General features: G+C 33.6%; 8 protein-coding genes and 1 non-coding gene across 10 annotated transcripts in view; 3 read left to right on the top strand and 6 right to left on the bottom strand.

The window, feature by feature from the left end:
- Positions 1-44,485, top strand: part of LOC115879528 (phosphatidylserine synthase 1) — a 48,539-nt gene extending 4,054 nt beyond the window's left edge. For both annotated transcript variants that reach the window (XM_030896409.1, XM_030896410.1), the window contains exons 3-7: positions 15,510-15,744; positions 18,895-19,055; positions 35,081-35,274; positions 38,217-38,463; positions 43,370-44,485. In XM_030896409.1, coding sequence (XP_030752269.1) covers positions 15,510-15,744; positions 18,895-19,055; positions 35,081-35,274; positions 38,217-38,463; positions 43,370-43,646 — 1,114 coding nt within the window. In that variant the 3' untranslated portion in view covers positions 43,647-44,485. The remainder of the gene's footprint in view (positions 1-15,509; positions 15,745-18,894; positions 19,056-35,080; positions 35,275-38,216; positions 38,464-43,369) is intronic.
- Positions 29,602-29,708, top strand: LOC115879649. The gene has a single exon (XR_004049747.1). It is a non-coding gene; the product is annotated as a U6 spliceosomal RNA (small nuclear RNA).
- Positions 44,486-69,352: 24,867 nt separating the features above from the next.
- Positions 69,353-70,429, bottom strand: LOC115879553. Its single transcript, XM_030896446.1, has one exon. It carries the CDS (start codon positions 70,427-70,429, stop codon positions 69,353-69,355), a length of 1,077 nt encoding a protein of 358 aa, XP_030752306.1.
- A 6,498-nt stretch (positions 70,430-76,927) lies between these two features.
- On the bottom strand, positions 76,928-77,460 carry LOC115879551 (putative protein TPRXL). The gene is made up of 2 exons (XM_030896445.1): positions 77,381-77,460; positions 76,928-77,294 (listed from the first exon to the last, which is right to left on the bottom strand). The coding sequence occupies exons 1-2, from the start codon at positions 77,458-77,460 to the stop codon at positions 76,928-76,930; spliced, it is 447 nt and encodes a 148-aa protein (XP_030752305.1).
- A 668-nt stretch (positions 77,461-78,128) lies between these two features.
- LOC115879550 lies at positions 78,129-78,818 on the top strand. The gene is made up of 2 exons (XM_030896444.1): positions 78,129-78,501; positions 78,565-78,818. The coding sequence occupies exons 1-2, from the start codon at positions 78,285-78,287 to the stop codon at positions 78,816-78,818; spliced, it is 471 nt and encodes a 156-aa protein (XP_030752304.1). The 5' UTR covers positions 78,129-78,284.
- Positions 78,819-80,429: 1,611 nt separating this feature from the next.
- On the bottom strand, positions 80,430-82,261 carry LOC115879549. Its single transcript, XM_030896443.1, has 5 exons — positions 81,724-82,261; positions 81,432-81,619; positions 81,033-81,105; positions 80,755-80,972; positions 80,430-80,698 (listed from the first exon to the last, which is right to left on the bottom strand). Exons 1-5 carry the CDS (start codon positions 82,023-82,025, stop codon positions 80,430-80,432), a joined length of 1,050 nt encoding a protein of 349 aa, XP_030752303.1. The 5' UTR covers positions 82,026-82,261.
- A 4,206-nt stretch (positions 82,262-86,467) lies between these two features.
- Positions 86,468-87,176, bottom strand: LOC115879548. The gene is made up of 2 exons (XM_030896442.1): positions 86,955-87,176; positions 86,468-86,892 (listed from the first exon to the last, which is right to left on the bottom strand). Exons 1-2 carry the CDS (start codon positions 87,124-87,126, stop codon positions 86,468-86,470), a joined length of 597 nt encoding a protein of 198 aa, XP_030752302.1. The 5' UTR covers positions 87,127-87,176.
- A 15,754-nt stretch (positions 87,177-102,930) lies between these two features.
- LOC115879547 lies at positions 102,931-104,463 on the bottom strand. Its single transcript, XM_030896441.1, has one exon. It carries the CDS (start codon positions 104,461-104,463, stop codon positions 102,931-102,933), a length of 1,533 nt encoding a protein of 510 aa, XP_030752301.1.
- A 24,021-nt stretch (positions 104,464-128,484) lies between these two features.
- On the bottom strand, positions 128,485-129,231 carry LOC115879597. Its single transcript, XM_030896493.1, has one exon. It carries the CDS (start codon positions 129,210-129,212, stop codon positions 128,583-128,585), a length of 630 nt encoding a protein of 209 aa, XP_030752353.1. The 5' UTR covers positions 129,213-129,231; the 3' UTR covers positions 128,485-128,582.
- Between the last annotated feature and the right edge of the window lie 14,948 nt (positions 129,232-144,179).

The raw sequence follows: 144,179 nt of genomic DNA, 5'->3' as shown, positions 1-144,179 counted from the left end.
AGAAAAGCGTGTAGGATTATTGGTTGACCTTTTCTTGACCATACATTTTCGAGGATACGTTAACCGGTGAATGTTACGTTTTTTAGAGAACGGCTTTCAAGACATGTTAGAAAAGTTACATTTAGTTATAGCCAATTCTGATCTTTCTTGATTAATTTCAATTGGATTGCATGGTATTCTTATTCTATTATGATTTATAAAACTTATAAAAAGTTAGAATATATTACTAAACGGTTCCTTACAATTTACATTACACAAACTAAAATTTAAAAAATAATATCACTGCATACACTTTAAGTTATTTTAGAAAATGTTCAAAAAATCTGCCATTGTTTTGAGTTGCATCTTTTTAAAAATGAATTACTACCTATTCTCATAGAAGGACCGGTCGACTTAATTAAACTTCTCTCGTACCGCTACTTCGAGTGCTTCTCTTAATTCACAAGTTCTTTTGTAAACCTTATTGTTAACTATACCGCGTAAAAAAATCTATATATCTATAAATGGATAGGTCAGCTGATCGAGGAGGCCCATACAATTGGTCCACCTTTTTCTATCCCTGAGTTTGCATAATTATTATATAAATAATTTTTAACATTTCTTTCATTATGAGGGGGGGGGGGTCGTAATAAAAGTCATGTTGGAACCACTCTATTGATGCGGGAGTATCTATACGTTTTTCTTCATTTGAAAAATTCATATTTACAATTTTTGTTTATTTTAATTTACAAAATTTGGATGTGACAGCTTCACATTTCTGAGAGCAAAGACGATTAAACTTGTTTCCATGGCTAACTAAGTGAAATTGTTTAAAAATGATAAGAATTGGCTATAACTCTGTAATTTTTCGAAGAAAACATATTATAGCTTATATCGCTGAAAAGCTTAAAAAATGGCGCTTTTTATGAAGTCATGGCCAACTATGGTTTCCATTTAAAAAAACATATGTTTGTGTCATATGTCAAAAATGACAGGCTTTAGAAGAAAACAGGGGGCACAGTCTCATTAAGGATGTGATTATCTACAACTTTTATCTGAAAACTTGTTGTCCAAAATAGCTTATAATGGAGTTAGGGACAATTTTTAAAATAGCTGAAATTGTTTTTTTTTTCGAAATATCTAGTAAGCCTTGAACTTTTTCAAAAATCTGAAACGCGCATATTTATGACCCCACAAAACTGCAATTCTTTCCCCATTTAACCGACTCTCTATCTCCAGTAGTTTCCGAGATACCCATAGAGAACATCGTAGAAAACTCACCCTGTATATATACCTATTTATAGTAATAAATACTTTCGCAAATAAACTATGAACCATACAAATGCAGCAAATGTTTTACAATATACAAATAATGAATAGGTACATAAGATAATGGGTAAAATGTAAAATATATTTTAAATTTTGGAGTTTGAAAATCGATCTAATTTAACAAACAACATTCAACGTCTACTACTTACTATGACTGAAATCGTACTCCATAGTCAATGTAGATAGTTTTAGTGTTAAGAATAATACTTTTAAAAAATACGTGGTCATCTTTTGACAAGTTTATATTAGTTTATTAATTGCAGTAAACATTATGTGGCGTGTGCTGTGAATATTTTATATGTAATTTTTTGGAATACATTCGACACTATTTTTTTCATATGACAACACTGATAAAGGCTATGATGTTTTTTTAAACCACGTTTTTTGTAAACCAAAAAAAATAATGAAAAAATAAATGAAAACTTAATCAGCGTTTTTCCCGAACCTAAATCCCAAGAAAATCAAAAATTTTAGAATCATTTTACATATAAAATGACAGCGATCTTTATTTCATAGCCATCGCTGACGCCTTTTTTTCTATGATATTGTATTATTTGCAAATATAATATTTCGAACATTGATACTTGCAAAATATACATATACATTTTGTGAATGCAAATAATAATACCTCACTATTAGTAGATATTGAATGTTTTTTTGTTAAATTAGATCGATTTTCAAACCCCAAAATTTAAAATATATTTTACATTTTACCCATTATCTTATGTACCTATTCATTATTTGTATATTGTAAAACATTTGCTGCATTTGTATAGTTCATAGTTAATTTGCCAAAGTATATACATATATATATATATATATATATATATATATATATATATATATATATATATATATATATATATATATATATATATATATATATATATATATATATATATATATATATATATATATTTTTATTATTTCTTTACCTCTCAATATATATATTTTATTTAATTTTTATCTTGGCTTTAGGTCAGGTAAAATGCGAAAACAGTTTTTATATTAAATATTTCATGACGTTTCGACCTGGTAGGGTCTTTATCAAAATTTATTACTTGAACGTAGATTGTTTACTTATTACAACTTATCATTTTCTTTCTGAAATCTTAGCGAAGAACATATATCCAAATTGGGTTCCACAAATATAACACAAACATATCAATAAAGTCGTCACAATTTTTGCACAGAGACATACACATTTAATGGATTTTACAACACTGGTTTGCATACACATTTAATGGATTTTACACACAACAGTGTTGTAAAATCCATTAAATGTGTATGTCTCTGTGCAAAAATTGTGACGACTTTATTGATATGTTTGTGTTATATTTGTGGAACCCAATTTGGATATATGTTCTTCGCTAAGATTTCAGAAAGAAACAATCTACGTTCAAGTAATAAATTTTGATCAAAAGACCCCTACAGGTCGAAACAATCATGAATATTTAATATAAAAAACCGTTTTCGCATTTTTACCTGACCTAATTTCAAGAAAAAATTAAATAAAATATATATACCTATATATATATATATATATATATATATATATATATATATATATATATATATATATATATATATATATATATATATATATATATATATACAAAGAAAAAACAACAGGTTAAAATGTGGTAATAACATATCAAAGATTAATAATTTATATACTAAATTAAAAGATTTAGATCTACCTTTATATAAATCTGGTGTTGTTTATAATATTAGTTGTCTTGATTGTAATCTTTCTTATATTGGACAAACTTCTACTGTTCTTAAAGAACGTATTAATAGACATATTAGTGATTTTAGATTATGTAAACGTAGTTGTGCATTATCAGAACATGTGATTGATACACTACATAATATTGATTTTAAAATGCAAAAATTTTGGATACTGAATTTAATACTAATAAAAGACTTTTTCTTGAAATGGTAGAAATTTACATTAATGATAATTGTATTAATAAAAGAAAAGATATTGAGGATCTTAGTAATATATATTCTTTCTTACTCCATTTTATTAAAAATAAAAATAATATTTAAAATTTTGATTTTTTCTTTATTTTTATTTGTAACTTGTGATTAACCTTATATGTTTTTTATTAATAATTAAATTTACCTTTCTATGTCAAAATAATTTTTAGTAATGTCAGAAATCATGAATATTTAAGAAGATTTTAACTTTTATACAAAATTTTAGTTCCTTTCTTCCATATGGAAATTGATATATTTTTCTATTTTTATAATTAAACTTTTTACACGTAAGTTTATATAATATTATATTATATTCAGTTGACTTTTGTGATATGTTTTAGCCTTGAAAAAGGAAATATAATGAAGTATTTTATAGTAAACTGCGATTGAATTTTCTCTCTGATATTATTTATTTATAGAGAAGGTATTATTTTCTAGGGCCACGATCAATAATATACTCATATAATATACTCTATACACATATACTCTGTATGTTTCTCAAGAGTGGTTCACCTCTACAACTTTTTCATTTTTTCTGATAGAAGACGAGATTTGGTATGTTAGTATATGACATAAATTAGGATTGATTGACGTATTCAATTATTTTCAGTTACTTCCTGTTTCACCGGAAATTACTACAACTTTTGATTTTTAAATGGCACCCTCGGTATTTTTTTACTTTATTCGATAGAAAATGACACACTGAATAGAATGGCATATCATATGGCAACTTTTGACATTTTCTTTTACAAAAATCGTATTTTACATTTCAATTTAGAAATTCATGGCTTTGTTAAAAACACTCTAATTTTGATCAAGATATCTCAGAAAATAGATTTGATCGTCTATTGTTTTTCGCGTCTTGTCCTGGCCAGTTAAAATATGCCCAAATCGTGATTTGGACATATGGATGATAAGGATGGCTCATTGGCATACATATTTAGAAAAATCATTTTTTACGAAAAATTTGGTTTGGTATACAGGGTGTTTCAAAACAAATGCGAAAAACTTCAGGGGGTGATTCCTTGTTCAAAATAAAGGGTAGTTTGCTTTATAAACGTTGGGTCAAAAGTCAACCATTAGGGAGATATCGCGGTACAAAGATGGCGGAAAAATAATGTTTTTATTTTTTATCTTGAAAACGATAAGAGATAGACTGATGAAATTTTACGGAAGCATTACTGTTATGAAAACACACTTTCTGGTAATTTTTTCACTTTTTTATAATGAGTGGAAGGGGTTGAAATAAACTACCCCTATCATTCTTGTTAATGAAATTTAAAGAAAAATCTTATCAAACACATGCAAAAAAAAATAATTTTGATAGTCTAGTTTATTTAGAAACTTTTTTATCTCTTGTGTTTTTTTGATAAAACTCACCGATTTGAAATTAAAAAATAAAATGCTTATATAAATTACATGTCAGGACAAAAAACATTTTTAGATAAAGAATCTAGTGGGCAGCTGTAATTTTTTTAGGAAAAAATCTAGTCGGCCGCTGTCACATTTTAGGATGTTTCTAATATTGTTTTATTTGACATTACCCTACTGCAATACGTTATTATCTAGATTATTATTATTATCATTATTATCACTAGATTCTTAATCTAAAAATATTTTTAGTCCTGACATGTAATGCTTTACATTTTATTTTTTAATTTCAAATCGGTAAGTTTTATAAAAAAATACAAGAGATAAAAAAGTTTCTAAACACACTAAACTATCCAAATTAATTTTTTTGCATGTATTTGATAAGATTTTTCTTTAAATTTCGTTAACAAGAATGATAGGGCTAGTTTATTTCAACCCCTTCCACTCATTTTAAAAAAGTGAAAAAATTACCAGAAAGTGTGTTTTCATAACAGTAATGCTTCCATAAAATTTCATTAGTCTATCTCTTTTCGTTTTCAAGATAAAAAATAAGAAGATTATTTTTCCGCCATCTTTGTACCGCGATATCTCCCTAATGGTTGACTTTTGACCCAACGTTTATGAAGCAAACTACCCTTTATTTTGAACAAGGAATCACCCCCTGAAGTTTTTCGCATTTGTTTTGAAACACCCTGTATATGAAAATCGCAATCGCAGGTTACAGTCGTTGTGATTTAAAAATCGCAATCGCAGTTTCAATTGCGATTGGATCGTAGTTTTGCTCATCTCTAGTAGCTGTCATCGTTAAGATGTAACCCAAACTTATATATTTTTTTTAAATAGAACACCCGATATATTATTTTTTTTAATTTTATTTACCTTGTTAAGAGCAGACTAAAAATATAATTACACTATTATACTTATTTCCATAGACATGGTAAAAAATGCATTATTGGATTTTTCCAGTTTAAATTAAGTAATCAAAGCAATCGAATAATTTATACGACGTCAAATTTTGGTTATTGTCTATTCCCGCTCATTTCTTTGGGTGAAATTATTGTACAAGTAAAAGTGTAGTTTATTAAGATGACACGATGAAGAGCAAAATTATTTGGTTGAATAAATTAAAATAATAATATTCTTCTAAACTCTAGGTTGATTTATGTCAAAAAGTCAAATAATGCATTTTTTATTTTTATTCAAAGATTTTTATATTCTGTTTTTAGAAAGCTCATAACCATGCAAATAAAATAAAAAAGTAATATAAAGGTTGTTCCATTTAAAAAAAAAACATAAGTTTGAGTCATATTTTGAAAATGACAGCTCCCAACGAAAAACTAGTTACGCCACTGGATTTTACGTGAAAGACTGTACGGGACACAGTTTTCACATTTTTGATAAATTATATGATAACCGAGATACAAAGGGGGTCAAAAAAATCCAAGAATTTCAAATTGACCCTGTATTTCAGGAGCTAAGAAAGCTACGACAAATCTGTGTGTAGCATCTTTAGATTTCATTAAAAAGTAGCACAGTAATGTTAAAACCGAATCTTTGTATGATTTCTAGAGTCGATTCCCCCGTATGAGTGCCATTCTCCCGTATGTTTACCCCATGGAGTCTGCACCCACTCTCACTTGACCTATCACTCAAAGTCCACAACAAAAAGGAATGCTCACATCTCACTATAAGAGCACAATTCAAAGATCTCATCAACTCGAAGTATAAGAGTCATCGACTGGTTTACACCGATGGCTCGAAAACTGATAGGCACACTGGAGCGGCTTTTCATACGTTTGATAAAGAAATGTGTTTCTCACTAAGTCCCATAACGGGAATATTCTCAGCAGAGCTTTTTGCAATATTTAAGGCTATTCAATATATATTGACCTCCAGCTATAAGAGATGGGTCGTGGCTACCGATTCATTGAGTTCCATTTCAAGTATCTCCTCTTTCTACTCCAACCATCCACTAGTTATAGCAATCAAAATGCTTCTACAGAAGGCCAATATCAACCACTACAGCGTCACTTTCCTTTGGCTTCCGAGCCACATAGGAATTCCTGGCAATGACAGAGCTGACTACTTGGCTGCAAAAACTCTCAACCCTCATAAAACCAACCTTGTTTTCTCCAAGCAAGATCTAAAGAATTATGGCAAACATATGATCGATAATATAATCCAACTAGAATGGGACTTAGACATGAATGATAATAAGCTTCATGAAATCAAAAGGGACTATTTTGAAAATAATGTAGTTAACTTACCTAGAAGAGATTTTGTTATGCTCACTAGAATTTTCGTTTAGGACACACGAAACTTACCCATGAACACCTCCTTAAAGGACAGAATCAGCCCATTTGTGAAACATGTAATCTTCCAATATCTGTCAAACACATTATCTTTGAATGCCCAAAGAACGCGTTAAAACGAAGACAACACGGTATCGTGGATAACCCTGAGGTAGCCCTTTCCTATCAAAATAACAAGGCTATGTTGGATTATATAAAGGATATCGACATATATAAAAATATATAAATAATGGGATAAAGTGACGCTAAAAGACTCTACAGTCGATCCGTCTTTAACACATATCTCTCTCTCTCTAGAGTCAATTGTGAGTCAATGACTGTGTCCACAACGACAATACGACTCGAAATATATACCGATAGTTAATATATTAATAATCGGTATTTAATATTATTAGAGGCAGTGATTTTTTTTTGTACTTATTTTCCCAGTGGGTGAATATATAATAGTTTGTTCGGATGGTGACATATGTATATGAGTCTAGTTAAAATTTTCGGATGGGTTCAATCTTTAGGAAGGAGCATAATGCTATCCATGTATTCATGCATGGTGGGCGGAAAAAGCACTCTAGAGTGGGGATCCTTGACAGTTCTGTTTGACGATTCATTTGACACATTTAAATTTGATTTGAAATTTTGTGGATTTGTCAGTTTTTACGGAGCTTATTTGATGTTATTTATTATTTATTCTACTACTGATAGTTGTAAAAAGGTAGTAAATCTAGATGGAAATTGTGGCAGAACTTAAATTAACAGTGACACTAACGCGATTTATCGAAAAAGACTCTAAAATAGTTGGTTGTGTAGCGTGCGGTATATCTCGACATATCTCTGTGAAATAATGGAACAACTTTTCGCTAGTAAGTGACTATATAATATACATACGTGTAGTAAACCGATCATTTATGAAATTCACTTATATTAACTAATTATATATTTTTTCTTGCATTTTTGCTTTTATTTACTACTTGTCAAAGATTAGATGTCAAAGAATTTAGATACGTCAATTTGACTTACCTGTTTCAGTAGCGTATCGGATGTTTATGGTTATAAATAATTATTATAACTTAACTATTTTTATTAGAATTTTATATTTTTATAACAATTTTAATAACTACCAACACAACGTAAAATAAAAAAAAAATATTGAGGCTACCCCACGTCTAACCTACATCATAGTTTTACATTTTTTAAATAAAATTAGAACGGCACTGATAAACCGGAATTTAAGTCGGCCATATCTGAGGCTCATCGTGGTGGACCTAAGATTTTTGATATGCTCCTTCCTTAGTCTTATTCAAAGGGCTCAATAAATAAAAAATTAAAAAGTCCATTTATTTTCCCAGTCATAAATATTTGACATTTATTAAATTAAATCATTTTATAAATGGAAATATCAATCTGGCACGTCTCAAGTGGAAGAAAGTCAGTTTGGCTGATAATTTGCGGATGCAAAAATTTGACAGATTTTTGAAATCCGTAACCCTTATTTTCCCGTGCTTGAAATTTAACGTATTATTTGATACTATCATAAAAAAAACATTACTCTTTATTTCAAAAATCGCTCTAGATCCAAACACATTCATATGATGAGAACTTTAGGACAAGTAGTCACCCTGACCAGAGTTTTTTATTGCTATAACTCAAAAACTAAGGGAGATTTAAAATATAATCAAGAGATGGATTTTGTAGAGAATTAAATTTCCTACAATACACAACTTTCTTGTGTCTCCGAGAGTTACAAAGTTATTGGCGAAACATGGCGAACTGACATTTTCCTAAAACCATGTTTTTTGCACTCCTGGGGTCTCAAAACGTTGAGAAAAGTGTGAGCCATAGTCAAGTTGCACCCTAAACCACCATTTAGTTTACCTTCGTGAATCGATTAACATTTTGGATGATAAGAAATAATTCTTGTGAAAATATTGGAACTGAAGTATTAAATAATTTAATACTTTAGTTCAAGTTTAAGAGACGTGGGTCAAATTTTGTTCATATTTTTTTAGCATCAGCTTGTGGGTCACTAATGCCTATTTGCTCTAGAATTAAGTTTATACATATTTAATTGGGTATTTTTAAAACTAAACATCTTTAAAATTAAATTGACTTAACTGGTAAAAAGCGTGGTTTGACGATTTAAAAATGTTTAATTGGGTTAAACATGTCTTAAGTGTATGGTGCAAATTGCAATAAGTGTTTGAATGAACAAAAAGTAGCGAAAATTACATACCATATAATAATAATAATAATAATAAAGGACTTTATTTGTACAACTGTGTCATATACAATAATAGAAGAAAGAGAAAAAAAGTAGTGTACAAAAGGGCGGGGTTCAGTTGAGCAGATTAGATATCTGCCCTCTGTTCAACTAACCCACAGAGAAGAAAATATTTGTTAACAATAATAAAAATTAATGAAACTAAATCTTAAGTAAATCTACAAATATGTAACCTTAAAATTGCATAAACAGTATAAAAATTAAGTTATTTACGGCATGAAATATAATAAAATTTATATAGAAGAGAAATATATTAACAAAAATACAAAATAATACAAGCAAACTTAACATTGAACATGCTCATTATAATTATAATCCATTTATTTATGCTGACCCACCATGTGCTGAAGAACAATTCTCTTAAATGTAGCACTAGACATCCTGTTAATATTTTCGGAGAAGTCGTTTACATATTTTGCGATTAAATATGAAAAGGATCGTTCATACAAAGTAGTATTGTAACTAGGAATTGTTAGCTTTCCCTTAAATCTAATGTTAATATTATGAATGTCTGTGCGAAACCGAATTTTCTCGTAAAGATATGGTGGTGACTTGTTTATTAAAATTTTGTGGAACAGACAAAGCAGATGAAGGTGGCGCCGCTCGTTCATCAATAACCATCCTGAATGCTTATATGCTTGACTAATATGGTCATATTTCCGGATCCCAAAAATTAGACGTATACAAGAATTCTGCAATTTTTAAATGCTATTAGCAATTCGCTTTGTAATGCAAGGTCCATAGAGAACATCGCAAAAATTTAAATGTGACAATACCAGTGCCTCGCATAAGATTGTTTTTATATTTCTATTTAATACATGACGATGTTGAAAGAGAAGTTTCAAATTTAAATAAGCTTTCTGAAGGCATGCATTTATATGCTCTTGAAATCTGAGATTTTGATTCACGATAACTCCTAAATTTTTTGTGCTCGTTTTTATCAGTAAATGTGAATTATTTATTTCAATTGAGTTCGAAAAGGAATCCAAAAACTTTTGTCTGTCACCACCCTTACCAAAAACTAATACTACAGACTTCTTAGGGTTTAAAAAAAGACCATGATTTTTTGCCGTGAGGGAAAATTGATTCAAATCATAATTTAATGCCGAGACAGCTTGAATACTTTCTTCAGGAGGAAATGACAAGTAAATTTGTGTATCGTCAGCGTAAAGGTGATATTTGCTAGACAGTAATGTATTCGGAAAATGAGAAGTATAAATACTAAATAACAGAGGGCCCAAAATCGAGCCTTGTGGGACACCGCTAGTGACTGGTTTGAAGGCAGACTGTTCACCGCCATAAGTTACTGCTTGACTTCTGTCTTTTAAAAACTCCTTGAGTAAGTGAACAGCCTGTTCTGAAAGTCCAACACTCTGCAAAACTGAAACAAGGATTTTATGGCTAAGAGTGTCAAAGGCCTTACTAAAGTCCAACAAAACTAATACTGTTAATTTGCCCTATATATTATGAAATATCATTTCATAATCAGTGCTTGAAAAAATACAAATAGAATATAAATTATTCACACTCCTACAGTAGAAAATATAAATAAACCCACGTAAACAAACAAATGGTAGCCTAGGAATCGCGGGTCAGTTAAAAATCTTGCGGGGGTCAGTGTCTGACCCACGGGTCGCCATCACTGGCATAGAGTCTTTTTTTTCTCTAAGGAAAACTTGATGTTGTTCGAATTGTAAAGAAATCTTTATATTTTGGGTACTATATTAATAGAATTAACATATGCGCTACCCAATCCTGTAAATTTTCAGAATACACAAAAACTGAAATACTTAATTTTCGATGTCCGTAATATCAACCGCAAATACTGATACTGTGAAATACTCGGTGGTTGAGTGGAAATCAAACTTTATATATTGTTAGATTCTATTTTAAATATATGAATTTGGTGCTCTTTTTAATTATTTGGTTGCTCACGCATGTGCGCCTAAAAGGCGGGACGCGAACGACAGTGGAGGAATAGCGTCGCCGCGGCAGTCACTGCTTGACATTAACTGCGAATTCAAAAGAATTTAACATCAGGTGTGGGGTAATAAACCCGGGTGCTTTTCGTGTGCCTCTGAATTTTGTGTGACTTCATGCTAATTAAATTAGCAATGGCCAAGCGTGCTACAATCGAATCTGTGTCCATCTTCAACGGCGGGCATTGGAAACTCCGCCTATACGAGTGGTTTGTAAAAATAAATTGGTATGAAACAGAATTTCGTTGGTCTGATCGGGAAACCGTAAGTAGAATTGGCCCCTTTTTACTTAAATATGCTAAACGATGGTTTACTGCATGGAAACCCACTCACAAAACATGGAAAAATTTTAAAACAAAATTTTCAGCTGTTTTTCCATAAAAAAAAATTCTGGGTAAGCTCATGATCGATGCAAGTAAACAAGCATGGCAACTTTCAAAGTTGCCATGCTCATAGTAACATTGACTAAGCACGCATAAAACTTGAGAAATTAAAATTGCTCTCTTGTTTCAGAAAATATTGAAAAAAGGTTTAGGCAATTTAAAAAGTGATATTAATAAGTTATTAATAATAACATCAAAGTACGAAGTTTACATTGTGAAAGTTCTTTTAGAAACCAAGATAATGATACAGGATTTAAAACTGAATTTTAGATCTATAGCTCCGTAGTTTTAGTAGAGTTTTGTAGTTTTATATGCCATATTCAAACCAAATTTACGATCATCAATAATTGTAGTAGGTTCTGACAATACGATAAACATGTAATTATTAAATTAAAACATACAAAAAAAAATAAGAAAAAAAATACAGATTTAAGTGTTCAGCTAAAATAATTATTGTACAAAATTTTTAAGATGTCGAATAGCATAAATTGGATTTATTTTAAATAACGACAGATACCACATTTCCATTTCGCCTGGTTTTAACCATGTTTTAACTATAAAAAAAACATATCCCCGATACTTTTTCTGGTATCGATTGTATTACAAAACTAATTAAAAGTTATGATAAATTTATTTGTACTAAAGATTGAAGAAAAGTACCAAGAAAGGCTGGGCATTTGATAAAGCGAAGCCAATAAGTCGATTCCAGGGCTATCGGATTTCAGTTCTAAGAAACTTATCAGTTAAATGTTGTTCCATATTTTTCTCAACACAAGTCTAATGAAGTTGGCGACTGTTTATAATATTCAGTGCTTTGTCAGTATTTTACGAAGTCAGGTATTTTTTTACTGTTTTCTTTTGTGTAGCGATTTCAAGCTTATGAGTATTGATGAGTTAACAATTTTAGTATTGAATACTTAAATGGTGTTATTTTTCAACGGTGCCGACTATTCCAGATGAAATCGAATTGAAAATGTTTGTCAACATGGCCTAGTGGTAACTGGTTAAAAAATACAGAAATATGACACCGAAACAGAAACTTAAGATAAATGAAAATAAATTTAGGACAAATAAGCTAACGATCATTTTTGTTAAAATAATATTATTTTTAGAAAAAAAAATGTGGCAAACTTCTTTTTATATAAAAGCTTTCTTTTTATATAAAAGCTTTTGTGTCGAAGTCGAAAGGCAGCCGTTTTGATTTATTAAGATTGTTTTCCGACAAGCAGTGTTACGTTACAACTGAAAAAAGATCTTTTGTGAACTAAACCATTATTTTTATTTTAACTCATGCATCAATTTGTTAAGAAGTATTATGATCAATGCTTAAAATGTATTGTTACTAAAAACATACAGTGTAGGTACCTTTTTAAGTACCGCATGACATGAGAGTTTCGAATTTTTATTACTCTTAATCGACGGCTTTTGTAAAAAGGCGGCATCACAGGAAGTTTAGAAAAAGTACATGTTATAGCGGTATTAATTTCACCGATAAATAACTATAAGTACTAAAACAAAAACACAAGAATAAATAACGGTGGTTGAGATATTGAAACGCTGACTAAATCTACGAGTATTACTTGACGTTCCGAAAAATGTGTAAAAATATTGAAAACTACGAACGTAGTAGAAAGCAAGCTGTTTATGTAAAAGAAAGGATTAATTGAATTATCAGTATTTGTGATTATCTCTCCGGATGTAGCCATTAGGAAAACTTAAAAAGTATTTTCGATTTTTTTTGCGGTTGTAGAAACTATTGCAAGAGATTTGATGATGATCCAGCGAACTCTCCGTAAAATAACGCTTTGCAACCTGTTGATTTTGTTGAAAGCCAGTTTCTTTGTAAAATAACGCTTGACATCGCCATGATTTTCAATCGAGCGGTACATTGCTAACAATAACAAATTTGCTAAGAATAAGTCGAAGAAATTGTCAGTTTGGCCGAACAAACTTTTGTGGCACATTATGTCATTAAACAACTATTGGCTAATGAGCGATATTCAATCCGGAAGTTGGGCACGCAAACAAACCTTAAGTGATCTAAGGACTAGTCGCGTCACTGGCCATCTGATTAGACTCCTGAAGACTTTCAGAATCTGGTAGAACTAAACAGTTGTAAGTTGTAAATTGGTCTGAATAAAAAAAATAAAGAAATCAGACTTTTTTTGTTTTTTTTTATTTAGTTTAATTTTATAACATTCTGGGCCGTGTTAGATTGAAAAGTAAATAATTAGCTGACCCATCGTAAATATGTGCTTCTGGCAATATTTCCATCGTGTCAGTCTAAATCTAAATGTAAATTATTTTTGTTAAGTTCATTACTGGCAAATAACCCATGGCAAATACATATGTACATGTCATACTATTTCCATCGTGTTATCCAGTAATTCATTAGCTGACCCATCGTAAATATGTGCAATATTTTGCAATATTTCCATCGTGTCAGTCGAGAAACTCTGTAATTTTAAACTGACCCATCCTAAATATGTGCCTCGTGCAATATTTCCATCGTGTCAGTCGAGAAACTCTGTAATTTTAAACTGACCCATCGTAAATATGTGCAATATTTTGCAATATTTCCATCGTGTCAGTCGAGCAACTCTGTAATTTTAAACTGACCCATCGTAAATATGTCCAATATTTTGCAATATTTCCATCGTGTCAGTCGAGCAACTCTGTTATTTTAAACTGACCCATCGTAAATATGTGCCTCGTGCAATATTTCCATCGTGTCAGTCGAAAAACTCTGTAATTTTAAACTGACCCATCGTAAATATGTGCCTCGTGCAATATTTCCATCGTGTCAGTAGAGAAACTCTGTGATTTTAAAATGGCTCATCGTGAATACGTGCCTACTGAGTACATATTCCCACTGTGCCATTCAATGAATTGTTATCAATAGAAGTAAACTGATATTGACGTCAGAGTAGTCTGACTGTTGTCTGACTAACGTCCTTCCTGTCTTTATTTCAGCAACTGGCATGGAGATGGTCGAGTGTGCTGAATTTCAACCCAAAACCTTTGAAACGTAACGAAGTTTAGCTTTGAATGTTCAATTACATCTTGATATACATTATGTATAACATAATCTTAACGCATATGTTAAAAATACAAAATTAAAGTTTTGTTGTTATAAATACCTATATCATAGGCCTCTTATTTTTTCTATGTTTTGGAACTTGTACATTCCGAGAGCGGAATGATGTCAGTTTGGCCGTGTTAGATTCTATTTTAAATATATGAATTTGGCGCTCTTTTTAATTATTTGGTTGCTCACGCATGTGCGCCTAAAAGGCGGGACGCGAACGACAGTGGAGGAATAGCGTCGCCGCAGCAGTCACTGCTTGACATTAACCGCGAATTCAAAAGAATTTAACAATATATTGTTACGTTTTTCGTCGGTTCCGTGTGGATAGAAAGTCACAATTTATTTAAACACAATTTATTTAACACTAATTAACAAAAACAATAACGATTAAAAGACTTAAAGAACTATTTATAACTTATTTACAATTTATCTAATTATTTATCTAACAGAAATTTATTTTGAATTAGCGCGGCGATTGTAACTGTACGCGTCGATCGGTTATTTATCTCTATCTCTCTTAGGCCCCGGCGTCTGCTTATATAGGAGAGAAACAGACAATCCAGATTTGTCTAGTAAATTCTTATTCGTTCTTAGAACGTCGGCATTGCTGGGCGTATGAGTCATAGGCGAGTGGCCAGGCCTAAGGCTGAGTTCACACGGCACGGGTCCGCAACAATATTTTAATAATACTATATTTTATATATCGCAGAACTAGGATAAAATCAACATTTTTTTAATTCTATGTACGTACAAACATGATGTAATAATATGTATATATTACAGATACTGTATGTTTTTTTTTATTTTTAGGGATACACATGATGTTGAAAAAAATATCTGGTCAGGAGTTTTGTGCTGCTGTTTTTTCTTTTTTATTATATCAGTTTTGGCCTTCCCCAATGGACCATTTACAAGACCTCATCCTGCAGTATGGCGTATAGTATTTGGTATGAGTGTATTGTATCTGTTAGGATGTCTTTTCGTTCTGTTTCAAAATTTGGATACAGTAAAGAACATTTTATATTGGCTAGATCCAAATCTTAAGGTGAATATATACATTTATTTATGTGCATGTAATTTAAATATTTTTATATTATATTTAATTTTAGTTTATGTCGATTTTAAACTATTGTTGCGCTTCTTAACATAGTTAACTTGAAAATCCTGACTTAACTTGCTCTAAATAAAATAAGTTATTTACTAAAAGGTAATTATATGCCGTTGTAATGTAACATTAAGCCGTTATAAAACCGCCATAAGGTAAACCTTAATAGGAAATTATTGCAATCATTTGAATAATTTTCCGTAATTTATAAACCCTAGTTTAGGAAATTCTACAACGAAAGTTATGTTCACAGACATTTTTGAAGTTCGTCAATGCAGTATTATCAACTAATAAATTAATTGGGATAGAAGTTATATTATTAACAGAAAAGATATTTAGGTTCTGACCTTGGTGCTTCTCCACACAGTTATCATCATTTGGTTCTAAAATAAGGGTTACCAGGAAAAATTATTTTATATAAGTTGATGTGCTCTTTTTGAATTTTAACTTTGCCACCTCGTATCTTTGCCGCTTGCTCCGCTATATTGGAAAAATTAGTTTTTTTTACAATATCTTCTTTTAGAATTATTTTACGATAAAGCATTTATAGAAAATTAAACTAGAGAAAATTTCCTATAACTTACACAGTATGTAATAATTTTTTTTTAAAAAATCGACAATTTTGGTGTACAGGGTGGGTCAAATTCGACGCTTTTAAATGGAAACACCCTTTTCTATAGGAGATAGACGAAAACTAATATCGGTGTCTGGAGCTCAATTTTCATCAAAAACATGATGGTGAAAACCGCACATCAATATTTGTTACCGTTTCGGAGTTACGGGGTGTTTTTCAAAAATGTGCATTTTTAACAAATCGTTGTAACTTTTTTGCTATGGAAAATTTTGTATTTCTATGAAAACATTTCAAAAGCACTTTTTTACGTAGAATTTAATGGTTTAAGTATAATTTTTTTAAAATTAATAATTTAAGAGTTATCAACAGAAAAATTGATTTTTTGTTTGGGACACCCTCTATATTTTTAATTAACTGAAAAAAAATTAAAATTATCTTTTCAAAAATATAGCACACTTGATATTTTGTTATAATCCCCTTCGAAATACAGAATTTTTAAAAGTTCGCCACTTTTAACTAGTAGGCTTTGGACCCCTTATTGATGATATGACCTTAATGGAACCCGAAAACATATTTTTCCAGCAAGACGACGCACCGCCTCTGAACGCTGAAGCTATCAGCAAATTTTTGCAGCCAATTTCAAGAATAATTGAATAGCTAACCACGATCCCAGCCGTTGGTCGTCGAGGCCGCCTGACTTAGTGCCCATGGATCTAATCCTATGGATATATTTGCGGAACAATAAAGGTTCATTATTCTTCCGTATAATCTAGACAAGAATTAGAAATACTTAGCAGTTATGAGAGGGTATCTTTCACCCTCAGGGAGTTAATGAATTCCGCGAGAAATGTTCAAAAACTGCACCGTTTGTCAATAACAGAAGACGGTCTATATGTCGAACACCTGTAGCAAAATCTCATTTCTTGGTTTGCTAGTTATTTTTATTGTTATTAGATATAGTTTAAATGTGTTGATGTTGGTTAAATATATTTTAAATTGTTCTAAAATTCTGCATCTCTCAAAGCAAATATTATTTTCGTTTTAATTGATGCTCACAGCTATAAGTTTTTTGCATTACAGCCGGTGCAGTTCAAAGCCTACTTATTTAAAGCGGGCGAATTTTTATATACTCTATATCACGAAGGGGAATCGAGCAAAATATCAAGTGTGTTATATTTTTGGAAAGGCAATTTTAAATCCTTTTCAATAAATTAATAATATACAGGGTATCCCATATAAAAAATCAAATTTTCTATTGATAATTCTTAAATTATTAATTTAAAAAAAAATATACTTAAACCATTAAATTCTACGTAAAAAGGTGCTTTGGAAATGTTTTCATAGAAATACAAAATTTTCCATAACAAAAAAGTTACAGCGATTTGTTAAAAATGCACATTTTTGAAAAACACCCCGTAACTCCGAAACGGTAACAGATATTGATATGCGGTTTTCACCATCATATTTTTGATGAAAATTGAGCTTCAGACACCGATATTAGTTTTCGTCTATCTCCTATAGAAAAGGGTGTTTCCATTTAAAAGCATCGAATTTGACCCACCCTGTACAAGTGTTACTTTATCACATGTTTCGGCAAAAAAAATATCCCACACCACCTTGAAGTAGAGTAAGGGGCACTTTTGTATCGAGGTATTTCTTACTATTCCAAAATTTAGCGTATTTTTCTTCACTTCGCTGTTCTTGGTGGACAAGGTGTCGCGAGTTCATTGTCTTTAATAGCTTTCAAATCATCACAAACTGAAATTTCTTGCGCTATTACTTTTTTAAATGACTATTCTGCCCTGTCCTGCTTTGCTTCGCTGTTCTTGATGGACACGGCGTTGCTAGTTCATCGTCTTTAGTACCTATGGAATCGTCCCAGACTGAAATTTCGTCTACATCATTCTCATTTTCTTCGTTCTCGAAACTAGTTCTGCGTCTTTATCGCTATCTTGTGATGGAGTTGGCGAGTTATCACAGGTACCACTACAATTTTTGTCCTACTACAAACTCGATCCCCTAGTTCCGGAAAGCTTGTTAAAACGTATTTCTTGCAAATACAAAAAACATGTCAGAGATCCTGTGGATGCAGGAAAGCTGGGTTAAATTGCTCAGTTATGTCTGTGATAACTAGCCAGCTTTATCACATGCCGATAAAGGGGAACAAACGGAGATTATTTTCAAGAAAGCGTTTGCTGAAATCGAGAACGAAGAGAATTGCAATAAAACTGATAATCCCTTTGAGGATGATGTACAAGACGGTCGGTCTGTGACGATTCCATCGGTCCATGAACTCGCGACGTGCATCAAAAAGAGCGAAGTAAAGCAGGACAGGGTAGAACAGTAATAGTAAATTTTACGCTTATTCTTCTACCCATTTCCAGACCACCCCAAGGCGGTGTGGAAATGAATAGTATGTTTCTCAATTATTTATATCAAACGTTTTATTACGCTTTGCGCCATTAAGTACAAATTGTCCTAGATATACTAAAAATTAATCTTATTATGTTTTTAAGGATTTCCATATTGATATGGATAAAGAGTATGGTGTAAATTGCTCTGATATAACACCTGAGAGAATATGGTCCCATATAGATGTTTTCGCTTTAGGTCATTTCTTTGGCTGGTTATTTAAAGCAGTGTTAATTCGGCATATGGGCATTTTATGGGCAATGAGGTAACTATAATATCTAGATTACATCCTACAATATCATTCCGGTGGTCATTTTGCCATATAGTCTTTTGTGTCAAATTTATTAATAGGTCATTTAATGCAATAGTAACAAAGTTCCTACCATAATTAGTACAAATATACCGGAAGATTAATAAATGCAACATTTATGTTCTTTTAAAATGGGACAAAATAAAAGTGTGAGTGGATCGGGATGATTTTTTTTAAACGGAACACTCTGTATATTATTCCTTTGTTAAATGGAGAATTAAAAAATGAACATTTTAAGTACTCGTATTTCAAAATCTGTATTTTGTGTCAATATCAGTCTGGTATTTTATCGTTGAAAGAGAATAATGAATAAAAAATATACAGGGTGGCGCACCTCATTCGCCTCGGTTGATTATACGAAAACGGAAAGATGTAGAAACAAAATATTTTATGGGTATATGTGGGGAGGCAATGCGCACAGCAAATTATTTTGAAATATACAGGATGTTTCAGAACTCAGATCCATACCAAAGTTATATTTTTTCTTATGGAACACCCGGTATTTTATTTCATTTTTGGATTCTTGGACCCAAAAAAAGACATTTATTATAAGGGTTAAATATGTTCAAAATCTTTGGTTTTTGAGATATTTAAAGATATACAAATTTGCATGCTACAGTAGAATAGATTATTAACACCCTATACATTACTTTTCAGAATTAATTCTTGTGCTGAGTTTAAAGGTAGAGAAATAAACTTTACAGAAAAAATGTTATTGCTTCCTTAAATTTATACAGGGGTATCAAAAATTGATGATCTATTTTAAGAATTTATTTTACATAAAAACTTCGATATTTCAAATACAACACCCTGTATTTTTTTAAATAAATCGAAGCACATTCAAATGCTCTTTCAAACTATATTAGGGTTTCCTATACCTATCTAGCTCAGCTTTTGAATAAAGAGCATTTTTTCAATAAAATGGCAACCAAGAGGGCTAGTGTCCTCATGCCAAGTTTCTAGTTACAGTTACTAGCTATTTTCAAAATCGAAATTAATTTATGGGCTTATTTAAATTTGTACTAGTTTACTTTTATTTAATTTACTTACAATAGTTTAATAAATAATATTTATTAAATATGTATTTAGTATTCTATCAAGAAAAACGAAGAAGTAGATCTTTGATTTATTTTACGATGACTTGTAGATATATGGATTTTCTATAAAAGAGCCAATTACGGCAAATTCATTTTCTTCACTTTCAACGGTAGGTTTCTGCCTTATAAACCACACTACCAGCTCTGCGAAATAAGACAAGTAGATTTTCGAAGAAACGCTTATCAGGAAGATTCCTATTTGGATATGTTTGAGCGTAAGCCCTTGTGGTCAAGAAGCAATTTTCTTTACAAAATAAAATCACAAGTATCTATTCGTTCTGCCAGCAGATACTGCTTTGTTTTTCTTGATAAAATAATGAATACTTACTAATTAAACTATTGTAGGTAAATTTAAGTAAACTGTTATAAATTATAAATAATAATGTCGATAAACTAATGTCGACTTTGAAAATAGTTACTAACCGTCACTAGAAAATTGCCATGGCGACACCAGCCATCTTGATTGCAATTTTATTTAAAAATCGCATTTTATTCAAAATTTGAGCTAGATAGGTATAGGAAACCCTAATATAGTTTGAAAGAGCATTTGAATCCGCCTCGATTTATTTAAAAAAATATAGGGTGTTGCATTTGAATTTGCAAGTTTTTATATAAAATATATCCTTAAAATAGATTAGCAACTTTTGATAGCCCTGTATAAATTTAAGGAAACAATACCATTTTTCAGTAAAGTTTATTTCTCTACCTTTAAACTCAGTATAAGAATTAATTCTGAAAATTAATGTACAGGGTGTTAATAATCTATTCTATTGTAGCGTGCAAATTTAAATATCTTTAAATATCTCAAAAACCAAAGATTTTAAACATATTTAACCCTTATAATAAATGCATTCTTTTGGGCCCAAGAATCCAAAAATGGAATAAAATACCGGGTGTTCCATAAGAAAAAATATAACTTAGGTATGGATCTTAGTTCTGAAACACTCTGTATATTTCAAAACAATTTTAAATTGTACACATTGCCTCATGGGCGCCGGACAGGGGGGAAAGAAGGGGTATTTGCCCCCCCCCCCCCTGGATCACTGAAACAATAAAAATAAAAGCTATCTTCTTACATTCATCTGTAAAAAAAATAATCATTATTATGAAATTGTTAGGTGTTACCTGTAAAATAATAAAAAATGTGGTAATTATTGTGAAAACTGGAAATCGTCCGATTTTCACCAAAACTGGTATACACACTATTTTGAGGTCGTAGATTACGAATCTATTTTTTTCTTGGCGGTCTCTTACCGTTTTTCAGAAAAACGAAAAATTATTTCAACATTGAATTTTTCTTAATTTCGGCCCTATAAAGTAATAATTTCACTATATTTTCATTATATTATAGTTTATCTAAAAGCCACACTTGATTGGGGATAGAAAAGTGTCCAACATTTTACTGAAAAACACTTTTCTTACAAAATAGCAAAGAAAATTGAGACCAGATGGAAGTTTGACATTTGATATATCCTTCTTTCTCTCTCCTATGTAATAAGAGAGACAAATTTATTCTAGACCTAATCTAGAAATTTGAAAATTTACAACGTTGCCATATCTTCTATTTTTTCGGGTGATTACGGAATTTAAATAAATTACCTATTATGAGATCAACAATAATTAAATATACACCAATATCCACAAAATTACGCGGAAAAGTTTTGATTGCATTGGTTTTAACTTCTTTGCGGAGGAGGTTAATCTTTTCTTAGTTAATCTAATAATATAACAACAAAAGATTAACACCCTCTGCATGGAAGTTGTAACCAATGCAATCAAAACTTTTTCGTGCAACTTCGTGGGTATAAATAGTCAGATCTCGTTGGTAAAATAGCAGTTATGGGAAGGAGCCGTTCTTCTGGCGACCGCCTTTCGTAATTCCAGAATGAGCGAAAAAAACACGCTAAATTTAGGTTTAACATTGGCAACGTTGCTTTAAATGCCAGAAAGACATAAACTTACTTCGGGTTTCTCTTATTACCGATTCTGAACCGTCCTAGAACTGTGATGTGTATGCGCAGAAGGAAATATGAAGACATTACTTCATTTGCGCATGCGCTGCAGAGTTCTTGGACGGTTCAGAATCGGTAATAACAAGAACCCGAACAAAGCCATAATCTAACATTTTCAGATTGTTTACAAATTTATTTTAACAAATTTTCCTCTATTATGCATAGAATTGGTTAAAAAAGTAACAGAAAAGAGCAAAAACATTATTGATTATTGAATACCTAACAAAATATGTGCTAGAAAACCTTAAACATATGAGAAATTAAGAAAAATTCGATATTGAAATTATTTTCCGTTTTTCTCAAAAACGGTAAGAGACCGCCAAGAAAAAAGATTCGTAACGTTCAGATTCGTAATCTACGACTTCAAAATAGGGTGTATACCAATTTTGGTGAAAATCGGACGATTTCCAGTTTTCCCAATAATTACCAAAAATGTCAATTTTTTATTCATTTTTACCTTGCCCCCCCCTAAATTTCATTCTTCCGGCGCCCATGCATTGCCTCCCCAAATATACCCATAAGATATTTTGTTTCTACATCTTTCCGTTTTCGTATAATCAACCGAGGCGAATGAGGTGCGCCACCCTGTAGATATCTTTCTTTTTCTTAAACCTTTATTCAATATTTCAATTGTGATTTTCTTGGGTATAGGTTTCTTTATTATAAAATTAAATGATTTCTGGGTGTTTTTAAATCATTTATTTGCCGACGCGACGTTTCGATTTTTTATGCAAATCTTTCTAAAGGCATCTAGATGTTGTTTCGGCCGTTGGATTCTTATATTATTTCAATATATATACAATATTCGTCATACAATTCAGATTGGTTAGTCAACATTTGTCGGCAAATAAATGATTTAAAGACACCCAGAAATCATTTAATTTTTAATACAGAAACCTATACCCAAGAAAATCACAATTGAAATATAAAAAAATATATAAATATATAATACCGGGTGCGTCTCAAAAGTGGCTCACCCCACTAACTTTTTTATTTTTTTCAGATAAAATAACGAGATTTGGTATGTTAGTATATGACATAAATTGGAATTGATTGACGTATTCAATTGTTTTCGGTCACTTCCGGTTTCACCGGAAATGACTACAACTTTCGATTTTTAAATGGTACCCTCGGTATATTTTTACTTTATTTAATAGAAAATGACACTCTGAATCAAATGACATATCATATGTCAACTTTTGACATAGTCACTCAAAAACAAATTCTATTTTAAATTTAAATCTAAAGTGCCATATGGCTGTGTCACAAATTACCTATAACAGATGCGAAAGAACACCGAATTACGCGTTCAGGTTTCTGTGACCTTCAGAAAGAGTTCATAGACAATCCGCATCAATGTATAGTTTGGGTTATTATTTATTTGGGTGAAAATATAATCTGCACCAATATGTTATCGAGGCATACAAAAAGGTCCACAGACTTCGAGACATACGAAAAATCAAGTCCATTTAGCGTGTGTCGCAATTTTCACACCTTAAAAAATTAGTTTTTTATAGCTATAGCAACTGCAGCGACTATGAAAAAAGCTGTGTGATTTTCATTCAAAATAAGGGCACCTGTAATTCATTTGAGAATGTTATAAATCGCTAAAAGAGGTTTCAAATCCCTTGGATTTCTATTAATATTAAATAAATTTTATTAAAAATTGAACTAAAATTGTTAATATCATTAAAAACAATTCAAATTCAAAAATTGTATCAGTCAAATTCCCTCATTTAAGGTGAATATTAAAGTAAATATAAATACAGCCCATTCTAAGCTCTACTTATCTTTAAGAAAAATTTAAATCATTGTTGCAATTGGGCCTTAATGCCATTTCGAATGAACAATAGTATTAATAATGTACATTATAATAATAATAAATTTTATATCATAGTGTGTATTAAAACTACCAAAACACTTTTAAATTGGTATTATATTAACAACTTTTGTTTTTTAATCCAAAAAAAAGTTACCAATTTTCTCAATCAGAATATTTGCGGTCCTGAAAAGGACCTCCGTTTTCCCATGTCCGTCAAGGTAGGTAATGGGTAAACGGTAAAAAAACAGGATAATGAAATTTAAAAAATTACAAAAATTGTTCAAAAGTGCCTCCCTCTTGCATTAAACAATAACCCAAATGATCATAAAATCCCCTCCACACATTGGATAACATATCAGGGGTGACAGTGTCAAAGGCATTAAATATTTTCTGTCTTAACTGCTCCAAGTTTTTAATTTCTTCATGGCCGTAAATTTTAGATTGTATGTACTCCCATAAAATCATTCACCGAGAAGTCAGGCGAAATTAAATGTCAGTCTAAACAAAACTGTAATTTTTGAAAACTTGTCAAAATTTGGACACACGCTAACTGGACTTGATTTTCCTATGTCTCGAAGTCTGTGGACTTTTCTGTATAATCTCACAGTAATTTAATAGATTGCTCGTCATATTATATCAGCTCGTAGGAGATTAGGAAAAAAAAAGATATTTATAGTTTAAAAAATAATTTATTTAACAAAATTTAATTAAAGACGTGACAAAATAGTTACATTTCTATTGGTTCTATCGGACTTTTTTCGACTGTATAAATCTTTATTTTTTGTACTAACTTTAATGCATAAAATATTTTCAATCTAATAAATAATTTAATGATGTAAATAAGAGGAAATTTCTCACATGGGTGGTCAAATTCTATAGTTTTCATTATATCAAACAGCCTCTGAATGTTTTATTCAGTGCAAAACTCATCAAAATTTAATATAAATAATTTTTCCAGCCCGTCAAAAAAAAATGAACAAATTTTTCCACTTTCATGATCAAAGGCTTTTAAATGGGTAAATAATTTCGAGTTATCCAGAGATTCGGATTCTTTTGCAAATTTTAGACAAATATCACATTGATGTATTTGAAGACCCTTTTTAATGATGTAGTCAAACATAATTAAAGGCATTTTGAGTTGAAATCTTTTCTCAGAGGCTGTTTGATATAATGAAAACTATAAAATTTGACCACCCATGTGAGAAATTTCCTCTTATTTACATCATTAAATGATTTATTAGATTGAAAATATTTGATGTATTAAAGTTTACAAATAAAGATTTATATAGTCGAAAAAAAATCCCATAGAACCAATAGAAAGGTAACTATTTTGTCACATTTTTAATTAAATTTTGTTAAATAAATTATAAATAAACACATTTGCATTTTAAATAAGATATACAAATTACCAAAACTTAGAAATAACAGTTCAAAAGTTCAACAAAAATCCTACACGCGTTTTTAAAAAGAAACATATAACCACGCACTATGTCATTCCAGCAAGCGAATACGACACAGCATAGGTTTCCGGACTAAACGACTGGTGTATTTACACCACTCAATAGGCGTGTCGGGTTTGCCGAGCGGTTTCCGATGCAGTCGCTTTCTTTCGCATCTGTTATGGTAATTTGTGGCTGTGTTATAAACACTAATTTTTAATCAAGGAGCCTTAGAAAAATAGATAGAATGGCCTGGCCGGTTAAAAGATGCCCAAATCGTATTTTTAATTATATCTCAATTTTTTTAAATGAAACGAAGGTGGTTCATTTGAAACACAATTTCACCACACACTTGGTATTTCGAGTCAAATTGTTGTTATGAACCGCATGTTACAATTTCAAATAAACCATATTATGCGAAAATGTCAAAACTTGACATATGATATGTCATTCGATTCATAGTGTCATTTTCTATCGAATAAAGTAAAAAAATACCGAGGGTACCATTTAAAAATCAAAAGTTGTAGCCATTTCCGGTGAAACCTAAATATGTATTTGCGAAACCGTTAAGAATTTTGAAATATTTTATGTTCGAAAAATATTCATTCCTTCAATTCTCCGTCTAACAAAGGAATATACAGGGTGTTCCATTTAAAACTCATGCCGATCCACTTACTTTTTTGAGCCACTCTATAGAAGTTAAAATAGTTTTCTGAAATACACACTTTAGGTTAGCACTATATACAAAATTCATAAGTTTTTTTATTATAGGGGCTACAGATGCCCGACTCTCTGTTGCTGTGCCCGTATAACGTATTAGGAAGCACTTTGAACCGTGGCAAACCCTATTTACGGCAAATTTTTCATAGGCGCCCTTATAATATCTTGCACAGAATAAAAAAAACCTTTAATTTGACATATAAATGATGATTTTATGAACGTAATGTCGTAAAAAAATCAGTTATTATTATTATTAATTAAACATACGAGCATAATAATCCTTAGACTATAGGGGGTAACTCAAAATTCCGCTATATTGAATTTGAAATATGTACCTATAACCATTCTATACAGCTATTTTGAAAAATAATACCAATTCGTTATACAGAGTGGTCCGAACTGTTGTCCGGAAACTTTGGCAGCATATTCTGCAGACAAAAATAAGTATAAAAATCGTATAAATGTATGTCCTAAAATGCTTAGTTTCGGAGATACGGGGTGTAGAAGTTTCATTTTTATTTCGATTTTTTTCAAATAATTTTTGAAGTAACGTCAATATTTGGATGAAAACTGGTGTTTGTGAGTTTTTTGACGTGAGAAATTTGATTTTGATGTCAATATGACTCCTACTTGTAGAGGGCGCCACCTACATGTGTTTAACTGTTTTGAAGAGTAATAACTTTTCGTACGTACCTGTATAAAACTACTTAATGAAAGAACATGAATTTCCTTGATTTTTTTACGTAAAAAATGTGTCTTGGTAAAAATTGCTAAGATCAACCGTTCTCAAGATATTTAGAATAGAAAGAGTTTTTAAAAATTATATCAAGATATTTAGAATGGAAAGAGTCATATATACAGGGTGTCCCAGGCTGAGCGAGCATTAGAAGTTTCTGGAAAACTACAACATCTAGCTCGGAGATTTTTTGCACATCATAGTTTCTCAACGAGATCTATCGATTAAAATATTTTCAATATGGCGGCACTTCCGGAAATAGCGGAAGTTGACAGCAACTTTCTTATTTTAAATGGCTGCCCCCATTTTTTATTATGTATTTAAATTCTCTGTAAAATTTTATGAATTTTGATATTAAACAATCTATAACTAACATTAACCGTTTTAGAGAAAAAAAATATTTAAAATTTTTGAACGAAAAAAACTGCCTGTCAAAAATATGTATTTAGCCTAAACGTCAAATTTAGATTACCACAGTCACTGTGTTATAAAGAGAAAACATGTGGCTATCTATTTCACAAATTAAATTGTTCGAATGTCATATAATAATAGCCGCAGCTCTCATAGAATTGAGCGATTTAAAAATTATCATAAGTAATTTTTTTCAAATGGAAATCCACTTTTTTTATTTCACTAGTGAAAAGGCTTTTCAATTCGTTACTTTTTGACTATACATGTTCCTATACCTAAAATAAATCGTTTTTGAGTTATTTAAGATTTAGTTTTAAAGCGTATATTTTTCTTGATTTTAACCAGTAGTCTATGACTTTAAACGTCAAGTGATGTAAAACAACCATGTCATATTGTGACGCTTTGTTAATAAAGCAGCATCATTTTCGAGCTAACTTTGAGCTGTTTTTTTTCGATGATACGGAATATTATTAATATTAATAATATCAACTATTGGATATCACTAAAGAGCGAAAATACGAGATATATTTTTATATATACCCTTTTTAAACTCTTAAGCAGGCAGTATTTATACTATAGGAAATACAGATAGTAGGTAATTCGTTTTCTGACAGATGGAAATAATTTTTCTCACCGTTTGACACTTAATGTCAAAGGAAGCTAGATAAAATAAAAAAAAATATACGTTTTCTAACTCAATCTTAAATAGCTCAAAAACGATTTATTTTAGGTATAGGAACATGTATAGTTAAAAAGTAACGAATTGGAAAACCGTTTCATTAGTGAAATAAAAAAAGTGGGTTTCCATTTGAAAAAAATGATTTTTGGTAATTTTTTAATCACTCAATTCCATGACAGCTACCGCCATTATTATATGACATTTGAACAATTTCATTTTTGAAGTAGGTAGCCACATGTCTTCTCTTTATGTCACAGTGGTGGTAATCATTAAATTTGACTTTTAGGCTATACAAATTTTTTTGACAGGTAGTTTTTTTCGTCCAAAAATTTTAAATAATGATTTTCTCAAAAACGGTTAATGTTAGATATAGAGTGTTTAACATCAATATTCATAGAATTTTACAGAGAATTTAGGTATGTAACAAAAAATGGGGGCAACCATTTAAAATAAGAAAGTTGCTGTCAACTTCCGGTATTTCCGGAAGTGTCGCCATATTGAAAATATTTTTAATCCATAGATCTCGTTGTAAAACAATGATGTGCAAAAATTCTCCGATATAGATATTGTGGTTCTCTAGAAACTTCTAATGCACGCTCAGCCTGGGACACCCTGTATATGTATATAGAAAATAAATATCTTCAGTAGATAGTTATTTGACTGAAATGATAAATTTGGGAACTTTAATTTTTTTTTAAATTAATCATAAATTGTTTTTCGAAAAAATGATAAAACAGTTTCTGTTGAACTTTTGGCACAAGAATATTTCAAATTTATGATTTTAGAATAATTAAATTCAATTCAGTTTAGTCAACATGTTTTTATATCAGTGATGACAGGTATTGATAAGTTCGATTCGAAATATCTCGAGAGCCATTACTCCTAGTGTTTTTTACCAAGAGATCTTTTTTACGCAATAAACGTTGCAAAAAAGATTACTCTTCAAACCAGTTAAAAAATATGTCGGTGGCGCCTTCTAGAAGTAGGAGTCATATTAATATCAAAATCAAATTTCTTATATCAAAAAACTCCCAGATACTAATTTTCACCCATATATTGACGTTACTTCAGAAATTATTTGGAAAAAATCGAAATAGAAATGAAACTTCTACACTCTGTATCTTCGAAACTAAGCATTTTAGGAAATACATTTATAGGAACTTTTTTACTTATTTTTATTTGCAGAATATGCTGCCGAAGTTTCCGGAAGACAGTTCGGACCATCCTGTATATTCCACATTATTCTTATTTGAATAGAAAATACTGTATGATCGAGAAAAAACGGCGTCAAAGGCGGCTGGGGAATGACTATCGATGCTATTTTTGACGAGATAGAACTCTAGACGTCAGTTACTGAGAACTGACATAAAATTTGTCAAAAATTAATACCTTATATAGAAAAACCAGAAAAGAATAGAAAGTTTCCAGATACACATATCTATTTCCAAAAAATTGTTTTCTCAAATGTTTCGATCTGCACCAGTTCTACTCAATAAAAAATCGATATTAAATCATCCTTAATGCAGTAAACGCCTTTAAAAATAAAGAAGAGCAAGACCAGGAAGACTCTAACCTAACTATTTTTGTACTCGCTTCGGCGGTACATATACTAAAATTGGAACGATACAGAGAAGATTAGCATGGCCCCTGCGCAAGGATGACACGCAAAATCGTGAAGCGTTCCACATTTTTGAAATGTTTTATCTTGCATTAATTTATAATCCGCCAGATTCAAATTTACCTAAAAATTTTTTCACTCATCTGACTGCTTATGCAGGGGTTGGGGTGAAAAAGTTAATGTTAATGGGAGATTTTAATGCCCAACACATGGCGTGGGGTTCAGATGTTAATAATAGCAATGGTTTTATTCTTACTGACATATTGGAAACTCATAATTTGACTTTTTTGAATAATGGAGATGCCACGCGGATTACTCCTCCCAATCAGCATAAAAGTGTTCCAGATTTAATTCTGGGAAATAATTCATTACTACAAGATTATTCGTTTGAGGTTTTGTCAGATTATATAGGTATGAGCGATCATCTTCCCATTCTTTGCAAGAATGTATCAATGCTTTTAAATAACAATAATTTTTTAAATAGATACAATACTAAGAAAGCTAATTGGCCTTTGTTTTATGATTGCTTGACGGAGTATGATGGTCAAAGTAACAGTTTGTCTTATCATCATTTTGTTCAGCAGATTAAAAATGCGGCCAACAAGTCAATTCCGGTAAATAAGAAAGAAAAGAGACTAGGTAATCCTTGGTGGGATAAAGATTGTGATATAGCCTGGGAAAGTAAACGAGCAGCATTTAAGACGTTTAAAAGACAGTTTACGGAGAAGAATTATATACTTTTTCGAAAGGCTAGAGCACAATGTCGAAAAGTTCTCAGAGAAAAACGAAAGTTAAGTTTTAATAATTATTGTAGTAGTCTATCTCCATTAACACCTATTAATGAGGTTTGGTGTAAAATAAAACGTTTTTCAAAATCAATTAATCAAATTTCGTTAAGAAAACCTTTGAATTGTTCCATTGCTGAAGATATGCTTGCCCTTTTAGCGCCCCCAATTATTCCAGATGTAGATCCTGACATTTTATTTCAAAAGTGTCAGAGTTCTAATATTTCTCTTGAGGAGACACAGGTTGCCATATTTAGAAAGCAGAGAGATTCTGCTCCAGGCATTGATCTAATAACTTATTCCATGATCAATAATCTTCCTTTGAATCATATTAAATTTTTAGTGTACTTCTTTAATCAAGTTCTTTATCATTCAGAATTAATTCCAGACGATTGGAAAACAGGATTAGTTTGTCCAATTCCTAAACCTAATAAAAATTTAAATAATATTAGCGGTTACAGGCCAATTACTCTCACATCTTGCATAGGGAAAATTATGGAAGATATAGTGAAATGTAGATTGGATTGGTATGTGGAAAACCACAAAATTCTCAGTGATTCTCAGTTTGGGTTTAGAAAAGGTAAAGGAGTTTTTGAAGCATTAACTTCTTTATGTTCATCGATAATTTCTGGACTCTCATATAATAAATTTTCAGTAATTGTTTTTTTAGATATGAAAAATGCATATGATAAAGTTAATATTTCTATTTTGATTCGTAAATTAGCTGAATTGGGTATTGAAGAGAATATTTGTAAATACATTAAAGAGATACATACCAACAGGAAAATTTATATTGTTGATAATTTTTCAAAAAAATTGATTGGTCCTGGTTTTACTAATAAGGGTTTAGCACAAGGATCTCCTTTAGCTCCAATTTTATTTAATATTTATATTAATAATGTTAGTGACTTTATTGGGGATGATGTTAAATTAATTCAATATGCTGATGATATTGCTCTCCTGGCTCAAGGTTATGATATAGATTTGATAGTTAATAAATTAAATGTTACATTGGACAGTCTTGAGGAATGGGCGAGATTAAATGAAATGAGTTTTTCTCCTGAAAAATCTTCCTGTATTTTAATTCAAAGAAAATTTTATAATCGTATTTTACCAGATATTAAATTTCAAAATCATGTTATTAGATGGGTTGAATATGTTAAATATTTGGGTATTTTTATTGATAATCGGTTTTCTTGGAATCATCAAATTGAGGCTATGTGTTCTAAAGCTACTAAGGGTATTAATTTAATGAGATATTTTTGTAAAACCTGGTGGGGGGGACATCCAATTACTATGTTAAATTTTTTTAAGTCCTATATTCGGTCACATTTAGATTATGGTAGTATATTATTAGCTAAATGTTCTAAAAAGTTATTAGAAAAACTTGATAAAGTTCATTTTCAAGCCTTACGCATTTGTTTAGGGTTTATGCGTTCCTGTCCAACTAATATCATTTTATCAGAATCGGCAGAACTTCCCCTTAATATTAGACGTAATTTTTTGGCCACTAAATTGCTTTTAAAAGCATTCTCTATTCAGGATAATCCCATTATTCAGTCTGTTACAGAAGCTTATGGGGCATATAATCAATCATTTGGTTTTTGGTCAAGATATTATCATGTTCCTCCTCTTATTGAAGGCATTGATCAAATTTTTCCTCATGTTCAAGATGTTGATGTTGTTAATATGCATCATTATTATAAGTTTCCTCTTTATTTTAGTAAAAATGAATATTTAAGATTGGATTTAAATAAGAGTGAAAATAATTCTATTAAATTTAGAGAAGTTATTGAGTTAAAATTTAAACAAAAAATTAAGTTTTTTACGGACGCTTCTAAGGAAGTAAATAAAAATGTTGGAGTGGGTATATTTTGCCCGGATTTAAATTTGGAAGCCACCTATATGATTCCTGGATATGCTTCCATATTTGTTGGAGAAATGTTTGCTATTATGATGGCATTGAATGTAATTGAAAGCAAAGAATTGGAGGATTCTGTAATTTTTAGTGATAGTGAAAGTGCTTTACGAGCATTAGCAGCTTATCCTAATTTTAAGGACAGTCAAATTACATTTGCTACAAAACGTAAACTATTTGAGTTAAGAGAAAAACAATTTCGAATTTCATTGGTATGGCTACCCAGTCACACGAATATTTTAGGCAACGATAAAGCTGATCAATTAGCAAATATTGGAAAGACAGATGGTCGAGATGCTGAGATTAAATGTTGGTTTACTGATTTTATTCCAATTCTTAAGGAAAAGTTTTGGTCGTTATGGAAAGGCAGATGGAAGGAGATTTCTTGTACAAAAGGGACAAATTATGCAGAAATTGTTACTTTTCCCTACAAAAGCATATGGTTTAGATCATGTAAAGATTTTACAAAGAAAAGATTGACAACCTTCTTCAGATTAAGAAGCGGATATTGTCTAATTCCGTCCCATTTACATCGTATAGGTGTAAATGCAGATTCCTTATGTGAGTGAGGAGAAATTGGAACGTTAAACCACATCTTTTTTGAATGCAATAAATTTCCCGCTTTAGTAGATAAACTATATAAATCACTTATTGGCTTTTACAAAACATCCCCTCATAATTTTACCTCCGCTTTGCATACTCATCCAATTGTAGTTAATATTATAGGCGAATTCTTAGATAGTTGTGGAATTAATCTTTCACATTTTAAATGAAATTGTTATTAAATTTGTTTATTTTGCAGGATCTTCCTTTGCCAACATTTTCTTCAACTCAACAGTCGGGGTATGGGATTTCCCAGGCTCGCTTTATAGCGATCCTCGTCTGTGTGTCATCATCTATATAAACGCTCAACCGTAGGTAGTTAATTCTACCATCCGGCCGGATAGCCCTGGCAGCTGTGGCCATTAAACTAATATACTACTACTAACCTAACTAAATCTCGTCGTCCGACAAGCCTCCGACCGAGACATTTCGACAACATTTTTGATTATTGTATTGTTAAAATGTACGGATTAGCCTTTTATTATTGTTTCATACACACTAGACCGTTCAGATTTACTAATATTGCGTTGATTATAGCTGTAAATAAAAATAATGAAAATGAAAATAAACAATTAATATGCATATGTCAATCATAAGAAAAGAATCTATTAATTTAATGAACTATACCCATACTACTCGGCAAACAGCAAACCAAACCAAAGAAACTAAGACTTACAGTGTTTTTAATTACAGTGTTTTTAAATTACATTTTAATTTTATCATTTAATAAATAAATACAATATAAAATTTAAAATGCCAATTTTTTATTTTAAAACAAGTGATTTATATATGTATAAACAATTTACAATTATTTATCATTTAATTTATTAGCCACAGCTTCCGGGATTATAGGCTAATATTTTGCTGCCTATAGTGCCTATATCTCAAAAAAGAATAATTAAGATTAATTAATGATTAAGTATCCCTGTATTTTTAAATGTTGAATCTTATGGACTGAAAAAACTGCTGATGATATTTCTACTTTCACTGACCGAAGATGCAGAAACCTAGAAGAAATTCAAAAACAAATTGTACAAACATTTTAAGGTTTTCCTTAAATCCTCTATACAATAGACTATTTCTTGGATATAGTTTTGTTCATTTAATTTGTTTCTTAGAGGTTATACACAGCTGTAGATATTCTATAAGTAAAAAAGTAATAATACAGATTCGTAAAAATATCCCACCTTACCGTTTCTAGTACTTCAATTTAGTGTGTTTATATTTTATACATGTATAAAATTGAACATCATCCACCAGAAGTATCAACAATTATGAGTTGAATATTACAAAATATGACCATATTAAGCAAAATTTAAAGGCCTACAATTAACCTTGTTGATAAACACAATACTTCTTCCATGTATAGTAATGAACACACATAACTGGTTTACAGCTACAGTTTTACTAAATCTGAAGGGTCTAGTGTGTATTAGACAATTACAAAAGGATAATCCATACATTTTAACAGTAGAATAATCTGATTTTTGTTAACGAGTTATCGAAATGCCTGGAACTGGGACGGGCGATTGTTAGGTTAGAGCCTTTTTGATTTTTCTCTTCTTTACTTTTAAAGACGCATTTAGTATTAATTACGATTTACTGGATTTACCTAATATAGATTTTTTATTAATTAAAACTGGTATAGTTCAAATTATCAGAAAAAAATATTTTTTGGATATAGATTTCTGTATCCGGAAACTTACTATTGTCTTCTAGATTTTCTACATTTAGTATTCATTTTATTAAAATTTAATTTTTTTGAAGATCTTTAAAGTGAAAAGAAGAAGAATTTTAATTAACTAAAAAAATCAAAATAAAGTTAATTAACTTTGAGCAGAGTTCGACCTCGTCAAAAATAGCATCGATAGTCATTCCCCAGCCGCCTTTGACGCCGTTTTTTCTCGATCATACGGTACTAAAATACACAGCATATCAACTTATGTCAATAGATATCCAACGCCAGCTCTTTTACGACCTTTTTATCTGTTGCGTCACTATCAATTAGAACCATTTTGAAATTTGGTCAGGTTATAAGTGACACGGCTAAATCACCATAGTCCGCCTGTGAAACTTTCATTTCTTTATAATTACATTTTTTAAGAATTTGTTAATTATTATATATGTATACATTTTTTAGCATCATGTGGGAGATTACAGAATTAGCTTTTGCTCATCTCCTTCCGAATTTTATAGAATGTTGGTGGGATGCAATGATTTTGGACGTTCTGGTCTGTAATGGCTTAGGAATTTGGTGCGGATTAAAACTTTGCCAAATTTTAGAGATGCGAGAATACAAATGGGAGAGCTTTAAAGATATACATTCAACTACGGGTATGAAAGAGTGACAGTTAAAGCACGGCACAAAAGCTTGTCATGTCAAACGATACATTTCCGTAACGACTTTGGTCGTGCTTTAACTGTCTAATACCCCCCCCCCCCCTGTAACTTTGTTATGGATAAAGCAAGATTAAATTTTTACCCTTTTTTGCTTGCTTTACTTTTAATTTTATTGTTGGCTATATTGCCAATATACCTATTGTAATCGCAAAACATTTTTCGTTGCACGTCATCAATCCTATCGACAATATCGACACTAGAGTCTATAAACCTGACAAAATGAAATTTTGGAAAAAATGTTTAAATTTGTTGTATAATTTAAGATATCAAGCAGCTCTTCATTTGACTTTATAAAGCAAATTATTGTAACAGGTATTTTATTTAGATTAAAGCTGTAAAAATTAGTTGAAACCGAATTTTATTATCGCTATGTTGGTCACATTGCGCCGTTTTCAGCAAGGTTGTCGTTTATTATTTGACAATTATCCTAATGTCAGTCATTATTTTGTATAATATCGTTTGTTGAATCTTTGTGAGCAATTCTCGTTCTATTGCCTATTTTCATAGTCCTTTTTTACAAATGTACTGTAAAAGCACAAACAGTTCTTTTAAGAACTAAATTTTCGAGTTTTTGTATTGCATTTCTTAAAATTGTGTGTTGAAAATATGCCGAAGCATTTAAACTGTCGAAGCAAAGAGCTGGTAGCTTTCCTGATAAACTATTTTAAACGAGAACGTGACAAGTCCTTTATTAGCCTTGACTGCAGTCAGAGAAGTAAGTTTGATTGGTAAGCATATTATACCACTTTCAAAGTTATTTCTACGTTAGTTTTTATTAAATTCTGTGATTATTAATTTGTGCATTAATAGCATCCTCTTACTTTTTTTACCACTTATGGCGTTGTAAGATGTACATCAATAACTTAATAAATAACCCATAATACGCTAAGAATAATCTTCATAATGGACTAGTTTTTGCCAATATGTAATAAGTAAAATAAGCTATAAAACAAATAAATCAATTAATTACTAAAATATTAGTTGTTAAATTTTAAAAATAAAACGTAAAAATCTTTAAAAAATTATACAGTGGTGGCCAAAAGTATGGAAACTTTTTTAATTTGTCATTTATGCTGAGAAATTAAAATATGAAATAAAACGACTTATATAATCGTCACCTACAAATAATTTCCTACAAAACCTAATACATTTAAATAAAAAATTACAGCTATCACAAAATATATAAAAAATTATTAATATTTTTTTGGTCAAAAGTATGGAAACTTAAGAAGAATGTTACTTACTTATCTACATCTTCGTGGCATCGAATCGATTAATCTCGTACAATCTTTACTGGAAATGGCCGCCCATTCAGTTTTTAGCACTTCCCATAATTCATTTTTATTTGAAATAGAATGGCTTCGAATTTTGCTATCCAAATGGTCCCATAAATTTTCTATGGGGTTAAGATCCGGAGACTGTGAGGGCCAATTCATTAGTGGAACATTATGTTCATTTAACCAATTTTGAACAAACCGAGATTTGTGCTTGGGATCATTGTCTTGCTGGGACAACCATCTGAGTGGCATTTCTTCATCAGCATGAGGCAGCATATTATTCTCCAATATGTCTTTGTACAAAAAACGGTCCATTATCCCATCAATTTTAACAAGAGGACCAACACCTGAGCGAGAAAAATACCCCCATACCATTATACTCCCACCCCCATGTTTTACTGTGGGCATTTGGTATTTTCTGTGATATTTTAAAAAGTAAAAAAGTTTCCATACTTTTGGCCACCACTGTATATTGTTTGTCACTTTTAAATTAAGATTGATCTCATAAATCCATCACAATCTGGCAGCGCTGTCGCCATCGCTTGTCACATAAAGTTGATGAAGAAATTCTGATGCATGTGATCAGAAATTGTTTTGCGATTACTATAGTAATTATACCTAAAAGTTTATGAATTATCGCTTGTCAAATTTCTTTAATTTCAATAGTGACCACTGACCGATTATCAAAGTTCGGTACTTCTAGAAGTTTCACAAACTTCTAATTTTAAATTTTAGGTAGCTTTAAGCTTATAATGAAAGGAAAAGTGAAAAATCTCGAAATATCCTTATGCATTAAAATTAGGTGTCTGTCACTACCAGTAACTGACTTTCTATTCAACAAAAAGTTAGAAAACTAGAATTAATCGATTTGATATTGTCTTATTTTATGAAGTAACGTCAATATTTGGGTGAAAATTGGTGTCTGGGTGTTTTTTGACATGAAATTTGATTTTGATGTCAATATGACTCATACTTGTAGAGATCACCACCTACATATTTTTTAACTGGTTTGAAGAGTAATAACTTTTCGTCCGTACCTGTATAAAACTAATTAGTAAAAAATATACATTTAAAACATTTTTTACGTAAAAAATATCTCTTGATAATAATCGCTACGAGTAATGGTTCCCGAGATATTTGAAATCGAAATTATCAATACCTGTCATCATTGACATACATTAAACATGTTGACTAAATGGATATTAGACTGAAATCATAAATTTGAAATGTTTTTGTGGCTAAAGTTCAACAGAAAGTGTTTCATCATCATTTTTTCGAAGAAAAATTTATGATTAATTTAAAAAAATAATAAGTTACCAAATTTATAATTTCGGTCAATAAGACCCTGTATATTTTTTTTTATTTTACTGGGCTTTTAATTTGAGAATATTTATATTTTTTGGAATATAATGCCCGCGTTACTCGAAAAATTACTGTATCTTGTAGTAGGTTTGTATTAATATTACATTATCTAATAGGTTATCTCAGTAATCAAATGCAAATTTATTAAGTCTATTTAAGTTAACAATTCAGTTTTTTAATTTCTATATAAGCTGTTTTTATACCATTAACAATTGTTAAACTGTAAATATATTTTAGGAAAAATCAAACGGGCGGTTTTACAATTTACTCCGGAAAGTTGGACATCCGTAAGATGGTTGGATCCAAAGTGTTCTTATATGCGAATATTTGCACTCTGTGAATTAGTTTTATTCTGGCAAGTATCAGAATTGAACACATTTTTTTTGAAGCACGTTTTTGAAATGCCAGCCTCACACCCTCTTGTTAGCGCGAGATTAATACTGATAGGCGTAATAGTAGCGCCATCTGTACGACAATATTATTGGTAAGTAAATTATAGAGGGTGATTCTCTAACTTGGATAAATTTAGTAAATCAAAGATATTTTTTTTAAATGCTTGGGCACATCTGTTAAGCCTCGGGCCTATAAAGCGGTACCACTAAAGCTACACCGCTGAAAAAGCGTGTATATACCAGTGGCGGCTCGTGACTCGTGTGACTGGGTAGGCGACAAAATTTTAGTTGCGTCTATTTACCCCCCCCCCCCTTCTAAATTTACATAATACTCTAACCCAGTTCGTAAATATATGTTATCTCTGGGTTAAGAACATAGCTCAAGAATATTTAGGACAAAACTAAAGCAAAAATGACGGCATTCAACGTAAGGACATAATGATTGACACAATGTACAAGTATATGTTTTTTTTATCTATTACTATGGAGTACATCATAGAATTTTATTTTATTTTTATTTATTTACGAAAACTTAAAAAAATGGTAGTATTGATTTGGTATTGATAAAAAGAATAATTATGTTTGAATTGATGAGTCGGTCTCTTGATAAAGAAAAGTTATTTAATATTATATCGGTAGAATCATCAGATTGTTGAAGAGCTGTGAAAACATCTTTTTAGATTGAAAGTAAGGCAAGTGGCGATAAACGTTTATTTTTCATAGAATCTCTACTATAAATTTTAATGCATTTCAAACATGAAAAATGTCTCTCAGTCTAAGTACTTGTAAATGGTGTAGTAACAATCAAAACCAACAGTTTGAAAGCCTCTGGAAATATATTTCCGGATGATTCTCCTTAAATTAGTTTATAATCGAAATTATCATATCTATTATTAATACCTGCAATTTATTCATTAATTTTTGTTGGTCAATAACATTGTATGTTTGTTAAATCAATATTAAATGCGTTGGAAATGTATCAAAATAACAAGTTTGTTAAATCAGATTTAAATGCGTTGGAAATTTTTTATTGGATTATTTAAATTTCGGATTTATTATGATAAATAAAAATAATTGAGACATACGAGTCTGCAAACCTTATTTCTGAATGTATAACAATGTCTAATCTAATATTTCATAAAATAAAATTCGCAAAGAAGATATTTGACTTAGCCGCGTCTATTAACATATCGAATTGAAATAGCACACTGAGACTTTTCTGTAATATCTGTTGTAACGTCTTCTTGCACCAAATAAAATAACGCGCTCTTTTATTTTCGATTCTTTTATTTTTGTGGCGTGTTCTGAAATAGAACCGGTTATATCATTTTGAATAACGTTTCCAATTTGTATTAAACGTTTTTTGAATTTTCATATAAAAGTTTTAAATGTTATGTATAATGTGTGAATCATATGAAATATCCCCTTAATGAAATGTGATATATCCCCTTATGAAATATCGGGAATATCCCCTTAACTTCTAAGCTTACCAAGCCTCCACGACTTCAGGCGAAGGCGACCGGAGATTTCGCCTAAGCCCCGCTTTAATACGATACAACTCCGACTTATGTCGCGTCGCTACCGCACGATGAGTTAGACAGAGACAGAAGACTGCCGTACGTCGTGTATCGACTCTGATAGTAGGCGATGTAGAAATCGCCGAACAAAGGCGTTTGCAGTACTCCAACGGTCAAAATTATTTTGTTTTTTTAACGCAACGGCACAGGCAGCGTACACCATATTTTAATATACAAGACCACAAATATTAAAATAATATTGATTATTACAACATACTTCCGTGTATGAACAGTATTATTATTATTTGTAATGTATTGGCAACATTAATAATAAATAATGTAATGTAATAAACCGCTTAAATTCTGCCAACATTTTAGCAATCATATACTTGCAAATCGGTGTGTGTTCCTTCAAAGCGTTCGGCTCGAATAAAACGGCGAAGCCGCCAGAAGCGGCCGCTCTGTACGGTGGGATATTGCAAGCAGTTTTTTGACAGTGTCCAGTGCGGTGATGTAGCGTTTTATATTTGAATTGAACTGACTCAAAGCGAAAAGCGGCAGTGTTTTAACGCCACCGTATTTTTTATGATGTATATTTTTATTACAAATCGGCCGAACTATTCGTAGGCAAAAACGGCTGCTATAGTACGGGCAGTATGTGATGATATTTTACATAGCATTGCCCAATGTTTTTATGCATATTCTTAAAAAATATACAGGTTGTTCTTTAATGACATGCTAATATTTAAGGAGGTGATTATTGGACCTATTCTAAGGAAAAAACTTGATATGAATATAATATGTCCTAAACCTCTTAAATTTTCAAATACAGGGTGGTAAAATTTCCTAATTTTTTTTCAAAATATCTCTGATGTTATATTTGATACGCGTTTTCCATGTATCAATTATTAAAAAGCTAATTTTGATATACAAAAAAATTGTTTTATTTCTTAATTTTCTTCCTGCCGATGCAGAAATGATTTCCACACACCGCATCAGATTTTCAACAATTTGACCCTGAAATAAACTGACTTTAATTTGTTTAAGCAAAAACTATACGTCGGACGAAAAAAATCAAGAGATAAAACAATGTTTAGAAATAAATTGAGATTTCGAAAATAATTTTTATTTTAAGAGAAGCCAGTGGTGTACCACTTTTTTCTCCAAAAATATTCAATGTAAAACCCCTATGGGCGTCACTGGTTGAAATAAATAAAATTCTTTGTACACCAAAAAAGTTATTTTGATGCATAGAACACGTGCATCAAGTTTCATAAAGATATCTATAATAAAATGAGACTAATTTCATAATTATACAAGTTTTTTTTAGAAAATTTTACCATCATGTATCTCAGAAATTAAGATGTCTAGGACATACATTCATATGAATTTTTTCTCTTAGAATAGCTTCAAAAGTCATCCCCTTAAATATTAGCATGTCATTAAGGAACACCCTGTATATAGTTTACTTTGCGGTTTACTACATTTTTATTTCTATAAAAATTGAGGCAAATATGTAAAAACAACAACGTGGCCTGTATTTGTAAAAAATCTACATACATTTGAAATACAATTAAAATGAATAAATGTCTAAGATATCTACTTGAACTTGATAAAAACGAAACCCGCTCAATTAATAACTCAGGAACGTACTTAAAATGTTCTAAACAATATTGTAACGTTTTTAGTTCGTTACATGTATTTTTTATATATGATTATATGATGTCTGGCGTATCATCACCTGATACCGTATCGTTCAGGCCTGATAATTTATTTGGCACGCTTGGCGTAATTTTTACGTTCCCTAGTCGCCAACCCTGTTATCGTTTGACACAAACCTGTTATCGTTCTGAGGAGGCGCTGTCAACATCGCTTCTGTCAACTCTCTCCGTGCTTAACCTTACTTTGTTTTGCCGCTCTGTTGTATCCCGGCTTTTAGAAATGGTGATTATTTAAATCTTGCTGTATAATTTGAATCATCTGCTATTTCAAAGCAACAGGTAAAGATGAGATATCCTTTTAGATTCGATATTATTACTGCATATTTTTAGGGTAGAGTTTTGGATGTCCCAACTTAACTTGTATTTGTATTGCTGGCACGTTGGCGTCCCTTTTCTTTTGTCCTCCAGAATGTTACATGGAAGAAAGGACAGTTTCTTTGTTTATTATTGAGCCCTCGGAAGTAATTCGAGGTAGGTTTATTTTGTTTATTAGACCTTGTTTGGTTTTAAACAAGAGTTTCATATTTTTAGGGTCCAAGGTACGGACTATTTACAAGGTACGGGCATTATCCAAGGTCCTAGTCGTATCCAAGGTACGGGTAGTGTTCCCCTGTACCGTTGTCTTATGGATGTACATTATCTTATGGACGGACTGTGTCCAAGGTACGGGTAGTGTTCCCCTGTACGGTTTTCTTATGGACGTACATTATCTTATGAATGGACTATTTACAAGGTACGGGTATTATCCAAGGTCCTAGTAGTATCCAAGGTACGGGTAGTGTTCCCCTGTACCGTTATCTTATGGCCGGACTGTGTCCAAGGTTATGGTCCAAGTTACGGACATTATCCAAGGTCCTAGTAGTGTTCCAAGGTACGGGTAGTGTCCCCATATTGCCACAGTATGGATACAGCGTAAGCCCCATGCTGCTTCGCTCCTATTTCTAAGCATAGTCAGTAGCTACGGCTGTATTGATTTATGGTGTCCTCATTCTGGCTCCTTTTGTTGTTTTGGCCAACAGGATCGCCGACAGACAGTACAGAGATGCGAGACCACCTCACGCTGTTACTGTTTGAGGCAAGATTACATAAAGAACAGCTAAGTGTAGATTTAAGTTCTAGTTTTACATTTAATATTTAAAACATTTTCAGTCTTAAACAGTAACGTACATCTTAAGTAATATCGTACAGACTATGTTTAGTGGTTAGATTGTTAAGAACATTCATGTCGATTTAATATTTAAAATATGATTTAGATCTTAGGTTTCATTACATTACGTCTTGTAATGGTATTACATTCATAGATATTTAGTACAACTCTTAACACCATTTTTTTACATATAACTACTATATATTTATTAGAACTCTACAATGTCATGTACCAGCAAAGAACATCATGAATAAATATAGTCATTAGTTTTAAGTAATATACAACTGTGTTTTCTTTCTCTGTACATGCCTGGCGCCCAATATCTATTTTTTTTTGTTTATTGTTATTAATTAGTTTTCTTTCCAGTGAAATACCTTATGCACGACTGCTCTCCGATGAAAAGCTGCCTTTCGCAGTTGTAATGTTTATAAAAAAAAACGCTACAATATGAACTCATCTCAGACACACCCTAAAACGCATATTTGACAAATGTAACGTTGAACGATCGCTGAACAGTCTACTAATCGCGGTGTTGCAGTTTGATTTGCTGAATTTATTCCAAGTTAGATAGTCACCATGTTTTGTGTGTGGATTATAATTAAGATTTTTTTAGTTATGTGACAGATACAACCTGCAAAAGAGTAGGTACCCAATGTTGGGTTTATGGTTGCATCATGGTTACTGAGTCTTTAATTTGTATAAAACATGGACAGGAGCTGTTTCAACAAACTCATCCATTTAATATTTTTATCTGGCTGGCTATTCAGTTCCTTATTTCAGCTGGATCTGTTATTGGATATGCAATTTATTACAAGTATAACCCGCCGCAAAACTACTTTATTGAAAAACCTAAAAAGGGTGCCAAGAAAATTTTAACCAAAGTGGACTAATTTTTAACTAGCGATGCGCAAATGTTGAATATTTTCAAAGCGTTGAATATTTTCTCAGGTTTTTGGTTTTTATAAAACTGATATCTAAACTGTTTGAAATCATTTACATGGTTATTAATATAAGGTATAAATCTAGTTCAACTTTTGGCTGTGGCGTAATCCAAATAAAGTATATATCTCACTTATGTACCATACCAAGAGAGCTACGTTATAGATTGATATATAAAGTTTTTGAATATTTTGTTTCACTTTGAGACTTTTTTTTATTGTCCATAAAATTTTTCTTTATTAGAGTTTGAATAAAAAATTTGCAGCTATATTTATAATCATCCTTGAATCTTTTTGTTCGGAACTGCTTAAATTATTAAGTTTAAGATTATTCCTTGAACTTAATGTATCTAATTCACCTCATGTTCTGTAATAAATGGCTGTATACTTACCATATTTTGATACAAATGTACTATATAATTGTTTTTTTTTATTAAAAACAATTGCACAAAGAGACGTACTTAGATATTGAACATTAAACTGTATATATATATGTACACACAAAAAATAATAGCTTTGTGATATAATATAGAATATTAGATTACTCCAGATCATATAAATTAACGTGTATATTGCTATATCATGTTTTGTGATATAACTGGACTAAATAATGTCTTTTGCAACTGAATGAATATAGCAATAATATATCATTTCACACGTGTTTTCCTACAATATTTGCTTTATTATATTTTTATTAAAATCCGAATTTTAGGGCTCGAACATAGGAAACAATGTTACAATTAATATTTTTTTTAAATTATTAGAATATGTGTCACCATACATATAAAAGTTCTTCAGTATCGAACACGTTTTATATTATTGCATTTTTAGTTCATAAAATTAAAATAAAAGTGAATTTACTACGGCCCCCATTATTTTGAATCTTAAATTTTACTATTTCTTCATTAAAACGGTTTAATTAATGAAATTAATTGTTGGAATAGAAAGTATTGCTAAAGAGCCCCTAAATGCCCCTAACTGTGTTTTGAATTATACGACGCTATTTATTTGACACACTTTGGCTTGGTACAAAATTTTAGTTCCTAAATATAACGCAAAATATTCAACAAAATAAATTTAATTTCAAACTTAAAACTTACGGAAAACAAATATTTATTGCTTAGTATGCAAATATATACAAGATAGGTTCCTAAATATGTTTTTTTGAGATAGGTGGGGCATACATATTTCTAATACAGTTTTGCTTACTACAATTTGTAGAATCTAAAAATGTAATAGTGTGTATTCATATTAAAAATAGAAATTTATTACCTTTGTATATTAAGGATCGCTTGTATATTATATTTGATTCAAAAACTAATTAGTTTAGGTATAAAACGTTAATAACATAGATACCACTGTATAGTCCCATGGTACAAAGAATACAAGGTATGATATTGCGCAGGTTGGTCGCTACGTCACAGGTGATAACAGGCGCTATTGGTCAGCACGCTCCGCGCGCCAGTTCAAATCGTCAAGATATTGTTATAAACCTGTTTTTTTGTTTATATACCGTCATTGAATTATCGCTAAGCAAGTTACTGTGACAGATTGGCCCTAGCCCTCTTAATTTCCGAAATACAGGGTGAAATTGAGAATTTGGCATTGTTTGACCACCTTCTTATCTCGAGTTCCATAGAGTTTTTTTACGTAGAATTCAGAAAACTTATGTTTTTTTAATGGGATACACGGTGTATTATATTTTTGTTTTATTTGCCGTGTTCTGAGCTCTCTATAAATACTCAATACTTATTTTCATAAACAAGGTAAAAAAATGCATTATTTAGAATTAAATCTTGGATAATATTAAATACTAATATTAATAGTTTACAACTAAATGCCTCTTTTTCGGGATATTTAGAACCTTTCTTTTGCTTCATAAAGCAATTATCGTCTATGCCATTTATCACCTTCCATTAATCAGTATAAAACTATATCAGTGAAATTTAATACTCTAGTCATAGAACCAAATAAGATTATAGTACTAAATGTAATTTAATTACAACACCCAATGGATATACGGTTATCAGCAATAGATAAAATTGCAATAAACAGTTTTAATTAATATTTTAAGCCTTGCTCGCGGGAGGACGGACGATTTCGACAGATGTCATCCAAAAATTGACAAAAAATAATTTTCAATTAAATGGTTGACAACTGTCTGTAATATTGTTACTCGTTGGAAGACTAAATCCATATTGACATATATAGTGCAGATAGCTTTTATATATGAATCGTGATTTGTTAAATGGCATCTGTCAGGGAACATAAGTTTTGAGAAAAGTCACTTGGCATCAGTCACTGACTAATGCCTTTATGTGAAACTCCGAATATTTTGCGCGCTGTACCATTGTGAATGTCAGGACAGAGGCCCTTGTAATAAGAAAGTGTAGTATGATATTAATGTACAGGGTGGTCGAAATTGGTCTGTTTTAACAGAGAAAACATATTTCCTGACTAGATGGAGCAAAACCGACGTAGATGTCATGGGCTCGATTTCTGAGACACGTTTAATGTCATAAACCGCTTGTTGATATTTTCACTGCCAACTGCGATACGGGGTCTTTTTGAATTTTTTACCATTTTGAAAATTGCCCATAATTTTTTTATTTTGCGGAATAATAAAATTCTGTAAAGATGTTCTTAAGGCACTTTTTTAGGCACAATCCAGTGGCGTAGTCAGTTTTTTCTATACTTGCTCTTTTTGTCAGAAATAATAAAAAATATAATTATTTAAATGAAAATCATAGTAGGCTATAAACTTAAAAAATGCTGATGTTTAACCCTTTCCAACGATATAAGTTATGAGTATTTATTTCGAAGAATGAAAGAAATATTAGAGTTTTTTATCTTTGTATCGAAGCGGGCCTTGATTTTGTGTTGACCTAGTTGCCTAATTATTTTCTATCGCAATTTAATATTCTATATTATTATTTATCTGCAAAATTAAATACTTTTGAAAAGATAACTCGACATTCTGTATTAGTTTTACCAATTACAAAATTAAAACGCCATTATATGGAGCATTTACAGAGAATCGGATTGGAACAAGGGGCCCCATATCTTGGCCTGCTAGGTCCTGTGATTTAACTTCTTTCGACTTTTTTATGGGGGAAATTAAAAGACCTTATATATAAGGGAAGAACCATTGGGACGAGAGAAGAATTGCAGGCTACTATTGTACTTATTACACCAGTTCGCCTAATAAATCGCTGTAACTCTGTGCGCAAAAGATGTTTATTATGTATTCAATAAGGAGTTGTCTGTTTGAACATCTTAGATGATTTTTTTTAGAAAACTATATTCGTCCCTCAAAAAATACGTTTTTTATCTTTGTTGGTTTATTGTATCGATTTCAATTGTAATCTAAAACTAATATAGAATGTTAATTTACCTTTTCAAAAGTCTTTAATTATGCAGATAAATATTAATATAGAATATTAAATTTCGATAAAAAATAATTAGACAACTAGGTCAACACAAAATCCAGGCACACTTCGATACAAAGATAAAAAAACCTAATATTTCTCTCATTCTTAGAAATAGGTACCCATAACTTTATATCGTTCGAAATGGTTACACGCCAGCATTTTTTTAAGTTCATAGCCAACTATCATTTCCATTTAAAAAATTATATTTTTTATTATTTCTGACAAACAGAGCAAGTATAGAGAAAAACTCACTACGCCACTGGATTGCGCTTAAAAAAGTGCCTTAAGAACGTCTTTACAGAATTTTATTATTCTGCAAAATTAAAAAGTTATGGGCAATTTTCAAAATGGCAAAACATTCAAAAATACCCTGTATCTCAGTTGGCAGTTGGCATACCCTGTACCTCAGTGTCCGTAGGTTTTTAAACTCACGATATAAACGTTTAAGTTATTTATTACACGACTATAACTACAATAAACTATTTATTTATATAATAACAATCACTCTCAACTTTCGTTTTTTACCACTTTTGTCCGATTCTTGGATCTTTTCCACTATTTATGAATAATTCAAAAATTGACTTGTTCTTTCGCGCTGTTCGCTGTTTATATACTCGCAGGTATTGCTTCATTTCTTGAGAACATTCGCCGCCTCATCTCTGGATCGATCTCGAAACCATTTTAAAATACTACTATCACGTATACTCTCATTTACAGTTCATCTGCTGGATCTGTGTCTACGAAAGGAATGCGGACAAAAAACATTTAAATAAACAGCAATATATTTTATACGTCGACTTGACGAGTACGTCAAATCGCTCCGCCCACTCATTTTATTGGCTACTTGCTAATTTGTCGAATTTTTATTGATGGGACGCGTCGTCTAATTTTTTACGAAAAACACCGAGAGAATATCGTTTCCCCTCTCACGGATACCCCGAAGCTACAGAACGGACAGACGTACTGTATTAACTTATACACAAGAATGTTTTTAGTAAACCAATTTGTTATGTGCCATAATATATTAAACTCGAATATATCCTATCTATTACGAACTTTGAGCGGTCTCGAAACCACAATTTATTTTATTAGGATTATTTAATTTCGTTGCCATGTGCCATAGAGATTATATTGTGTTAACAATATAAACTATTAAAATATAGGAAGTGTATGGTTATGCATTTTTCACGTTAATTTATATGATCTGAGTAAATTAATCATTTTTAATTGCAATATCAATATCACCATTATTATAAGTTAAACATGTTCGGGAGTTTGATTGCTCAGTTATCATTTAGTAGCAATAGAAAATATTTAATTTAGATTATATTAATATTTTTTAGTGAAATAAACTATTATTTTTTAGTTGGGGCTATGTACAGATCTAAAAGTATAGTTTTAGAATATTGTAGTGATCATTTCGTCGGTTAAAACAAAGAAGTATACTTTCTGTTATATGTAATACAGGTATTGTAACTTTTTTATTAGACAGATAATAATTATTTCTGTTTAAACTGAATCACAATGTATGTGATAACTTAATATTGAGTATAAACTATCAGTAATTAATTTGGAGAAGTTGGTTTTTCTGAATTCATCAACACAAATACCGCAAACTGATATATTTTATGTTGAATAAACAATATTATGATCTAATATCAAATCCAGTGATGCAAAATGGTTATAAATTTGTACATTAAAACTGTTTTTATTGCCTCTTGTTTTTTTTCCGCATCTTACTCCTTTGGACTTGAATTAATTGGAACAAGTTACAGCACCTAATTTGTATTTAATTGAAAGTTGTCATTATTTAAACCTTGTGGATTTTTTTTGGTTGACCAAGGCAGATTGTGCAGGACATGTTGAACCTTTGTAGCTGAAGAAATAATCATCGACGACTTAGTAATGGGAAGGCCGCTGAATCTGATTCTGCTTCGAGCATGGGAGTCATATAAATAAGATTTATCTGTTTGAACCACAATAGCCTCTTGTGTTTGTGAAAGAGGGTGTCCAATGGAGGACTTCTTAAAAAAGGTAATTACTCTTATGTAATGCTCCATTGCAACAGTCCACTTATCAAATTCTAACTTTAATTTCATTGCATTGTGTTTCGTTAGATCAACTTTTTTTTATTTATACATGTTACAGGTGACAACTCAGGTGCACAATGGTAAAATATAGTGACTTTTTGCAGGCTATACTATAAGTTCTGTTTATTCTTGATTAGATTTAACACCTTTAATGTAAACTTGATGCAACTAAAGTACCGTTGTTCGTCTAAACAGATTTTTAGTAGCGTACTATCTGTGTTAACATTTTTCATGGGCATATTTTTGATATTTATTATTAAGATTGTGTCGTCATCTTACTACTATGGATACAAGGATTTATTGTGACTATGTTAAGGTCAATGTCCTCAAGTTTAGCATACTTTTGCTGAACATTACAAACTTGATTCTCTGATAATCTACCCAGCTGGGTAGATTATCTGCATGTGTGCATTCCCGCCTGGAGTGGCCTGTGTATACTGCAATCAGTATACGTCCGTCATTTGAGTTACCATTTAGAATTTCTCTTGTTCTCATTTAGATGATCCTACTCAAATATTCTTGGCTGGTCTCATTCCGGAGATGTTTCATTTCAGCAACACCTGATCCTTTATCCATTTGCAAAGCCGGCGATATGTAGATTATTTTCTTTGTTCAGTAATAGTCAAGTATGTCAAAAATAAATTGCGATATCTGAATTCTACAGGTCGTGAAAACCAATGATTTACGTAATATAACCGTAGAATTTTATAAATGGTAAAATTGTATGTAGCAAGATGGGACTGCGGGATACTCTCCATGCAAACGATACTAAGAAAGAATAAATTCTTCTCTGTGTTAAATAAAAAAAGCGGCATCGATAAAATTTATCGGAAACACCAAAACAAACACAATATTATATTTTTTTGGTATAAGTTTATATAGTTAATAGTTTTTTTGTAATTATAGGTATAAGGCGCTGAACAAAACTCTCAGCGTCAGTCAGCTGCTGTATACGATAAATGCGCACATTGGCTAATCGGCAGTTTGTTTCAATTTGTATGCTTTATGACCCCTCTCCACGTTGGCCAATGCATGTGCCAATATAGCTGACCAGTGTTTATGTTCAACTATTGGTTATGTTGACGGCATTGGCAGAGTTGGCCCAACCACTGTTGTCGGTTTTTCAAGATCAACGGGTGTTGGTCTTGGCTCTGGCAGATGGGTCCACACGTTGGGTCCATTGGTTGTGTTTATTTATTAACGTGGTACTGTGTTTATTTACTAACGTCTAATGAGTTGCAAAGTCACGGATAGTCCCAACTAACCAAAACACAATACGACTGTTTTTGTCTTACTGTTCGTCATCGGTCGATGCAGCAGCTGACTGTGACATATTTTTTTCATTGACCACGTTTTTTTACATATTCTTTCGATAAATCTCTGATGGTGCATAGTCATGATCTAAAACAAATCTATCCATACTGGTCCAAAACAAATCTGCACTTGATGCAACTAGTTCAGCACCTAGACGTTGGTCTGTAAATATTTGAGCAGGAATTCTAGGAGGCCGAATTATTAAATTATCTGAATGGAATGAACTTTCCATAATTTCAAAGAGAAGAATTGCCAATTTTGTTAGAAGATCCATTGTGATGAAATTGCATTTTTTGCCATTTTAGCATGATGGTTCAATTGGTGCAGCTTATTTTGCTATGAATGGGGCTTCTTGGTTATAATTTACTTTAGTAGATAGAGACGCTGGAGCGGCATATTTCCATGGCCAGCTAGGCCACCGGATTTAACATGCCTAGGTTTTTATTTATAGGGTCGAATCAAGGACGAACATGGAGAACGTGAATTAAACGGCAATAAAATGGAACTAAAATATTTTAATATTTTGTCATTATCTGTTTACCTTCTTTTTCCTAGCCTACTTATAATTTCAGGCGGCAGGCTAACTTTATTTTTTCTCTTAATATCTCCCGTTAGCGAGGAGATAGGAGGTTGCGGTTTGTGTCATCTTTATGGAAATTTTGTGCTGTATTTAACGGTGTAAAAAGAAATATAGCCTGTTGTTTATTTTTTTGTGCAAATGCGAAATATCTGTTATTCTAGCTTCTAGCTACTACAGCAATACATATGTAGACAAAGTTTATACTGCAGATCAATAGAGAAAAAAAGTTACAAATTTCCGGTATAGGCACTTGCTCAAATTCTATTGGTTTATTTCAAACCTCTCGACTTGTTGAGCGGTGCTGAAGTCCAGGTCGGAATATTGATATGTATAAATACTTAGTGACTGGTTAGAATGAGGCACTATATAAAATACAACGAATATTTTTATTATCATAGTTATGGACATGCACTTTTGTCTCAAACTGCGTATAATTAGAAGTTTTTTCGGCGGTAACTAAACTGCTAGAAAAGATAGAACCTTGCAGAATTCACGAGCCTGTGCCAGGTTTTCATGCAACTTTGAATACCCTAACGAGATTTGTATACTAAGTAGGCATTTGTTGTATACAGGGTGGTCCTTAAGTACGTTCCGATATTTAAAGAGGAGATTATTTGGGTTGGTTTGGTCAAAATATTTTTAATGGTCAATATTTTTATTGGACAAAATAAGAATAAAAGTTCTTCTGAACATCGGTCCCGGTTTTAAAATACAGTGTGTTAAAGTGACAGAAAAAAACGAGTTTTGATGATATTTTGAAAATTTATCGAGCTACTTTTGTGATACTATTTATTTAATTACCCTATCCAAATATTATCGAGCAACCACACTGAAATGTCGATACATTTTCAAAATATCATGAAAACTCGATTTTTTTTCTGTTACTTTGACACCCCTGTAGGTATTTTAAAACCGAAGCATTTTGGGACCTATGTTTATACGAACTTTTATTCTTATTTTGTCACAAATAATCCCCGCTTAAAATATCGGAACGTACTTAAGGACCACCCTGTATAAGGTACTAGTACTTAAAATAGATATACTGAAACAGATGTTTGATATTTCGCTTTTTTTGTGATGGTAATTATAGGTATATTTTGGACACCCTAAAACATAGAAAGAAAAATTACGTAGATTAACTGGCGTAGTAAGTTTTATTGGGGAAGTCATCCCAAACTTAGTGTAATGGGAAATCGCATACCTACTTAATACCGTATGATCGAGAAAAAACGGCGTCAACGATGGCTATGAAATGAAGATCGCTGTCATTTTATATGTAAATTTATATGGGAAATGTCATCGATCGTCATTTCCCAGCCAACTGGACGCCATTTTTTTTCGATCATACGGTATAACATAAATGATATAAGGGAAGGAAACATATTAGAATATAGTTTTTTTAGCAAAACTTAAAAGTCTACTTAATTTAAAACTGTACTAAGTACTTTCTTTAGTGACCAATATCGTAGGGTTTGGCATTCGCTTGATTTCGTGCAACGTTAGTTGCCAGATTTCGGTTTCTTATTTGGGGTTCAGCTCTCCCGTTGGTGGCCTACCAAGTGGGAGTCGTTTATAGCCCCTCGTCGTTTCTACTTTGCATTGACTAATTGAAGGGGTCAGTGCAAAAAGTGGCTAAGTCCATTTTTGAGTTTCTGAGTTACAGCTTGATCACAATTTCTATTTTTTTAAATAATAGTTACTCCTTTAGGAGTATGAAATAACATAAATAATTTAATCAAAAATTAATTCAATTTCTAGAAATTTTTTTTGGAAAATTCCACACCTGTAATTTTTAACCAATCAAAACGTGTTTTTTTGACAAATCACCATGGCAACGGATAAATTTTAGTGAAAATTTTTTCCTTGTGGGCACCCAACAGCGAGTTATACTGGAAATTTTTTGACGTTTATAATGACAGAATATCTTTTTGAGAGTCTGGTTTTTATTTGTTTACATGATAATTTTGATATATATCAATTGAGGCAATCCCCGGAAGAAGGGCCTATATGCCAAATAATGGCAGTTTTGAGAAAAACGCTATTAAAATTTTATAAACTAGTCTAAAAACAAAGGTTTAAATTTTGAACTTTATTGAAAGCTGGAATGAAAATATTGTACCTAAACTAACCAATGAGTTATTTTAAAGATATAGATATATTTTTATGTAAATACAGTGGCGGCCAGCTAATTAAGAACGATGGTATAATTTTTTATAATATTACCTTTTTGTAAATATGTATTTTAACTGTCAATACACGGTTAAGAGTACTTATTTTTTATTCAAAATAAATAGACATTCTTAAAGAAAAATTACCAAAAAAACTCTTTTAAAACTCAAAAGGGACAACAAATTAAAACGCATTCTGAATATTGAATTCTACAGTGAAAAAGTCAGTGTTTCGCAGGATAACCCTTATTTTCAATGACTGCTCGACATCTTCTTTGCATGGACTCAATTAGATTTTGACAGCGAGTGACTGGAATAGACTGCCATGCGTCTTGAACACCCAAGAATAATTCGTCCTTACTTTTGAATTGTTTTGGCTGAATCATTTTTTTACGTCGTTCCAAAGATTTTCTATGGGATTCAGGTCAGGACTGCATGAGGGCCATTCAATTAAGTCAACTTGGTTTTGTTGAAACCATCTTTTAACCGACCTTGCTGTATGCTTAGGATCATTATCCTGTTGGAATTTCCATGTAACGGGCAAATTTTCCTCTGCATATGGCAACATCACAGTTTCTAATATGGATTTATATTTTTCATAAGGAAGAATGAAATTATTGGGCAAACCTACAGTAAGATTAGCCATGAAACATGGCTAAAAAACGACTACCCGTAGACACTTAGTGCTTCTGTCCTCCAGCTTCATCAATACGGGAGGAATCAGCAACGATGAACTAGCGATCCTGAAAAAAGAAAAAGGGGAAGCAAACGAGGCACTAGGCACCATTTGCAACCTGGTTAAGCAGTACTAGGGGGGTGGCGCCCCCTGCAAATCGGAGTCATATTGACACCAAAATCAAATTTCTCATGTCAAAAAATTCTCTCTCTCCCAGACACCGATTTTCATCCAACTATTGACGTTACTTCATAAATTATTTGGAAAAAAATCGAAATAAAAATACAACTTCTACACCCTGTATCTCCGAAACTAAGCATTTTAGGACCACCCTGTATATATTTTTAATTGGCTTGTTATGAGCCCTTTTTCGGCAGAACATTTTCGGAGATGTGAAATGAGTTTCAAAAAATGTTTATTTGACAAAGGACGAAAAAAAAAACATTATAATAAAACGCCAAACCAAAACAATTTTATTTATATAAACAAAAATAAACGCAAGTTATACAGAAACTTCTTCTAGTATCCAGCGTATCCATTGTTCATCTTCTTGAGACAAAAACGAAAAAAGATCTCTCACATCTTTTTCCTTTGCTGGCTTTATTCCAACCACTGACACAGTTTGAAGACCAATGTTCATGTTTGGGTTCCTTCCTTTCCAAATGGTGAATGGTGTTTAATTTTCTGTGCAGCTTGCGTCTGTTTTGTATTTCCGTGCTTCAGTTCTTTTATGTTCCGTCTTTTTTGTTTTATTTGTACATACTGTTGAATGTTGAAAGCAAGCCCCTGTGTTGTTGGCTTCTTTAGAAAAAGTCCCTCCAAACTTTTAGTCCAATTTTTTATTGGTGAGTTCTGTTCATGACAACATTAAAAGGGGATGGATTTTTCCGATAATGCACCATTGCTTCCAAATATGTCTTAGCCGTCCCTATGTATTCCTTTTTTTTAAAGATGCCTTTAGCAGCTCAAAATAGCATCGCACTGGTTGAAGGAATGACCACGCACCGGCAATATATGGCGAATATTGACGTTAAACTTTTTTGCCAGCCACATTCCAAATTTGACCATTGAACTGTTCTTATTTTGTCCTCCACACACATCCGACAAAAACACGATTTCAGTGACATTGCCATTATTTTTTTGCACAAACAGTCATAGACGAACGAAATCCTTCAACAGAATCGGCGCCTTTTTTGCCTTGTCCTTCCATAAACGTATACATAAAAGACGACCCGTCATTGTGAACGTGTACGTTAAAGAGATAACACCAGAGAAGACGTTTATAAAACTGCACTGTTACAACTGGCAGATTTTGTTCATAGTTAAATTCAATAACAAGGCAACTCATGTTAGTTTTACTTCTTTCTATTTTGACATTATATAGCTGATAGAAGCTGAAGTTGCACAAGGATCATTAGGATTAATAGATAGTTTTTGTTTACATTCTGTGCAGAAATCACATACGTCGCACAGTGGGGTATTTGACACTGATAGTTGATCGAAATTTTTTTATGTAGACCTTATATAAATTATTGCTATTTTCAATTAAAGAGGAAATAATATGAACAAAATAAAGGATAATTCGTCGATTTTAAAAAAAGAAAGAAAAATCACTGTTCAGTGTTTCCACGGTCAGTGCCAGTAGTAATATCGCAACTACTACTACTAATGCTACGACTGATCCGCGAGCAATGCCCATACCACTAAAGTCGCTACTAATGCCAAATTGTGCTATACTGCTAATGGCACTAATGCGATCGCTTTGTACACAACAATGCCAACGCGGTTTACACCTCGCATTAGTATATCACTGATTGGCAAATTAGAGGAAACCAAGAATGTTTTTCTCATTTCATCAGCAAAATCGCAAAAAGTCGCAGTATTTTATTTTACTGTATGAAAGCCCAATGTTTACTAAGTAAAACGTATATAGACAATATGCTGAATTCTTCGAAATGCGCAACTAAATCTCTAAGTATAATAAAAATGTCACAAATTTAATCAAATTTTCTGAACGCCTAACTTTTAGTTGCAAAAAAAATCGTTAGTATAGAGAATATCAAAATAAATAATACGTTTTTGTAGAGTACATACCTGCAGCTTGCTGAGCCATTTTCAATCAAAACGATAATATAAACGTAAAAAGAGCACAAGAACAACAATTTATGATTTTAAACATAAAATTTAGCCATTTACCTCTTATCTGTGAGAAGTAACAACTTTGACGTTTCGTTGAAACAAATGAATGCAACTAAACACACCCATAGCAACGCCATTCATGGCAGAGATGATTTAACTTATCATTTATCTTTTTTTGGGAAATCTTAAACACATTTGCTTTTTCGAATTTCGATCACCTTTTTCATGCTAATACCCCACCGTGCGTCGGTTTTAGGATTCTTGAAACTGTATGATCACAGTGACTTAAAGTACTGAAAGTATGTCTTGTATTTCATTTTTAGATTTGTACTTGTTTTTTCTTTGTAGTATTGTATGAAACGTTCATACAACTTTTTAATATTTAACTCGAGATTTTCGAAATATTTTAGTTCAGATTTGTGTTGGGAATAATGACTTTTTTTAGACGGAATAGTTTCCAAATGCGCTTTGAGCAATTCATATACAGGGTGGCGCACCTCATTCGCCTCGGTTGATTATACCAAAAAGGGAAAGATGTAGAAACAAAATATTTTATGGGTATATGTGGGAACGCAATGTGCACAATTTAAAATTAATTTGAAATGTACAGGGTGTGTCAGAACTAACATCTATACCAAAGTTTTTTTTTCTTATGGAACATATAAGGCATTTATTATAAGGGTTTAATATGTTTAAAAGCTTTAGTTTTTGAGATATTTAAATATGCATGCTATAATAAAAAAGTTTGTCAACAACTTGTACATTCCATTTCAGAATTAATTCTTGTGTTGACTTTCAATCCAGAGAAATAAACTTTACTAAAAAATCTGATTGCTTCTTTAAATGTATACAGGTGTGTCAAAAATTGCTGGTCTATTTTAAAAATTTATTTTACATAAAACTTCGTTATTTCAAATGCAACACTGTATTTTTTTAAATTTGAAGCAGATTTAAATGCTTTTTCAAACTATATAGGGTTTCCTATACCTATTTGGCTCAGATTTTGAATAAAAAGCGATTTTTCAATAAAATTGTAATCAAGATGGCTGGTGTCGCCATGGCAATTTTCTAGTGACACTTACTAGCTATTTTCAAAATCGACATTAGTTTATGGACTTTATTTAAATTTATAACAGGTTATTTTTATTTAATTGACCTACAATAAGGTTAATAAATAAGTATTTATTATTTTACCAAGAAAAATGAAGCAATATCTGCTGACAGAAGGAATGGACATGTTACTAGTGATTTTATTTTGTGAGGACAATTGCTTGTTGACCTCAAGGGTTATGCTCAAAGTTATCCAAATAGGAATTTTCTTGACAAGCGTTTCTTTGTGAAACTTGAAAAACTTTTCCTATTTCGCAGAGCTGATATACCTAATGGTATGGTATATACCTATTAGGCAGAAACCTGTCGTTGGAAGTGAAGAAAATGAATTTGCCTTAATTGGTTCTTTTATAGAAAATTTAATTTATCTACAAGCCATCGTAATATAAATCAAAGAACTACTTCTTTATTTTTCTTGATAAAATAATAAATACTTATTAAACTGTTGTAGATAAATTAAATAAAAGTAAACTGTTATAAATTTAAATAAAGTCCATAAACTTATATCGATTTTCAAAAATAGTTACTGTCACTAGCAAATTGCCATGGCGACACCAGCCATCTTGATTTCGATTTTATTAAAAAATCGCTTTTTATTCAAAATCTGAACCAGATAAGTGTAGGAAACCCTAATATAGTTTGAAAGAGCATTTAAATCTGCTTCGAATTATTTAAAAAAATACATAGTGTTGTATTTGAAATAACAAAGTTTTTATGTAAAATAAATATTTAAAATAGACCAGCAATTTTTGATACCCCTGTATACATTTAAGGAAACAATAAAATTTTTAGTAAAGTTTATTTCTCTGGCTTCTAAGTTAGCACAAGAATTAACTCTGAAAAGTAATGTACAGATTGTTGACAATTTTTTTTATTATAGCATGCATTAGAGATGTGTCGTTCGTGAATGATTCGTTCACAATGATCGAATCTTTAGAAAGACCCGTGATTGACTCGGTCACCTCACGTGACCCTATCAATCATATGACCCGAAACACAAAATCCTCTCCTGCGTGTATTACTGAATTTGAACCTAAAACAACGATCGGATCATTGAAGATTAAAATGAAAAACGAACCAAACGAACTCTTTTCACGTATCGCGTCGCGTTGCGTCGTTCGAATTAAACCTCGATCCGTTCAATGATCAATGCAAACATCCGAGCCGCATTTTAATATCTAATTTACCGTAATTTACGTCTTATATTGTTTTCACATTATTAGTTAATCAAGCTAGGCATCGCGTCATCGCGATGGCGATAATATTTCTTCATATAATGATTAAGATAAAATCATTCATGCATCATTTCATTCAGCGTTCCGAGTTTCGAATGTTCTGAATAAGTTACACTGAAACACAGTAAAGCGATCATTCATATGAACGAATCATGATGAACGGGTCATTTCAATGAATGACCTGGTGAGACACGGGTCACGGGAATGAACCGGGTCTTCCCATCCCTAGCATGCATATTTAAATATCTTTATATATCTCAAAAACCATAGCTTTTAAACATATTAAACCCTTATCATAAATGACTCATTTTATGCCCAAGAATCCAAAAATGAAATAAAATACCGGGTGTTCCCTAAGAAAATATATATATATATAACTTTGGTATAGATCTTAGTTCTGACACACCCTGTACATTTGAAAATATTTTTAGATTATGCACATTGCCTTTCTACATATACCCATAAAACATTTTGTTTCTACATCTTTCCGTTTTCGTATAATCAACCGAGGTGAATGGGGTGCGCCACCCTGTATATCGGAATCCAGTTTGTGGGGTCTGTTAGCATGTGTCCCTCGCTTTTCTATAAATGAGTCCCCCTCAATTACTTTTTTTTCTACTACACGAATACGCTTCACAAATACTTGTAAAAGTTTTTGGATCATGGTCCGACATGATTTTATTTTGTCACCGTTTTGGGACATGGAATATTCCCATGTACACCCCCGTAAAACTTTGGGATTCATCTTGAGTCGTTTACGGGCCACATTGAGTTTCTTCATGCACTGGGCCAACAAAAAGTGTTGTTGAGACTTTGGTTGTAAATAGAATTGTTCAAATAAGTGTTTTTGATCATCGAGACTTAAACGAGCAAAACATTTTTCTTGGCAACATTTTGTGATCACCTGAAAAGACTTAGCTGCAACATCACGACCTGCCGAGTTGACGCACATTTTCCCAGATTGCCTTTTAAGTTTCCTTGTTTTTCGCGTCACGTTAATCTTCTTACATCTTGTCAATTTATGTCTAACTACTTCCTCATCAGAATCCATTCTCAAAACCTCACTAAAGTGACTAAACACACCGAAACGCTAACGACAAGCAAATCAACAACTAACGAAAACTAAATTTTTGTTAAAACGACCGTTAAACGTTTATTTATAGAGTGACACAGGTTTGCGACATCGTTGCCAAACTTGGCCGAAATAAACATAACATCATGGCGGGTCGATTTCAGCAATCTGCGGAAAAAGGACCCAATATAGTTTATGGTCCAAAGGGCCTCAATTACAAAGCTGAGATGTTTTCTATATTCTTTGGACACCTCCTTTCTTCTTAATGGCGAAAATGTAGGACTTGGAATGGACTGAATTAAATGTCTATGTCTAATGAAATATAGAAATATAATATGTTATTGACAAACTGAATCTGTTCATGTATGTATCTATAGAACTAATAAACTTTTTATTTTCTACCACTTGTAGTAGCCCAGAGTAAATAAAATATCAAAGAATGTAATATGTTTCATTAAAAAACTGCATTATCGTGTAACGACAAGTAAAAATCATTAATATCTCATACGGCAGGCTGAGAAGCCATTACCGAAACTGCAAAGCACAGTAAATTTGTTAAAATTATAACTTTCTCCCACTTGTAGTTTGTAGTAACTCGAAATTGATATAAAATAGAAGAATATATTATGTTACGCTCTAGGTTGCCATTTTAATGCAACTACAAAGAGTAGAAATTAAGAATTATCGCAGGCTTGTAATCTATACCTAGGATGATCACGAAACTTCAACCTAATCTAAATTTGTTCATGAACCTAGGTATTTGAAAATCAAATAGAGTTTCTAGCAGTTAAAAAATAACAAATAAAATAAGCTTTCAGTTTTTTATTTAAATATAAGTACCTAGTGGTTACAATAAGTAGATAATAATAAATTTAATTATTTATATTATTTTAACTATTGTAATTATTGTTTATATGAAAAACGCAATTATTATAAACTGGTAGGATTGGCAGGTTGAATGGAAATAGTTGCTTGTCTTTGTAGAAGTTGAAGCAGACCTCATTGCGTCAATTATTTCCTGATGATGGCCCAAATCTATTTGCAGATATGGTTTTATGGAGTGGCTGCTACCATGCCCTGTTATTTTAATTAATTGCTGTTCTCCAATTCCCGTTTTGGCTAAAGTTGAAACAGCAGTGGCCCTTGCAGAATGATTTGTTATCTTGATCTTGTTAACATCGATTCCAATCAATGATGCCGCCGATTTGAACCAGAAAGATATTGTATTTTGTCCAACGGACTGTTGTTGTACCAGCCTTTGGAATTGGGGTGCTGCCAGTTTGGATTTGGAGTTAAAAATAAACGGTTTGTTTTGATGAGATGGCCGCGCTTGCTTGTTAGTTTTTTGAACAGTCTAACTGGGCATGTTTCTTTATTGATTGTATTCGGTACTAGCCACTTACTGTCAGCCATTTTTTTTTGAACCGTCTTGAGTGGTCTTGGAAAAAACCGGGTTATACTCAATGCCGCCTGTTGGTTCCTCTTGATTTTCAATGTCCTCCACAAAATATTCTATTGTTGCTGCCGCTCCTTCATTTCCTCTCCAGGTCAATTCATAAGCAGCAATGTGAAAGAACTATCTTTGCAATCGTTCCGGAGTGTTTTCGTCCCAAAGCTCAATAATCTTTATCAACTCGGCTGCTGATAATACGGATGAACTTGACTTTCTCTTGGTTGGATCCATTTGTAGCTTCTGACGCTTAGCATTTTTTGCAGCTCTTGCGTTCACAAATTCTATGTCAGAGAATGGATTAAATTTGCGATTATACCTACCTTTCGAAAAAATATTCCTGCAACTACTTGGCTGTGAAGTTCCATAAAACTTTGATAACACTCCTTGTAGTCTTCAGAGTCCTTTTTTCGCATGTTGAACCCATAGTCTTCAAGAATAAGCGCCAGTTCTTCCACAGGTATATCCGTTCTGTCGAAATCATACGATTTTTCTGCGCAAAAGTTTGTAAACTGCTTCCATACGCTTGACTTCGATTTCCTAGTATTCGCGGGTGTCAAGTGCTTAATCTCCTGGCGAATATTTTCTTTGCTTTCTTGACCGAAGCGAAACATTTTTTTTAAGTCGTGCCGCTTGACAGCTTCAAACTGAAATCATGAAATAGTTTTTAGGTTTGGGTGTCACTTAGTTACCAGAGTAACTAAATAATTAAGTCGACCAAAAATCAAAAAATACATTTTATTTGATTTTCAAACACAGTTTGGTGTGGAATTTTCTTACCGAATACCACACGAGGTCAAATTAAATCCAATTTGGCCAATCCAAAAAAAAATTCCGGAAATAATTTGACCTCTAGTGGTATTACTAGAGAAAATTTGGACTTCAATGTTCAAAATATGAAAAATATTAATACTGGCTTTATTTTTTTTTGTTCAAATACGTAAGAAACAAAAAAAAAACGAAAATATGTCAAAAATATATTTCTCAAAAAAGGAAAGTATAAATATAGGTAATAGGTACTATTCCCAACCATCTTTACTCGTAAATGTCAGCATCACGTTCGATATCTTGTTCGCCGCCACTCGCAGTGCTAGCCGTAGTCACATTTTCAGTGTTAAAAAGGGTCCTTGTGTAAAATTGAATATCTCCCGAAATAACCATTTTAACAAGTTTTGTCACAGATTCGAACTTTTTTGGTTTTATTTTCAGGTAACTGTCGCCGTAGGCCAAGTAGGATTACTAAAAATTCTTCTGTTCATACCCACCTTGTACAGAGCCATAGTGTTGCTTATTCCTGTCATTGACTCTAGCGTGAATGGGTTTTCCGGTTTCAAATTTAACAAAGCGAGTTTTAGAAATACCTGGTACGGACGTATGGCAGAATCCATTGTTTATAATCTTTTACTTTAAGAACTCTTACTTACTAAAACCAAACCAAATCACCTGGGGACAACTATCCGTTTGATCGATGACTGTGTTGAAAAAATACGACCTTAAAGGCATTTTTTCCTGCATGTTTTTATAAGTTCTACGTAAGTCTCGGGATTGTCAACAACTTCTAGTTTCAGTCGTTTTTTCTCGATAGCACCAAAGTCCCTATCGACTGGCATCATAGAGTGCCCTGGAATAGGATACCATATTTCAATGTCATTGAAGACGTTTCGTTTACTGGTTTAGATAAGTAAAAAGAATTCGATTTTTGTTTTGGCTGAAAGCGTTGTCACAAAAAGTCTTTAGTTTTGTCTGTAGCGGATCCCTGTATTTTTCGATATACTTGGACAAACACGTTATAACCTCATTCGCCCTTTTTGGGCAAAGTTCTCTGTGTAAGTATACATTGTTGTTTTGCGAGTTTTTAGGTTGTGAATGCCAAAAACATGTAGCCATAACTGACTAATATAATATTCGTCTTGTGCGTTAGTCACAGGCAAGGGGAGATTCTTCTCATAATCAAAACATATTATCATTTCAGATATATCTGTTGATTTCTGAACTTAAGCTAATTTGGTTTTGAACACGTCAGCTTTTCTCAGATGAATTTCTTTGTCTCTTTTAAGGGTTTTCAAAGTTGTCTCATTAGATTCAAGTTCGGCTTGAGTTATATTAATTAGGAATTTTGTACAGGTGTTGTATATATCCTTTCTTGGATATCCAAAGGAAATATTGAATTCTTCATTGAATACCTTAGCGAAAATCCCATATGAGATTTTATTGTCAGAATATGCATTAACATTTTCGTGTAGTTTAGTGATTGACAGATTAGGGTCAAGATATTTTCTGTTACGGCTATCAGATCTAGTATAGTGCGATTCTCGAGCTGGCAATTCAGCAATAAACTTCCTGACTTTGGCGAGAGTTTCTAATGGCGTTCTGTTTGGCCTGATGGCATGACGGCCTCTGTTTTCTGTTGGCTGGGCTGCGGTTCTAACTTTTTTCTCTAATCTCGATTTGAAAATCCCGTGGACAGCTAAAAAAGCCTTTTGACACAAAGAAACTTTTTCGTTTTTAGAATTACTTCATAGGAGAAGATTGTACGACTTCTCGGTCTTTCATTGAGACGCACACGAGATCGGGATTTTCTATTTTTCTTTACACAATTTGCAAATTTTGCAAATAAATTGTTTGTTCTGAATGGGTTGATAGATTACAGTATCTTTCAAAAATTGTTGTCTGCTCTAAAGCACTAAGTTTAGTAGCACATTTACACCTACAGTTACCAATTTCACGACGTTTATTCTCCTTAAACAGTTTTTGCCGTTTTAAACTCCTTTTCCATTTTTCTGAGTTTCGAAGTCGCTTTTTACCTTTTGGAATGCGTGCTACATCTTGAACAGGAACTGTGTTATCGGCTAAATCTTCTACAGCGTTAGTTTCACCATCATTTTCGCTGCTAGACCCTGAACTAACCATTCCAGATACATTAGGGTGACCATATTTTTGTTGACCAAATGCTGGAGGGGCAAAATTAGGAGGGGGGGGGAGGGGGGTATAGTATGAAAAAACAACTTTTTTTCAACACAAAAGCAAACAAAATTCTTTATAATAACTTATAGCAACTTATAAATACTTCTCGGCAGAGTGAGTTTTTTTATCTGCGAACTCTCCATAAGTGCTTGCAATTTTGCAGGGAACAATACACGTAGCTTTAAGGGTCTCTACACTTATTTGCAACTTTTCATCGGTCCAATAATTGTTAATTATTGAAAACTGTCTCTCGGTGGGTGCATTGGTTCCGGGCAAACACAAAGAAAACTGAATTATTTTTTCACTATCAAACAAAATATTTTTCTTTTCAAAAAAGTTAAACACCTCAACCCATTTTAAATCCACCGGTTTATTTTCATTTTTCCAACTTAGTAATCTTTGCTCTGATACATATTCTTTCAAATACGTAATTTGGTCAAATAAAGCATTTTCATCAATAATTTCTTTATCATGAGAAAAGTGGTCCCTAATAAAAAGCAAACTACCTTGAACTTCTTCCCAGTGTACAACGTTTTTTAGCTCAGTCCATTCAAAACAGTCAATCTCTACAAGTTTTACTGACCAAATTTCTAAGTAGTCCAAACAATGTTTATAAAACATTTTTACATTAGATATAAACCATGCCTCATTGATAAGATCACTTTCTGAAGTTTTTTTTTAAATCTTGTTAAAAAAGGGGTAGAAATGCGTTATTTAATCTGGCTTTAAGTTTTAAAATAAGATTTTTTATTTCGCGGGAAACCTCGACAATAGTATTTGTGTTGGTTTCCACATTTTTTACATAGTCCGAAAACGAAGAGGCCTGAGAATGCAGAAACTTTAACCACAACTCCGAAGTATCATTTAAAAAAAAAATTCAATATAAACCGGACATTTATCTATGGATAGAAAATACGACTTTAAGGGTACAAATAATTCGAGAATTCTCTCAATGACAGGAAGCAAAGAAAGCCACCTAGTTTTACTATTACTTAACAATCTGCGGTATTCAATATCTGCTTCCTCACAAAATGTTTTTAAAGTTTCTACTCTAACGGTAAAAATATAGAAATGGCTATATATTTTGTTTATAACAATATTATAACTTTTAATTCTTGGTTTGAGGTCATGTAAATAAATATTTTAAAGATTTAATACATTAATTATTATTTATTGATAATTTTTTTTTATTTTATGACGTTTGGACCATTAACTTGGTCTTTTTCATAATGATTCTTCTACTTGTTCCATCTGTCAGGATTAATAATATTTACATGTAAAAACAGTTAAAAATACAAAAATAAAGCAATAATGACTTACCCTGAACGTAGATTTGTACTTTTTGTTAAAACTTAATCCTAATTTTTAAAAGTCAACAACACATGCACACACAGATAACATATACATATTTTAGAATGAATTTAGAATGAGTGGGAGGGGGGTTAATCACTTCGACCTTACAGATCCATTGTGTCCCCCTTTCTTGAATCATAACTCATCATACAGTCCCAGGGCTTTGACAAAAGCCAGTATCTGGGACGGTTTTATAGAGGGTAGTTCTCCATCTCCAATATCAGTCGTACCAAAATTCACATGGCACGAATGGTTTGTCGTCTCCGGCGCACTCAGTGATGAGGTGTACTGGTGTTTCAACCATCTTCCCCACAGAATCTGCATTCGCCGTTTCTTCTTAGTTTCAATCTGCTGAGGTGTTCATTGAGGAGACAGTGTCCTTTGATATTCGTGAGCAAATTGCACTCGTCTTTGTTTATTTAGTTCTGTTAAATATATTTTGTTTGCAGAACATCTATTTTTGAGTTCGAATCCCCGAATTCTTCTTCGAGCTGTAATTGAAGATCCAGGAACATGTGATTCTTCTTTAGCCTTAATAGCGGTTCCGAATGGTTGTCCCTTAAATAATTAATTAAATTTATATCTTCGTCATCGGTGGAAACTTTTGGGCGACCAGAACCTGGGTTTCTCACAATATTTCCATGTTCTCGAATTTTGGATTTAGCCAACAACACTGTTTTTTTATTTATCCCTAATGCATCTGCAATGTCCCCTTATGGGAACCCCATTCTTTAATCGCGTAAATATAATCAATTTTTGCTCTGAAGTTAAAGGCATTTTTTAAAAATTACGTGACACTGACACAAGAATTCTTTTGACACTGATTTATCAGTTTGAAAGAATATATTTTATTATAGACCAGCAGATTAAAGGTTGATTCTCACTATACCTTCCATTTCCATTCCATATCCGTTCCGTATTTTTTATTGTATTGACGCTATACGTAAGCTTCCGTTCTATGTCTGTTCCATACTTTTTATTGTACGATTTATACAGGGTTGTTCACTACATACGACACGGAGTTTTGTAGCTAAACGATTAGATTTTTACAAATTGTAAGTTTTGGGTTCGTTGAAGGACTATTAGAGCTACAATTTAAAAATATTTTTACAGGATACAGAGTGTCCCAAATAAATAAAAAATATCAAAGTTGTGTTTTTTTAAATGGAACACCCTGTATATTATTACATTTTTAGTTTCTACGATTAAAATAAAGGTAAGTTTGATAAAGGTTTATTACACTTAAACCTTACCGTTTTTGAAATCTTTTCAATTTTGTGAAATTGCAATCAAAATTTTAAGGCTTCATTTCTCCCAGGGTATCAAAGTTTTTAATACTAAATATTTATTGAAGTTTATTTATCGATCAGTTATTGTGCTGCAATAATAAAAATTATACTACCTTATACAGAGTGTCCAAAATTTTATTTTAAATAATTAATATCTTTAAACGGCAATAACTTGTTTAATTTAAATGGAACACCCTGTATATTTTATGCGAATCAGATGCACAATTTAATTTTCTATCAAATTGTATTATACTATTTTTTACCTATCTCTTCAAGTTTCCGTAGAAAATGAATTTTCTTGTAATTTAAAACTCATTTATCAATATACCCATGGAATACTGACATTTAGATTATTTTTAAAGATGTACCAAATTTTTAAAGAGTACAGATACTAATATTGTCGATATAGTTTGTTTATTTCATTAAAAATTAAAAAGAAACTGTTTAAATATTTGTTAAAGAGGACCAATTAATATGATTCCAGTATTCAAACTACATTAATTGACTGTTTGCGTTGATTAATAATAATTACTCCAAATACTAAAAAACTGAATTTTGTATGTGTATTAAACAGTGTGGTAAAAAGTAACACCTTAAAAATGATATTTCATTTTTTGACAAATGTTTATTTATACATTTTCATAACTTATTATTATATGATTTCTGATTCAAATCCACATTTATTTAGAATAATTTATTAACGAACATAATTAAGTATGTAATTAATTAGTATTTGGGCGGAAATAATGGTGGTATATTTAATTAATGGTATACTCTTTTATAAAGATTTAAATAGTTTTCTTTTTGCATACAGATGGGCTAGTAATATTATCATTTTGCTAAAAACAATAATATTACTAGCCTGTACATTTTGTACCTTTGTTGCTTTAAAAACAATCTAAAATGTCAATATTCCATGGGTATATTGATAAATGAGGTCTAAATTATAAGAAAATGCATTTTATACGAAAACTTGAAGGGATAGGTAAAAAGTAGGGTAATACAATTTGATAGACAATTAAATTGTGCATCTGATTCTCCTAAAATATACAGGGCGTTCTATTGAAATTAAACAAGTTATTGCCGTTTATAGCTAGAAATAATTTAAAATAAATTTTTAAGACACTCTGTATGAGGTAGTATTATTTTTATTATTGCAACCTAATAACTGATCAATAAATAAACTTCAGTAAATATTTAGTATTAAAAACTTTGATACCTTAGTATTAAAAACTTTGATACCTGAACTTAGCTACAATACTCCGTGTATTTTTACGAAAATTTTATTTTAAAAATATGTATCTTTTGAAAAAGTTAATAGTATCCTATACTTGCTCAAGAGGTGAAAGAATAAAAATATCAGCAAAATGTTAACAGATGCATTGTCCTATTCATTTACATGATATAATATTTTATGTAAACTGAAGGGAAACGGAAGGGAGCTGATATGGAAGGTATAGTGAGAATCAACCTTTAATCATATTTTGTTGTACTACTTGTTTTTATCGCAATGGTACGTATGGTCACCCTAAGATACATTAATCCGCCGATTGTTTTCGTGAGGATCATACTCTCTGCCCGAAGTTACATCTTCACTACAACTTGATTCTAAAATAAAACAAAAAATAGTTAAATCGTTTTTTACACTAACGCATGTTCTTTTTTTATTTTGTAAACATTTAAGCTGTTTTCAATATAATATCATAAAAATTGATTGATTCTTACCAATATCTGACATTTTTTTCAAAGATACTTGACTAAAATCACAAAAAACTCAAACAATTTACAAATTATAGGCGGTACGCCAATATTTACTTCTCAAAAAATTTGTAGGTTAGAATATCTTGGAATGTCAGTAGCAAAAAGTGGATAAGTCCGTGGAGTTAGCCACTTTTCGATACTTAGCTACTTCTTGCATTGAAATGACAATCGACTAGAATATCGACATAAGGATTTTCACGTAGAAGGGTGCTTCTTGTCACATATTTGACCTCGTCAACGTATAGAACAGATAAATTCGTATAGATGGCGGTACTTAACTCAATTTCATACAAATATGGACTTAGCCTCTTGTTGCACTGACCTCTTCAATTGACGTTGGCTATACTTTTATAGTCAAGTTGGTCTTATGACGCAAGGAAATCGAGCTTCCTCTAGTATTTAAAAACGACTCCCATGATGTTTTTGTTTTTATGGGGTTTAATTTTTTTATGACTTTTTGTTTTGTACCACACGATAATGCCAAAAGTCATATGGTATCCTTGCAATACCTCGCAATACCAAACTATTTTATCAAAGGACTCACATCACTCGACTCGACACCATAGCTTCTGTCGTCGGCGTCGCTACTACCATCAACATCAGAGATATCTTTATTTTCAGGGAAATTGATATTAACAGAAATAGTTTTTTCGTAATGGATTTCAGAAGTGTCGGAATATTATTATCAGCAAGGACTCGTAAAAAGAAATTGGTTGGATCTTCTGCCCAAACGCTAATTTTGCCATCGAATATTCTGAGTTTAAGGTCACTGGAGGAGTATTTAAAATTTCATTATCAAAATAAAAGTAAACTGCAGCCTGACGCTTGCAAAAACTGCCCAATTTTTCAATTAGACAAATGCAAGATCCGTTGATCCCATCCACATAAAAAAATAATTCACTTTTGTTGCTCATACAGGGTGGGGCGCAGTAACTTCCTTTTTTCCGAGAGCAAATTAAAAACAAGTACTGCTTATAAAAAATATTTATTTTCTAAAAATGAATATATGCAATTGAAAGTTTTAATTCATATTGTTTTAAACAAAACGTTTTGAAGATGGTGCCCTCCATTATCTATGCATTGTTGTACTCGATTTTGAAAGCTTCCCATTACACGTTCCAACATAGCTAGTGGAATTTGAGCTATTTCTTGCCGAATACAATTTTTTAGCTGCAGAAGGGTTGTGGGGCGATGTTTAAAAACCTCCGCTTTTAGATATCCCCACAAAAAAAAATCGCAGGGGGCTATATCAGGCGAGCGCGCTGGCCAGGTGATGTCACCCCGAAGAGAGATGAGTCGCCCGGGGAACATTGCCCTTAAAACTTCCATACAAGCACGGGATGTGTGGGCGGTTGCACCATCCTGTTGAAACCACACATTTTCTCGTTCCATTTCTTCAAGACGTGGTGCAAAAAAAGTTTGCAACATGTTCACATACCGCTGTGAATTGACGGTAACTGCTCCTCCATTATCATCCTCGAAGAAAAAAGGACCAATAATCCCATTTCTAGACATCGCGCACCAGACTGTCACTCTATCACTGTGCAGGGGCCTCTCATGAAGTTCCCGAGGGTTATTGTCACTCCAATAGCGCATATTTTGCTTATTGACGCAGCCGGATAGGTGAAAATGTGCTGCATCACTAAAGAAAACCAGTGCGTCATGGGGTAAATCTTCCAATAAAGTTTCGCATGCCGTTACGCGGTTATGAAAATCACGGGGTAACAGTTCTTGCACAACAACCATTTTGTATGGATGAAAGTGAAGCTCTTTGTGAAGTATTCGACGCATTGATCGGTTAGATATTCCTAGGGCTGCCGCATGCTTGCGAGCAGAGCGCCTTGGAGATCTCAGAATGGACTGTCGAACTGCCTCAACATTATCTGGCGTTGTAACGGTCTTTTGTCGTCCCGGGCCTTTTTTGATCACATTTCCGGTTGTTCTGAAGTTCTCTACCCACAAAAGAATTGACTTACGGTCGGGAACTGAACCCCTGGGCTGAATCCCAAAGCGGACACGGAACGCTCGTTGCACCGCTACAAATGAATTGCTCGAAAAATACGCTTCCACTGCAAATGCACGCTGTTCTCTTGTCCACCTCATTTTTACGACTGCAGCGTATACAAAACAAAAGTTGCCGAGTGCCTGCGTTCAGCGCCTGTTTCCCCACTCTTCTACGATCTCAACTGCTGTTACAGTGTGATCGCAAAAAAAGGAAGTTTCTATGCCCCACCCTGTACTTGGAATTTCATACAATTTTTCAATATTCCATTTTACACGTCCCTTTTTTTCTGATGATTTTTTTTTAGTTAGTAATCTTGCTTTAGGATTTCAGGAGTGAACAAAATTTCTAATCCGTTTTTGGTAATACTCTTCTAAACAAGTAACAATAAAATCTGTCAGGGCTAAAATGTTGTACGCCTTATTTCGTATTAGAACGAAAGAATACGAATAATATATAAAAGAATATATATATAGTCCTTGAAGAGACGGATGCTGACTTCACAAAAGCTGTTTGTCAGGTGACCATGGGTGCATGGGTTTTTTGAAGGTAACCAATCCGCTGTGGATATTTTCTAAGTATAGAACTCTTATCGTTTCTTTCATTTTTTATCACAATTCTCATTTATAGAGTTAACGTATACGTTGTCGGCTGCGGGGAACTTTTGGAGTATTTTTTCCGCCTTGTCTAGCTCCGGGCGGAGGAAATTTCGACACTAAGCAGGTAGCGACTAAAATTTAATGGCAATTTTCGACACCAGCCCCAAGTTCCGTTTTTATCTGACAGGTATATTCGACACCAAATAAATATAGCTGCGAAATAAATAAAATATCATAATTAATTTATATATTTATTTTAATAAAAATAATGTACATTTTATATTTTTAAAATTAATAATATCTGAATACAATACTTATTAATAATATCTGAATACAATACAATTTATTTGGTATTATAGGAATGGTAAGACATAGCTTTTATAAAATCTAACCTACATATTTGTTGGGATCGTAGTTTATCCACCATTTTCTCCATAAATACCAATTTAGCCTTAACGGTATTATCTTTGACTTTTGCTGGTATTTTTAAACTATTTATTTTGACATAAGTCTCTACTTGAAATTCTTTTAACTTTTCAATAAAAATAAAAATAGAAGGATGCGTTGAATAAAAAGAAGTATTAAATCTTGAATGAAAGGATTCACAGGCATTCGTAGTCCTCGCAATAGACGGATTCTGATTAGACCATATGTGCGGTGGAAATAGAGCGCTATCGATTATGTAATTTTCCAGTAAATAGTCTGCATATAAATCAAGTGACGCGTTTTTAGGTTTATATGACATAAGATCATAAACAAAGCAATCTTCAACATCTACTGGATTTAAATAAGTTAAACCAAACGTATGTCTTAACCATTTTCCAATTTCTGAATTTGTATCCTTATATTCTTGTACCAAACCCAAAGATTGAATTTTTTTAAACCAGTTCTGATGTAAGTGAAAACGGCATCCACTAATTTTTACATTTGGCCACATAGACAATAAAGCACAGTGAATTGCTTTTTCAAAGTCCACAAATATTTCAGTTGGCTCTAATGATAACTCAAATGTTTCAAAAATCTTTGACTTTAATAAAGAAAATAAATGTTTGTATGTCATTGACAATTTGTCCTTTAACAAACAGTATGCTAAAGGTACATAATGTCCATTTTCAAAGCCATGTATTGTAAATAATTGGAGAAAAAATTTGGTACTGTATGAAAATGTACCATCCATATACAAAGTTTGTAGTTTACACAACAAACGAATATTTGTCTCGCATGAAAATACAATTACATTAAATTCAGGATGATTTAAAAACAAAAAACTTTCATTGCGACAGGTTTTAGGAGAATAATTACTAACCGCGTTATGAACTTCTGATATGCTTCTAGGTAACGGACCTGGTAACAGTTTACGACGACAGTTGTAAATGTTTTTTCTTATGCAAGCTATGTCAGGAACCGTTAGCAAATTGGCATCACACTCAGTAACAGCAGTTCTTGTAATTTTTGCAGGCTTTTCTGATATATCCTCTTCGGCTTTTCTTTTACATGCATTGGTAACCATCTTTACTTGAAGCTTTTTCGGATCGGCTTCATGATTATGTACCAAATCACGTCTTGTGATGGTGAGGTCATTACAGCCTATTGTAAACACTTTTGCGGAACACTTAGTGTTTCTTTGAATGCAGCGCCAAAATATCTCGCCGCTTTTTAACACTTTCTGTTTTGAGAACGAATGATTCTCCACCACTAATAAATCTCGACCACGGGAACTTTTTATCAAACTCATGTTTAAAATATCTATAAGTGCACTAGTCAACGTCAAACAATAAACTCAACTGAATAATTTTCGTGTAAATTTAGTCACAAGTACAGAAGTGACAATAAATATTGGGGAAACCCAATTAATTACCTACCTACCTGCTTTAGGGCGCGGTGTCGAAATTTCCTATAATAAAATTTGACCCCTCGATTACCCCAGGTACAAACACAATTTGGTGTCGAAAGTTCGCCCGCGCCTAGCTCCCAACTGATAACGAGACAGACTGCTGAAGTTTAAAGATGTCGAGGTTTGGGGTCTGGATTGTTTTAAGACAGTTTGCTTAGAGATATTCCTAACAGTTTTCAGTTGGCGTGATGACATTTGTAATTCCTTTGCTGATTTTAGCGCCCGTCTAAATTCTCTCCATCCATGCTATAGGAAATTCCGCCAGTGTATTCTTCCATTCCTTGTTTAAATCGTAAGCTACCCCGGTTTGGGTGCCAGTTGAAGTTCCCGTTGTGGCCAAGTTAATGGCCCAAAATCGACTGGATACACGTACAAGTCTTTTAGATACTTAACACATATTTCGTGGCAGCTAACTTAGTGCATGAACATGAACCTAGTGGCTAAGCTGATACTGATATCGTGTCATCTAAACGGCACTAATTGACGCGTTCGAGGCAGCTACTTCCCGTCGAATTCTCCTTTTCATTTGTCTCCTATAACTTCCCCATAGCTTGAGGCCTAAATTTATCACTAGGAGCACTACGATTAAGTATAAAATAATTTTTACGTTCTTGTTGACGTTGTATTCTTGCTCTTGCACAATAAAGTTTGAATTCACTACCCCATTTTCTTGGACTTCTTGCTTAGTCTGTTTCGATCCCATCACTTTCGCCGCCGTGTTATCTACCACAAAATCTTGCCTAAAATCATTTAAGACTGGCAGGATCGCCATGTAAAGTTGTTCGAAAAAATACTCATGTGTTTCGTTGGACGTTCGTTTATTCAATACTTTATTAGTGCCGAATCTGCGACATGGTAACATTGATGTTAATATAATATTGCTCATCAAAACAATAAATTGTAACATTGGTTATTCTAACTGGGTTACTGTGACTAGGTTATTATGATACATTGATGACCTGCTTGAGTTATTGTTGTTTGGTAATATCTAAATATGAAAATGTAACAAATATTTTCCCTACGTTTGTAATATATAATCCAAACTTGATTGTTTTGTTTTACAAAATCCAAAAAAGTGTTTGCTGCACTTTGGGCTTCTTTGGAATTGGAACAATCAATAAATTTCAGAAATCTTTCTTCTACTTCCAAACCTTTCGCAAATCTAACAACTATTGATAGCTGTTCCTCTTTAAAATGTCGGGCTTCGTCAGCCATCAAACTCATGTTTCAATAATTTTTGATTTTCAAAACAATTTTTTGCAGAGAAAGCTGAGAAACAATTTTGATTATTTCGTTCTGCACCTTGGGACTACAGTAACTAACAGAAAATAATTCCGTCATTTCCAAAAAGTTTTACCTACTTTTTGAGGAAATGTCTTCTCAATGTTCTCTCAACAACTTGTCGTAACAAAACTAAAATTTTGTCGACCAATTTTTTCATGTATTCCCGGTTTTCGGAAAGTTGTAACTCCTGAAATGACATCAGTTGTTTTGAAACGGTTCCAGGTTCTGAATGAGATGTGGTTTTCTTGTATTTTCTCTGTACATTTTTGCACGACTAGAATGATATCCTAATTTTTCGTGCTTGGCCAACGATCCAAAATTTTTTTTTCATATGCGAAATCCAGTTTTAACAAAAGAACCACCCGTTGGCCAGGTGTTTCAGTTTCAAAAGAATATTTACCTTTGCGAAGAGAATGTGATAAGTGGATAAGATGGTACTTAAACTACTGAATTTTCAAAACTTACTTCGACGTCAATCAATTTTACAACAGGGAAGGACCACCCGTCGGGCAGGTGTTTGCGAGGGTGGATTGTCAGCCAAAAAAAAAGGTTCGGTTCGTTATCGACCCATTTTACAACAGAGAACGTTTTCAGGTGTGCCAGATGTTTCAGTTTCAAAAGAATATTTATCTTGGCGTAGATAATGTGGGAAGTTGGTACTAAAAGGATACTTAAGCTACTGATTTTTCAAAATTTGGTTCAACGTCAATCAATTTTACAATAGGTAAGGACCACCCGTCGGGCAGGTGTTTTCAGGTTTAGACGTTCCAAGAAATTTTACATACGCTACTTATACGTCTTATACGGCGCTAATAGTTTTGATTTTTGCCTTTCTGTTCTTGGTTCAATCCCCGATAAGGGTGGTTTTTCAAGATTTAATTTTTTTATTGTTAGGCTTTCTTTTACAAAGGGAATATCCAACGTAATTTTCTTTTTTTATCTATAGAAATATGAATATATTATTATATAGAAATAAAAAGAAATATATATAATATATAAAAAGAAAAAAAAAATATACAGGGTGTCCCAGAAATAAGTGCAAATATTTTAAGGGGTGGTAGATCTCGATAAAAGAAACATATTTTCTCTTTAACGTTTTTCAAATAAGTCCAAAATAACGGAGTTATTTTACTTTGAAAATTTCCAAAAAAAATGATTTTTTGCTTAAATTTTGAGAACCACTTGATTTTTTGTGGATTTTCTTTCTTGTAAATTTAATCTACTACCTATGTTGCCATATTATCAAGAAATTATGTTTTTTAAATAAAAACTAAAAAAATTTCCAAAAAAATTTTCAAAAAATTCCGAATTTTCAAAAATTTTTATTCGCGAAAAAAACCTCATAGGCGTGTTTCTGGGGTTGAACTATACTACCAGTTAAAATATTTGCACTTATTTCTGGGACACCCTGTATATAGAATATAACTCATAAAAATAAATTAAATTAATATATATGGGGTTCTAAGATTTTTTTTATTTATAGTGAGATTGTTCTAAGATTATTTTATTTCATAATTTTTAACTATATACAAAAAAAAGTAATTTTCTTTTATTTTATCTATGGAATATATCTCATAAAAATAAATTAAACTAATGTATATGGGGTTCTAAGATTTTTTTATTTATAATAAGATTGTTCTAAGATTATTATATTTTATAATTTTTAACTATATACAAGAAAAAAATTTAAAATTTTTAATTTATAAATTTAACTACCTATACAAAATACTTTTTTTTTTACTATTTTATTAACTATACAAAATACTATTACACTATTACAATACTATTATACAAAATTATACATATTACTATATACAAAAAAAATATATTATTGCAAACAAAAAAAATATACTAAAAATTACACTTATACATAAAAAAATATTAATTTTCAATAAACATTGCCGCTAGGCCGTCCTTTTGAGATTTTTGGATGCTCATTTTTTTTGAGCATCAAGCTCCAATTTGGCTCGCTTTAGGGCTTCCTCTGCCTTCTCCACTACCGCTTCAGCCTTCGCCACCGCGGCTGCACCATCCTCTTGATTTTTTTTATAGGTCTTCATCCATATCTGGATGTGTTGCGCCAAACCAAGCTTCTCCACAGGTGATGGTGCGACACGATGTGATGACAAAGACCCCGACAATGTAGCAAATGTTGTTGATGATGATGGAGATACTGTTTTCTTTCTTCTCTTCTCCGTATTAGTTTCATCCATCGTCAACATTCGCTTTAAATTTTGTAGAGCTGAGCCGGGCGAATGGTGTTCCTTCGATATTCTTGATTCTTCTTCTTTTTCTTGATATTTCCTGTTGTCTCCACTCTCGTTTTGAACGAGATCTTCAAAATCTAATCGAGATCTTTAAAATCTAATAAATGTGTAGTTTGGATCTTCGCAGTCCGGAAGGGAATTTAAGATTTCTTCACCATTTAGAGAAGACATTTTTTTTAACTCTTCGGCAATATCTGAAGACTACGGACTTGGAAAATATGAGTCTGATTACGGGGGATTCGGATTTTTACTACTGGAAGGGGCTTACCTTTACGGGTAAGGCGATGAATTTCCTTGACTTCGAACCCTTGAGAGGTCAAGTCGTCGATGATCATTTCATTCTCGATGTCAGTTTCGATGTTTTTAATTACGATATTTAGGTCCCTTTCTTCAGGGAGAAAAAATTTATAATAACTTATCTTCTGACACTTGAAGTAAGCTGTTATGAGCCTGTGATCGGCGATAGTGGCGGGGCTAATTTTTATACCGTCTGCGAGTTATACTCGACCACAGTCGAGTATCTCTCAGAACTATTGGAGTGGGCTTAGTGGATGTCTATTGGGTAGGTTTTTCTTGCTGCGTTTGAGGAGCAGCAGAGGGAGTAATTTCTGCAGGAGCCTGTCTAGCAGGGCTGCTGGGACGAATTTTTGGATCTTCCTCAGAGGTACCGGAGGAAGATGGACCTGAGGAAGATGGGCCTGGAGTGGGGAGCGGGGGGAAATTTTCATGTTGGGGGGAAGCAGCCCTCTCTGCTATTTTCTTGGTTTTTACTGAAGAGAAGGAGTCGTCAGAATTACTCTGACATGCCCTCTTCTTTTTAAGGACCTTCCTCTTGGGGCTAGGACCCTCTGGCTTTTCCTTTGGAGTTTTTGAATTTGACGACCATTTGACAGGAGAGTTTCGCGAAGACGCTCTAATTCGTCTAAAAGTTTGAAATATTTAGACTGGATATCGTCTAGATCATCTGGGTGGATGCGAGGACGAGTGTCGCTCGAATCGGTTTCGTACGAAATGGAATCGTCTGATTCCATTGGGATATCATTAGTGGGAGTTGTGGAGGAAGAAGTTGATGAACCACTAAGGCTCATTTTGGGGAGTCCCCGGACGACGTCCAGGGATGCGAAGGGGTTGTTGGATGGCAAAACAATAATAATATAAAATATTCACTTACCTGAAAATTGTTCCTGGGGATAAATCACTACACTAATACACTGCACTGCCGGCGCGGTACAATACCGGGAGCGAATTTACTATGAGAGCTGCTATGTTCACTGAACGAAGCGCGGTACTCGACTGATCTAATGCAATAACGTATGAGGAACTCTATATTATAGCCCATCTCCCTACTGTTACACCCTCTGCGTATACTATGCAGTATTATAGAATAACTAGGAATTTTTAAAACCTATGGTAACATCGCATTCTTCCTTCGTCTAGTTTTCACCCTGAACCCACTAGTGATCTATAGATCTCAATATATTTAATTGGTAAAATTCACAAAGTGGGCGACACCTACTGTCAAATTTGAATACTAGTATAGAGGTGAACAACAAACAAAAATTAGTATTATTTGTCGTGTAGGTTTTTTAAGTTAATTTTATTTTTTGTTCAAATCAGTGTAAATAAGCAGTTTTTACATACAATTTGTTTTAAATATTAATGTTTGGAGTGAATTTTAAGATATAAATAAAGATTCTGTCCCGTATGTACATTTGAATCCTCGGAATCGGTGTTACAAGTTATATGAGGTTAGCCAAGAAATTTCTTTTGAGGATTTTTAAAACTTTTCTGCATTTAAATTTAGTTGTTTTGGTAAGCGATCTTTCAAGTGGTGAAAGATCGCTTACCATTAGTATGTACTTACTAGAAATTATTTTAGTTTTGTATAGTTTGGTATAAATTTTGAAGGAAAATGCAGTCTGTTCATAAAACAGTAGACACCAAATCTAGAAAAATATGTTCAGTGCCTCAATGTTCATCATATTGTACAGCAGATGTTTCATTGCATGCTTTTCCTCAAGATCCTAAGCTATGTAAAATCTGGCAAAACATATTGAAAATTGGAAAGCCGATAACAAAATATATGTTAGTTTGTAGCCTTCATTTTACAGAAAATGATTTCACTATAGGTAAGATATGGAATGTGTAATCGACATGTTTGGTTTTAAATAATATCTTTACTCTACTTTTAGCAACAAATAAGCGACGTCGGTTAGAGAAACTAGTACTTCCTAGTCAAAAAATCCCAAAGACGAGCCATTCATTAAAAAAGAAAATAAAGTCCAGATCGGAGCGACATTGGCTACAAAAATGCACATTAAATGTTGATGAAAATGTAGAAGTAGAAGAGCATGAAATTTCGCTAGAAGTTGATGCTCAATGTGTCAGTGAAGCAAAAGAACATGCTACTCAACTTGCTAGAACTGTTGATGAACCAAAACCTTAATTAGTGCTAGCACGTATGAAGCTCAACATTCACTTATATTTTATAAAGATGCCTCAACAGAAACAAATTTCAGTGACTTTTTGAATTGCCTCAAATTTTAAATACAGATGAGAAATTGATTAATTTTACTGGGATTAATTTTGATATATTAAATACAATTACAAAATGTACTGAGAAAACAGCTACTTTTAACAAGTGCCTCTGGAAAGACATCAGGACAAGACTAATTTTGTGTCTCTGCAAATTGAAAATGAATATTTCATTTGTATGTTTGGCTACTTTATTTAAAGTAAGTAAAAGTATGTGTAGGAATATGTTCTACTCCACTATAAGTCTCCTGGCCGTCAGCTTAAAACCGGGTATATATTGGCCAAGTAAGGAGGAGATCTTAAGTAATATGCCAAAGTGTTTCGACAAATATAGAGATACCTGAGTTGTCCTTGACTGTACAGAGCTGAAAATTCAAAAACTGAAATGTTTAAAATGTAGAGTCAGGACGTACTCCCATTACAAGGGAACACATACTATCAAGTATCTAATAGGAATAACCCCATCGGGATTAATATCCTTTATCAGTGCTGGATATGGTGGTCGCACTACAGATAAAGCGATTTTTAATTATGAAAACGTTATTGATAAAATTGATATGTATGATGCAGTTATGGTTGACAAGGGTATTTTAATTCAAAAGGAATGCGAGGAAAAATTGGTGAAATTAATTAGGCCACCTTTTCTAAGGAAACAGAAGCAGTTTTCAAAGAAGATGCTGAGGCTACAGCTGATATTGCTCGTGCCCGAGTGCATGTAGAAAGGGCTATACAAAGAATAAAAGTGTTTAAAATCTTGAGCGAACAGTTTAATTGGTATTTATTACCATATGTGGATGATATAATGACTGTAATCGCATCAGTTGTAAATTTATCAACACCGATACTAGCAGACAATAAAATTCGTGAATGACTTAAGCTGTATTTTATATGTTACTGAATTTCTATTATTTAAGTATGAAAATTTTGTTGTATTTTTTTAGTTTATAGAATGTACACCCTTAGATAAACACATCATTTATAAGATATTTATTTAAACAATAATAACGCAACATATATACCTAAAATAATTTTCTTTATTAGTTTGCATTTTAATATAACTGAATTTCTATTATTTAAGCATGAAAATTTTGGTACATAGTAATTATTATTTTTTTAATATAGAATGTATACCCATAAATAAACACATAATTTTTAAGATATCATTTATTTAAACAATAATAATGCAACATATGCCTAAAATAATTTTCTGTGATTCTTTTAATCAATAACTCTGCAAAGTTTCATTAAAATTAACATTAATTTTTATGAATGATTTTGAAAAACTCGAATACAAAATTAATTTTGTATTTCTTAAACCCAAAGAAGAGCCATCCCCAATTGAACCTGGCCATAATAAGAATGTGCCTCTTTCAGCTTCATTTCCGTTCCAATTTTAGTTACGAAATCACATTCCGAAAATTTCTCAGGTGGATTATCTTTTTCCTAAAATAATAAGTTAAGAGTTATTAGGAATTAATCCAACAAAATAAGAATTGACAAGAATTACCAATAAATGGGCACTTTATTTCGAGTAATGTCGTGGGGTATCATTCTCAAAAACAACACCATCAGGAGAAAATCCCAGCCATGGAAATGTTGTTGAAACTACTAATCCAGGAGTTACGATTTCATCCTCACATTCTTTTTTAAAAGCCTCCAAGGCTTCTTTCTCATATCTTCTTCCATGTTCAACAAATTTATTCGTAAAATGTTTGGGAAAAAATAACTTTTTGGCTTTATTCTCCCATTCATCTTCCTTTTTAAAAGTAAAAATTGAGTAGCATGTTGAGCCTGACAAAAATTAAACCGATAGAAAATAGACAATACATATTATTTTATTTACATACCTGTAATTCTTAATTTTCTTTCTTCTGACCAAGAACTGGAACCTTGCTCGTATTTTGTTGCCACCTCTAGTACATTGCATGACGATAATACATTTACAATTTCTTGACAACAATCCTGTAAGTTGTATGTACTTATTTCAATTTGATTCTTTAAATGTTTTAACCACTTGGAATTTTCCGCATGTGCAAGAGCAACTTTCACTAGTGTAACAAAATGGCTAAAATATAAAAGTTATTAAAACAATAATTATAGAAACATGTTTAAAAAAAATGTTTACCTATGAAGAGCCAAAGTTGTAGAAGGGTTTGTTGACCGACCTAGAAATCTGGTGAGTGCCGAATCTGGTACACCTAAAAATTTCAGAAAAATATATTAAAATCAAGTAACACAAAAACAATACACTAAAACATTTTCAATATGCAGAAAATTTATTCAATCCTAGCAGAGCACTTTCAACTCTGCTTTCAATTGTGAAGTCAAACTTACTGCCAGAACACTTTTGGATGTAAAACCGAACTTTGTACCTAATCTGCTAATATTAAATAAATAATTATTTACATATAACACATAATTCTATTTTACTATTATAATTATTTTTAATTTCCCAAAAAGAATAGTTAAATTAAATTATTATCTAGGGAATTAGTTATAACAACCTAACAAAATAAATTAATACCTGTGCTAAGAAGAGCAAAATTTTCCCTATCCACCTCTGAGGATGAAGAAAAGACGTATTTATTCTTCACCACTGGGTGACAAAATTCTTTGAATGGCTCAGGCTTATAGGTTTCTTGGACACCCTTCTTTTCCTTTCCCCATTTTTGCTCCAAATCTGTACAGCTTACCACTTCTAAATCCTCATTTCTACAGACAAAAAGACTTCATAAGCTGGATAAAATGGACTTAAGATATCATATAAAAATGGCAAATAAATTACAATAGTGTGTAATATACTGAAGTTCACTCACCTATTAACATAAATTAGAGTGGCTATAATGTGTTTGCAGAAACCTGACATCCCTGCCTTGCAAGAACAACTACAACTCCATTGTTTTACATCACAATTCAATGTAATTGTTATTTCATGAGGTCGAGTAGTCAGGTCAGAGGTTTGTAAACACAAGCTTTTAATCATTTTTGAATTTGATCCCTCTAATCCACATAATATTACATGACCAGCTTTCAAGAGAGCTTCGCCTTCTTTAAGTGGTCTGCTCCGGTTCCCTATGTATTCAATAATATCCGATAGAGTAACCTCTATTTTCGGCATTTTTTCCAGAAATATCACAACACTACAAACTCAGTCTAATACAACGATCTAAAGTACTAACAACTTGTAACAGACCTTGTAAATACAAAATTACACGAACTTTTATGAACAAAATCAAAGAACATATAGTTGAATATACTGACAATCGTCTTGTAAATATGAAAAGATTTTGTTGTTCACCGTTATAGACACCATATTGGAAAATCCTAGCGCCATCTATTGGTGGCCGAATTTCGCCAATAATAACTAGTGATCTCAATATAAACTGAAACAATTATAAAACATATATTCTAAAATAAAGAAGAGATCTGAATATCTTTATTTCTCAATTTTTTTTTGTTATTGAGATATTTTCTGTTATAAATTAACTGTATTTCAGGATACTAAAAATCAACCGTCTTAAACTAAAATTGTTCTAAATTAATATACACTGAAAAAAGTGTATTATTTGTATTTACTTTTGTTGTAACGAAAAAAAAAATAATCACAATAATTATTGTAAATAGCCTTTATTTTAAATCATTTGAAAAAAAAATACTATAATTACAACTTCCTATCTTAACCAATACACTAATTATTTTAAGAGACTTAATATAGTCCTCATTCTATGTTCACACTTTTTTAGACGCTCCTCCCTAATCTGAAGTTCCAGTTGTTGTAGTGCAAGTGTTTCTCGCGCTTCCACTACACTCAATTCAATTTGCTTGAATTCGTCCAAGAACTGTTCCTTTATTCGCACCACTTGGGCGAACAGGTTTCGCTCTTCCTCACTCAAGTAGTCGTCGAAAGTCTGCTCTTCTTGCTGCTGCTGTTGCTGCGGGTGTTGAACCGGTTGCGACTCTTGCTGCAATTGTTGGAGCAGCTCGTGGTGAGGTTGCTGTTCTTGTTTTTCCTTATTGCACTTAGTATTACGTTTTTCACCACCACTTTTTCTCTTATAAGGTGTCTCCTCCTTCAGTATGTTCTTCAACTTTGATCCGGATGGTTTGTTTTTACCCCCTACTGGAGATGGTTTAGGCTGAACCACCTGAATATTTGATATAATATTCACTTTCGGTTTTTTCTTAATCCTCTTCCACCACTTTTGCAAATATGCGATCAAACTCTTCACTCTCAAGTTGGAAATCGATATCATCACAACTTATATTTGCCATTATAGTCTGCGTATTAAATAGGTTATGTTCGGACATCTCTCGCTAGGAAAACTAATGAAATTTATACTGTTGAGATACTTTTTATATACGAACACCCCACTACAAATTCTCCCTATACCTGATGCATGCGGTTTGAGTATTATTCTTCAATATGTTTCAAGGGTAAAGTTACGTTATACAGAGTGTATCTTAAATGTTCGGTTATATACTTTAACCTTAAAAAGCCCTTAACATCAAGATATAAAGGGCGCGTTCAGGGACGGTTAGCGGCTGCCTAAGCGGTCTCTTTTTTCACACAAAAACAGCCAGCCGTTTAGCAAAAGTTTCAGCGGCCGGTCAGCCGCTGTGTTCCCTGAACGTTACCAAAAAGAATACATAAAAATTTAAACACTTACAAATCACAAATGCGTAATTGACACAGTTATATGCATTTACATATTCTATTTTCGATTAAAACTAATCTAATATCTACAGATAGGACTTTTCAACTTATACGCTTTCATCTATTTCGTCTCGAAGCATCTGTTCGGCGATATATAAAAATATATTTAAATTAGTATCGGGATTTGTTTTATAAAACTCAATATCTGTATGCCCCCAAGGTAGAGTTTTTGTTGTCGTAGGAATTAGATATATTTTGTCATCTCTAGAATTAGGAGCCACTCGGTTGGTTATCATCGTGTAAACGTCATGCAAGTCACTTTTGAAAGATTTCATTTTACGAAATATAAGGCCACCACGTTCTACTACTTTCTTATAATCGTCTACACTTAAATCTTTTGCGATTATTGTTTTTTTTACACCTTTTGCCTTTTTTATTTCAGTGTTGACTGAGGCCACATAATAAGCTTTGGCACCTGTGCCATAGAAGCATTTTATTGGATCAGATGGAAATTCATCTTTCATGCTACCCAGTACCGATTCGCTTTTCTTAATGTTGTAGTTGTTATTAAATGCATAATTTGATGTATCAAATTTTGTTGGGTTTTCAGCCATAATCTGGTAAAAATTTTCCGTATATATTTTTAATATCAATGAATCCGTGTCACTGTACAGTAGAGAAGCGTCAGCGCCAAACTTTTTTTTAATAAAATTATAGAAAAAATCATAAATTACAACTTTAGACATATCCAATATTGAAAATCCCGTATATATAGGTTTATCATATAGTATTTTCAGTCTACCCATATGAATTGCGACTAAATTCTCAGTAAAAATTGAGCTGGTTTTAAAATTTGGACGAGCAATCAAAGCCTGGGCTCCTAATCGTTTACCTTTATTTTCCCAATGAGTGACTAATTTAATATCTTTACGATTTTCAACATTTTCCATGGTTTTTCCAAAAACGGCATTATTATATAGTTTAAATAAGTCTTTTTTAAATTTAGTTTTAGATTTATTCCTTAGTTCTGTATTAAAATCGATATATTTTTTTAACCATCTTGACTGCTGAAATTTTAATACCCTATGAATTTCTGTTACTATCAGATCATTTTTTATGGCTTGTTTGAGTGTTTGATAATGAACAATATATTTTCTTTTATCGTTTAAATTCGGAATTAGTTTTGTTAATTTTGATGTTTCCGTAGGTGGCTTGGTTTGGTTTGGTCAGTCCCAATACACATATTTTCAACTAAGAAAGGAAGATCTGAATGTTTATCGTGCAAGTGCTTAGGATAATGTATGTCAACTTCCAAAACCGTATTTACTATCGTCTTCAACATTCATTATGTCTAAATCTATTATTTCACGTTCTGTTAACCAACGGAAATCTCTTAATGGTAATGGTTGAAACATACTATATCCATATAAATTTGTTGCGTCTAAATACATAATAAATGATGAAGGTTCTGAAGGATTATAATTTGGAAGAAACTTATTATTTGCTATATGTTTTCTTTCCGAACACTGACTTACACCACCACGAATACCGTTTTTAAAAAAGTGAATCATATCAATATCCGTTAGCAATTCTAACTCTACCTTGGTCATGCGCAGCATCGAATCAAATGATAAGCTAGGCAAACTAGATCCCATTTATGTATTTTTAAACTTGTATCGCGAAAATTTTCGAAAACATCGCACAGAAGAAGGGTATCCGATTTTAAGTATAAATCCGAATAATCCCTTAGAGTTTTGCAATTGAATAAGCGCCAGACATCCTTTGCTCTTTGATAGTCCACATCGCTAATATGTTCATTATTTAAATCATCGTAAAATTCATTTTTAGTAGGAAGTGAACGGTTATTCATTTTCTTCAAACTATCCATAAATGTATACGGAAATATACCTTTTTGACGCATTATGTCAAATTTTTCTTTCTCCGGAAAATGCTTATTTGTTTCCTTAAAGTTTTCAATTGATAAACCATTTCCCAAATTTGAAAGAGATGTAGATAAAAATTTAAAACTGTCTATAAACCTCAATTTTAAATATTTCTTTTTTACCTCACCCTTACTACCTACATAATCGTCAACGTAAATACTTTTTGTAAACGAGACATACTTTTCTTTACTCTGGGCAATAATATCAATTTTGTCTCCATGACGACATAATTCCTTAATGAACATATGAGAATCCTAGCCGCTTAAATTGTGAAAGATAATAGGTACAAAGTTGGGTAATTTAAAATTTATATTACAGGTTCCGTGAGCTGCACCTCTGTATTTTCCGGTGAGATGACAGTGGTCCCTAACTTTTTGCTCTTGAATATCAAATAATCTTTCACATATAAAACATGTGTTAATAAACTCAAGTTTTTCTTTATTGCTCAATGGGATCATCTTCTTAAAATCTTTTAGATATATGTTATAAATACTTCTTAAATCATATTCTATGTGAGAAACTACAGCTATAAGGAAGCAGCTAAAGAGTTTTAGCTGCTTCCTTACCGCGATACGTCTCAAATTTAGAAAAACTATCATCGAAAGAACATTTTATCAAATAAGCGAACGAATAAGGTCCGTGTTTGACGCTTTTTAATGTATATGATTTTGTTGAACTTGGCGCAACAGTAGCAATCGGTTTAAGAATTGATTCAAAATCGGCATATACTACAAACGGTACCCTTAATTGTTTTTCGATGTTTTCCAATTTTAGAATGTTTTCGGGAACGCATTTACCGTATTTATCAAGCTTATGGGTCACAGAAGGTATTGATGTGTACACGTGATTACAGTCATGATTCTGATGCAATACCAAAGCATGTGCTGAACTGAAATGTAATAAACAGCCATCGCAAAAGTAAAGCTTATGTTGATGAGAGTTTATTTTTTTTTATTTTTAAGTTTATTTTAGTAATAGTAAATTCACATGTACCACCAATTTCCTTTCTGTGTACCGCAATGGACCTACAACTTCGCAAACTATTTTATTATTATCAATTTTGCTTTCGAGACCATAAACATTAACTGATATATTATTCAATTGTTCAAAGGTTTTTATATCGCGCAAATTCACTGGAAAATCCAAACCTGCTATATTTAACAACGTTGAAAAATGTGGATATGAAGATAGTTCTGCAATTTTAGAGTTAGGCGGACACAAGGCTGACGTTATGGCCCACGGAAAACAATACTGATCCATGTTTCTGACATTGACAACGGCTTCTTTTCTCCGAATGGGCGCTGGCAACTCAACGAATGAAGATCCACCGATAGGGTTAAACTTGTTAACGTTAATTTCTAAGTACATAATTTTTTGTAAGGCCCAACCTAAAATAAAATGAAATATTATTCTCTACACATCTTATTTAACTTTAGTATCTAGAACATACCTGAGTCTTTTTCAAGAAATTCAGATGCTTGTGTCATCAATTTCTCGACAAACCATAAATATTTCTCATCTAAGTCTGAAGACCCATCAATAATTTGATTAGCAGTATTAAATGATTTCTCGCTACTATAATTTTCAGTGGATGGTAAAATATAAGAACCAAATACTTCCATGTTTACTTTGATGCTGTTATGAGCCAAAATTTTGTTTTTCAATAGGTCTAACACTGGATTTTATTTCATTAAAGAACATTTGGTAATCTATGTAGACATTAACTGCACATACTCGATAACTAACGATCCTACATTTAAATGCAGTTTGAATAATTTGGACGTTTTCTGATAACGGAATTGCTGCATTATTCCTATGCTGCAATGTTCTCTCATAAAGGGATATCTGATTGCTGGGAATTGTGATATTACATGACGTACAGGTGTGCTGAACATTTGATATTGATGGGCGTAGAGCTTGACGTTTAGGTGTTGAAGGTCCAGGATCGGTTGCTTTTTTACACGATTCGGCTTTATGGCGCAGCATATTATAACTTCGCGTAAACGATTTACCACTAGCTTCACATATATATATATATATATATATATATATATATATATATATATATATATATATATATATATATATATATATATATATATATATATATATATATATATATATATATATATATATATAACATTTTGTTAATGTAAACTTTATAAGTAATTACTGAACAACCTAAACAATGCTACACACGCCAAAAAATATATACGTTACAATAAGATTCTGTAGAGGCATGTCAGAGTTTAAATAAGACTCCCCCCACCCATATTCTCCTAAGAGCATCGAAACGCTCGATTCATTCCAAAGACATCTGGTCTTTCAAGATCATACATCAAGGTCCTTGTGAAGGGTACACAAACGCATTTCAAATACATCTGAAAGTCAACCTTAAAGGTCGTTTAAGGTCTCACAACAAGGTTCTTTCTGGAATCACTCAAGGAGGTTTGAAAGGCACATATGTCAAGGTCAAGCGCACTGCGCATGTGGAGGAGTCGATTCGGCTAATATCTCCTACTACTCATTCCGGGACTGTCATTCCAGTCCCGAAACGTCGCGGCCAAGTTCCAGTCCCAAAAGTTGGCCAATGTCATCGAAATTTGATGTGGAAGTCCTGTCTGGAGATTTGTTTTCTTTGGGTAAAAGGAAACGGAGTTGCTCGGGTTGTTCCATGTTTTCAGGATGCCGCGTCACACAGTGAGTAATATCAATAACAGCCTCCGAAAATTAAATGAGCGTTTTTATTAAATGCTTTCTATTTTGTATTATCATACATGTAACGAAAAAGTGTTTACAAATGTTTAAAATTATTATTATTTAGTTTGAAATGCAGTTTTTTGCATAAAAGTACTACAGGGTCATCCTGAGGGTTCGCAACAAATGAGAACATTTTTTATTATTAATATATTGAAAAAAAAATACGGCAAATCAACTCAGCATGAAAAATGACAAGAAAACACACTATGACATATGTCACGTGACAACTGTCATGGCGGCAAATTTAAAAATTCTACCTTAAATATACGAAAAGTGAGGTTAGGCGTTCCTTTGTCAAAAAATGTCAAAGAGAAAAGTTGTTCACAATTCAATTTTACCCCTATGTGCAAATTTTCACAAAAATATGACGACTTAAAAAATATCTGAAAATTCCAAAAAATTTTTTTAAATAAAAATCTTTGCTGTTGGTTTTCATAAAATAAGTCCATAAAACTGATATTTTTTATCGTCATATTTTTCTGTAAATTTGCCACATGAGGGTAAAATTGAATTGTGAAAAACTTGTTTTTTGACATTTTTTGATATAGGGTGTCTTAACCTCACTTTTTGCATATTTAAGGTAGAGTTTTTAAATTTGCCGCCATGACAGTTGTCACGTGACATCTGTCATAGTGTGTTTTTTTGTCATTTTTTATGCTGAGTTGATTTGCAGTATTTTTTTCCCCTATATATTAATAATTAAAAAAATCCCATTTGTTGCGAACTCTTTGGATGGCACTGTATAATGTTGCAAAAATTTAACAATAATCTTGTAATCCTAGTTAAATAAAACAAATTAAATGTTACAACTACTATATCTAAACAAGAAAACAATAGGGGGGTTAATTACCTACCGGTTGTCCATAATAACTCAGAAATTAAAGATAATTTGAGAAAATTAACATCATACATACTAAAATATCTTCACTCACTATCAGACCTCAAATTTGTATTAACAAACTGATTTAGGGTTGGTAAATGCGGGCCACAGAGCAACATTCTTACTTCTTCACCTAAGGGCTCCGAAGAGCAACGTATCTGTTTTTATGTGGATCTTGAAATGGAAGAAATCACTGGATCAGAGGAATACATTAGGGTATTTAATAAGTCACGCATGGTTTTTTCACAAGACATTTTCCGCGTGTGAAATTTCCTATAATTCCTAAAGTCCTTATTTCGGGATTCCATTGCTTCTTCTGAAAGCATTCCAATTGGCAACACAGCAACTTTCATTATGTCCGCACCATGTAACAAAATCTTATGAATACTAGATGGCCTATAGTACCATGAGTACTGATCTAAATATACTTTAGCAGTTTCATAAGAGTATTTTCGAAAGGCTTCAACGTCGACTGCGTAACCACATGGCATTGTTTTTAAAATAATGGCTAGTCTCTTGATCAGCATTTCATCGATACCAGTAATAGATGATGCTAAACTCTGGTTTCGTCTGACTGTGTTGCTGTACCATAGCCGGGTTTTCGTATATCCACTAGAATATTCATTTTCTTTTTCATGTCATCGATTACTTTCTTCTTTTTTTCTTCCACAATCTTTTTTTCTTCCGGGCTGCGTATTTGCCACTTTTTGCAGTCAAGTCTGTATGAAACGTGTAATCAATATCCACTCAAAGCAACGGATCCATGCGTGTAAAGTCGACAACCCATATTCATAAAAGTTTTCGCCTTCAGCTTTTTCAAGTTATTTATTATTTTTGGGGTTGCTCTGCAGATTCCGCATGTCTGCGTCGAGGAGTCCGAAATTGCACTAAATGTTTTTCCATCGATCATCGTCAAACAAAATTTGTGGTCAATAGTCATAATTGGATCATCTATCTTTGTTGCAGTGATGTTTCGTGTTTGTTCATTTACTGAAGAGAAGTTAAATTGGCCGACAAAATCTTGTAGACGATGGACGAGGGTTCTGCCATACTATAGTATCCTCAGTGTTTAGTTGTAACGGAACTAGACAAATCGCATCATATATTCGTCGGTAATATTTTCATTGTTTTCTGTGAATTTCTGTCTATATGTAGCGTGATCAGAACTTCCGTCACAACCCCATTTATACGTCATTCTGGTATTTCTTAATTGAGTAGTTAATTTTAGTTGTTCTATTACATCTTTCTGAACTTCAGTGATTCTTTGGACAGTATGATCGACAAGACTTTCTAACGTTACTTCGGCAGAAACGTCATATTCGAGCACGTTCACAGTTTCTATTATATTAATTATGTTTTCAGAGATAAAAAACGCTTCCACACAGAGATAATATAACAATACTAAAAATCGCACCGGCTAGCCACCACGTGGTGTAGGATACACACGAACTCGCGCTCTCGGCAATATTTACAGCACTGAAGCGGTGACTGAAGCATGCATCGCTGTGTGGATTCGCGTTGCGCGCATAAAGGCGAAGAAGGGGAAGCGAGCGAGAGGGCGAAATAAAGGTAGGATTTCCTAACTGCGTCGAGACGCATGCGTCTGACTTGTGCGTTTTTAGATGCGTTGAACGCGCGGCGGCAAACGCACCAGGTTGTGTTTTTCTATCAGCGTTTCATATTAAAATAATGTTCTGGAAAAAAATATTTTAATTGTTATGCAATTTGTTGTACCAAATTTTGATATTTTAAACAGTTTGTAGTTTTGAACATGGAGAATATCGTAAATTTATTATTGTTACAAGAAGAGGAGGATGAAGAAGCAATGATACTTTTTCATGTAGTAATAATAAAGGAAAAAAGAAACCCCGAAAAAGAATTATTTAAAAAAGGGAAACTGAGGGTTATGCAAATTTACTAATAAGAGGTCATTTTCGATACGACGAACAAACATTTAGACAATTCAGAAAACAGCGCATCCTCTTCAGGCGAAAATTGTAACATTTTATGTTTCATTACAGTTGATTTTTCCACTGTAGATATGTTTGTTTTTATTATGAAATATTAATAAAAAAAGAACGCATACATATTCCGTATACTTTTCACTATGAAAACGCAAAGCATGTGCGTCTAGACTCCTCTCGAGGGCAGTCATGCGATAACCGCATGCGATTGCCGGACACTGAGCGTCAGACGCTCACATAGGAAATCAGTTTTACTTAATTGCACTGAACCAGTACCTCGCGTTTATCGCATACGTTTCGACGCAGTTAGGAAATCCTACCTTAACCAACCATTGCTGTGGCCGTGGGTGGGAATAAAGGCACTCGGCGACGTAGTCTTGTAGTCTTGTCCCATCCAACGGACGATCCAACTGACTAACCGCGGACGACGTGACTTTGTGTTACGAAGATAAAAAAACACCAGTGTCATTATTATTCAAAAAAAGTTTCTGTTGCGGAACAAAAAAAAAACAGAAAAAATGAGGCGAAATGTTAATAAGTGGATACCGCTGTAACAATAGAGAACAACGGCATACCGTCGAGTCGGCCGCTCCTGGCACGTATACGTAGACGTAAAGAATCTTTTACGTGTATAAAAAATAGAAAATATAAGAAATGCGCATGCGTACGTAAACGTTTACGTGTTTGTAGGCCGATTCGACCGTATGCCGTTGTTCTCTAATGAACAGAACCGTCATAAATACGCGGCGCGCACCCCGGTACGTTTCAGCTTCAGCAAGAAAGCAGCACCATCAGCAGTGATGCCATATGTGGTATGTATACGTATACAGAAAAGAGGTACATAGTAAACATCTTAAAAGAAGAACGGCCTTATGCCGTTAATAAATTTCCAATTGCACACGCTTTTTGTATCGTCAGCAATGACGATTATAAGTATATAGGTCCAGTCGAGGGTCCATTCTAAATTAATGTATTACATAATTGCAGGATAATAATTATCCGCCCAACCCGCTTGATTACTTTACTGTCACAGGCTGCTTGGAATGATTAAGAGTTGTTTCGTTTTCCGATCTAGTTCGCCTGTGGGTCTTTCTTTAACCATTTGTATAGTTACACGACTACATATGAAGTTGGATGGTGAAGTTCTTATACATGTCGACAAATCCTTTAGTTCGCTATAGTAAATCCTCGTACTTAAAAAGAGGTACGGGAACAAAGGATTTATATCGGAATGTATAGAGGTATTGTTAAGTTGTACAGGGTGGTCGAAATTGGTCTGTTTTAACAGAGAAAATCTATTTCCTGACTAGATAGAGCAAAACCGACATAGTAGATGTCATGGGCTCGATTTCTGAGACACGTTTAATGGCGTAAACCGCCTGTTGATATTTTCACTGCCAACTGAGATATGGGGTCTTTTTGAATTTTTTACCATTTGGAAAATTGCCCATAACTTTTGTATTTCGTGGGATAATAAAATTCTGTAAAAAAGTTCTAAAGGCACTTTTTAAAGCACAATCCAGTGGCGTAGTCAGTTTTTTTCTATACATGCTCTTTTTGTCAGAAATCGAGCCCATGACATCTATATCGGTTTTGCTCTATCTAGTCAGGAAATAGGTTTTCTCTGTTAAAACAGACCAATTTCAACCACTCTGTACAGGCAAAGGAATTAAATTATATCATTCAAAAAGATCCTTCGTTACCAGCGAGCGGTATGTTTATAGCGAAAATTAATAATTTTTCTATGCAAATCACTTATAACGAACAGATATCGAGATACTTATATGCGTTTTCTAGCTTATCAATATCATAAGCTAATTGTAATGTTGAAGTTAATTTAATTTTTATGAGTTACTGTTTTAAATGTCTAGGTGTAATTGTGTTGCATTCTTCATTTAATTCGTTTACTATTTCAGATAAGAGCTTCAGGTGATATGTTACTGTTAGTGAGTAACTTAAAGAATTAACCCAGATAAGGCCAAAACTATTAATTTTCAAATTAGTTGATATTATGTTTTTTGAGTGCTAAATATAATATACCAACGATGTAGTAGGCGCTTTTTTCAAAAAAATATATTTTGAAAAATAAATAAATAAATATAATTTAAATTTTTTAAAAACGTTTATTAGAAAAGCAAATGAATACAATAGAACAAAATGAACTGTATGATAACTCACAAAACAATTTTTAGGATGTAATGCGATTTTACATTTCTGACAGGTGAAATTACATTTTTTATGACAAATACCACACCTTGTCTGTTTTTCTTGGTAAGTAACTAAATAGTCTGAATTGCGACTATGGCCTCTTTTCGATGATTTTTTAAAAGTTTCCAAAATACTGAGAGCAACTGATTGCCTGAAATGTAAATGGTCCTTTTACCCATTACATTCTCGATATAGCTGCCACGCGTTATGTAAAGCCATATCTATACAGTGTCTAATTAGGGAAAAATACCATTTTTCCCTCTTATTGACGCTTTATGTAGACTAATGTTCTGGTCCGCTCTATCAACCTCTTCCAGATCCTGAAAATATAACATGTGGTGGTTAAATTAACGAAATAATAGCTTTGTTCCAGCAATCCATCAATTGGCTATTTTTGGATATTTTCAAAAATACAAGGAGGGTCAAAGATAAGCCCCTATTAAGTACTCTTTGGAACACCCTGTCCATAATATGATTATTCTTACAAGATATTGTAAAGACTTACCTGAATAGAAAAAAAATGTTTCCGATTGAGGTACGAATCAGCATCTTCAGAAGGTTTATCAATTTTTATGTGTAACCCATCTATGACGCCCACAACACCAGGAAAGCCTCTTGCTTCAAAATGGCCTTCAATAATATTTTTTTCTTCATTAGATGGCCATGTTATTAAGTTTCTTCCAACATTATTCAAAAAAGCAGTTAATGTTTTTATAATCCTGAAAAGAGAACTAATGCTTACTAACCTAAATTTACCCATACCGAACTTTTTTGTGCAAAAGTAATATACATTGCCTTTTCCTACATTTCAAATAATAATAATTATTATTGTACTTACCAATTTTCTTGAATAAAAATGCATGATTTTTTACTTGCCTGTTCCATTCCTCAACTTTTAGTGCTGTTGCTATCATGTCATCTGCATATCTCCTCTTATCAATTTTAAATTTCCTGATTAAATATGCCAAATCTCCTCTCGTGACAAGGTTTATTCTCTGCAAATGGTCATTTTGAATTATTCGTGAATCTACAATAAAATTATTCTTTCATTTGAAACGCCTGCACTTGGTTTTTTGACGATTGTCTCCTGTTCAGCTGTTGATAATCTCTTGGTCCTTAGTTCATCAGTGTGTCCTACATGAGTTTCGACAAACTTTACAGTCACAGATCCTAAAAATATAGTTAATTTGTAGGTAAGAATAATATAATATTATTTACCCTCAGCTGAAATGGTAACTACAATTCTTGAAGGACATGTCGCATGAATATGAATTCAACCCCCAGTTTTCACACTTCGTTTTTTAGCTGTGCTGACAAATCCTTAAAAAAATGAGACATTATAGGTATTCCTACTCACATATTAGCACGCACATAACCTTTGTAATCACTTCTGTTACACTCATAAAATATTTTTTCTTCACCGTGTTGATATTTTCTTCGTGTACGTCAAGCATAATTTACTTCCCTATTCTCTTGTGTCCTCCAAGCTGAAAACTCCTCAATATTCCTAAAATGCAAAGTAGATTAATTAATAGTTAAGCTATGAAAAGAATTTAAATGTTTAATTAAGTCTGTATGAAGTAAAAAAAAAGTAGAAGTCCTGGCTGTGCATATTGGGCATAAAATATGATGCATTCCTTCAGATCCTTCTTGGTCAGAGTGTTTTGTCCGAATATGTCGGTTTTTAGTCGATGTATTTGAAAATTCCATCTCTCAAAATTGGCAAGTCAAGTTATTTCTAAAAATTAAATTATTACATCAAGACAATAATCAAGACAATAACAAAACAATAATGTGAATCATAACCTACAAACATACAAAATAAAAGCAATAAACTTACCTTTCAAGTTCCATTTTAAAGGCAAACGGCCTGAAATAAATATCAAAATGATTATTCACAAAATATAAGTCGCTTATTAAACTCGATTTCAAGAGCAAATATGGGCTTGCTATATCAGCAAAAATCCAACGGATTCTGTCGAAAATAAAATTAACCTTGTCTCCGATTAACCTTAAAAATTGGCGGGTTGCTACACGATTAAACTCGATATCAAACGAAGCATGCTTCGGATCATATTGATGCTCCCGCCTTCTGATTGGCTCGGCACGTTGGAAAATTAAGGTAGCCCCCTAGCGTCTACGTTCAAAACCGCATTATTATTATTTTTATGGTATAAAAATCGTTTAAAAAAACGCTCTTTTAAACGATTCCTCGTTTGTTGGATTCTGATCATCCAGTCCGGAGTTATTAACATTTAAATAAAGATAGTTTAACCTTCCCCCACCACTTTATTTTAGCAGATAGGGGAAAATGGTTCTAACAAAAAAAATCCAAAATTTACTGAAAATTATGAAGCTATTATTTATAGTACTCATTATCTAGGCAAAATTCTGTAAAAATTCTATTTTCCTATTTTCCATAGCAGTTGCGTCCTCTAGCCTACTGTTTTACAAACTTCAAAATAATTTCCAGCAGTTTCTCATAGCATCTTTAGTTATAAAATTTTTTTTTCTGTAAGCCCTACGGCTAATACTTTCCGAGATACAGCCGAGAGCTGTTCTTAGTGGGACACCCTGTACATACTATCAAGTGTATTAATAAAATTTCAGTAGAAATGTAAACTAAAATGTAATATACGTTTTTCCATGATCTTCTATCGTTGCTATACTTTTCTCTCACTCATTATTGAGCTTTTCTTTTTTCATACGGACAAGTTGCAGCTCTTCTAGCAAAACAAGTCTGTGAAGCTCGGAATTAGTGAGCTTCTTCCTTTCTTCAGTCTCATATTTGTCAAGGATGCTCTGCGTTTTTGGAGGAGATACTTTTGAAGGTTCAGTATGTGATGACTGCGATGGAAGGGACGTATGTGTACCTCCATTTCTGAGGAACATCTTTTGACTCCTATACTGCACTTTCCCTCGAGTTTATTTAAGACAGGATTGGAGTTAGAACTTCCTCCCTGCATAGCTTGATATATGTGTTCCTCAGCAACGCTGAATTGAACTTTTCTATTTCTAGTAACATTGGAATCTGTTTTCTTTTTAACGGCAGTCTTTAAATTATTAATCTTTTTCAGAATATGCTTTGGGGATGTGAGTTTCCGTCAGCGGTTTCATGTCCACGATAACACTCACTTTGAAATTCATTGACCAATAAATCCAATGCTGCATTTTTCTTATGCGTTATTAAAGGGGTTTTGCCTTTGTCAAGAATAACAGGATGTTCTTGAACAAATCTGGCCACAAATTCCAACTCTGAATTTGGTTTTTCGTTTGCAGTCTCACCGGTAGCACTACTGTCAGAGTCCGACATCTTCAAATGCACAAAACTGATTGTGATTTTGATCTAGTGCTAGTAGTATCTACTATATAAGTATGTACTAATTTTTATTAATACCACTCAATATGATTGCTGCTCAAAATTAAAAAAAAATCTCTGTGCGTTTTATTGCATTTCGAAGGCTTTGTAGCGTAATCAGTGTAATTTTCGGTTTGTCTGTACATAAAAAAATCCCATAATTTTCATTTTTAATTGAATAAAATTTGTAAGATAAAACCCCGCTTTTCATTAAAAAGATATAAAATATAAGCCAGTTTTTTAAATTTTATTCGAAAACAATTATTTTGTATATACTGGGTTCTGACTTAGGACGACAGTATGAAAGGGTCCAGTTATTAAACTCTAAACCCACCACGAATTTAGAGTTGGGCCCTTTTAGTTTCGCTCTGTATAAGCCTATGATGGAATCTTATTTAAATAAGAGATTACGTATATGTTACTCCTTCAATGGCTGTATCGCTGGGCGAATCATCTGTAGAGATGGACGACATGGCGGTTCGTACTTCCTCTTGATATTCAGTGAAAGTTAGTAACTCAAAATACTACAGTTTAGGTTCATATACACCATCTGCCGATGACCCTGTTCCCTTCGATCGGCGTATTTTTCTTAATTCGCGGCGACATCCGTTGCCTAGAGAATCAATTTTTTTCTTTACGTAATCCAAATCTGCGCTAGGATTTATTTCCTTGCACATCTCAATTAGTACACTATATGCTTCGTTTTTCAGGTCTTTGCTCAGGTAAGCTTTACTTTTTACTTTCCAAAAAAATGGTTTGGATTGATATAAAACTTTCCCAAAACGGTTTGTTCTCCGAAAACACCATGTCACGACGAGCAAACAATGCGCGATAACAAAGCCGTTATTCCACCTTTCCTATCCGACTGACACTGCCTGGCTGCCTGGCCTCACAACTTGCATTCACTTGCCGGTGTGCCTCTGCCCGGTCGCGATTTTACTAAATATACTTAACGCTAGCACAAACCACGCCGCGTTTTATGACTTACTACTATGTGTCAGCACGTTTACTGAGCTGAAACGCGGTAGCAAATCTAAATAGCATAGCGGGCTTATGGGTTTTCAAACCGTACGTAAATTGTGTGCTGAAATCGAGAAGGGTTTCAGAAGTCTTAAAACGCGTAATAGCACTTGAAAACCTACCTTTTCAAAAACGCGCAACGCCATTATTGAGTGAAAGTAAAATTTTACTTTTCTTTATCGTTTTTTGTGACCATCATCAGTGTCCGTAGATATAGTTAATAGTTAATTTTAAGTCTTTCTCTCTAATGAAAACTTAAACTTTGCTATAATAACCTTACAGAATCCTAGTAGCATTGCATATCAGAAGTTCTCGAATTGTACTTACTTACCTATTTGAAAAATCAAAATTGTAGTTTTCAGATGAAACTAAAATAACCGTGGATCATCCATTCTGAACCACTTGTATACAAGATGCTGTTTTATTACATAAATAAAAAATAACAGAAAATAATACTTTTATTCTAATAATATACATGTTGCTCCTAAATATCATAATACATATATGCAAACTTTCGAGATGCAGGGTGATGAAGTTTTCAATAATAAAACATTTTTTTATTAATTTCTGTAATACCATTTTAGAAGTCTGTGTATCAAGAATACCACTTTTTTCCACCAGTGGCGCTCGTAATGATTTTGTCCTGCCTATTTTAGCAGCCATTGGTAGGTACGTCACCGATTTTTCCTAAAATAAAAATTATTTTTGAAATCCCAAATCATTTCTAAGTAAAGTTGTTTACCTTTTCTCAAGACTGCTTTAGACTAACAATGCATAAATATTTTTTTAACGGCAGTTTAAGTACAGCGAACTTTAAATACTAAACAGTCAAAGATCTGCATGGTGTCCATTTTAATCTATTTCATTTAATGCTATTTGGGAAATGGTGAGTGGTCGGTTAAATTAGAGAAAAGTTGAGCATTTCTGTCATCAATAAAGTTACGTTTACAGAATTGCCAAATTTTCATTTGTTTTTCAATATACAGGGGAAAATGTAAATAATTTCTTAAAAATGTATTTATTAGTGAGAAAGTATGTTGCCATCAAAGTGGGATCATTTAAAATGCACATCCTGTATAGTGTAACGTAAAATATTGTAACAAAATTTATTTTTTAACAAATTATAAACATACCGGATGTAAAAGTCAATGCGCAATTTTGAAATTTTGTTTTGTTATTTTTTTCTTTAATTATTAATTTTGTTTAACTTATTTGACCTAACATGTTTATATTAACTTGATTCCTAAGAAAATGGGGCTTATTTTAGCTGTATTATACTTTACTATTTAGCTGTAATTATAGGTAAACATTTTAAGTTTTTTTTAGTAATTTTGTTAAGGACCAACAAAAAATATTCAATATTATTTTTTACAGCTAATTTAAGCATATTAAAGTATTTTAGGACACTTCATGGTATACAATAGATCGAAAAGTAAAAATAGTTGTAAAGATTACAAAATTACTTAATTTTTTTTATTTGATACTTTGTAAAAAAGGTGTAGAATTTAAAAACGGAAAAATATAGAGGGTGTTTTATTTAAAAATATGAAATACAAGTATATCATAGTATATCATCATAATTAACCATACATTCCTACCAAAATTCGTGTAGCGGATAAAAAATAACAAAATGGCAAACATCTTAACTTTGTTTACAACCGGTATATTAAATATTATAAATTATTTATTTGTACTTCTTTTTGAGCACCCCCTCCCCTCTCGGTCAACGGTATTTCGAAGATAATAACCACCGATAACCAAGAACCTCCGATCAAGAACCCACCAACCGAGATTTAGGGTTCCTTCTTACCGCAGTTAAAAAAAATATATATATATATATAATAATTATAATTTATATAATTTTTTGGAGTTTTTTAGGTTTTACATTTTGTTTAAGGTTTTTTTATCTTTTTAAAATAAAATGATTTTTACATAATACTAATCATTTGTAAGCAATCTCATACATTCTATTTAACAACGGTTAAAGTTTAACCGTAACGTTTAACTTAAAACTACTGTCAAGTGGATGCTTAATTATTGAAAAAAAATTACCTGTAACACATTTAGTTATAAATTTAAAATTCTTTAATCCACCCTTTTCGTTTCTGCCAGACCAGTATAGAGTTAGGGTTAAATCATGATTAATGATTGTTCCCAACATTTTTCGGGTCATGGTGGCCCCATATTTCCCCCCTACCAGACTTAATTTCAGACACCGAAATTCAAATTAAGTTATATGAGGATATAGAATACCAGTTTATATGTATGAATTAGGGATTGCAATCCCCGCAAGGTTTTTGTGATCCCGGGATTATGAAATTGGGACATGAAATCCCGGGATTCAAGATCCCGAAATTTACCGGGTTTAAAATTGTTGGATACCGGGATTTTTGGAAACTATTTTTTCGGGATTGGGACCCCTAGTATGAATACATAATATCGTGGGCTTACAGCGAAAATCCACTAAGTCACATTTTTGGTTGAATTGGATTAAACACACCACTATGTCCAGTTTTTCACGGTCTTTAACATGAAAAACCCATTAAGTCCAATTTATGATATAAGGATGCCGAAATTGGACTTAATGGGGTTTTCATGTTAAAGACCGTGAAAAACTGGACATAGTGGTGTGTTTAATCCAATTCAACCAAAAATGTGACTTAGTGGATTTTCGCTGTATACGCCCACGATATACTTATTTTCTTGGAAAATTTATTATTCTTGGACCTTGTTTATGAAAATTCTGATTTTTTTTTTATTTTCTTGGATTTAGGTTCGGGAAAACCTAATTAAGTTTTCATTTGGTTTTTCATATCTTTATTTCATTTTTAAAAGGAAAAACAAACGTTTCGGCCAACATTACAGCCTTCATCAGTGTAGTGTCTATAACAAAATACCAATTTCAAATTAACTTATCACAAAAATCTATGTTAATTTTTTTTTGAGAGAAACAACATTATTTATACAAATCACGAATACATAGTTAAAATTAAAAAGTCAAGTAGTTTATATATAAAACCTTAAGAAGCTTAGTGTGACAAAGTTTATGTTATAAAAACAATAATTAATTCTTTACAAAACATTTTTTTTTCATACTTATTTACCTGCTATTGAAAGTTAAAAACAAAATTTTACAACACTTACCAAATCAAAAAAACAGTGTCGAACATAATCCAAAAATTACATACAAAAAATTCACAAACACACATAACATAAGTTAGATAAGTAATCACTAAGCTTCTTAAGGTTTTATATATAAACTACTTGACTTTTTAATTTTAACTATGTATTCGTGATTTGTATAAATAATGTTGTTTCTCTCAAAAAAAAATTTGAAATTGGTATTTTGTTATAGACACTACACTGATGAAGGCTGTAATGTTGGCCGAAACGTTTGTTTTTCCTTTTAAAAATGAAATAAAGATATGAAAAACCAAATGAAAACTTAATTAGAGTTTTCCCGAACCTAAATCCCAAGAAAATAAAAAAAAATCAGAATATACTTATTTATACATTCAGGAAAATTCAGAGTAGGAATTCTTGAAGAAAAAAATTTAAACTATTTTTTCTGACCTCAAACATTTTTATGTCTGATATTTTTACAGTTTCACTATCTAGGGTTTTGTATAACTCTTTAACGCCCATATTCTTACTCAAGTCTTTGAGGTGAAAAAATTGGTGTGGCTGAATTCATAAACGATATAATGCTGACCAGTTTTTTTGACTTGTCTTATAAGTGTTATGTATTGGTCTGGTACATAAATTGCTGCAGACTTTTTGTAGCGTGTTACCTGCCTTTCACCTGTCTGTGTCACCTTCATTTTTGCAGTAAAAGTTTTTTTGCTTCGCGAATTATTTGTGATTTATTTTAACGCCATCTGAATTTTTAGAACATTTTATTGACTTATAACTTTTTCCGCTATTTCTTAAACGCTTCGCGACATTTTTTTCCAATTAGCTTCATTAAAATTTCTCTTTCATCCTCTTTTCTTTGGTTGCTTTTCACCTTCATTTAATTTGTTCGTAACTTATGTTTCTTCAAAATTATTTTGTAATACTTCAATATTTCCCTTGTCATGAATAAGAGCTCTTGTGTTGTCTTCCTCATCTGAACTTAAGGCATCCGAACTCAAGTGATAGTCTGGATCATTTTCAGAATTTCCCGATCCAAATGGTTCAGAGTTATCGGTAGAACACGTCGAACAAGTAGAACTCGATGAACTGGAAGAGGGATTTATGATTGATGGAGTCCGAGAAACTGGATGGTTGTTGCCTAAAATAGTATTCAAAACATCACATAACATACATAAAGTATTAATTATGGGTACCTTGACTTCCAACTAGTATATTTTCCTTAATTTCTATGGAATGTTCCTTTGGTTCGGTTTCCTTCGTATGTTGAGTGTTTTTAGCATCCCATTTTAAAGGATTTTCTTCTGTTTCAGTCGTACATAATATTGTATCTGACTGCGTAGCAAAAGTTTGTACAGATTCCAGTTTTTCATTTTTGGTTTGTGACATTTCGTGACAGTGGCGCTCAGCGGTATTCTTTGGGATTAGAAATGTGCGTTTTTTTGGTAATATTTTGCTTAACCCTTAACTACCATGGCCAAAAATAGTTACGTTTATACTATAGCAGGGTCAAATTTGACCCCTTTTTTTTAATTAAAAAAATCTCACTTTTTGGTCCTGTTTTTTATTTTAGTTATTTTCTGCACAAATATTTTTGCACCTTTATGAAAAAAATAAAACAAAAAAAAATGTTTATAACTGTATTAATAAAAATAAACTTCAATATGTAATAAAACTAACATAACAGTAAACTTCCTCGTATTAACAGAAAAATAAAAGAAAAAATCAATTTTTTTATACGGAGTGGTCAAGTTTAGGCTTTATGGCTGCTACCTAGAACAAAAAAAAAACATTCAAAACTTGTATCGAAAAAATAACAAAGATGTATTACACCTTACTTTTCAATGCAATTTTCGCACAACACCTTCTTGCGTGAATGATTCTTGCAAATAAATCCTTGACAATTATCGCACTTTGAGCTTTCCTTCTTTTGATTTTTTGAATAAGGGCATACCTTACACCTTCCCCTCTTTTTACCTTGTGGTGGCTCCGGATCATTTGGCGGTACTGGTTCGCTACTTTCGGTAAGTCCAGAAACTCTAAAAATTACACTACGAAGTTCTCTCGGTAAACATTGCTGTTGAGCTCTGCGTTTTATATGTTCTTATATGAGTTGTTGACCTAAAGTTGTTAAAAATCTTCTTCTTTCCATTATTTTATTTCGTTGAACACCATTAAAAATTACATTAGCATTTACTCCAGCAATATCTAAAATGCGAAACCATATGACTTGAGGCCATCTCCGAGTTCTTCTGCCAGTTTTATAGCATGCACATTTTTTATCCAACGAGTCCACCCCGCCCTTTGTCTCGTTATAAAAATTTACAATTTCTGGCTTTCCATTTACCATTGCATTTGAATGATGCATAGTTGATACTAGTAACACCGCACGATTTTTTTTAGGAACAAAAGATACCAGGCTCTCGCTTCCTGTAAAACCAAATAATGCGGAATTTGCTGGCCTGTCCTTGTGAGGTTGAAATTCATAAGGGACCTCTCTTTTGTTTTTCTTTAGGGTTCCAACATATGTAATATTATGCTTTCTTAGTTCCCTTATTAGCTCAACGGAAGAGAACCAATTATCAGCAGTTACGTTCCTGTTGGTTCCTGATATCGGTGGAATAAGGGCTAAAACATCTAGGGTAGGGATAGCTAGCTTTCTTGGATTTGTTTTGTGAGTATCCTTTCCAGAATATATAAAACTGTTTAACAGATAATGTGTCTTAGTATCCACTAAACACTGCATTTTTAGACCATATTTGTCTGGCTTACTTTTCAGATACATTCTAAATTTGCATCTCCCTCTAAATGCTACAAGCATTTCATCTATGGTCACATATTCGCCGCAGCTATAATTGGACTGGCAATTAGTTATAAATGTATTAAAAATATTAGATATAGCCGCTAAATTGTCTCCGTTAGCAATACGTTCTAGTCGCGTAACTGGATCATCAAAGCAAAGGCTTGCAAGCAAAAAATAAAATCGGTTTAGTGACATAGTGGCTCGAAATATATCACGGCCCGTACCATTAGTTGCAAATAAAGACCTTAAATCTTCGTTATTTGATTTGAATACACCTGCTAAATATAATAGTCCTAAGAATGCTTTTAATTCGATGACATCCAGATGATTGGTATACTGACATGATAAATTGTGTAAATTATACTTAGATGCCATAAAAGTAATTCTTTCGTTAGTTTTTGTAAGTATTTCTTGTATTATATCATCGCTAATAAGACACTCCCAAGCCTGAAGTGGTTCCTTAGGCATCTTAAGTCGTGCTTCTCCTATAATACCAGGCAAGTGACTTATTATATTATGCTTACGGGTACGAGATGAAGCGGGAGGACTTTTAGCCCACTTGAACCTGTTTTTACCAAAATAGGAATTTCTATTGTCAGAAATACTATTTTCCTCAGTTGAAGATTCACTGCTACTTTGGGAGCTATCGTTTTGTATATCTTCTTCGCCGTCATCATCCCATTCTTCTTCGGAATCTGTTTGGTGATCACTGTGTTCACTAACTTGATCCGAAAACTCACTATCACTATCTAATCCATTGTCCATAATCTTTTGTGCCTCCGCTTCAAGTTCACTTTGTGTCAGGCCACATTTATTGTTACTACACCCGGCCATTTCAAATAACCCACAGATCAATCTAAACGCAGTTATACCATAAGCGGGTCAAATTTGACCCAACGCCTACGTGTCTCTACAGTGGTTAAAAATAGACTAAAGTAATTTACGGGATCCGATATATCACTGACCGCTCGATGATTACACGGAGGCGCGTAGAGAGACATCTATATTCTACTAGTGGAAATTGTCATCAAAAACGTGTGGGGTCAAATTTGACCCCGCCATGGTACTTAAGGGTTAATTCTGATTTTTTATGCCATAAAAAACAAAACACTGATTTTTTTTGACTTGTGACGGTCTTTCCGGAAGGTAGCGATATGTGGGCAAGGAATACTCTGCTTAAAGTCAAAACAAAGAACTTCTGTATCTTTTCCTTTTGCTTTCAACAAACATTCTTGCATTCTAGTGTAGAAAAGCTCTTGTTTTATGCACTTTGAGATCTGTTTCCAAACTTCTTTTCAAGGCTCCATTTTTTTCGCGTGAAATTTTGGTCTTCATTTCTGAACAAGTTGTACAAACATCTGAACGAGGGCGATCAAATGTGTAGTTATAGTTATCACGGAAATACTGCAAATAGAAAGAATACTTAACTTCACATTGTAATTTTTGTAGATTGCGTTCGTTTTGTTTAGAATCAAAAAGGACTCCTGGGTAATGTTTTTCCAAAAACATTTCATACATTTTCAAAACACTCAGCTGCGATGATACCTTCTTCGCTCACCGCTCGGTCCATAGTGTACAATATAATATGGAAAACTTTGTATATGTGCGTCAATCGATCAAGTTGAACAGTAGGACCACATAATTTGTTTTCTCTGTTTCGATGCTTGTCACGACTATCGCTTGGTACCGCAGCTACAGTCTTCAGTCTTCGACGCACTAATATTTCGCACCCTTTTGGTTCCATTCAAACCCATGCAAACTAGCAAATCCTTTTCCATGCAAACTAGCAAATCCAATTCCATGCAAACTAGCAAATCCTTCATGGTAAACAGATAAAACTTTCTCACCGATGTGCCCTTTATAGGAAAAATTAAACTTCTTTTTAAACACTCCCTTTCTTTTTTGGTTGACTGGCGAAATTGTAATAAGACCTTGTAGGTAAACGTTTTGAACTACATGGTCTCCAATCCTATTGAAATTTAGGCTTGGAGATCTCCAGCTCTAGAAGAAAACGGGTTTTGCACAAACTGCACGGATGGGCCCTTTTTTATCTAGGCTTTTCAATTTTTACGTTAATTACCGTTTTGAAAACGGCGTTAAATTTTGCCATTGAAATTTTAGCAATTTGGCGTTGCATAAAATTGGTTTTTATTTTTTTTTGCGAAAACTGTGCGTCGCGTCGTACGCCAAAAAGTCAGGAGATATATTTTTTTTCTAATTGAATGGAAAACATCTATTAAGTATTTAAAAAAAGCAGTGGTAAAAAAAAATAAAAAAATTGAACATTTAAAACTTTAACATCCTGTCGAAAATAATTAGGGCTTATTTTTGATTAGGATGTGCTGTTCTTCTATTTAATATTGACTCACACTGTATATCCAATACTTGGAGGTAACCAAGTATCTAGCACAAGGTAGGCATACTATTTCCAAGCTCAATTTTTAATATTTAATTTACAAAATACAATTAAGTTCAATTTAAAACACCCCCAGAATAAATCTGCCCTTCTTAATAATAATCCTCCAAAAGCAACAAAAACTACTATATACGTATATATACGTATATATATATATATATATATATATATACGTATATATATATATATATATATACGTATATATATATATATATATATATATATATATATATATATATATATATATATATATATATATATATATATATATATACACTATGCTAGTGTTACTGCAAATAGAATATCAGCCAGGGAACGTATTGACAGTGAAATATCTACAAAAAGATACAACAAAAAGAAAACAAAACAAGATGCTCTACTTATTAAAATAGAGAACAAATCCTATACTGATATTCTAACAAATCTGAAAATGCAATTAAACCTAATGAATTGGGAGTAGAATTAAAAGAAGTTCGAAAAACTCAGAAAGGTGAAGTACTTTTGATGGTTAAAAACGGCACAGACAAAATGAAAGTGCTTCAAAAAGAAATTGAAGAGAAGCTCCCTGAAGCAAAAACCTCTCTTCTACAAAGCAAGAAAGCGATACACTTAAAAGGTTTGGATGAGGTTATAACAGAGGAGGAGATTCGAAATGCAGTGTATGACACCCTGACAGTAAATCCAGAAGCTTTTCAGGTTCGATCCTTGAGGCCAGCTTATGGTGGGAAGCAGAATGCAACTTTGGTGTTAAACGAAGAGCAAGCAGATAACTTGATAGCGTTAGGGAATATTAAAATAGGTTGGACCCGATGTAAAGTAAGAGAAAGGATTCAAAACCTAAAATGTTTTAAGTGCTGGGAGAAAGGTCACACACAAGATAGCTGTACAAATCCTAGCAGAGAACACCTTTGTATGAAATGTGGAGGTGAAGGTCACAAAGCAGCCGTCTGTAAAAATAAAGCTTTCTGTATAACTTGCAGTAAAGAAGGTCACCAAACGGGAGGAATAAAGTGCCCAGTTGGAAAGCCGAAAGAAACGTTGAGTGTCCCTGAGAGAGACAGTAATATACAAGAGATACAAAGCATATATTAAGAAATTAAAGTACTCCAAATAAATACAAATAGAAGTAAAGCAGCTCAAGATCTTGCGCTTGCTACAGCCAAGCATATTAAAGCCGATATGTTACTAGTCAGTGAACCAAATAAGCTTGCTTTAAGCGGTAGAAGGGATTGGATTTATGATAGTCAATTAAACGCTGCAATATATCTGACAGGAAAACATACCATCATAATGGAAAGAGGGAGTGGACCCGGGTTTTGCTACATTACCACACCAAAATACACAATCTATAGTTGCTATTCCTCTGGTAATGAAGATATAGATTGTCTAGATAAAATATTACAAGATATAGAAGTTAAAATTAAGAATGAAAATAAAATGGTTATTGTATCTGGAGACTTTAATTCGAAGTCACCCCAGTGGGGTATGCGAAATTCAGACTCAAGGGGACTCCTTTTAACAGACTGGATGGCAACAAATAATCTAAAAGTGGTAAATAAGGGATGTGAGCCGACATTCCAATGTGGAAGTTACGGATCCATATTAGACCTGACAATAACATCTGAAGAAGTTCAAATCGAGCACTGGCTAGTCAGCGAAGAAGAGACACTTAGCGACCACAGGTATATTATATTTGAAATATCGGAAGCACAAGAAAAACTACAAAATAATAAGCAGGAAAATGGATGGCAGATAGGGAAACTAAATATCCAGCGATTGGAAAAATCTATAGAAACCCATTTACTAGTAGATGAGCATCCTACAGCATCAGCATTTTCTAAGGCTTTGAAATGTATTTGTGATGAATCCATGCCACGCAAAAAGAAGTGTCACAGGGGCCCTGCGGTTTATTGGTGGTGTGACGAGATTGCTCAGCTACGCAAAGAGTGTAATCAAAAAAGAAGAGCATACACTAGAGAAAGAAACAAAAGTCTCCTGATTTCAGAACAAAAATTGAACAATTATAAGGATAGCAAAAAAATATTGAGAAATAAAATTAAGAAAGCTAAAAAAGACTGCTGGAAAAATATATGTGATAGCGTAGACTGTGATATATTTGGTGACGGATATAAGATATTAATGAAAAAGATAAACGGGTTTCCACCTAAGCCATATTTAAGTATGGAGCAGACGGAAGAGATAGTGAAGGACTTATTTCCTCTTCATGGTATGTCAAAACAAAATAGTGAGAGAAGTATCTGTGATATATATGTTAGTGATGTAAATAGTTGTGATAAAAACGTCTGTGATATACATAACTGTGATGCAGATGACTGTGATAGAAATATACATTTTGAGCTCTATACACTCGAAGAATTATTAGAAGCGTGTAAGAAATTAAAAAATGGTAAAGCACCAGGACCCGGAAATGTTCCTCCAGAAGTACTTAAGCACGTAATAACACGTAAAGCGGAGTGTGTACTGCAGGTCTACAACAACCTAGCACGCTTGACTAAGTTTCCGCAGGAATGGAAACAGGCAAAACTCGTCCTTCTCAGTAAAAATGGAAATGGTAACTCATATAGACCAATAAGCCTTTTAGATGTGGAAGGTAAATTATATGAACATCTCATACTTGGGAGATTAAATAATGAGCTGAAACGGACAGGTGGTCTCTCAACTAAACAATATGGCTTCCAAAAAGGAAAGCAAACCACAGACGCCATTACAAAAGTAATTCAATTAGCCAAGAATGCAGCAGCATTTTCTCATATAAATAGAAGATTTTGCGCCGTAATTACGTTAGATGTTAAAAATGCTTTTAACAGCGCTTCTTGGGAAAAGATACTGAGAAATCTAAAAAAAAGAAATATTGACAAAGTGTTGTGGTCTACGATTGCTTCCTATCTTAACGGAAGAAAGATAATACTTGAAGCTGATGGAAAAAGCAAAAAAGTTGACATTTATGGTGGTGTACCACAGGGATCCGTCCTGGGGCCAACCCTATGGAATGTGTTGTATGACGGGGTTGTTGGAGCTGGATATGCCAGGTGGTGTAACTTTGATTGGCTTCGCAGACGATATTGCTATGGTCATTGTAGTGAAAATGAAGAGATCCTGATAAATTTGGGAAATGCTGGCATAGCGAGAGTAGTAAGGTGGATGAAAGAACATGATCTTCAGTTAGCACCACACAAGACAGAAGCTGTTCTACTTACAACAAAAAGAAAAATTGCCCCAATTTTCTTCAACGTTTTAGGAATAGATATTGCACCCTCCAAAGCAATAAAATATTTGGGTGTGTGGCTAGACACAAAGCTGACTTTTGGAGAACACATAAGTAGGTTAGTAGTTAAAGCGGAGAAAACCGTAGCTGCATTGTCAAATTTAATGCCGAAAATAAGAGGTCCCAGAGCGTCTAAAAGGCGCATTTTAGCAAGTGTTATACACTCACAAATATTGTATGCAGCGCCGGCATGGCATACAGCTACTAAATGTCAGAATAGGCTGGTGAAACTAAGGCGATTACAGAGGTCTTTGTGCATTAGGGTTTGCAGCGCCTACCGAACTATATCAGGGGAGGGCGTTGGTGTCATTGCCGGAATTCCACCGATTGATCTCCTGATACAAGAGAGGTATGAGGTCTACAATGGTTCGACAAAAAACGAAGCCAGAGCGCAACTCATGGAAAAATGGCAGGAAAAATGGACGGGCGGAAAGCATGGAAGGTGGACATTTACACTCATTCCCAATCTGCATAAATGGATAACGCGACCATATGGTGAAGTCGATTACTATATCACCCAGATATTATCTGGACACGGCTATTTTAAAAAATATCTATACATCAGAAAGAAAATCGACACTCCGGACTGCGATTACTGTCAAGCTGAAGACGACGCCGAACACACTCTTTTCAATTGTTGTAGATGGCAGACACAAAGGGAGGAGTTCTATAATAGGACGGAAATAAGTTTTGTGTGGCAGAAGTGGTAAAATGTCTGGTGGGAAGTGAAAAAGAGTGGCAAAATGCAGTGGGACTCATGAAATATATTATAATGACAAAAACTTCTGAACGTGAGACATAATGTCTAAGAACGCCACTGTAATGAAGCAATGCGTGAGCGGATTCCGTTGCAGATGGTGAGGCCTGCTGGTGAAGGGGGTTTTTTAGTCGGTAGGAATCCGACACTATCTGGTAAAACATTTCTTTTTTTCTGGATGTCTTATGGAAGATTTTTCCCCAACACCAGGAAAAAAAAAAAATATATATATATATATATATATATATATATATATATATATATATATATATATATATATATATATATATATATATATATATATATATATATATATATATATATATATATATATATATATATATATATATATATATATATATATATATATATATATATATATATATATATATATATATATATATATATATATATATATATATATATATATATATATATATATATATATATATATATATATATATATATATATATATATATATATATATATATATATATGAAATGAACAATCATCAAAAAGCCCTAATCTTTTTACTTTTTTTTTTTTATTTTTCTCTACTTTCGATTTTTCGAAATTAGAAAAAATACACAGCTAAAGGCAAGAAAATATTATTTATTAATCACACCAGTGTACACCAGTGCAGACACGCACACTCACACACTCACACAACCACACACCTACACTAGTGTACACTGATGTTACTGCCTTCAGGCTTCATCAGTACGGTAAGGAACCAGGAAGCGATGAAACCGATCCCAAAACACAAAAAACCAGGAAGCAAACGATGCAACGAGGCACCGTGTGCAACCCAGGAGATGAAAAAAAAATGATGAAGAAACGAAAATAAATGATGGAAAATAAAAAGGAGCAAACGGGAGCCTAAAGCCCCAATTTGCAGCCAAGAACCAGAGTCGTCCAGGATTGTGGGCTTCGTCCAGAACAGCCGCGGAGGTAGCCAACAGCAACCCGCCGCAATACCCTTAGCCGTGGTACCAATATGAACAAGAAAGAAATAGTGAGGGAAATGTATAAAAAAGAAGAAAAAGATTAAACGGCTCAGCCCTCAACAACTCGCAACCGTATACACCAGTGTACACCAATGCAGACACGCACACTCACACACTTACACAACCACACACCTACACTAGTGTACACTGATGTTACTGCCTTCAGGCTTCATCAGTACGGTAAGGAACCAGGAAGCGATGAAACCGATCCCAAAACACAAAAAACCAGGAAGCAAACGATGCAACGAGGCACCGTGTGCAACCCAGGAGATGGAAAAAAAAATTGATGAAGAAACGAAAATAAATGATGGAAAATAAAAAGGAGCAAACGGGAGCCTAAAGCCCCAATTTGCAGCCAAGAATTTTCTGTCATCCCCAACGATATATATATTTTTGTTGGGGATGACGCTTTTCCTTTAAAACATTATTTACTCAAACCATATTCAAAAAATTCACCTACAGTTCAAGAAAACATATTTAATTATAGACTGTCTCGTGCAATAAGGATTGTGGAAAATTGCTTCGGGCATTTTAGTCTCCAGATTTCGAGTATTTCAAAAACCTATATCTTGTGGATTATCATCGGTTGATAAAATAGTTAGAACATGTTGTGCTCTGCATAATTGGCTAAGAAGCAATTCTAATGGTTATTTGCCAAAAGGATTCGTTGACGAAGAAAATCTTGACAGAGGAAGAATTGTTCTTAGTAGTTGGATAACAGAAGTTCATCATAAAAAAAAACATTCATCACAGTTTGCGAGAAATTTAAGGGAAAAATATAAAAATTATTTTATGACTACGGGAGCAGTTTCGTTAGAAGAACGAATGATTTTTTGAATGTTCAATATTTTGTATACCTACACTTATTACTATGAATAAATTGTTATGGCTAATTAATTCTACTATAGTTACTTACCAAATTGCTAATTGTTTCCCTTCTTTTATTTATTTTCTGCAAAAACGAATACATTACTTGAAACCACTTCATTTTTGGTATATATACATCATCTGTTCCCGCTCCAGAACTTTCAGATTTTTTAATTTTGGCGACCTCTTGCACATAGGTCGACCTCAAGTTTTTAATTTTGTTTTTTACCTCTACTGGGCCGAAATCTTTAATAGCCATTGCATTAACTATTCTTGTAATAGCGTATTACGTGATGGTTCATTTTTATAAATAACAAGCAGTGTATTCCACAGGCATTCTTCATCCCTATACATTTCAACAAATTTCACTGTCGTGTCCTCTGACTATTTTGAACACATTTTAAAAAACATTCACACAACTCACACTTCACCGAAATTCTTTTTAATGTGTACTAACACTAAAACCAAATGCTTGAACGACTACTAAAAAGCGTGTTTACACATGTTTTTTTTTCGATTTTAGTGGGAGTGGGAGAGCCACTTCCTTCAGTAAATAGGATTGCTGTCTATTCGCTGGACTCATAATCTAACTAGAATCATAACTAAACCTGGCGCTAAACTGTAGTACTAGAATACTTGTCTGTACACAGCAAGTAGTAAAATTCAGTACTGGATTTTAGTGACTTGAACAAGTTACTGGCACCGTGTAACGTCGCCTTAAGACGTTATTTCTAGAGTTGACTTTTTGGCGAGCTTTCTGATACTGGTACCTATATCTTAAGGTCCTGGATAGTATCACTACGATATATTTAGGGTTTTTTTGTGTTCCAGTAAACTTACCTCTCCATAAAATATTTGTTGGTTAAAGTTTTGTTGTAGCCTCTGTCCTCATTGCGTAGGTGGAAAACATAAATTTTGCAGCTTCACGTTCGTTCTTATTTTTGATGATGGGTTTAGTTTGATTGAGGTCGTTTAGATAAACATAAATAATAATAAACAACGCTTTAATGTGCAAAAAGCCAAAACAGCTTCATCGACAAAGCACTCACAAACAACAAAATCACAAAAAAAATACAAACAACAAAAAATACACAATACAAATAATACAATTCAAAAAAATTTAAGTCTTTAAAATTACAAAAAGAATATACATGGACAATTTTAGAACAGTACGCAGTAAATAGATATAATTTTAAAGTTATAAAATATTAAATACTTGACCTTTGACCAGTGTGTGAGATGATCAAAATTTTAAAATTCAAAATTGTTCATAATTAAACATCAACAAAAAAGTCGTTTACCGCATATAGGGCTTTCTCCAGTAGGTATGATTTTAGAGCTTTGCGAAATGCGGGAAAGAATGAAACCGATTTGATATTCAAAGGCAGATGATTGTACATTTTTTTGGCATTGTACAGTATTGAACCTTTAACTAGTTCTGAGCTCGGGGTTGGCAGTTCCTAAGTGGATAGTTATGAGATGGCCTTTCGGGAATAGCAGATATGTGTTTGCGGATTAAGCAAACGGATTCAAAAATGAATAAAGAAGGAAGAGTCAGTATTTTCAAATTTTTAAAGAAATTCTGGCAGTGAGTTCTACTGTTCAGTCCCAATAAATATCGAACTGCTCTCTTTTGAAGTCTGAAAACACGATCAAATTTTGTTGCGCAGCAAGTACCCCAGAATGGAAGGGCATAACGAAGATGTGACTCAAAAAGGGCATAATAGGCTATTCTAGAGGTTGAGAAGTTAAGTTCCTTAGAAACTGATCTTAGCGCAAAACAGGCAGCGCTTAGTTTCTTTGATAGAGCTTCAATGTGAAAGCCCCATTTTAACGAGTTGTCTACAAGAAGTCCTAAGAATTTCACAGAGTCCACGACGTCAATAGTAGTGTTATTAAGTACAAAAGGTTGTATAGTACTTTTATATGACAAAACTTTAGTTTTTGATAGGTTGAGGCATAGAAGATTAGAATCGCACCAAGACTTAATGGTGCGTAAGTCACTGGATATAGTATCATATAGTGCCGCAACATCTGGGCCGCTCCAAGTGAAACTAGTATCGTCCGCAAAGAGGCAGATTTTACCGCTAATGTCTAGATTTGCAATGTCGTTCATAAACACCAGAAACAAAATAGGGCCAAGTACTGAACCCTGAGGGACACCACATTCTACAGGCTTACAAGAAGACATAGACGTATCAATCCTCACAAGCTGCCTTCTGTTGCCAAGATATGACTTAAGCCATTCGAGCGGCACTCCCCTGAAACCATAGTATTGCAATTTGTTAATTAAGATATTATGATTTACACAATCGAAAGCCTTAGAGTAATCACAGAAAATTGTAGCTGTAGAGTGATGGTTATTCAGGCTAGAGTATACATTATTAAAAAGGTCGAACATAGCATCATTTGTGCAACTGTTACTTAGAAATCCAAATTGATGGGTATTAAGTATTTTATATTTAAGGAGAAAAGATAAAAATCTTTTTTTAACCAATCTTTCAATGATCTTAGATAATGTGGGCAGGAGTGCAATTGGGCGATAGTTCGAAGCTTCATCTTTATCACCTCCTTTATACAGAGGAATAATTATTGCTGTCTTAAGGCAGTTTGAAAAAAAACTCCTTTTTGGAATGACTCGTTAATTAAAGTAGTTAGATGGTTTAATGTGCATTCAGGAAGTTCAGAGAACATTTTGAGAGTAAGCCCATCAGTCCCAGATGAGGATTTGTTTTTAATACTATTAATTGTACTACGGAGCTCATCTAATGCTACGGGCTAGTGGTGTTCACTAAATTTTTAGCCACATTAATAAAGTAAGTGTTTAAATCTTCAGGTGGAATTAAAGACTGTGCCAGACGAAGAAGTCTTATTCCTTAAGTCGATAAGGAATAAGATATAAGGTTAAGATAACCATGAGAAATGGAAAAGTGTTTTTTGCATAAGACATAATGAGCATCTAGCTCATTTGTTGTACCTACAACCCATGGAAAATTCTTTTGCCACACAGTCCTATATTTGCAAAGCCTCCTTTTTTCGTTTTGGCAAATCTCTGCTAACTTGGCTATCATCACGTATATTAACCTACGTATAATGCCATTCTTCCGGAAGAAATTTATTCCTTTATGTGAAATATGGCATGAATGAGTGATTATCGACAAGTAAAAGAACTATCTTTTCAGTGGTATAATTGCTATGCTTTTGTAAATGATTTAAATATTTTAAGAAAATCTCAGTAGCAATTCGGCCGTTTTGATGAGCGCTACCATCAGATCCTGGAGGTTCTCCAAATAATAGTTCATTCTTCATACGGATTCTTTTAAAAATAAAAATGGTTAACGTAATTTCCCAGCGCATTAACAGCACAAAGATCAGTAGTGTTTCTTCCATGCAAACTATATAAGTTTTTCTTTTAACTGATCAGTAGATTGTCATGAGCGTCCCATAGCCCGTCTACTTTTTCGTAGGACGCGGTTCTAGATGAACAAGATGGCTGTGATTTTTCAAAATAGAGCTTCAAATAAATAATATAAATAGAACTTTATAAAATCAGATATGTATTTTTAAAACTGGGATTTAATATAGTTGAAGTAATGAGAGCAGGATGTCTTTTACCGTATTCAAATCAAAAAAAAATTCATGCAACTGTGTTTTTTATGTTTCTCATTACTACACTTTCATTTAATAACAATCGTTTCAAGATACAAGGAGAAAATCTATGGGTAGCCAAACCACAGTTGAAACAAATCATAGGTTTCTTATTATCCACTGAAACAGTTACACTTTGGGGGTCAGAATTCCTTGGTCCATTATTAAACTTAAAATTTACATTTTGATAATTATTACTATTAAACGAAGTGGAAGGCCATTCATTAATAGGTTTATCTAAAATACTTAAATTCGAAAAAGTTTCATTAGTAGTTAAAATAGAAACCTTTTCTAATTTTCTACAACAATTGTTCAACAGTGTCAGTCTGTTGCAATGCTAGATGTGTGATATACTCAGGTAATTAATGATATCAAAGAGATCACAATGGATATACCTCATATAAGAAAATCTAGGAACTAGTGGGGTTGCAGTCGAAAGGGTTTGACAAAGAATTAATTCTTCTTGTAGTACCATCTTCTGATGAAGGTTGGCGACAATCGCGGCGAAACACTGTCTGTCCTGTGCAGCTCGAAACAGTTCGTGTGAGTTCAGTCCAGTCCAGTCTCGTAAGTTTTCAACCAAGAGTGCTTGCGTCTCCCAAGTCCTCTTCTGCCTTTCCTTCCATAATCAACTTCAGAAGCTTTGCTCTGCTACTGCGCATGACATGGCCCCGGTATGCTGTCTTTCGTTTTTTTATATTTGCAATTAATTCCCTGTCCCTGTTAAGCCTCCCAAGAACCTCTTCATTGCGTACATGCTCTGTCCAGGGTATTTTCAAGAGTCTTCTGTAGCTCCACATTTCAAAAGCTTCCAACCGTCTCATGGTGTTTATTTTAATAGTCCATGTCTCACAGCCGTATAAGAGGATTGAGTATACATAACAATGGACAAAACGCAGACGTATGTTGATGTTGAGTGATCGGTTACATAATAGGTTTCTCATTTTGTTAAACATTGACCTAGCTTGTTCTATACGCGATGTAACTTCTAAGTCGGGGTCAAGGTCTGATGTTAGCCAGGATCCCAGGTATTTGAACTTATTACCGTGTCTACGCATTGTCCGTATACTCGTATGTTGGGTGGTGGAATATTTCTCCACTCTTCACTAACTACCATTATCTTGGTTTTTGCGGTGTTTATTTTAAGGCCCAATGGATCTCCCGCCCGAACTATGTTGTCTAGAAGTTCTTGAAGAGCCTCAGGGTTGTCAGCGATAATCGCGGTGTCGTCTGCATACCTAAGGTTGTTAATTGGGACGCCATTTATTTTTATGCCAATGCCTTTATCTTGTAGGGCCTTATTGAATATATATCCGGAGTATATATTAAACAAGAAGGGAGACAGTACACATCCCTGACGAACTCCACGTTGTACCGGTATTTCGACTGTTTCGTCTTGCCCTAACCTTATGTATGCTGTCTGATTCCAATATAGTGTTTTTAAGAATTGGATATCGTTCTTGTCTAGACCTTTTTCTTGCAAGATGTTAAACTGCACTGTGTGTTCTACTTTATCAAAGGCCTTTTCGTAGTCGATGAAACAAATGTATACGTCTTTTTGTTGGTCTCTACATTTCTGTAAGAGAACAGACAGGCCAAACATTGCTTCCCTGGTCCCCATTCCTTCTCGAAAGCCAAATTGGCCGTCATCTAAATCAATTTCACATTTTTTGAATATTCTGTGTTGAATTATTTTAAGAAGTAGTTTTAAAACATGAGTCATTAGGCTTATTAATCTGAAGTGTTCGCATCTTTTTGCGGTGTTATTTTTTGGGATAGGGACAAAAATTGACTTCAGCCAATCTTGTGGGATCTCACTGCTTTTGTAGATTTGGTTTAACAGTCTAGTTAGCATAGGAATGTTTTCTTCATTTATCAGTTTGAGCATTTCAACATGTACTTCATCCGGGCCGCAGGCTTTTCCTACTTTACTATTTCTTATAGCTCTCTCCACTTCTGAAGTTAAGATATCAGGTGCCTCTTCAAATCCATTTTTGATGTTGAATACTCTAGGGATTTGCGGTGCGAACAGTTCTTCCACATATTGTTCCCAGTGCTTGCAAACTTGATTTGCTTCCATTATAGGTTGATTGTTATTACCTACTAATTTATTTGTAAAGCATTGTCTTCCTTGTCCTGTCAATTCTTTGACTTTCTTATACATTGCAAAATAGTCGTGTCTTTGTTCTAGTTCTTCCACCTCCATACATATTGTTTTCATCCATTGTTCCTTTGCATCCTTAATCATACTTCTTATTTGTTTATCTAATTTTTTGTATAGATGTGTCTTTATTCTTGTATGATCTTCTCCTATCCATCATCCGTAGTATTTCCTCGGTCATCCATTCTTTTTTCTTTTTTGTTTCTTTTGGGCCTATGACTTCTTTTTCTATGGCGACAATTGCGTTCTTCAGGGTGTCCCAATCTTGCTCTATACTATTTCCAAAATCGTGGGTGTTTATGGCTGCTAGTTTCTGATTTACTATGTCTTTGACCTCAGATTGTTTAGGTAAATGTCGAAGCTTGGTAATATCAACTGTTGTAGGTCGTTTGGTTTTAAGTTTTTTGAGCCGCACATCTAAGGTTCCTACAATGGGGTTGTGGTCAGAGCCTACGTCAGTACCGGGATATGTCCTGACACCATGAATCCCATTCCTAAATCTATCGTGAATAAGGATAAAATCTATTTGGTTTCTGCCAATATTTGGTTTGCTGTGTTGTGGTGACTGCCAAGTGTAGAGTCTTCGGGGTGGAAGTTTAAACCAGGTATTCGTTACGATGAAGCTTTAAAAAGCTTTAAAGAATTAATACACTTTGTTAATTGTCAAGCTTTCTGAATTTATTCATTCCTTCCTCAGGACATTAACGTGGTACAAGAGACCTTCATAAAAAAACTACATTAAAAAATTGGCTTGTGTTGAAAACTCCACCATGAAGCATCGGTCGGATGACATATCCTGCATGGTTCTCGCGGTCATTATTATATTCTTGGCTATGGCTATGTCAAGAGTTGCGTCGCTTCCTGCCCTCCTATCTATTCTGCTGTAAGAGTCAGGGTGGAACACTTGATAGGGTTTGGTTTCCAGGTATTTGAGCAGGTTAATACCATGGTTATTATTGGTTGGATTGTTCCATTCGGAATTGCTTGGTATTCAGGTCACCAATCAATATAGTTTCGTCTACCATGTTCATGACCTTCTCAATTTCTTTTGTGTTTAGCGTGGTTCTTGATCTATTGTACGCTGCAGCGATTATGATGTTATTGATTTTTACGGGAATTGTTTAGATTTCCTCTGTATGGATGGGTATTTCCTCGAACTCGATGTTATTTCGGATGTATATGGCAACACCTCCTACGCCATCCTGTGATAATCTATTTTTGTATACTACATTGTAGTTGTCTATGTTGGGTTGCGGCGTTTTTTAATTTCGTTTCAATTAGCGTGCACATGTCAGGTCTGCTATTGGTTATAAAGTTCTTAAACTCGAGTTTTTCCTCTGATACCATTGATATTAAGTTGTATTATGGTTATTTTTGCCTTGTTTTCCTGTTTATCTAAGGAGGTTAGATAGGATGTTGATTTTTTAGGTTGATAGGAAGTCACTTGTAGTTGTGTTTAAATTGATTAGGAATGGCAGGTAGAAAGAAAAATTTGACTTATTTTATTTGTTTTTGGAAGGTACAACAGGATAGATCGAAATTGGTTATATTTAAAGGATTCAGACTTAAGGAAAGGTTGTAGGTGAAACTTCTTTTGAAAAGCTTGCTCTTCTTTTGAAAAGCTCCACTATCCACTTGTTGTTTGCTCATGAATAAGCAATCTATGATTTTATTAAATCAATTAGATATAAATTCTTAAAATTAATATTATTTTATTAGGATATTTTCTTATTTTAAATAGTATACTTTCATATGATAATATAAGTATGAAAAAATAACTTTGAAAATGTGATTTTAATTTGCCTTATATTACTTTCTATATAAATAATAAATTCCTCCGTAAATATTTAAAAAGAAGCACCCTTTATTTAATTTTTTACCTCTTACGTCATTTTTATGAAAAGAACTCACCGTAAAGTTAGTTTGGTTGCCCCAAAAGCTGTCTATATATTCAAAAAAAAAAAGCAATCCAATGTAGATTATAAATTGTCGACATACGCACCATATTTAATTAATGTTTTTTTCTATGATAGCTTCTGTAGGTTGCACTTAACAAAAACGCCCAATGACCTCTTCCACACTTGAGGAAATGTAAAACCATTTAACGATATGCACCTTCTCTTCGGTCATATAAATAGCCATTTTTGAAACATTTAACATACACACCGAAACAGCTAGGCGAAAAGAATGATGCAAGAATAGTTTGGATCTCAGGTGATCTATTCCCTTTCCCCACCCTTTCATTTACATAAAGGTGCGTATTCACTATCCGAACGAACGAATGCTAAGTACTATCCAACGAGCGAACGTCCAGTCTTGTTCGCGCGGTGCTATAATTCTCATTCGTTGCGAACGTCTCTGATGTATCGACTGGAAACGGATGATGGAGCGAACCGAATGGCGAACGACCGCATGCGTTCGGTTTGCTGTCCAAATATACCGAATTTCATTCCTTTGTTCGTTCGGATAGTGAATACGAACCTTAACATATAGCACCGCCCCTCTCAATGCGTACTCAATGCTTATGCTTTACCTTGCCCACACCCGTAAATACCGGCAACACTGTATCGGTCGCACCGGCCCCTTTTGATGTTGTCTGTCTGTCAACCGGTCATTTCTATTATTCTCTGTCTTACACGTTAAAATGCAGCCCACACTTCTGAACTGTCCCGATGTGTATATCGAAGGCTGGATCATGCTGCAATTCCTGTCGTTACTGCATCCTCTGCACGATTCCCAGTATTTCGGAGCGGAACTCCAATTTTTCATCCTCCGAAAATGAACTAATTGATGGTAACAAGTTTTCAAAAAAGGCTCTATCTGCATTAGGCTCTGGTGTGGGTGCTGGTGGTAGCGCGATCGGAGCCTGAAAAAATCTACCAAGGCTGACTCCAGATCTCGTTTCTTTTTTTGCCGCTTTAGAAAAGTGTTATTTGGGATACTTTAAGGGAAGAATGTTTTCCTGCATTAACGGAGGAAAAATGGAGAGAAATTGCCGACGGATTCCAAAGGCTTTGTCAGTTTCCCAATTGCATAGGTGCCATTGACGTCAGAATCTATATAAACACGTCAGAATTAGAAAACCAAAAATGAGTGGATATCTTTACCATAATTACAAAAATTATTTTCAGTCGTTTTGACGCGAACTACACATTTATTTATGTTGACATTGGCTCTTTTGGAAAAGATTCAGACAGTGCAATTTTCCAAAGGTCTAGTTTTTATAAAAAACTTAAAAATAATGAATTAAATATTCCTAGAAAGCAACCTCTTCCAGGAACTGAAGGCCCAAATATGCCTTTCACTTTTATTGGAGATGAAGCGTTTTCACTATCTGAACATATGAGACCGTCTAGCGGAAAGGTTTTGTCAGATAAACAGCGGATATTTAACTACAGATTGTCTCGTGCGCGTAGGAATATAGAAAGTTCGTTCGGTATATTATCTAATAAATGGAAAATTTTTCAAAAATCAATTAATGTCGACTTGGATTTAGCAATATCCTTAATTAAGACTTGTTGTGGTCTGCATAATTTTGTTCGATCTAAAGATGGCTTCACCATTCAAGACGCACTAAGTGTTGAAGGATTTATTGATATAGACCAGAATGCAAGACCATCAAGGGCACCTATGCAATTTATCCAAGTTAGAAATCATCTAGCTGATTATTTTACATCTGGGGTTGGCAGCGTGCCTTGGCAAAGGAATAACATATAATTTTTTTGTATCTTTTGTGCAAATAAAATATGTTGATTAAGAAAGTCCGAGTATTGTCCAATACGTTTCTACTGAATTTCAATAAATTAAACCTTCTGTATAATTAATTAAACTAGATTGTATTCTTGTTCAAAATTGAAGACTAGACTTGAATAAGGCTAAGTGCCAAAAAGAAAAACTTTCAGGAGACTCAAAAAAGCGATTAATTCAACCATTTATGAATAAATTTGTTTGTAAATTATCAAAACTGTTTATTTCCAAACTTAAAACATATACATAGTAAGAAAAACCCGCTAACATCAAAAATATTTTCAATACGAACAAAAAAAATTAAAGTAGAAAAGGGGTAAGTACTACTAGTATTTTCATAGTAGGTAAGTGCCGGCAACTATGTTGTAAGTTTTTGGTAGAACTCCCGGTGCTCAGACACATATTCTTTACCAGACAAAATAAGTTTCTGTTGCTTCTTAAACTTAATTCCACTTCCATATTTATTTTTCTCAATATTATTGTCGTTCGCAAATAATATATTCATTTTATTACTTGTACCACACACAATCCAAATGATTTCGATAGAAGAAACACCGCGAAGTGAATGCTGCAGGAAAAAACGTATGTTTATTTACCAAACAAAATAACACTGATGGCACTTTGCCCCTTTATTAGGAAATGACGTTTGTGACTTACACAGGTGCGCCCTGTGTGTAGCCGATTACATTATGTTTGGAAATTTTTTATTTATGTTGTACTTACACATTTCGTTTTTCTCTCTTTCTTCCATTTCGTCAAATGTCACAAATTTTCGACAAATGTCAATCCACGCACCTCGTTTTTTGATACGGTCGTGATATTCTTCGGCGGCGATATCCCATATTTCGGGATGCTTTTTTACCTCTTCAATAAACAGCTCAATATCCAGTTCATCTGTCATTCTGAATTCCGGCAAAATATCGCACGTGTGCGTCAACGCATAAGCGACAGCGTACTGACGAACGTACTTGCGGCTAGGCACGCTCAGGCGACCGCACGTTCTCGGCGGGAAATACAGCGCCAGGTTCACGCAAAAACGGCATGCGGCGCCGTTGCGACGCCGGAGCTGTGTGTGAACGACTCCATATGATTAATAGTACTGTAGACCGCAATTGTGTCGCCGGACAGACACCGCACGGTAAACAGACACATGTGTGCAGCGGCCCTTATACGCCTATAGCAATGTAAACCTGCTTTTCTTAATCGATTTAAGACCGTCCGAGGGGTGATAGCAGTCTGCTGGCAGCCAAAAGGTCCTGGCTGAGCAACGTATAGTTTCTTGCAGGATCCATCCTAGCTCCTTTCAGTAAGCTTCGGTCCTCCCTAGCATTTGCCGACCTTGATCGACCCTTCCTATACCTCTCCATGATAGCCCCAGTCTCATTAAATCGGTTTTTAAGCCTAGAAATTACACTTTAGGTGACTTTAAATTGACCAGCCACATCGCACACGCACCGCCAAGAACCAACCCAATGGCTTGATTTGCTGCCTCTATTGTTAAATGATTTCTGTTCATATTATCGGTGACAGAATAACCACAGTACCGCAAACTGCCGCTTAGCAACACGCAATCAAGTTCTATTCTAAACAAAAATTAAATGTACAATTTTGATTCAATTGATGTTAATGCTTTTAATTTGTTTGGGTACAAATTTTTATGTTTACAAATAGTGATGGGCAAAACTGTTATTTTTAGATAACAGTTGAAACTGTTATAGTTATTTATAAAAAACAGTTTAAAATAACAGCTTAAAAATAACAGGTTTCTTTATTTTATTGCTAAATATCTGAAAGAATATGAGGCGGTCACCGCCAGGCGTATTAACGCAGTTGCAACAATGACGTGCTCGGTGGTAGTATTTCCAGGGTGTCATAACATTTCTAAATATCGATTGTTATCTAAAATACCTCTCTAAAAACGGGGGTTGTTTACAAATAAGCGCTGTTTACAAATTGCGATATAAAAAAGCCAAAATGCCGCCACTCGTCTATATCTATAAATTCCGATCTACCTACGCCCTACCCCTCGATCCGCGTAGATTCTGAATTGCGTAGCAGTGTACAGGGTGCATCTCACTCGACGGGCGAGAAGCTCTTCGTTATGATTTTACCATTTGCGGTCAAAAAATAGCAATATAAGAAAATGTGTAGTATATTCTTCATAAGTAAACCAACTACACACTAGAGTTCGAATTAATTTTACACTTAAACTAGCATGTACAGTTTGACAAATATAGGAAGAGACTTGGGGATAGCACCGGTCGCGCACACGATAGAGAGAGAACGCATTCGGCGGAAGAGAGATGCAGTTACGCTACGAAAAATCTGATTGAAGCAAATTTGTGGGATGTCCACTGCGCATCGGGGGGCGTCTCTTATTTTATATTTCTCACGTCTCTAGCTATACTTGTTAAGTTGTACCCGCGACTTCGTTCGCATCGAATTATTAATTTGTAATGGTGATGATAAAGCAAAGCAAGAATTTCCATTAACATACAAACTGGATAAAATTTTCTCACATTTGCCAAAAATATGCTTTAAACGTCGAGCAGTTTAAGCAGAATCGTGGTTAATCAATTACTCAACTTTTTGGAACACCCTGTATTATTTTTTAAAAAATTTCAAAATATGTAAAAAAACAAAATAAATTATGCGTGTCCAATCGTTTTCCCGAAAGACTAACCGTTTTTTAAATAATAAATATTGTAATATTTGAGGGGCGTTTTCACCCTCTTGGAATTTGAGATTCGAGAAACCCCTCCTTATCGCACCTCTACACCCCACAGTCAATCCGTTTACCAAAAATCAGCTTTAAACGTCAAGCAGTTTAAGCAGAATAGTGATTACTCAGTGGTCATATTTTATGAAACACCCTGTATATATTTTGTAAAAATCTCAAAATATGTAAAACAACAAAATAAAATATACGTGTTTAAGAGTTTTTTCGAAAAACTCACCAGTTTTTAAATAAAAAATATTCTAATATTTGAGGGTGGTTTCACCCCCTTAGAATTTGAGTTTCGAAAAATCCCTTCTTATCGCACCTCTACACCCTAAAGTCAATCCGTTTTCCAAAAATCAGCTTTTTACGTCAAGGGCTTTAAGCAGGATCGTGATTAATCAATGACCAGATTTTTCAAAACACCCTGTATACATTTTTAAAAAATCTTAAAATATTATTCTGAAAATTTTTCAGAATAAATAAATACTTAAATATTGAAACTTAATAACAAAGTATTGAAACATACAGCGCCATAATATCTCGACCTCCGCCCGTTATGCTCGTAACAGGTTGAAAAACAATATGTATCTAAAACAACTGATGCGTTATTCTCCAACCTGTTTCAAACCTCCGATTATCTCGAACGCCGTTCTGTTATGCTCGTAACAGGTAAAAAAACAACATAGCTAAAACAACTGATGCGTTATTCTCCAACCCGTTGCGAGCCTCCATCGACAATCGACCGATGCAGCAGCGCTCCTTTCCCACTCCTGTTATCTCGACAGCCAGGCGTTATGCCCGCAACTGTTTCAAAAAGCTGCTTCTTTTTATATCCTATTATTTTTAAGCTGTTGTCAGCCCAACACGACGCGCCGCGCCGTAGCGCATACCCCACTCCGTTGTCCGTTGTATCTCGCCGCCTGTATCGATGGTTGTCGAAATAATAGGTTTTCCATCCATACTAGTTGTTTTTTGGAATTGCTTCGAGCAGCATCGAATTTCGTGGCGGTGCAGAACGCCGACTTCGTTTCACAACACTCGATCTCTGCGTGTCGTTATTTTATATCTGTTATTTTTTAAAAGCAGTAACGGTTGCGTTATGTTATTTCTAAATAATTGTTATAAAATAACAGATAGTTAAATAACAACCCATCACTATTTACAAACAGTATTTTTTTAAACACAAACGACATACAGTATCGGACAAAATTAGAGCAACTTTATGATTTTTTCCACTTAAGGCAAATTATTTTGTAATATGAATTTGAAACTACTACCCTAAAACACGATTTACAAATGAAACATGAAAATACTAACAAATCTTTATTTCCTATTGTTTCTTTAAAAAACTATAAATTCCAATAATCCTATTTTTTACTGCTACAAAATTAAAGCAACTTTTATTTATTTCCATGCTATTAAGAATATAAACTAAATTTAAGTATCAAAAAGGCCGCATCATCAATATTTTGTCCAGTACCCTTTATCTGCTATAACAGCTTCACACCTCTTGGGCATTGAATCAATTAAATTTGAAATGACGTCAGCATCAATTGACATCCAAGCATTTTCAAGTTCTTGATATAAACTATCACAATTTGAGATATTTTTTGAACGAATCTTCTTTTCTACTATTTCCCACAAATTTTTAATAGAGGTCAGGTGATTGTGGGGGCCACTTTAAAACCCGAACATTATTATCATTAAACCACTGTTTAACAATTTTCGCTGTGTGTTTTGGATCATTGTCATGTTGGTATATGAATTTAAGTGGCATTTCCCATTCTGCATAAGGCCACATAACATTTTCAAGAATATTGCGGTACACAAATCGGTCCATTTTTCCACATATTTTGTATAATGGCCCCATACCGTAGAAAGAGAAACAACCCCAAACCATTATATTTCCTCCTCCATGTTTAACCGAGGGATTTACGTATTTTGGGTGTAGCCTTTTGCCTTCTGGACGACGTACCCATCTAGCACCATCACTCCCAAAGCTGCAAAATTTTGATTCGTCTAAGAACAGTACCTTTTTCCACTCTCGGGCGGTCCACTGACGAAAGGTAGCGAACAGTGGTCTCGCATCCCGGTTTTTCTTTGACAATAACGGTTTCTTAGCAGGTCTTCTAGCCTTGAGACCAGCTTCAACTAGGCGTCGCTGAATGGTCCTGGAAGAAACCTCTGGTTCCCCCAAATTGGCCAATACTTGTTGAGCTGACATTTCGGCGCCCTTTGAACTAACCGTTTAATGCGACGATCAAAATGTTTGTTGGTTTTTCTATGTCGGCCACCTCGTTTTAAATTAACTATACGACCGCGATTCCGGAAATTTTTAATTGTCTTCGAAACAATATCTTGTTTGAGCAAAAACCTTCAAATGTCTGCCGGCGACATGCCACCTTTGTAGGCGTCAACGATGCGTTGTTTCAAGTCAATTGAATAATGTATACCTCGAGGCATTCTACAGAGCAAAATGGTTACTTGTATCAACACTCTCAGAAAACTAACACTGCGTAAAGATTAAGTTGCTCTAATTTTGTCCAAGAATTTCATCAACATATTTGAAAAAATGCAAAAAATTCCCGATAAGGAATGCATTTAAGTCAACAAATAATCGAAATATTTTGGTTGAAAGAAACATTCCATTGCAAAAATAAATAAACCGATTCAAATAAATAATGGCAGTTAAATTAACATTTTTCTATAGTTGCTCTAATTTTATCTGATACTGTAGGTATTAATAGTTGTAACACATTTTTTCTGAAAAATTTTCTTCCAAGCGTAAACACAATATCCTTAACTTTTTTCGATTAGTATATATATCTTTTAGTTTTATTATGTTGAATGTGTTGTAGAATTGTAATAAGTTACACTGAGCTTATATACAAAATACAAAAAAAGTCGATACAAAAAAATAAATCGTTCCTTCATTTTAAAGGCGAGGCGCGGCCTCAGGGGCCTAGCCTGACGAGTCGCCACTGACGTGAACAGTTTCTTAGAAATAGGGTGGCCGCGATAGGATCTGACGCGACGCGACGACGCGGATTTGTCGGATGACCAATGAGATGCGATGATGCGAAATATCAAGGCAAGAACGTCAAAGGTAATTAAATATCCACCTTATGATCGATGCGTGGGTGTATTGTGTCCTAGTTTGGAAATCTTAGGCTTATTGTACAGCAAATAACAATTATATTAACAACTTCGTTCTTCATTGCATAATGTTATTACTTTTTATGATTTACCTTGATTGGTAATTAAAAGTTTGCTTACCGACAATTTTGGATATTCAATTTAGTTCCGACACAATAACAAGTTCTGCATTCTAAATTCATTTTCTAAACTTGGCAACATAGCTTGTTTTCTCCTACAATCCTTTCGTTGTTTAAGACTAATGTCTTTACCTAACTATCCCTTCAACCTTCCCCTATTTTTGCCTGCCCGAACCCTTAGGCCGTTTATGTGTCATCCTCACAGCTTGTTTACATTAACACCATTAATATTTATTGCATCTTAGACAACTAGATATCTTTTTAAGTATCACATAATATAACATAAACATTTCCAATGTTAAAAGGTATTTTTAGTGTGGCGAATACAATTCAGCAAAAATTTTCAAACTGAGCACCTGCTTGTTGAAAACACAGTAAACATTTTTTGCGCACAGAGTTCAGCTGTTTAAGAGTTGAACTGGTGAAATAAGTCCAAAAGTTTGCCTAAATCCTATATTTTTTCTCTCCTTTAATTTGCCTTAATTAATTTAATCCGGTCCTTTAATTTTCCCCATAAAAAACTCCAAATGACCTCGCAGGCGAAGATATTGGGCCTCCTGTGATTCTTTCTAAATTCTTCATTTAATAGTTTTTTTTGTAATCCTGGCGTTATGGGGAGTGCAACCATCTTGCTGATAATAAATATCTCTAGCAACAGCCAGAGTTAGTCCAAGCCCTGAGTGAAAAAGCGTTCTGCGGCGCGTGCGGCGTTTTAAACGCGCTTGAGTTAAAAGCGTGCAGACATGTCCTCAATAAACAGACAGCGTTTCAGCGGAAAACAACAGAGTCGTCATGGCATCTTATGATGACATTGATATGTACTTGGAAGAAAACTCATTTTTGAAATTTGACTTTATTAAAGAAGGTCCTAGTGATATTGTGAGACAGAGAAAAACATTTGGAGAATTTCATACACTGTTTGAAACTTTGAGATTGAATGAACCCAAATTTCGTGAGTATACAAGAATGTAACCTTTGACTATATATTGGAAAAAATTGAAACTAGCTTGATGCTTATCTTAGTACTAATTTTCATATAGCAGATTCAATAACACCAGCAGAAAAATTAATAGTGACTCTTCGGTAAGTATAAATGAAACTTTTGTTGCAAAAATAATGATTTATTCCTAACGTTTACATACTTTGATCTATATGGTATCTCCTTGTGGGTAGAAATTACTTGTTCTTGGCTGATGGAAGAAGGTCTGATTTGGGTAATAATTATTATTAACTGACTCGCGTTTTGGCTAAGCGTCTCTATTAGCCAATCATTTATTTTACCGCGAAACTGGAGCTTCTGTATATGGGTTAATTTTTTCATTGAAAGTAAAATGCTTGTTAAAAACAAAAAATCTTCGTCCTTATTCAAGCTGTCTTCATTTTGGCTGTCAGATAATCGTTTCTCCATAAGTTGGAGTTTTTTCCTTTCAATCTCGAGCAAATCGTCTTTCAAATGAGGTTTTCTCTTAGACAAAACAGAAAATGATGGTATTGAGGAAGATGGTTGTGATATTTCCGACGGCGGAGATGTCACGGAAGAATGCGTATCCGAATCCAAATCGAGCAACTCATTACCATCTTCAGTAGCTTGACTGTCCTGAGAATCTTGGATATTGGTTTGGCTATTTGATGGATTGTTGCTCTCTAAATTACCCATAGTTGGTGATGGGATGACTTCATCTTTCATAAAACTCATCAAATTAAAATACTGCCAAGTTGACTGTCACGCTTCCGATTCAGCCCCTGATCTTAAAATTGTTTTTTTCTTTAGTTCCTTTCTGAATTGATCTTTGAGATGTTTCCATCGCTTTTTTAATGTTTCTTCTGTAAACAAAAAAAAAATACTGATAAATAAATTCGAATATTTTTATGAGATTGTTATTTTTTATCGTTCTTTAGTATAAATCAGTCTAATTATTAATACTTATTTTCAGATTTCTTGCTACTGGGACGTCATTTCGATTCAGTTTTCGTATGGGAAAAACGACTATCGGCAATATTGTGTATGCAACATGTGAAGCAATATGGCAGGAATTGGTTAATTCACACATGCCACACCCAACCAGAGAAGACTTGAAAAAAATAGCAGATGAATATTACAGGCTGTGGCAATTCCCAATGTGCTTGGGGGCGATTGATGGCAAACACTGTAGGATAAAATGCCCAGCTAATTCAGGCTCTGCATTTTATAATTATAAACAATATTTTTCAATAATACTGCAAGCAGTGGCAGATGCAAATAAAAAGTTTATTACTATTGAAGTAGGAGGAAATGGGAAACAAAGTGATGGAGGAACTTTTCACTATTCAAATTTCAACAAGCTAATACTAATACCAGGCACAGCAACTTCTTTGCCATATGTATTTATCGCTGACGAAGCATATCCATTAAAAACAAATATAATGCGACCTTTTCCATCAAGAAATTTAAATGCAAAAAGTGAATATTTCAATAAACGCATGTCACGTGCACGAAAATGCGTTGAATGCGCTTTTGGAATATGTACTGCAAAGTGGCGTATTTTGGGCAAAGCTATTGAAACAAATGAATAACATGCTTGTCTGATTGTAATATCTACATGCCTACTGCATAATATTCTACGAGATTTAGAAGGAAATGTCGGTGACGATAATTGTGACACAAATATGGGTACTGCAGATTCTTCTAATCATACAGGCAGACAAAATAACAGTTCTACAGTCTATGCTCGCGAGAAATGTACGCAATCGTTTTACTGACTTCTTTTGGGAAAACAGAATATAAATTGTTAATAAGTAACATAACCTTAAAATTACAATAAAATAATTACTTACCCTCAATATTGAGTTTCATTGCCAATTCCCTCCAAGCCTTTGCTCTCAAAATTCTGTTTTTGTAAGGATGAGCGGACGTCCATATATTGGGCTTTTCTTGTATTTCCGAAATTATTTCTTCAAACGACATCACGAAACGCTCACCAAACGCTGTCAAAACACAAACTAGTTTGAGATGAGCGCTCGACTCTCGGCCGCACGCAAACACGCTCCCCGCTCCGCTCCACGCTTATGTCACTGAGGACATGTTTACTCCTGTATATGTGTTTGTCACAAACGCTGCACTACCCGCGCCGCTGCACGCTTGATTGAAGCGGGCACTGAGGCCATAAGCCTTCCAGAAATGGGACAATATATGTTCTCAAAATGTTTACATAAACATTTGCATTTAAATTTCCTTCGTAAAAATGGGATCCCTAACCTAACCTAGAGCCTAACCGTGTATTAAATCTACTCCGACCTTGCCGATTTTGCTTAACGAACTAGGTGTGGATTTTCAATGCACCAATGATACGAATTGTATCTGTTAAATATTACAGAAGTATCTATTCTGGCTTCATAATTCCAAATAATATTTAATGGAAATGTAACATTTATTGTGCACTTTTCGACAAACCACTGGGAAAATCTTAATCGTCTAGCTGTGTTTCCTTCCCGGAGTTGAACCCTTATTGTTCTATAAGGTTTGAATTGGTTTTGATCTTGGCTTCTTGAAACATCCGTAAGACATTCAATTATTTTTTAATGTCTGGAAAATTCTATTGTTTGGTTGACTTCGCTCGGGAAATGTATTAAAATATAATTCACTGTCTGCTTGAGAAACCTCGTTTGCTAATATATAACATTTTAACATATCGTACTTTTCAAAATTTTCATACATAATATTTGAATTTGATTTTAAGGCGCGTGATTGTTCCAAAGCGCGCTTCGATATAATGAAAAACTCCTAATATGTCTCTTACATTTAGAGATAGAGACCCACAATTTTATATCGTTGGAAAGGGTTAAATTTGGGAATTTTTTAAAGTTCATAGCCAACTATGATTTCCATTTAAAAAAATATATATTTTTTTATTTCTTACCTAAAGAGCATGTAGTAGAATAAAACTGACTATACCACTGGACTGTGTTTAAAAGAGTACTTTAAAAATGTTTTAAAGAATTTTATTGTTCCGTGAAATAAAAAAGTTATGACAAATTTTCAAAACGGTTGAAAATTCAAAAAGACCCCGTATCTCAGTTGGCAGTGAAAATATCGATAAGCAGTTTATGCCTTTAAACATATCTCAGAAATCGAGCCCATGACATGTATGTAGGTTTTGCTCTATCTAGTCAGGAAATTTTCGGTTTTCAAAAAAGAAATGTCGACCCTGTACAGAATGTGTAACTACAGCATACATGTAATAATATTACGTTATTCTAACTGTAAATATCTATTAAAATTAACCCCCAATTTTTAGAATGCACTTTTAATATGTGAAATCCATCAAATAAATTCTGCAATATATTTAAAGGTTATAGCATGTATGAGCTGATAAACTAAATCTTATTACCTGAGATACTATGTAAAAATACAATAAGTATGTTTTTCCTTAAAGCGAAAAGTAAGCTGCATTAGCAATTAGATATATGTGTATGTCAGAGTCTCTAACTTAGTTATCATTATTATCATTGTTTTTATTAGTTTTTGAAGTCAACTGACAATATGATATTATTTTGTTAGTTTTTTCTTCACTGTTCTCCAAGAGATGAGAGTTTGTTAATTTTGAAAAGTTATTATTATATAACTTATATTATATTATTCTTATATGTAAAATCCAGCCCACGGTCGACTTTATTTAACGGGCCATGATGAGAGACGGCCACGCATTGATGCTAAATTTTTAAATAGACGGTATAATATTTATAATATTAATAACGGTATAATATTTATTTGTCACTGGGAGAATTTGGGTGCATCTCTCTGATGGTCCGTTTTCACGTTCAAGCAGCTTACGCAAATTGATTTGTGCATGCAAATTTGCACAAATCGAACTGAATTGGTGTCTTCGTTTTAACGTTCAGTTTGAACTGCACAAATTAATGGACAAGTGAACCAATGAGTAGACCTGAATAGATGCGATTCAACTATTGTGAAGTGTGTGCAGAATAATGGACCAAGAAGACGAACTACTGGCAGTAGCAGGTGTTTTAATAATTAAAAAATTAAAGGAGATCTTGGATCGAAAAGAGTGACACCTATTCCCATATTAATTTGATTAAAGAACTAGCAAATGAGCCAGACGATTTTCGTAATTACCTGCGCATGAACGAGACGACTTACCGGTATTTGTTGGATTTAGTTACACCACTAATACAAAGGAATGATACTTTTATGAAACGTTCTATTTCACCACATGAACCATTGTATTGTATTGTATTGTATTTGACTAAGAGTGGGTCCCCTAGGGGACCCTCCACTGAGGCCGCGAGGGCCTATTGTGGCTCAGTTTCTACAAGCTCTAATTTACAAGAGCGTCAAAGTTCATCCTCAAGACCCAGCCTCTTAATATAGGCCGTTATGTCTGAGGGCGATATGTCTCCTAGGTCTGATAGGTCTAGCATGGGTTTGCCAAACATCTCAAACCTGGTCCTGCTCCCAGCGGGGCAGGTACACATAACGTGCTTCATTGTTTCATCATCTTCCATACAGAGTCGACATTCGGCGTCTTCCACCAGTCCCGTCCTCTGTAGGTGAGATCTCAGCCAGCAGTGGCCCGTGTACACTGCAGTGAGCACACGCGTTCCATTCCTACCGGCCTTTAGGAGTTCTCCTGTTCTATGTTTGGATGACCCTGCTAGGATTTTCTTGGCATGCTCCATTCCGGGACTGTCATTCCAGTCTCGGAATGTCTCACCCCTAACCCATTCACAGAGCCTGTCTCTTGCGAGATTTTTAGGAACGCTAAGTGTCGGTTCTGGGCCTACGAATGGCGAGCCTGCACCAATTTTGGCGGGGGAATCAGCACGTTCATTTCCCTTTAGGCCGACATGTCCCGGTATCCATATTAGCGACACTTTGTTCCTATCTCCCAGTATATTGAGTAGCTTCTTACAATGAAGAATCGTCATAGACGTGCTTTTCGTTGCCTCAAGTGCTTTCAGCGCAGCTTGACTATCCGAAAATATGCATATTGTTTTCCCGGTGTATTGCTTGTATGTATTTAACCAAACCAAACCAGCAGTTGCACACAGGTTTCAATAGCATATAGCTCAGCTTGGAAGATCGTGGTGTGTTTTCCAAGACTGTGGTAGATCTCAGTCTTTGGACTGCTGCAGTAAATTCCTGCGCCAGATCCTTTTTCGTTTTTGGATCCGTCCGTGTACCAACACATTTCCGCATGTAATAAGCCGTTTCCCGGCTTATCCCACTCGTCCCTGTTCGGAAACAGGACGTTGTAGGCGCGCGTCAAGAGTTGGACTGGTACATGAACCATTAACCACAACTTTAAGATTTTTGGCAACAGGTAGAATTTATGATCTCAAGTTCTCTACCTGTATTTCCAAATCTGCGCTTAGCAATATAATTCATGAAACATGCGATGTCATCTACAAATTATTAAAATAAGAATATTTGGAGGTAAGCTAAATGTAAATATGTATATTTATTGTCAAGTGAGGTCATAACATAAAAGTATTTATACTCGTTCTGATCTGGATTAAAAAAATGTTGTGAGGTTGTTTGTAGTCCAGTCAATTCATTTTGCACGGGTGGTTGAGTGTGTTGGGCAACAGTTCCAGAGGTTTGATAATAAGATCCTGTTCGCAATGGCTGGAGAGCATGGTAATGAGGCGATTGAGGTGGTGGAGGCTTTTGTGACGGACCAGGTACTAATTGTTGCTGCGGCTGGTGCTGTGGTGGATATGCTGTATTTATGGAACAATGCCGATGTAAAGTTCCCAATAATTCTATGAGGTAGTATTATTTTTATTATTGCAACACAATAACTGATCAATAAATAAACTTCAGTAAATATTTAGTATTAAAAACTTTGATAGCCTTGGAGAAATGAAGCCTTAAAATTTTTACTGCAATTTCACAAAATTGAAAATATTTCAAAAACGGTAAGGTTTAAGTGTAATAAATCTTAATCAAATTTACCTTTATTTTAATCGTAGAAACTAAAAATGTAATAATATACAGGGTGTTCCATTTAAAAAAATACAACTTTGATATTTTTTATTTATTTGGGACACTCTGTATCTTGTAAAAATATTTTTAAATTGTAGCTCTAATAGTCCTTCAACGAACGCAAAACTTACGATTTGTAAAAATCTAATCGTTTACCTACAATACTCCGTGTCGTATGTGGTGAACAACCCTGTATTTAATACAGCAATATGTAGTAATGTCCATCTTGTTTGTGACACTTCAGTGTTCTTACATTTGATTCTGGACCACTTTCGGATAATTTTTTTGGAAAATGTTAAGTCGCTTAGCTGATGCCTCTATAATATTTTTAATTACATCATCTTTTACATACTTTAACTTTGTAGTTTTGGGAACATATTCTTTAAGGGACGTAAATAGATGTTAAAAAAGCCTCTGGACTCTGAGACTTATTAACGAAATTGTTTTTACAAACGTTACATTCAAAAGAAACTTTTTTAAATAACTTATATTTATAATGAATCCAACAACATAGCCTAATGCCGTAGCTTTTATGTCATTTATATTAATATTAATTAATTCAGGCATGCCAACGGTCGTCAGGAGTCACGAGTTGTATGGATTTAATGTCAGGAGTTGCATGGAATCGTTTAATGCATTTATTTTTTTTTATTGTGGCTAGGGAATGCAAAACGTCATCTTCATAATTAGCATCACGTGGATGATGTGTAATATGTTTTATTAGTAAATCTTCCATATTATATTCGCATTTCGCATTCGCATTCCATATTCGCATTCCATATTGCCGAATTTGTCCAAAAAATTTTTCAAGGGGTCTCGATTAAACATTCTTGGACAAAATGTATTGTAGCCACTATCGAACAGCAACTTTCTTAGTGAAATAAATACATCTAATGCTCTAATCCATTCATTTAACCCTTTCCTACATGAATTATTTTGTTTCTTAATTTTAATAAATTACCTGCCGTTTATTGTTTAGATAGGGTCGTTTGAGTAAATAATAGAATTATTAGTAAATTAATTTTAATTTTTTAGAATTAAATTAATTAGTTAATTAATGATAAAAAAAATCTTTGTTTATTATTTATTTAGTGGTTACATAACATAATCACTATGATACATAAAACATATTTTAATAATAAAATTATAATATAAATAGACATATTAGAATATAAATACGAACTATTATAACAGTTATAATTGTTTCTATTTTTTATGATACTCTAATATACATTTAGTAGTAATTATTAATACAATTTTTTGTTGACCGAGTTGCATAATCCCACTTGACATACGCTACAAGTCCATCTAGTACGATGTGGATTTTTGGCGGTACTGCATAGAGCGCAGCGTCTTGAACTTCCATGTACGGGCATGTGCTTTGCTTGATCAGTTCGTAGAGCTCTAGGAATATTAACTTTAAAATGGTTTTCCGTGCTAGGAGATTCAGATCTTCTGCCCAAATCAAGTTTGAGCCGGTTAGCGCCAACTAATCCAGAAATAATCTGAAGACGAAAATCTTCCGCAGTAATTGTGGAGCCTGTTGCCTTCCGAAAAAGAATAAATGAATTCACAATCGATGTGTCTAAAAAGTGCTAAAATAAACGATGCCACCACTTTCGACTTTTCCTATGTATACCATAATATGATTTCAGCATATCAGCCCTATCTACTCCACCCATAAAACGCCTGTATTCAGCTATAGCTTTGGGACAGTTTAGTTCAGTCAGTGAACAAGTTTTTTCTCTTTTTCGAATTAGCTGTGGTTCGATTGGATTGTGAATGGTAGACAACACAGTCACAGCTCTCTTATTCTTCCATTTCACACATGAAGTTATATCTCCTTTGGAAAACTAGTCATATTCACCTCTTTTGAGACTTATATCTGATTTTAGATCCTTTGGTAATTTTTTTCTTTGGATTCGAACTGTTCCACAACAATATTTTCTGTCATTATAATTCGTATCAATCTTTCTGTGGTAAAAAAGTTGTCGAAATAGAAGTGGTATCCTTTATTTTCTAGCCCCTTGCTCATTTTTAGTATTACACTCTCACCTAAGCCTATAGTCTTACGCAATTGTTAACAGTTTCCAGTTGAGTCGAAAAAAAAACAAACACGTAATCTAAAGAGTCAGGTCAAATAATAAAATTGGTACTACAGTTTCCAGCTTGCTTAGTGCATCGAACTTTCGCTATCCGCCGTTAGAGTGCACCTTTCAGTGTGCGCTGCACGAGCTGGTTTCAAGCGTAAGCCACTTTGTATGACTGGAAAAATTTGAACGTGTGTGGTTTCCTCTTGAAACCACTTACCCGGAAAGAGTTAAGACAGGTGGTTTACTCCTGTCATTGGGTTTGGCTTTAATAAATTCCATGGTTTTATAGAGCCAATGAACGCATCCATTGGCACATATGGAGTGACTTTGCTGATACCGCTTGCCTTTAAGGTTTTTCAGCTCCCTGTCCTCTGATGTACAATTGACACTGGCAAATAGTTGATAGATTCTAATTAGCTCTGCAGTATCTAACCACTTGAATTTAATTGAAATTTATCATCTGTAGATTTAATGTGCTGCAGTTGAAACCTTCATTTTTTATGTTTTTCTGCTACAATGTGTAGGTCATTAAGCCTTCTCATAATTCTTAATTTATTTGATTTATCTGTTTTATCAGCCGTTACAATATGTGACCATCTCCTTTTTGTATTATTTATGTAAAAAATTGAATCTTTTGTAAGAAGATTATTCCTTAAACTTTTTAGGAGATGAGGTGGGTCAAACAATGGGATGATGAACACAAACAGATATGTCTTTAGATTGTATGCCTTTCAAAATATTTTATGGTTAGTTTCCCCGTCAAGCAATTTTAGGCCTTGGTCACATATTTATGCTATTACTTTCAGTCCAATGATTTCTTTATAATAGTAAACTATGGATTCAGCGCTGAATTATGTAAAAGTATATGCTAGAGGGCAGCCTCTAGTGGCAGCAGTTCCACTTACAAAATGCATCTCTTAATATAAACGCTGTTGCATGGTTAGCATGATTTCTAGTTGGGGTATCGAGTCCAAAAATTATTATATTGTGACTTTGATAATCTAAATGTGGCTGATTATGAATTTCATCAAATATTAATGTACTCTTTCTTTGTCATTCATATTCGCCACAATAGAACCAATACTATTAAATATAATATCACAAACTCCTGTTCTTAATGGAATTTTGCGTAGCAACCTTTGCAATGTTGCAACAGAAGGAAGAAAAACCTAAACGGTCAATGGGTCCGATTTTCAAACAAACATTGTATCGATTTTGTTGTATAAATTATATACTCTACCATATGGTTTACACGATGCATTTTTAAACTGAATAGAAAAAACTCTTTTGGAAAGGTGTTCAATTCCTTGTCAAATCTTCAATATTTATATTCTTTGTGACATTTTGGCAGCCACAAGTCTCTTCTTTAAAGATGTATTCAATGCATGGAGTTTTCTTCATTTTTGTTTTAATTTTCTGACTACTTTCTGTAAAGCGAAAACCGTTGGGGTCATATGGAGAGTAGATGACCGAACAGCGAGAGTTTCTTACTTATTTCTAAAATAAATAAAGATAGTAGCAAGTTAATTATTACAAATAAAGAACTTATTAAAAACTTATTATATTAAACTTTATTAGAACTTACAAAAGTGTCTGGGGACGAACGACATTTGGCGGCGGGGGAGGGGGGGGGAGTCGGCGACAGTTAATCCTACAAGAAAGCAACATTAAACCGTTTTCCTGACAAGAGTAGTATAAATTACGAGTAGAGTAGGGAAACGGGAAAGACTACTACAAGCAAAAAAAAAATAAAAAAGAGAGTTTCTTCTCCGGACCTAATATACCCAGCTAAAATAAAATAGAATAGAAAATAAAACATGTCTTCTAGAACAATAAAAAAAAGCAAAATTAGATCCAGAGCTCCTTTCCGACGGGGCTTTTAACGATTCATTAGGATCCCCAGGCTACCCGTTATGCGAATTTTCATACTTCTACTCATTTTTCGGGATAGTCACTCAGATCCGGCGTCCCGTATTGGTTCGTACCCGAATCCGTGTGGACATTTCCTGGGACACCGGGCGGTCTCAGGGAACGCACTTCCTCCAAAAGTGTAGCGTCCCAGGACCCGGTTGTAGCGGCGATTTTGTCCGCTATTTCCGTCCTAGTTAGAGACGGCGTCTGTGATGTCGGTGGCGGCGGGGGGGTAGCGGGGAGGTTGGGGCCAGGCGGACGGACTTGTATATCGGAGAGTATGATTATTTTTGGCCCTGACGTCGAAGGGTTGCCGGACCTGGTGGGCGCTTTGTTGAACGCCTCCACCAAGCTCCGGATTTTCTCTCTTCGGACCTCCTGTTTCTCCTTACTCTTCCTGGCCTCCTCCTTCATCAAGAACAATGGGCCCGCTGGTCGGGCTCCCTTGGGGGTGTTTCCTAACGACTTACGGGGCATATCTAGAATTTATATAGAGACATTTACTTATGGTTACGCGGGCCCATTTCTTGATTTAGTGAGCGGGTTTTAAATTTTTTATGTGGACGCGCCGTATCCTGTGGTTATTGTTATCGGTCAAATCATAGACTACCGGATAGATCTTACGCGTAACGATATACGGCCCGGGTATTTCGGTGCTAATTTAGCTGCGAAACCTTTCACGGCGGAAGATAGAGGGTGTTCCCTTTTCATCACTTGATCGCCGATATTACATTGCCATTCTCTTCGTCTTAAATTATAATAATGGCTCTGTGACGCGAAGGCGCGAGACAGGTTTAAACGGACCAATTCGGAGGTTTCTTTTAAACGGTTTAAGCGATTTTCGGTACTTGTTATGTCTGCGTTCGTCGGCTCGGGATTTTCGGACGGAACAGACGGCTGTTCTTCGCGCAGAAGAGTTTTCGGCGACTCGAGTTCCCTACCAAAATTCAGAAAGGCCGGAGTGAATCCAGTCAAGTCGTTACGGGACGTATTGAAGGCAAACGTCAGTTCAGAGGGATGGGCATCCCATTTCTTATGGTTGTCCTCGCAAAACTGCGCAATCATGGTTTTGATGGTTTTATTCGCTCTTTCGACGGGGTTCGCTTGAGGTGTGTAGGGTGGTGTAAGTCGATGATTAACTCCAAAATCCTTCAACAGTTGACGGAATGGTCTACCGGTGTACTGAGTGCCGTTGTCAGTTATGCCCGTGACAGGTCTTCGAAAACGTATCAGAATTTTGTCATATAAGGCCTGACTGACAGCCTTGGCAGTCGCAGTTCTAATGGCCTTACATACTATCCACTTGGTAAATCTATCCTGGAACACAAGGACGTAGCAGTTCCCTTTCGTAGACCTAGGCAATGGTCCCACTAAGTCAGAACTCACAGTTTCCCACGGGCCTCGGATAGGTGATCGTTGCATCTTTCCAGGCGTCTGCTGTTGAGAAGCTTTATACTGTTGGCAAGACTGACATTTCCGGACGTAATGGGCAATGTCTCTAAACATACCTGGCCAGTAATAACGGGCAGCAATCCGTGTAGCAGTCTTGGCTATACCTAAGCGTCCAGCGGTGGGTTGATCGTGATTTTCTTGGAGGACTAAGAGCCGTGCAGGTTTTGGAACACATAGTTTCCATGGGTCTTGCATCTCTGCTTCCTTGACATCAGTCATGTCCAAAAAATGACGAAACAGCTTTCCCTCCCGAATGCAGAAATCAGGAAATAATTCCGGATATCCCTGTACTTCGGCTCGTTTCTTTTCATACCAAGGACAAATGTCAGTTTCAGATATTGTCGGTAACGACTCCTCAGTCGGCGGTGGTTCGGTCGGGCTTCGAGATAAAGCATCTGCTATTTGGTTCAGTACCCCCTTTCTATAACGGATTTCGAAATCATACTGTTGTAGGTCTAGATATATACTCCATCTAAATTTGTCTAAATATACTCCATCGAGCTAATCTGCCGCTAGGATTCTTCAGTGAGTGTAGCCATCGAAGTGATTGATGATCCGTAATGACTACAAATTTATAGCCTTCCAAATAGGGTCATATTTCTTCTCGGCGGAGGTCAGACTGCGGCTGGCATAAGCAATAACATGATCGCCATCATGTAAATGCTGAATAAGAGCTGCTCCCAAACCATTATCGCTTGCATCAGTCTGCAGGACAAAAGGCTTCTGGAAATCTGGACATGTCAGAACTGGCGCTCTAGTCAAGCATTCTTTGAGTGTATCAATAAGTAAAATATTTTAGTCTTGAAAAAAAATAAGGAATGTTTGGTATTTTAAAATGTTTGGTAGCTTGTAATTTTTTCGACTTTCTCGATTGTTTATAGTTTATAATAAGCCTTAAAAATTGTTGTTTCATAATAAAATATCATTATGGAATTCCTGTATGTTATTTTAGATTCTAAGGATGGTTTTAGAATAACACATTTTTAATAAAAAAAAGCATTACATTAACCGATGCCCAAGAAAATAATGTATTCTACTTATTATGTACTTAATAATGTATCTACTCGTTATATTAATAACGAGGTTAGTAAGAACCGTTACTAAATTATTATCTAAATAAGCGCCTTTCTACAACGCCACTGACGCCAAAATAGTAAATTTGACTTACCTGTGGAATGTTGTTCCAGGACTTATATAGTCCAATTTCTTACAAATTTGGCACTGACGAACCATGTTTTATAGTTTTTAAATAAAAAGTAATCAAAATAAACACTAAACCGACACTATAAACTAAGAAAATCCAAAAAAAAAAATAAACACTAAATAAATCATTACAAACTAAGAAAATCCAAAAAGTAAATAAAATAAACACTAAATAAATCACTACACACTAAGAAAATCGAATCCAAAAAAATACAAAATCAAAACATCCAATAAAAACAATAAAATAGCCATGGAGAAACTGCGACAACAAGGTTTTACGACACGTGTTTTACTCTACTATGGCTCTACTACGAGAGAATAAAGAATGAACGGGCCTTGAAAAGGCGACCCGGCGATTGATGGGTGTTGCCAAATTGTAAAGAATTTGTCATTTTTAAATAGTCTCCGACTTATAATTTAGTAGTATAGGGACTATTTAATACATCTTTCTAATATTAAACGCTACTTTATTAAAATACAGTTTTAATATCTCAATATATGTGTATAACAACAAAAAAAAATATTAATAATATTTTAGACGTGACAACATAGGCTGGAGGCGAAAGACTCAGACGGCCGAGGTCAGCTGCACCCAGGAGTAAACATGTTTACAAAAATTAATATTTGACCGCGCTTAAATGTAAATAGTGTAGTTTATATATTATTTTAAGTCTATGGTAACTACCGTCTTTCTTCTTGACCATGACGATAGGTGAGCTCCACGGACTATCAGATGGCTCAATAATTCCATCTTCAAGCATTTTATCTACTTCGGTATCAACGATGGCCTGCATCTTCGGATTTTGTGGTCGGTGTCTCTGTTTAATCGGGTCCTTGTTGATCAGGTGAATTTCATGTTTTATCAGTGGTGTTGTACCACGAATATTCTCAAAACCAGGTAGGTGCTGTTCCAGGAAAATCTGGAGTTTATTCTGCTCGTCCTGCGTCAATTTTGGAGTCTCCAGGCTCGCTGAAATGGGACACAGTGTCGTGTTGACCTCTTCAGTCACTCTTCGCCCATTTAAGCTTACTTGACGGGTTTGTAAATCCAAATTAAATCGGTGTCGTTGAAGAATATCCATTCCAATCACCACTTCGGGTACAAGACTATCCAGAATATGGAACACTTCGTTCAAGGACTGGTTTCCTATCTGAAACTTGATTCTAAAGGCTTCTGAAATGGCTTCATTAGTACCATTAGCAAGCGTCGCTCCTCTTAGAGTAGGCTTGACTGATATGGCTTTAGAATTTCGGCACGCCTGTGCCAGTTTGGTTCCCATAAAAAAATATGCCGCCCCCGTATCCAGGAGGGCTAAGTATTCGACATTTCTGTATCGTATCTTGATCGTAGGACGGTTGTCGGCTCGCATAACAGGCTGGATATCGTTGATACGGGCGGTCGGGAGGCGCTGCACTGGCTCGTGTGCGCAGCGCCGCTCTAGTTTTCCGGACGACCACACGGACAGTCTCTGGACAGTACGCCTTTCGTCTTACATCTCGAGCAAAAGATCTGTGCTTTCTGTGTTCAGTTATTGCGATAATGTCCTGTCTGTCCGCTTCTCCAACAGATTGCTTCTGAAGTCTGTTTTGCGGCCTGTGAATATCCAGGATTCCGGGTAGGAGTGGGCCTGTGATTTGGTCCATTTTGCGGCGGTGATGGGTTCTGATTAACCCTTGGACGGCTCTCAGTGCCTGTATACTCATTGTCTGGCATGACTCGCCGAGGACGGGTTTCAACAGGGCCAGCTTCGAGTGTTGTACAGCTCCGAGTCGGTCCACGAAGTTCCTGACTAAGCAATTCGAACTCCTTCGTTATTCTTGAGAACGACGAGATGTCCTGAAAGTCTCCTCTCCGGACATATTGACGAAATTCAGGTAGCAAATTTCTGTACAGCCACTGTAGTTCTTGATTCGGAGAGATGTTGCCATGTCTGCGGATCAACGTTTGAAGATCAGTGATGTACGCCGTGATAGACTCGTTATGTCTTTGCACTCGACGACTTATCTTCGCCTCTAGGTCCACCTCATAATTTACTGGATAATAAAAAATGTTAAATTCTTTAGTAAATTCTTCCCAGGTCCTATAATTTACTCTGTTATTACGGTACCAGAGCGCAGCTTCTCCTTGCAAAACTTCTTGCAAATGTGGCATAATCCGGATGAATATTCTGTGCAATACAAATTTCTTCCAGTCTTTCCAACAACGTGACAGGGTCCGAGCGACCATTAAATGTCACTCCCCATTTGTAAACTTGTATTGGACCAGTGTTAAAACTATTTGACATACCTGGATTTATCGGCAGAGGGGCAGGCTGCGAAGTAGAAGTATAGACCACCGGAGAAGACACTACACTACACTGTAGTTGTCACTGTTGTAGTAGTCAGGGTGGCTGTAGAGCTCACTGTCGGTACAACAGCACTATTTCCAGGAAATCCAAAAGACTCTGACAGGCTGTGGACTCGCCTGTCCTTCTCTAATGAATCTCACTATTCTTCTTCGCATTTCTTCAACAGTCTCGGTACTATCTAATCCGAAACGCACCAGTTGTGCGGCTAATTCAGACTTCTTCAGGGAATAAATCCACCCTGTCCTGAAATCAGATTCCGCACTCGTGCCCAATGGCGCCAAGTTCAAACCTGTATGTGTCAGCGACGGTACGGCGTCGTTACCTTCAACGGAAGCACCGATCGACAAAAAATCTTCCTCAGTTTCCATATCGCTCTAGATTTCACTAGTCTTTAACTCAGAAGCACTGAGACTTTACTGTCTCTAGAGGTACTTATGCTCGACGGTTGTTATTCTCTTTTCACCTCCTCTCACACTGTTTCAATAGCTTTCTTGCTTTTACTAGCTTTACCCGGTTTCCTGGTATTTTTGACGGTTTAAGTTTCAAAACAATCAAGTCCCTGCTCGGGCGCCAATTTTGTGAGGCTCCCCCGTTTTTGAAAAAGCTCACGGACGCCGAGTTGCCTTGGTTCGGTTCCTCGGGCGCCATCCCCAACGTTTAAAGTGTTTGAG

The sequence above is a fragment of the Sitophilus oryzae genome, unplaced genomic scaffold (assembly GCF_002938485.1).
Source record: "Sitophilus oryzae breed Bouriz unplaced genomic scaffold, Soryzae_2.0 scaffold_1582_pilon_pilon, whole genome shotgun sequence".
NCBI classification, from domain to species: domain Eukaryota; kingdom Metazoa; phylum Arthropoda; class Insecta; order Coleoptera; family Curculionidae; genus Sitophilus; species Sitophilus oryzae.
This window is presented reverse-complemented; position numbering and strand designations above follow the sequence as displayed.

Bases quoted from the DNA above. Each gene is read 5' to 3' on its own strand.
- LOC115879548 (XM_030896442.1), bottom strand. From the start codon at position 87,126: ATGGAAGTATTTGGTTCTTATATTTTACCATCCACTGAAAATTATAGT. The intron at 86,893-86,954 runs GTATGTTCTAGA...ATTTTATTTTAG, and splicing joins ATTTCTTGAAAAAGACTCAG to GTTGGGCCTTACAAAAAATT.
- LOC115879549 (XM_030896443.1), bottom strand. From the start codon at position 82,025: ATGCCGAAAATAGAGGTTACTCTATCGGATATTATTGAATACATAGGG. The intron at 81,620-81,723 runs GTGAGTGAACTT...TTTTGTCTGTAG, and splicing joins ACTCTAATTTATGTTAATAG to AAATGAGGATTTAGAAGTGG. The intron at 80,973-81,032 runs GTAAACATTTTT...TTTATATTTTAG, and splicing joins ACAACTTTGGCTCTTCATAG to CCATTTTGTTACACTAGTGA.
- LOC115879597 (XM_030896493.1), bottom strand. From the start codon at position 129,212: ATGAGTTTTATGAAAGATGAAGTCATCCCATCACCAACTATGGGTAAT.
- LOC115879551 (XM_030896445.1), bottom strand. From the start codon at position 77,460: ATGAGCCTTAGTGGTTCATCAACTTCTTCCTCCACAACTCCCACTAAT. The intron at 77,295-77,380 runs GTACGAAACCGA...TCAAACTTTTAG, and splicing joins GAATCAGACGATTCCATTTC to ACGAATTAGAGCGTCTTCGC.
- LOC115879547 (XM_030896441.1), bottom strand. From the start codon at position 104,463: ATGGCCGGGTGTAGTAACAATAAATGTGGCCTGACACAAAGTGAACTT.
- LOC115879550 (XM_030896444.1), top strand. From the start codon at position 78,285: ATGCAGTCTGTTCATAAAACAGTAGACACCAAATCTAGAAAAATATGT. The intron at 78,502-78,564 runs GTAAGATATGGA...CTCTACTTTTAG, and splicing joins AGAAAATGATTTCACTATAG to CAACAAATAAGCGACGTCGG.
- LOC115879553 (XM_030896446.1), bottom strand. From the start codon at position 70,429: ATGAGGTGGACAAGAGAACAGCGTGCATTTGCAGTGGAAGCGTATTTT.